The sequence below is a fragment of the Argiope bruennichi genome, chromosome 8, assembly GCF_947563725.1.
Source record: "Argiope bruennichi chromosome 8, qqArgBrue1.1, whole genome shotgun sequence".
NCBI lineage: Eukaryota > Metazoa > Arthropoda > Arachnida > Araneae > Araneidae > Argiope > Argiope bruennichi.
In genome coordinates, this window is record NC_079158.1 from 41087832 (window position 1) to 41232010 (window position 144179).

Consider the following 144179-nt stretch of genomic DNA (forward strand, 5'->3'; position numbering starts at 1 on the left):
AAAGAATGATGGTTGAATGGCCCACATTGAAGTTGTTGGCCAACATTCCAGTTGTCAAGCTTTCGTCCCCTTCCACGGCTGCCAAAGTGCCTGGTCGTCTAAACCAAGGGTCGACCTCTTCCTGGCTTATCTTTTAAGCTAGTGTCGTCAGAGTTAAAAGGGGCAAACCATTCCCAGCATCGACACGCATTTTTATCACCTAAAAGGAGAAGAATATTTTCATTCATAAATTTATAAGATATTGTAAATTTTTATTAAAATATAGCACGTCAAAGAAACGCCTGATAATTATGCACGAACCCAATATATTTAGTAAAAAAATTTGTAGTTGGATATATATTTGATAGTTTTAACTCTCTTGTTTAAAACAGACAAATAGAAACATTGAAATGTAAATGCTTTTTTTCCATTTATAATTTTTTGCTTTTTTTTTCAGAATTAGGATATAATATTGTTTTCTCATTTTAAATAATGTAATTAAAATTATTTATGTGTAACCCGACATAAAAACATAAATGATTAATTGATGATTATAACATTGATTGCAACACTATGATTTAAATATCTAAATGTGGAGAAAATAAAGAACCATCTTGGCAAATATGATATCAAATTTGATTTTATCTATATATTGGATGTTAATTATGTTTACCAAATTTTATCCATTTAGCTATCTTAATTTTGTAATTATAGTATTAACTTAAATTTGCACAGTCAAACAGATACACTTCCTTTAAAAAGATTTTGTTTAAAATTTTATTAAAAAAATACGAATTAGTGTAAAGGCTGTATACCAAATTTCACCGGTCTAGCTTAGACACATAAGTTTACCAAAATATATTTTTCGGACCCTAAGATATATGAAATGTGGAAATTCGCTAAAATCTCCAGCAGTTGGTTTTTTTTTTTTTTTTTTTTTTTTTTTTTTTTGACAATTACCATATTTTCTCATTGCAATTTTCGAAATTTTTACGGTTACAATGTGCTATACACGAGAAGATAAAAATTGACTTCAGTTAATAAAATTGCATTTAACCATTTTATTATTCGAGTTGAATATTCATCTACCAAAATAATTTGTGATACTGATGATTAAGAACTAGCTATTGTAATATGTAATCAGTACATAAAATTAGAAAATGCTAATTTTGTGCACTATTATTTCATTATACAAGAGAATCAAGCTTAAACTACCCTTTTCGGCCAAACGCAAAGTAAAATTTCATTGCATAAAATGAAAAAGCAAGTGTTAACTTGTACTTAAATATATGGCAGAAAAAAATGTACAAAAAAAATGCAGCTTCTTTTGTTGGAAAATCCTGCTCAAGAGACAAGAAATCCAAGAAAAAAATCGGTCCAGAAACTGCTCATGACATTTAAAAGAAATTTTTGAGTTAATAAACACCAAAACTGATATATAGTTCCACACACTTAAACCTTTCTCTATCTGATTTGGACATTTAAATAGTAAACTACATATTCAGCTGTTGCACACGCCTCTAAATCTGTATGAAAATACCTAATTCCTTTTATCACTTACCAGTATTTGCTTCTCTCTAAAATTGAAACTCAAACAAAAAAAGTCACTTAAATAATGAAAAACATTTAATGGAATTTTTTGAGCAATATTATTATAAAGGAAAAACTGAAAAGCATCAGATTATTAAAAAACAAAACAAGAATTAAATCTGGATTTCGCAAAGTCTGTGTTAAAAACATTTATTTCTCTCTGCTACTGATCAAATCTCTTTCTCTTACGTGGAAAGAAAAATAAAACTCGGGACTAAAGCCGATATAGAATAGAATATCTTAAGTCTACATTTTGCAAATAAAGAATGTTTTCTGCGTCCCGGAGTTAAAGAAATAAACCATCTATGTTTTGTTTCTTATCTTCAACACGATAAATGAGGTCATTATCTGTCTCATCTTTAGACATTTTCCTGAAAGACTTAATTTACTTGAGAGTCGATATAAGGCTGTTTTACACGGTAACCTCCTCTTTTCAATATCCTTCTCCAACGATGTGTGTTAAATTTGATTAAAAAGAAGTGAAGTTTTGGAGAGTCTTTCTTAGTTTGTTTTTCGTAAACAGTGGGATTATTTTTTGCTTTTTAAACTGATTTTTCTCTTCTCGCTTTCATTTTATCTGGAACGTATCTATTCAATGAGTTCTATTCTCTTATTTTAGTGATTGTGAATACGTTTATTTAATAAAAAATTACTATGTTAGAAAGCAAAATGTCGGCTGTAGATTAGAGTAACTGTCTAAATGAGCTAATAATAAAAACGAGTCAAAAAGCATAAAGTTATCACTTGTTGGACATAAACTAATATTTATTTTGCTAAGTGAAAAAATTAACTACGATTCGTTTGAAATAGTTAACTATTGAAGAAAATAGTTTGCTAACCTTTACTCAAATATTTATTTTCGTTTCAGAAATAGTTAAGAATGGCTAGTCTCTACAGAAGTCAGGATTTGTTCATAAAAGGAATATATTTCACTTTATTGTTTTTTTTTTTAAATTCTGTTGAAGTATTCATTTTAGTAATGAAAGTAATTGCATTTTATTCATTATATTTAAAATGGCGTTGTTATTCAATATTCGACATTTTTAAAGCAAAAATTGTCGAAAAATAAAAAGTAAAGACTATTGGTATGGAAAAATCTATTTAAAAAAAATGTTTTCTTGGTCATGTTATTGTTATGATTCTTTATTGGTCCTCTCATTAGTCAGCTATTTACGCCTCTTCAATTTTTTTAATAGAAACTGTATAAGAAAAAAATATGATTTGAACATTATAAATATATCTAGCATGCGTAGGAGAAAATTTTTCTCATCATTTTGCTTGCTGCGTTGAAAGCGTGTATAGACTTATAAAACATTATCTAACATTTTGCATATTATTAAGATGCAATAACTTTTATTGATATAAGTAATAGGCTTGTTATAAAATTTTGATTTCACAATTTTGGAAGTATATTTGTAGACCGAAATAAAAAAAATAGTATTATCGACGTCATTTAAATTCTTTTTATAATAAAACTAAAAATTTAATTTTAAATAATTTGAGTAAGTTTTGTTAAATAATTCTTTGAGATATTACATAAATTATGAAAATTATTCTTTATTTATCAGACTGATTTTAATACTCATATTTTTTTAATGCTTAGTTCCAGAAAAAAAATTATATTAATTGCAGCTTAATCATTTGCCCTTTTAAGCTTGAAATTTTACGGGAGCTCAGAGAAAAGGAGAGAGATACATAGTACAATGAACAAACCGGTTTAAGGTTTGCATGATAGTATGAGTGAATTAGAGGAATATTAAAATTTAGCTTTAAAATATTTTGCTGCAGAAGCTACTAAGAGACAAGTTACATAAAATATTTAATTGAATTTTTTAGCCAGCATTAATACTAGCAAACCGGCTGGTCGCCATAGGTGGCTGGCAAATAACAATACCAAGAAAATTATCTTTTAAATCCAGTTTAGATGTAGCTTTATTCCTTTATCAATAATAACATTTAATTTCAATCAAAACTTTTATGATCTTTTTTTAAATTTTTTTTGTTTGAAGTTTGAATTTCAATATTATTATTTATTTATTGTTTTGAAACAGATTTATGGTATCTTTTTCATGCTGGAAAAATTTATAATAAGGATTTACAAGTAACAAATTAATTTTCTGTTTTTCATTTTTTCGAATCAAAATAGAACTATGAAGGAACCTATTTTTAGTTTTTGGCAGTTTACGTTATCCGTTTCGTAATTATCACTTTCATAATGAAGCTTTACGGGCTATAAGTTAATTTATTATCATTTGCTATTTGAAAAAGCGCTGAAAAGATTTTTTATGGCTTAAAAAAAAGAATCTTGGTTAATAAGTTTAAGAATTACATTGAAGGAATAATTACACTTGCATAAAAAAATACACTTTAAATTTCACAGAGAACAATAAAAATGGTTATCTTGGTTGGCATCCACGAAAAATGTGTGTGGATCAGATGATTAAGTTCATCTGGCATTTGTCTTCAATAAGCATGGAATACAAAGAATAAAGTAATTTTTATTTAATAAGTATTTGCGGAAGGATTCCTATTTACCTTCCTTCATGTTTATAAAAACTGATCAAATACTTTCTGATCTAAAAATTTCTTTCCCAAATCTTTTCTTGAGTATCGATAATTTGTTTTAAAAACAGAAATTGACAAAAATTTAATATGAAAAATGCTGTATATCTATATTTTTAAAATGGGAAAAATTCCAAATTATCTTTTAATTTTATCTTTATCTTATCTTATCTTTTTAATCCAAATTATCTTTTAATTTAAAATTTTAAAGAATTTGCTCTAAATCGCACATTTATAAAAGCGTTAGCTGTAGGCCAAAAATTCTGCCCTTAAAGCGTCAAGATGAACACATACACACATTTTTCTCCTGAAAGGAAGAAGAAAATGGCCTAATTGTTTTTTCAAAAGCACAGAAATAACAAATAAGTTGGATTTCATCATAAAAAAAACATTTTTTGAAAGTAAAATTCTTCTTTCAGCTTCCTATCCACTTTAATGCAATTTAGCATGCCAGACTCTTTTCCGGGTTGATCACTATATACCGACCAACAGTTTAAACGTTTCATCCTTTTATCATAGTACGTCATCATTTTAAAGCATAATGACTCCTTTCCCCTTCCCTACGATAAGAGTATTTAATTAAAATTTTAACGTTTCCATTTTCTGTCTTGATAGTCATGGTGGGAGAGTGGTGGACGAATCGTATCTTAATCATTGACCACAAATTGAACAGATGGTCATGGTCTGGATGATCATTTACAAATTTAATCTGTTAAGGATCGATTTCAAGAATTCGTAAGGCAGATAGCATAACATTAAATAAAGAAAACATATGAAAAAAAAGAAAATTTTAAATAAATTTAAACACATTAAAGTGAACAGAGAAGGCACCGACTAAAATCATACGGATAAGTTCAAAATTTTTTCAATGTGAAGGATTTCTAATTTATCAATAGAATGATTTTTATTTACTTACTTTTCTTGAGAAAAGAACTTCCTTCGAAAAACTTTTTACAGAAAAATATAGGTTCTTAAATATATATAGATAAAAATATTATTCTAACGTCAAAATTTAAAAATAAAAATAATACATTTTTATACATTCTATATATATTCTTATTCTCGTTGCTTATAAAAATAAAGTTTTTACTGTGTGTTTTCACATAGCTTCCAACGCAATCTCTTTTTTTGCAAAAAAAAGAGGAAAAAATAAATTGCCTGTCTCTCTGTGTCTGTGTTTTGACTAAACACGGACACAGTACAGCTAAGTACATTTCTAACAAGCTTTGACTATTCTTCACTAGGGAGTACAACCAATCTATCTCTCTGATAATGCAAATGTTTTCAGTGTAAGTATCATGGATGAGTAGTAATTTAAACAATTCTTTGAATGATTTTATAAACTACTTAGGCAAAAAAAGTAATATTTAATAGAATTTCAGAACTAAATCTTTACAATAAATGAAATATTTTGATTCTTTGGAAATCTTTCAACATTTGTTATAATTCTTATATTTCATATTTTAAAGAGTTTTTGAAAATTAAATGTTATGATATGAACTTATATTTACTTTGTTTCATTTATGTAGTACAATGGGAATGATTTCATTTTAACTAATTGTCATTGAATAATTTTTCAAACTTTTTTGAATAATCTTTAAAACTTTTTGATTAAATATTTTTTTAATTTTTTTGTTTTCAAAAATGCAGTATTCTCATAAATCTAAGGCCAATAATTTAATAGAATTTGACTTTCAGTTTGACCTTCAAATGAGAGTCTAATCCCATAGATAACTGATTTAATAGATTTGAAGAGACATCTATAATTTGTGAAACACCTACATGTAATTTAAAATTAATCCATTATCTTTGATATTCATTTTTAACTGATGCAAAACTTTACTTAACATTGAACATTTCAGAAATTAAAAGAAAATATTAAAGTTAATTATATGCCGCATCTATAATTTAAGGCTTAAGTTTTAGAATTCATTTCCTACATCTCCAATCCTTTAATAAAATATTTACATTACCAGAATGAGGGCACTACCTTGCAAGATCAAATTGTTTAACCGAATTGTTTAATGAAAAAATCAATTCCAGCTATATGATAAAAAATTATTATTACAAAAAAAATTCTCCAAGATGAGTAAATTCTCATATTATGCATGAATCAATGAAGGGTTTCACAAATGTATATTAATAATAGAAGACAGCGTTCCATAATAATTGCTTTTATAAGTTTGTTTTTTGGTCTCAAAAAAGCAGTTTTATCTATGTTATCTGTGAAGCTGTTTTAATTGTGAATGATGAAATGTCTTTCTGGTTTGTCTCTGTAATAATGATATATATCAAGAAATTATATTTCAATAAATGCTTTAAAACATTTGCTATGTCATACTAGTATATTTTAAAACGCTTTATTTACTGAAATGCAAGCAATAATTAATAATGATGATTATGTATAAATTTATCTTCAATGCTGACCATGAACCATTTGCTATTGGACATGGAATTTACGAAAACTTGTACATTTATTCTTTTAGATAAATAATTTTATTTTTGCAGAAACATATCAAATATACTTTTTTGAAAGAAACCACATTATCAATTACCTATTTGCAAACATTATCAATTACTTATTTCAAATTAACAATATATTAACCAGTTAACTGTTTTTGACGAATATATTCGTCATTGAAAAAATACAACATTGAGTTATGATGAGTTCTTTATAGCAGTAATAGTAGTAGTAAGAAGGTAGACAGTTTTGGCACAAATGACAATGTAGGACATGCTGCGCCAAACACAATTTTGAATGTACGAAAAAAGAAACAACTCCGTATTTAAAGCAGTGCAAAGCAAGAAAGGAAAAATATCTACATTTGCGATAAAAAATATACTTCTGCATTTAAAAGGCAAAAACATTAAGTAAAAAAAAAGTGATCATTTTATCTACTATGTCTTAAAATGTGAAAAAGAAAAATTTAAACGATAAAAATGAAGCTTGGCGCATGCAGTTAAAATTTGGAAAATAGAATTTACCGCATCATAAATAGAGCAGCGTTCTCCAGAAAGCAAATATATATGCGTGTAACGAGTGAAATCTTTGAGAGGAAACTCATCTTCACGTACAAGTAACGATGTTTTAAATCAAGCCACATTGTTATGACAGATTTGTCCGGGTGTATTTTATCATTTACATTTTCCAAATTTCTTGCCATTTCGTATAGTAAATGTCGTTTAATGAGCATGAAAATATCCTATGCAAGAGCAATGAATAGGAAAAGTACTAAGGCAGTCTTCGTATTTGAGAAAATACATACCAGAATATAATACTGAATATCATGATTATCTTTCATATAAGATAATAACACAGTTAGGAAAAATAATCTAACATAAATAACAAAAAAAGTATACATCGTCACTAATGCATATGTCTACATTAATCGGCAGCTTTTCTTTGTAGTATGCGTAAATCTATATTGTTTGTAACTAAGTTGTTTAAACTTCTCACCTTTTTCTAAGAAACACGAGTATATTACGATTTGAAATTAATATACTGATATTGATACTTCATAATGATCGATTTGAAAATACAGGATTCATTTTTGCATAAAAATATTTCGTAGCTAAGACAACTATTTTTTAAAAGGAAGATTATATTACTTTAGGAAATCTGATCATTCTTCGAAGTGTATGAAATTATCTGACGAGTTGGTAAAACCGAGTGGGTCTCATAATCGAATACCCAGACCTACTAATTTACCTCGTCAATCCTTGAGATAAGAGATATTTGATTAAAATTTTAATCTTTACATTTCCTGACTCGTGATTCATAAGGGAGGAGGGAAGAGATTCTATGCCAAATATTTGATACAAATCAAAGAGATACAGGACCGTCCCTTTACTAATTTAAATTGCATTGTTTTGTCGTCATTTCCCTACAATGATGTACAGATTTGCTTAGATCGACTAATGAATAAGCAAGCAGTTAGCGATATAATGCATGAATGCTTTTATCATTCGAATATTTCTAAATTACTGCTAACGTTAAGTGCTGTTTGTTTCACGAACAAGTGAATAATTTTACGTAACCCTTATGATCAGATTATAAATTTATAAAGTATAAGCATATTTTAAATGCTATCAAATCATCATTTCGATAATTTTAGGCTACTAAAGAGAAAAATACAATTATTTTGTCTATTTTCTGCACATATCTTCAGTTATTTTAATTTGACTTCATTTTACAATCATATTGAACATTGATTTTTCCAATTTAGATAATTGCCACATTCGTTATCTACATCGTATTTATAAATCAAATTTATCTAGGTGATGTTTATTTTGTATTCATTAGTCCACGTAATTCTAGATAAGTAAAGTCAGAATTATACGAAAGATGCTGCGTTGTGCGCAATCGCACTGGCATACACCTCAATTTTTTTTTTCATTAGCATAAGAAAACCCCGATTTAAAAATCATCTACAGAATATTTGTTAAAATATATCTTTAGGAATTCAGATTTGATAGAATTTCGTACGTTTAAATTCAAAAGATTAAGTAATTAAGTTAACTATTTATTAATAGAAGGGTATTTTCATTAGGCAAGAATTATAAAAACCATCAGAAGATATATTTACTTCACAAAATCTCAATTAAGCTATTCAGTTTCTAAAAAGGTTTAGGCTTAAAGTAACATGAAGCATTTTTAAAGAAAATGACTTCACTTTCAAAATTAACTTCAATACGATTTAAAAGAAAAACACGACTAATTTCACATTGAAAAAACAAGAAAAGATTTTTCCCATCTAGATAGAGTTCAGATATCCATGCAATCTTTTGGGATAATCATTTTACTGACATGGAAATTTCAAGCAACCTGGCCTTCAATAAGAATCCACCTTCAAATCGGCCTTTTCCGGAATTGGGAGTAAGAGTACAGATGCGAAGAACCAGGTAAGGAAACTTTGATTTAGACTGTCATAAGTAAACAAAACTTTCATACTTCATAGCTTACACCATTGTATATATATAATATATATAATATTTACGTTGTTAGATCACTAAAGAATTTTATAAGCTTAACTCGCTCAGCATTCCGTTGTATAATTTAGTAGTACAGAATCGGAAATGTTTCAAAGTATTTCAAAAAAATGTTAATTATACATAGAGTAGTTGGTTCTTTCCAGATTTACCATTTAAGAAATGGAAGAATAACTATAATAAAAAAACAACAAATAAACTAAACTGAACTATGAAATATTTTTTCTAAAACAAAAAAAAAATCACAAAATTTGTCCGTAAGATTTACTTTGAGAGATAAAGAACCAAGAGTTCAACTATCGAAAAGTACTCTAGTTATTTTCTAAACCATTTTAATGACACACCTGCAATGCAGTTAACGTAATTCTACAGACGAAATAAGCCTCTAATTTCTACTTAAAATAGGGAAATAGTGAAATTCTGCAGAGTTTAAAGAACGTATTTTTGAAATATTGCATCTTTAGAGACCTATAATTATTCTATCACAAACTCGTAAATATGAAACTTGAATTCTACATTTATTAAATGGTTTATATCGCACTGTGGCTGCGTACTTTAATAATTCGTAAAATAAATCTGATACGATATTTTGCGAGGAGGGGACATTAGAGAGAGAATTAAATAGTTGCAAATGAACAGAGCTAAGTCATTGCTTGGTGGGTTATGTGAACTACATTCATATGCATCATGGATTAATTATGGATTAATTTTCTGAATATTTGTTGATAAAACGTTGCAATGATTGTATGAACTAATCCGTACAGCTTCCTGCAAATTTATAAGAAACCAAATCTGAAAATTGAAGCCAGATTAACAGAGCTTACTTCAATATTAAAAACTGCAGCAAAAATTGAAAGAAAACAAGAATCGTAAACATTAATGATTATGTATAAATTCCGTTAGAGATATAGCTTGCTAATGAAGTTGACCTATATTAATTATGAACTCCTGCTGAAATATTGGAAGGCAAAAAGAATATTTAGAAATAATCAATTATTCAATTTTCTATTGGCTGAGCTATGTAAATTGTACGTAAAAAGTTAACATTTAAAATTAATTCTTTTAGATGCTGTAATAACTTTAGCTGAAATGCATTTGCAATTATAATTATCTCGGTAGAAAAGTTAAAGATTTAAAATTGTGATAAGTAATTATACCAACATTTAAAGATTTAAATTTCAATAAACGACTAAATCTTGATACGAGATTTCAATGCAACCCTAGCAAAAGTCTCAATTCGTTTATATTATTGATGGACAGAGTATTGTTTGAAGAGAAACAGAAACGAAGTTACTTAGAAACATTTTATTTAATCATGGCAAAATTTCAAAAAACAATTTTTATATTATGTTCAAATTTGAAATACATAATGAATGGAAGGAAGTGAAACTGTTCATTGAAATTATGTGCTCAAAACAATAAAAAGTGTACAAATGTCAAGCAACACTCAGTTTCCAAGAAAAGACATTAACAAATTGAACTACGTAGTACATTACACAAAACATGCAAATTTTAATTGTTACAAACTAAAGATTCAAACAAAATAAAAGGCATCCTTCATGTTGACAGTATATATAAATGAGCACATATCGATTTAAAAGCTAAATGAAAATCGATAAGAAATGAACGATTAAATTACATGTTTAAATTAGCATTGCAAAGTAAATATTCGCCAGATTTTAAATTAGGCACGAAAATAGTATTTAAAAAATAAAATTTATCCTCAACTGTTAAGATTAAGAATTAAGGGAATATTAAACTAAACGAGATTGGACGATGCATTGTTACATGAGCAATTTTCGCCTGCTCCACTTTTACTTTTAAAAAAGCGGATATCACTTTGCTGTGGGTTGGCGTAACTTTTTAAATTAGTCTTCAAGTTACAAGAATCCAATAACAAGAATTTAGCCCAACTATACTATGAATTTTGGCAATAAATATTGGAAATTTTAAACGGAAAATCAGTGCATTAACGAGATTGCGTAAGCAGTTGCAGTTTGATATTTGATTATACGATTGGTATTCAGGTCCTAGTTTCTTTATCAACATGAGAAATCGAGTGTAGAACTGGAAAACTGGATTAAAAATAGATAGAGACTAATTTCAGTAGTCCTAGGCAAATAAAATCAAATTGCAATATTAAAATCATTTTAATATAAACCTACAAAGAAATTTCATTCAATTGCGATTATAACGATTCAGTGAATAGAAGCCAGCGTTTGGTAGGGGACAAATAACTGATCAATTTCGTGTTCGCTGTATTAGTATTTTAAGAAGTTACAAAATGCCAAAAGGAAACGGCGCAACAAAAATGCATTTACCCTGATTTATTTATAGGATATACGGCATCTTAGAATTTCACGTTGCTACCATTCGTGAGAAATTAAAAACGATGAACTACAGGAAATCGTAAACCTCAGTAATGAATTCGTGCTAACACTTTTACGTCGTACTTTTTAGCTAAAGGGGTGAACTATGCATTGGTACAGAACTTGCGTTTGTTTAGGGTAAGAAAATATACATAGGTTACGTTAATTGCTTTCAGACCGTTTCAAATTTACCACTTAAATTCCGGAACTAAGATTCTAAAAAGGCACCAACAAAACCAATGGAATTTTTAGCAAGCGTTTCAATGACATCTAACCTGAATAGCGATTTATATAATGCGATTAGTTTAGATAATCAAAATTTTAAGTAAATCATTTAAAAACATTTGATCACTATACATTGATTTTTAAAAAATACAATTATCTATTCACTTAGATCTTCAAATCCCTTGACCATTCGAATTCGATGGTGATCAGTCATCGAATTCGAAAGCGTCTTCAATATCGAAAAGGATTGTCAGATAACTGGCTAGCACAGCTACTAACAATCTTTTTGCGCAAGCTTGAAACCCTAACCAATAATTTATTTATACCAGAAATCTAAATACTGCAAAACATTTGAATCTTAAATATCCGATCGCTAACATTAGATAAATTTTTAGTACACGCAGTATATCGACAGTGCATATTTGAATTCCATTAGTTTTACTTTGTGCACACGGAGAAGAAACTCTTCATCTTCAAGAACAGATGTCGCTCAAAATGCTAGAATTCTAAACTATACTCAAGCTTTTAGTCGCTCCTTTATCGCAAGGTTTGGTCATACTTTCGCATGCTTCTCCATATTGGCTTAAGAGTTCAAAACTTAATTCCTCAGAAGTAAGTTATTCAACTGAGGGGGAAGTACGATATGGTTAATATTCTATTTGAAAAATTTCGTTATAAAAATCCGTAATTGCTTATTTCAGACCCATAGGGAGCTTCAGGTTTTAAGCAAAATATTTTCTAGTGCTATCGAACAAAAACTTAAAACATAAAGGGTATATTTTAATTAAATGTTATGGAATATTTAATGGCAAGTTTTATTAAATAGGGTAAAACAGAAGAAACCAGTTACAAATTTAATAGGAAAATAGTAGGAGAGTGGTTTAGTACACCGAAAAAGTATCAACATCTAAATGCAGCATTTCGTCTTTTGAATAAGAATTAAAACCTTCAACAAAGATCAGCCAAAAAGTATTGCGGAACAATCTTTTTGCAAATATAAATATACTACTTAACAGAATGATTAAATCTAAAAAGTTGCATGCATTCTCTTTCCGAAATATTTTGGCCGCGACGTTGGCCAGACATCACAGTCAAAATATTTTGGTAAATTTAAAGCTTAAAGGTGAACATCTGCTTGCCGTCGAAACAAATGTCTTCCTCCAGCCACAGGATATTAGCTTCACGATATTTCCTATAAATTTAGGTAAAAGTTTAGACTCATGATTAGTAATGAAGATTTCTAGAGAAGAAAGTTTACTGCAAATTTAAGGTTTGAAAGAAAGGTCTAATACTTCACATGGAAATTCGATAATTTAATTCAGGAAAACCGTTTTCTGTTAAACGAAAGCCTTCTAAAATATGCGAGAAAGAAATGCGATTCCTTGCTGCAAAAGTGTCTCCTATTTAGATCTGTCGAATACTACAGATTTTGCTTCTAAACCCGAGTTTTATTTGAACACGCGTATATAGAACGAAATAAAGCATAGACTTTGTAATGCTAAACTAAAGTGTTTAAATTTAATTCAAATTCAATTGAAAGACAAGACAGAAATGGAACTTTCCCATTAAGATTAACATTGCATTTTTGCATTAATTTACTAAAAACTAGTTCTGATTATCTATTAAAATAGATTTCCCCATTACTATGAATTGTAGAAACTTCCAATGCTTAAATATCTGAATATAGGCATCAATGAAATTTCAGAGTTTCAGTATGAACATTTAATTTGTAAAATAACGACGCAAAATTCTGCATTCATAATGGCACACAACAAGTTAAATCTTGTACATTTCTAAATTTGATAAGTAATTTAAGATTTGGGAAGTGATCTTTCTGGACACGATTTTCAGGGGAAAACATACTCAAAATTTGATGCCATTTCTCTGTACGGTAATTTAAACTTTTATAAAAATAGTTTTGTACCCAAAATAATTACTAGTTTAATTTTAATCACTCAATTTAACCCCGACAAATATGCATCGTCCAACCTAAAAATGCAAGTTCGCGAGTTTCAATATGCATTAATAAAGAGTAAATACAGTATTACAGTGGAAAAGCTATCTTCCGGGACAAAAACATTATCAATCATTATTTGAAAATTAAAGTGAATACAAAGTTTAACATTGAGTCGGATGAGCAAAATAAGCAATTGTAAAATCACTTTCAAATTAATGTAAAAAGTAAGCTTCAAACTGCTGCAAGTCAATGAAAATATACAAGACATACAAAATTTTAAGTATTTAATTTGAAGTCAAGTTTAGCAATATGTAATAATTACATTGTAAGGGAACTTCAGAACTCTATGAAAGTATATTTCAATTTTTTTACTAAGGAAATATTCTGCTCTAGACCTAATAAATATTTAACATTGATTTACAGTAAATCTATATGCGAGACTGCACAACAACTTTGAATACAAGTTACTCTTTGTATAGGAGATGCAGTTATTCATTTAAAATTAGGATACAAAAAATTACATTCATCGAAGATCTCAGTTTTAAATTAAGCTGTCATAATAAAGTAAGTATTACCTACATATTTTGAAAGAAATTTTAAATGCTTCAAACGAAACGGGCTATTCTAATTTACTTCAAAAATAACTCAGGGGAAAAAATTGGAACTTATTTAAAAATGGATCGCTATGTTTTCCGTAGAATTCAAGCTATTGATACTATTCGATTCAAAGTTTCTTAAAAATTTAAAGCCCGATTCCGTTACTAAAATTTCTAATTTTTTTAAACATTTAGATTTTAATATTTATTTTAAGTAATGTCGTAAAAAATGAAACTAGTACAACAAAATAAACTGGCATAACAGATTGCTTTCATTTACAATTTATATTCATGCTGCAATTTTATTTCAATTAAAGGGTTTGAAATAATGAATTGAATGATAGTTTTGAGCGGTTATTGCTTGGTTAAAATTTTTATATGCAGTATAAAGGCAAATATAAATGAATAAGTATTTCTAATCAAGTTTTGTAGTTACTGCATTAGGACAAAACCAATTTTTTCGTTTTACTGAGGCTATAGAACTACTGGATGTTAAAATTTCCCTCAAGCCCTTATTCAAGTACTAAAGTGAAGTAGAAATTAAGATTTTAACATGGCAACCCTAGATAAGAAACCGATTGAAAATGCTAGGATGTTAAAGTGACGAAAGTTTAATATATTCAATTGCATTTTGATACTGATAATCTTCATAGACGTCATCAATTGAACAATTCTTCAAGTAAAATGTAAAGTTTGGTATAAAAATTCTATTAAATGTTAAAGCATTTTATTACATAATTTAGTTTATTTTGTTAAATATGAAATTTCAAAAGATAACCAAATGATTTTTGATAGTTGGACCTACGCTTCAAGTATAAATTGCATTTAAAACCTTCAAATATCGAAAATTTCCCCGATTTCCTAAAGAAAGTGAATGTCTTCTGTCTATTGAAATAAAATTTGGCCTGTTTAACTTAAAAGAGCGGTAATCCACCTTGCTAATTTTATAGTTATCAATACTGCTACCGTACTAACGCATCAAGTACCGCTTTCCTGGGGACCGCGACTTTCCATTTAGACTGCCGGTCCCTAACAGCCTAAACAGAAAGTCGCAGGAAAGAACATTACTTGGCGTGTTAAGTTATCTTACCCTGCCCACATCCCTTTTCTGCCCTCTAGAATTTATTCTTGTGATGTTCTTAAAATAGTTAGGCAAGTGCAATTTATACTTTCAGCATTGGCATGTGCAACTACCTCTAACAATTCGAAATTTAGGACAACTAAATACAAGGGTTTGTAAATTTATGAACTCCATTCGCCATGGAAATTAATTCCAAAAGATGGTAATTGAAGGAAAAAAAAAAGATTCTGAAATTCACATCCACTTCAACCATCGAATAATTAAAGGACTTATAAATTAGTTATATTAACATCCCGTTTTAAAGCAACACTAGGGCTCTTGGGACTGATCTCTTAATTTTGAACCGCTGTCAGATGACGAAGACAACACACGAGCAGGCATCCCCTCTCCGCACCGCACCACCCAGATTGATATAGAATCCATGATTTATGACAACTTGGATATTCAGGTAGAAAATCGATATGCAAATATTGCGGAGATATGGTTTTGTCCTTAACTAGTTAATTTAAGCTATCGTACTCGTTACTGTTAAAACACAGAATTTTTTAAACGGGTGGTTTGAGAATACCTATTATCCATTCTAATTAAATTATTGTAAATTTAAAGAATTTTTATCATTCGATTGTTCTAATATACAGTGCATATAATGTGGACAAAGATTTAAAGCCAACAGGAAGTTTAGAATCGAACATGTACATTAAAAATACAATTATTAGTTATAGATATCATTTTCAATGGTTACGTCCGTTTCGTTTGAAGCTGATTACAACTTGGGACAGAAAATTTGAAGTAGCTTTAAAGAAATTTTAAATTTAATTTTATTAATTTATGATTAATGAAGTTCCCTTTATAATATATAGGTTCAAAGTTAATTTCAGCAGTTAAAATGATCATTTATTCCATAGATCGAAATTTAATGGCTGTGAAATATAACTGGTACATTACCGATTACAATTCACTCAATTATATATCACCCTTTTGATTTAACCAAGTTTTTTTGCGTGTTTGAATGAAAAATGATCCAGGTATTCGTCAGTCAGATTTGACAGAAAGTGTCCTCTTGAGTTGTATAAACCTTGAAACGTCATCAGCACATAGGACCCATTTAATTTCGGTAGACTAAATAGTAATGGATTCCTGAAAATTAAATTTCAGTATTAAATTTAAATGAGTAATATTTTTTAAAATGAGTATTTTAATATTAATTGAAACCACAGTTTAAATTTATGGTTTAAACAAAGCAAAAACGTTCAGTTGAGATATTCCGGAGATGAGGTATCGGAAACCCAAGTTTTATTTCCGTACAAATTAAATTAAAATTAAATAATCGAAATTCACAATTTGAGTTCATAGAACAGATCTTTTAAATGTTGAATTAAACATGGACTTCTGATACAAGAGTGCCTTCTAATCATACAACATTTAAGTACCAATACATTTAGAATTGCAAGTTAAATATACTACAATTGATAAATTTTACGAAGTTGCATTTGATAAGTTCAACCGATTGATAAACGTACGACAAATAACCAAGATCGCTATGAACATGCAAATACATGTTACAATAATGATCCAACAGATTTAGTCGCTTGTTATTCAAGTTTCAGACAATTGTTAGATTTGTAACGGATTATTTGCGTTTCTATTTAGGTGAAAGATTTAAAAGCTCTTTCGAAATTAACGTTTCATATACGATCGTGTCAGTTGCTGGACGAATTGGATTGCTTTACGGAAAATTTAAATAGCCGCCGGAAGCAAAGCATTACTTTTCTACAACAGTGAATAATTTGTGATAAAGATATTGCCAATACAAACGCCAACACCTCGGAAACAAAAATCAATGAGCGGTGTAATTATTCAAAATCCGATCTTTCAAAATACCGTGTTTTTTCGAGAAAGCGCATTTCGCAACCACTGCCATAATTCAAGTTTCACTAATATCAAATCTAGAGCCACATTTCTTGAACATCGATAGCAACCATTTAAGTATATATTTAAGTTATAACAGTTCCATCTAAAATCGAGTTTTATCAAATTCAATCAGTTTCAGATTTAACTTCATGAATTAAATTCCATCAAAACCATTGTGTAACTCACCCTGTTTGAATGAATATAGAAAGCAAAGAAATTTTAGTCAAGACCTTAAATTTGGGAGCCACTGGCGAAGATTTCAGATTTCCCCTCCCGAGATTCCTACACGAGTACTTCAATGATGCTTTTAAAAATCGTACTAAAGTGGTAGTTAATATGGGGTAACCGATGTTAAACAATTTACTAAAGGGAAAACAAGGATTAAACAAGGGATTACTAGCAATCCGTGGGTAATAGCTGCTTATATTAACCGACTGTGCAATTTGCAAATGAATTTGATGGATTATTTGCCAATGACTTATAAGATACCAAATTATATGCAATTTTACTTTAAAATCATAGTTAATACACCGAGTTTATGCATTGCTTAAACATTTTAGTCGACAAATATATTACAGAACTGAATTCAATGCATTGAAATGAAGTATCTCACCTTTGGGACAACTTGAAGTAGCACCCGAGATTTCCGTGACGGTCTTCAAGTGATCTTTCATCTTCATACATGGATTGCATCGACGATTCATAACTAGTTGAATTTGAAGTTGCAGTTAGTGAATTCCCATTTTAAACTCTTACAAGACGATTTCATTCGAGTTACTCGAAACATCTGCAATAAAATAAATTTTATGAAGGAAACATTTTTACCATCAAAAAATGCAATGCCATATTAATATACAAAGTCAAATTTTTTCATCCACAGAAGTTATTCTTTGGATCTGATTTTCATTATCTAGTTTTACAACTCTTATAGAAACAACTAGTGAGGTGTACCGTCTTCCCGCCCGATTTAGAATCATTTAACTGTGGATTTTTTTTAAAATGCCATTTATAGATTTCATATCTTGCCAGGTAATCGAATAAAAACTATTAAGCATTGTATAAAACTGATTATAATAGATTTCAGTGACTGAGTAGACCATCAGTATACTAAAGCCATTATTTGTCTTGAAAGTTTCATTAAATTAAGATTTGGAGTGAATGTCTGAGAACTTTCAACAGCAAGCGATCCATCAGAAAAATCCTCGAACATCTAACGCAATAAACGCTGATGATCTTTATTGAAAAATATTGAGATGATTTACAACAAGGTCCCCCTCCTCCAAAGATTTCAATACATTTCCTTCTGAACTTTAAAATAATTTCTTGTCAATGCGCGGAATAGAAATCTATAAAATGTCAAACATGCATGTTAGAACATGCCTTCACTAGTTTATCTTTTTAGTGATGATAAGTCAGATTCGTCAAGTTAAATTCATTAATTTTTTAACAACAATTTGATTATACAGATGAGAAAAAACGCAAGAAACTCGAGAGGAAATTAATATTTCATAATATACAGTTGAACTATTTGTACCCTGAAACGTTACTAGATACATCATTATTTACCAATTACACGAGTTCATTTCTCTTCGAGAATATGCTGGATCATTTTTAAATATTTATGTACTGTTTTCTTCAGCATGATGGCATCCAATATGAACATAAACAGCATATTAATCTCAATTAGCCTTGACTAACAACTTAATTTTTATATTAGATTGGCACTGCAAAATAAATTATTGCAATAGCACCGCTTTTCTCAAAATGCACTGAATTCGCCTCCGAGCCCAACAGTCAAAAAGTAGTTTATCTCAATATTTTAACATTCTAGACACTTCGCCTGTTTTGTTTATTGCATAAAAAAAGGGATAGAAATTAATAAATAACCCATCATTCGACATAGAAAGGTTGGTGCTAAAACGTCACTGTCCACGAGGGAGGCGTTTACATCTTAATTTGTAAGCGCTTTCTGTAGTATCTCCTTACTGCAATGTTGTGAATAGCAATTCACGACTTGCTTGAAATACTTGGCAGCGTTTGAGTCTGAAGAGCAATTTCTATAGTTTCGAGGATGAAAATCGGAAATTATTAAAAGAATAAATATTTCGAATTACGCTGTTGAATTTAAAATTATGATTCTCAATGTGATGTTCAGATTAAAAATAAAAAGCATATTCGCATTTCTATTGCATCGATTTTAAAAGATTTTGAATGACAAACAGCGAGTGTAACGGCACATTGAAGTTCCGATTAGAAAGCGACCGCTAACCTTTCAACTACACATTTGAAACGCCTTTTGTACTTTAAGCGCATTCAATTTTTTTGAACATGTGAAAGCAGTAGATTTTACAAAAGAATATGTTTCTTATTATTCAGATTATATACTACATAATATTCAGATAAATGAAGTTAATTAGATTACAAAAAAAATGGAGACAAATACGGAACGTTCCGATTCGTCAAATGTAACCAAAAGGGATCAAACTGCCGTTCAGATTTAAGTAAGATTTCTAGAATGTAAGAAATACAAGAAAGAAGTTTAGAAAATGCATAGCAATTCAACTTTCTTGCCTTTTAAAGAATTTAAGTTCGTTTTGATTTGCTCGAGATTATATTTAAAATCATGTAAACATTTAAGAGTCAAAGAATGAAAGCCACTATAGCATCACAAGTTACAATAAATTTTAATTCAATGCTTAAAAAAATCTTATAACAATGAAAAGCAAGACAAGGAAAAATAACCTATTTAATGAAATCAAGATTCACACTATGTCTAAATAAAACAGAATAATTGTACCAAGTCTAAAATATTGTGAACAAATAATATTTTAACAAAATTACTTACCAATGAAAGTAAAATTAGTTTTTACCCCATGAGGAATTTCAGTATTAAATGCCAAATTCCTGGCATGTACATCAAGCAGCATTCAGTAAACAAAGTATCAGTACTAATATTTTAAGCGAAGAAAAAAAAAGCACAAACAATGAGGGATAAATTTATTTTAAACTATTTCGAACATCTACCAACCAATCAAATTAACCCTAATCGATTATTTTACAGCACGATCTTTCAAAATAAATTTACATAAAATTATTTCCTATGTGTTCACCTGAAGATGGCGGTAGTGTAGTTGTAGGATTCGCAATAGGCTGATGGGAAATAGGCTTAGGAATAGGATGATAGTTGATTCTAGATCCGGGTTCCAGATATGATTTCAGATTTCTTACTGAATTTCGATAGGTAATTCAGTAAGAATTCACAGCATACGCAGGCTTGAAGCAAGCAGAACTTGCCATCTTTGAGCAACTCAAATTGATAACAGGTAACACTTTAAATATCATTATTTACAATATCAACAGAACTGTGTTGTAAATGATAGTATAATTCTGTTGATATAACATAGCATTCATTTCATATTATAATTTATAACTTATTTTTAAAATGTTCAGAAGTCTTCATTTTGAATTATATAAGGTATGCAATTTGATTAAATCTGCATTAAAGGTTTACGAAAGTATTTCCATCCTGTTTTCCATTAATGTTTTAACCGTGTTTCTAAACGTTATACGTTTATCTAATTGTATAACTTAAGTAAAATGTGAATCATTTGATGTTGCCACGAATCGACAAACACGTTAAATCTTTTATTTGCTCTTAGTTAAATCAATGCTGTATGTAAGTTATAATCTAATTAGAAAATAGAGAAGAATAAAATAGTTAATGGGTAAATAATTGTAATACCATACAAAATGATTTTATCTCTCTTTGGTCAGTTAAATTTCATTCTCGAATTAATTAGGGGAATTATTTTCTAATTTTCTCAATTACACCTATTAATTCCTAGCATTGAAACGATGTGCTGTAATTGTGCATCGAATTAACAAATTTGCCATGATTAAATCTGTATTTAAATGAAAGTTGCGATTATTTAAAAAAATAACTTGTATCTTGTTAATTCTTATGTCCTTTGAGCTGTTATATCAAACGAAATAACCAAATATATTGTGTGGCCCGTAATAAAATATGACATCTGTTTTCGAAATGTAATTATATTCGTAGTTTATCTAAATCATTTTTGTGTGATTACATCGTCTGACAGCAGGGTTTTAATGATGGGATATTCGAAAGCAGAGATAGTGCTAAATTAGTTTGGGAATCTTTTGAAATAACTGCCATCTTGGATAGATTTGCCTGTGTTCGGACAGCACATTCTCAGTTTCAATACCTATTCTAAATCAGTTGTGTCTCGAGTATTTTTGAATTACAATTCCTTGAACAACGTGTTTTATGTCAAAGATTTGTTGAATGTCCTTCAATGTTTTTGTTCTCTGAACATAATTTAATCACAACGCAACCACAAAATTCAAAATGGCTATCAAATACAAAAATGCTCATAAAAATAAGAATCAATTTAAATCATTTTGTTAAAAGTTATATCCCTTTTTCATATTTTGCAATCTTCTATTAACATAGATGCATTTTATTTTTGTTTTCATATGAAAGAAAATGTATGAATTATTTTAAAGAGGCAAGACATATGGATATATTAAAAAGCTCTTAAATCATATATTTTCTGCAAATCAAATCTTTAAATTATTAAATTGCTTGGTTTTTTTAATGTAATATTTATCCTTATAGCTAAATGCAATTATGAAAATTAATCTGTTTGCATATAATGACGTATCTGACAGGTGCATCGAATTATTGAATTTTTAGTATTAAGTCTGCATTTAAACGAGATAAAGTATTTTAAAAATGCAAAAATAACTTAGAAACCTTTCATTATCTCAAATGCTCCTTATATTATAAGAAATAAAATAACTATAAATGTCCAAAATTGGACGTGCTATCTAATTAGATAGTTAAATAAATTTGTATGTCAAGGGGTTAATTGCTATGAAAATCGCTTTAAGCCCGGTGGTCTACGCTCAGTTTGTCCAAAAGAGAGCTTAGAATTAATTTATGAAAAGAAATGAAAAATCTATTGAACTCCACAAATAAACTAGTTTCAAAATGGAAATCGACACTAAACTACGCAAGTTACGAAAAATGAAGAATTTAATGTTCAAACGTATAGAAAAATAAAGGTGCAAAACTTGCATAAATATGAAAATAATAAAAATGTTATTAAGACGCAAGAAATTTTTGGAATTGCACTTCCATAGCAAAAGTAACGGTAGGGTGATATTTTCAGAAGAAAAATTATTTTGTATTAACCCTGCTATACTGCTTAAAGTAATGTCACATTTTCAATACTGTCAGATTGCTTAAAGTAATGTCACATTTTCAGTACTGTCAGATTGCTTAAAGTAATGTCACATTTTCAGTACTGTCAGATTGCTTAAAGTAATGTCACATTTTCAGTACTGTCAGATTGCTTAAAGTAATGTCACATTTTCAGTACTGTCAGATTGCTTAAAGTAATGTCACATTTTCAGTACTGTCAGATTGCTTAAAGTAATGTCACATTTTCAGTACTGTCAGATTGCTTAAAGTAATGTCACATTTTCAGTACTGTCAGATTGCTTAAAGTAATGTCACATTTTCAGTACTGTCAGACTGCTTAAAGTAATGTCACATTTTCAGTACTGTCAGACTGCTTAAAGTAATGTCACATTTTCAGTACTGTCAGAGTGCTTAAAGTAATGTCACATTTTCAGTACTGTCAGAGTGCTTAAAGTAATGTCACATTTTCAGTACTGTCAGAGTGCTTAAAGTAATGTCACGTTTTCAGTACTGTCAGATTGCTTAAAGTAATGTCACGTTTTCAGTACTGTCAGATTGCTTAAAGTAATGTCACGTTTTCAGTACTGTCAGATTGCTTAAAGTAATGTCACGTTTTCAGTACTGTCAGATTGCTTAAAGTAATGTCACGTTTTCAGTACTGTCAGATTGCTTAAAGTAATGTCACGTTTTCAGTACTGTCAGATTGCTTAAAGTAATGTCACGTTTTCAGTACTGTCAGATTGCTTAAAGTAATGTCACGTTTTCAGTACTGTCAGATTGCTTAAAGTAATGTCACGTTTTCAGTACTGTCAGATTGCTTAAAGTAATGTCACATTTTCAGTACTGTCAGATTGCTTAAAGTAATGTCACATTTTCAGTACTGTCAGATTGCTTAAAGTAATGTCACATTTTCAGTACTGTCAGATTGCTTAAAGTAATGTCACATTTTCAGTACTGTCAGATTGCTTAAAGTAATGTCACATTTTCAGTACTGTCAGATTGCTTAAAGTAATGTCACATTTTCAGTACTGTCAGATTGCTTAAAGTAATGTCACATTTTCAGTACTGTCAGATTGCTTAAAGTAATGTCACATTTTCAGTACTGTCAGATTGCTTAAAGTAATGTCACATTTTCAGTACTGTCAGATTGCTTAAAGTAATGTCACGTTTTCAGTACTGTCAGATTGCTTAAAGTAATGTCACATTTTCAGTACTGTCAGATTGCTTAAAGTAATGTCACGTTTTCAGTACTGTCAGATTGCTTAAAGTAATGTCACATTTTCAGTACTGTCAGATTGCTTAAAGTAATGTCACATTTTCAGTACTGTCAGATTGCTTAAAGTAATGTCACATTTTCAGTACTGTCAGATTGCTTAAAGTAATGTCACATTTTCAGTACTGTCAGATTGCTTAAAGTAATGTCACATTTTCAGTACTGTCAGATTGCTTAAAGTAATGTCACATTTTCAGTACTGTCAGATTGCTTAAAGTAATGTCACATTTTCAGTACTGTCAGATTGCTTAAAGTAATGTCACATTTTCAGTACTGTCAGATTGCTTAAAGTAATGTCACATTTTCAGTACTGTCAGATTGCTTAAAGTAATGTCACATTTTCAGTACTGTCAGATTGCTTAAAGTAATGTCACATTTTCAGTACTGTCAGATTGCTTAAAGTAATGTCACATTTTCAGTACTGTCAGATTGCTTAAAGTAATGTCACATTTTCAGTACTGTCAGATTGCTTAAAGTAATGTCACATTTTCAGTACTGTCAGATTGCTTAAAGTAATGTCACATTTTCAGTACTGTCAGATTGCTTAAAGTAATGTCACATTTTCAGTACTGTCAGATTGCTTAAAGTAATGTCACATTTTCAGTACTGTCAGATTGCTTAAAGTAATGTCACATTTTCAGTACTGTCAGATTGCTTAAAGTAATGTCACATTTTCAGTACTGTCAGATTGCTTAAAGTAATGTCACATTTTCAGTACTGTCAGATTGCTTAAAGTAATGTCACATTTTCAGTACTGTCAGATTGCTTAAAGTAATGTCACATTTTCAGTACTGTCAGATTGCTTAAAGTAATGTCACATTTTCAGTACTGTCAGATTGCTTAAAGTAATGTCACATTTTCAGTACTGTCAGATTGCTTAAAGTAATGTCACATTTTCAGTACTGTCAGATTGCTTAAAGTAATGTCACATTTTCAGTACTGTCAGATTGCTTAAAGTAATGTCACATTTTCAGTACTGTCAGATTGCTTAAAGTAATGTCACATTTTCAGTACTGTCAGATTGCTTAAAGTAATGTCACATTTTCAGTACTGTCAGATTGCTTAAAGTAATGTCACATTTTCAGTACTGTCAGATTGCTTAAAGTAATGTCACATTTTCAGTACTGTCAGATTGCTTAAAGTAATGTCACATTTTCAGTACTGTCAGATTGCTTAAAGTAATGTCACATTTTCAGTACTGTCAGATTGCTTAAAGTAATGTCACATTTTCAGTACTGTCAGATTGCTTAAAGTAATGTCACATTTTCAGTACTGTCAGATTGCTTAAAGTAATGTCACATTTTCAGTACTGTCAGATTGCTTAAAGTAATGTCACATTTTCAGTACTGTCAGATTGCTTAAAGTAATGTCACATTTTCAGTACTGTCAGATTGCTTAAAGTAATGTCACATTTTCAGTACTGTCAGATTGCTTAAAGTAATGTCACATTTTCAGTACTGTCAGATTGCTTAAAGTAATGTCACATTTTCAGTACTGTCAGATTGCTTAAAGTAATGTCACATTTTCAGTAATGTCACGTTGTTTTGAGGATGTATCTAAAAACAACCAGTTGTTATACGCTTTCAAAGCAGGAATTATTTTGTTTTGGTTATAATTGAAAGGAATAGAAACCGTCTCTGAAATTCATCAATAAAAGGAAAAAATGATCAATTAAGAATATTGTTTGCAATATCGAACGTATTTGTTGCATATTTATTTTCAAAAGTTAATGAATTAAATTCTATAAAGAATTCAGTATTTCAATTATGTTAGTGCACAGAACTAAATAAGCATATGCTAAGGTTCAGGTAAGATTTCCGAATTCTGATAAGCTGGAAGAATGACTAGTTTTTTCCGCCGGATCAAAACTATTATATCTGGGGAGGGGAATAAGAATCAAAAAATAAAACACAAAAGTTTGGACTCTTGTTAAATGTTCCGCATTTCGTGATTGGGATAGACATTTAAAAAGATTTCATGTATATTCATACAATGATATCAACAATTATCCTTGATCCACATAACTATGGCATTCAATTCGTATGAGACGATTCCATACGAATTCATTACGGTTTCATTTACTATGTTTATCGTATCAGTATGTATTTATCATTTTCTATATTATTTTTATAAAATAAAATATGTATTTGTAATGCATTTTATCAAATTTGTAGTAGGACTGGTGCACTATCTTTTTGGTGAACGTTTCACGTATCAAACCAAAGGAACAGCAAATGTTTTAAAGATCTTAACCAGTGAATCATTTATGTATCCAAATAATAGTATACCCTTTATTAGTTTGTTATAAAAAGGAGTTATCTTTTATTTTATGTGCGTTGTGTTTTTTATATTTTTCGCTTAGTAAAATATCAAAAACACATCTTATTCTTTATCATTATTACAATCCTATATCATTATTAGTTTCCGCCTCTGTAATCATTAACACTAATGGGTAGTCTTCATCCTCAAATTTTGTTATTATTTTGAAACTTATTTTTTTATCAACATAGTTTATTATGTTTAAATGAGAATTATTGTTTATTGACTATATAGCTAATTTCTTTGTATGAAAATTCTTTTTTTAATGATATGATTGTGAATCTTATATGGGATGATTGCACTAATTACTACACCTGCTGAAATTGGGTTTATAAACTTGACTCCGTCCTTTTCTTAATTACAAAAAGACTCTTGTTGGCTATAAAAATTAAAGGTCGGTTTATTCAGAATTTTTTTTTACAGAAACAGCTTATTTCTATTTTTTGTACAACAATCTAATTGTTAAAAGTTTTTTTTTTTTTGTTCACCGTATCGCCAAACTTTTTCCATCAGTCAGAGAAAAGATGTAAAAAGAATTGGAATGATAACAATAGGGGTCCAACAGAAAGTTTAATAGAGTGGAGATCACTGTGCATTGCTCTCATCAACAGAAATCAATGTTCATACTTTCCTAAACTATTATCTTACAAAAATGATTTTCTTATAATTAGAAGTTTAAAAAATTACTTTTTTAATGATACCCATTTAATTTCCTCACTACTTTATTTAAAATTTTAATGTTTTATTCTATTTCTTTTAATCACTTTCTATTTTATTTCATAATAAGTATGCTTTCTAAATTTTTTTGGATGTGCAGTAATTTATTATAGACTGACGCAACTAAATTCCTGTATTTCAGCCCAACAAATAAGATTAGAAAAATCAGTTTCATATTATTTGGTTAGCAGACTAAAAAGTTAACACTTTGGCCAATAAAAAAAGCATTTTTTTTTTTTAATTATCCAGCTACATACTTTCAGATTTCTTCAGTTGAAGTTATTCGATGTTTCTCATGAATAAAGCTTATGCGATTAATCATTTTTTTCTCTTCAAATTTGCGGTTTTTATTCGTTTCTTTTCTTTACAAATTAATTTTTTTGTACAGTTTGTTTTAATTGGCAGGTTTTCTTTAAATATTTTTTGAAGACAGGAGAAACGCAAATCTTTTTTTTCTTGTTAAAGCAAATAGTTGTTTTCGAATATATTGAAATTTCGCGTGCTCAATTTTAATTAATAGTAATCATCAATTAGGAGGCCTTTTCATAATTAATCTCATTTAATGAGGAAAATGTATCTAAAAATACCAAAGTGTATTATAAGTTTTTCTAATGCATATTTAAGGTGTGAATATTAAACAACAATACGTATTTTTGTGCATTCAACATCCTAAATTATGTTTAAAAAAAAAGATAAAGGAATTCTTTATTGACTAATTTTTGTTTCATCATTAATGTCCTAAAAGTAATAAAAAAATATTTGTATCAAAAATATTGAACTATGGATCACGAGATGTATGACAGCTTTTTTTCAATTAGCATATATCACTTATATAACCATTGTCTATTACATGACTACAAAATATACTGATCTCGTGAAAATCTTTCGTTACCAGATTCTATTAACAACAAAAATCATATTTGTTATGGCATCGAACTGTGGTACTTGCGTAGAAATTATTTTCCAGCCACCTGCAGTGATCATCTGTTTATCAGAAATATTAGTGTTTAGTTGCAATATTAAATTGGAATCCTTTGTTTATGGTTCCTTCCAAAAAGTTTTTTTTTAATATCGGATTGTATTAGACATAAAGTCTTCTTAATTCAATAGCCTCTCTAATTTAGTGAATTTCCATATTTTATTGCCATTAAGTTGTCCAGGTAATCTGTTTTAGAGAGATTCCTATTGGAAGACTACATATTACAATGGTTTTCATGATAAGACTGGGAAAATTACTTCAGTTCTTTACCGACCATGGTTCCTAAAACCTAAAATCCTCCTTCTTTCAAAATTTTATATATGAGTATAACGATTTGCCCATATTTTGTGAACAGGGCAACTGGAAAATTGTGTTTGCATTTTAAGTGGCTTGTAATATGTTATTAAAAATGTAAAAATCACAGAGAAATTCGTAAATGGTCCATCTATCTCAATTGGGTGGAAATGGTGGGAGGTTGAAAGTTTCATTTCGTTATAACTATCTTAGTATTGAAAATAAAGAAATAAATTCATGTAGTCAAATTAGAGCCTCATTAAGACAAACAACTTTTGTATTTGAATTTTTTCGATAACTGTAATATCTTATAAATTGTGGACTGAAAAGTGATTTCCAAGCCCTAATATTGACTCTTTCTGATATCAATAATTTATATTGCCAAATAGTAACTTAGATATAAAGGAATCTACCTTTGCCTTCCAGCTTGCCGAGAGGAATTATTTTTAAAATTCCACATTGTACGTACTGGTATTTTAATTTCTTTTTCTTATTCTTCATGAAGAATGCTCTCTGATAATGTAAATTGTCTTTGTTCATTAGCTTTCAGTAATGCGCTTAAATATTTGATGAAGCAGTAAAAATGATTTCTATTTCAATTCAACACTGAAATCTATATTTGAAATTAAATAATATTAAAAAGCAAAAATAAAAAATCCAGGAAAATTGTATGGCGATTAAATTTATGCCATTAATAAATCTTGAATTTTAAAATGCTAGAATTTTTTTGTGATGTAATATCCTCTAAGGTACACATATTCATACTTTAAAGCATATGTACAAAAATTGGTAACTTTAGGCCAAATAGGCGGCACTGCATGGCACCAATATACTCGCACATTCTCCTTCATTATTTGCATAAATGTGCAGATTTTTCTCTAATTACGATAGCTTTTTTTTCTAACTAAGTCATAAGTCGGATATTTATTTTTCAATATTATTTTCATTCAAAGAGAATAAAAAAAATGATACATAAAACTCAAAAATTCAATTATTGTAAGTATAATTATTACGCAACTTTTCCACTTACTATCATTTAAAAAAATGCAACCTAAAATTATGTTCTGTTTTGAAGTCTATGGCATTTATTTTCTTGGTCGTAAATACTGGCCAAATTGAATTTCATGGCTCGCAAATCGAGAAGAACTAGCTTTAGTACCAATATAGTTAAGAATTTTATTTGTAGTGCTATGTCATGTTTACGAAATTAATTTTGTTATTCTGAGATGAAGATGAAGATGGAGCTTCGAAGATTATAATGATTGCTAGTTATCTAAGGACATGTAAATAATGGTTTTTGACATATTCTTTAAGATATGCTTTATGCAAGATTAATTGGCATTTTGGCCATTGATTTTGAATTTCATATGTGAATCGGTACTAATGGATTTAGCAGGTTTCATATTACAACTTATAAGACTAATTGTTTAATCAAAATTTTATAACAAATTTTCAATAATCAAATATAAGAACTTGTAAATTATAATAACTTGTATAAAAATTATATATTATAAAATGTTGTTATAATAAATTATAATAACTTGTATAGCACCTTGCTAGGGAAATGGACCAAGACTAGGGTAATACAGTTTGTAGTTTAAATTCATTGAATTTATAGAGTCTGAATTTTACAACTATTTCAGAACCGTAATACTATAATTATAGCATTAAGTTATTGAAAGCGACCATCTATATTATAACATTTAAATAATTATTAAAATTATGAAATTTAATTGTTTAATTGATAATTATATTCAGGAAACTTAATTTATTAATAAATATAAAAAACTATAATCAAGCCATAAAGGTATTAATAAATGAAATATATTTATAGTGATATTTTAAATGACTTGAAGTTTATATATATGAACTGATAAGAGTTACTCTGCTGAATATCCAAAACTTAAGAAAAGTAATATGGTATTCATATTTAATGAAGTTGTTGAAAAATCTGATATAAGTTCCTGCTATCGTTGTATTTCTCTATATCTTCAGATTATTGTGATTTTTCCCTTATATTATTCTATTACTATTAAATATGCTCTTCCTTGTGTAATGTGAATTCGTCCGATTTCCCTAAGCTATGTTTTAGAAAACACATTTATTATGTTTTTAAATTTAGTAGATAGAAAACCGGAAACAAAATGCTGGCATTCAAAGCTTTAAAATATTATATTTTCACAGCCTTCAAAATTTAATACTTCTCAAAACAAGATTATCTTAAAATATTTAACAATGCTTTAAATTAATCTCGTTACCCATCCTTTAAACTTTTAGACAAGAAAGACTTTTCGGCGTTTCCAACATAAACACCCCCCCCCAAAAAAAAAATCGACAGAGCACCTAAGGCATCAAGTTACTAAATATATAAAATAGAGAACTGTTTCAAAAAAGATTAAAAACGATTTACTATAAAACCGCTTTTTGACATTTCCCGCAGAAAAAGAGAATCTTTTTATAGAGAATTTGAAACGGAAAATCCCTCTTGGTATTCCTAGACAGCACCTGTGGTAAGCATTTGATGTAAAGCCAATCCCGGCAAGGAGAAAAAGATAGGAAACAAGGAAAAAAAAGGAAACTCCAAACCACATTTCAAATAAGGACAAGAAATATATATTAAGAGAAGGGAAAAAAAGTAACCGAGTGACAAATACAGCATCTAGACCAGACGTGGCAGTGGAAAAAATGGACGTTCCCCTAGCTTTCCGTGTGTACCGGGGCTTGTTATGGTGCGCCCCATCACTCTTGATAGACGCATGCCTCCAAAGAGATGTGCGGGTTGGGAGCGATCAGCGCCGGGCTTGACCGATTCTGCATGTTTTATGAAGGGAGACATTTTTGCCCACAGTAGATTTGAAGCAAGTGTAAAAGGCTTTGAGCTGAACACATAGAGAAAATAGTTTAAATGACTGGTTTAATTGAACCAATGCAAAATTAAGTTGACTCATAACTTTTTTAAAAATCTGGATTAAAGCATTAATTGATGTTGAAAAAAAGAAATTTTAATAAAAAGTGCTATTTGGATACTTTTTATTGAATTCTTTTCTGTAAAAACCTTTGCATTAATTCAAAAAATGTGTAAATAAAAAAGCATTTCAATTACAAAAAAAAAAAAAATAGCTGTAATGTTTTGATGGATTTTAACGCTTCACTTTTCTCTGAGTCTAAAGGCAACATTATTTTTGTTTCTTTTATATATTTGTGAGCACGGTAAGTAATAATTGTAATTGCGAAGAAGAACCAAAGAAAATGATAGAATTCTTAACAACAAATATATAAATTTAGTCAGATTATAGATGCATCTCACTTATCGAAAGTTTTTCTGTTTATCCAAGTGCAAATAAAGGTGATATATGAAATACCTATTTAGTTTTTCCCATAAAATTTTGCATATGCATAAAAAAGAAATTCTTTAGCATTAAAACTGTGTTTATTTATCTAATTTTAAACTTAATCTGCCTATAAGTAGACTGTAGATTTTATCCATGTTTATATACTAAGATGACAAAAGTCAAAGGATAGGAATATTTAAATATACAGATAGTGGCAGTATACATTTGTATTCAAGTGAAAAATCTCCGATATGATTATGGCCGCACGACGGTAATTATAATTAAAGAATTCAATATTCTGAGATCCACAGTATCTAAAGTGTGCCGAGAATGCCTAAATTCAAGTATAATTTCCCACCATGAGCAAAGTAGTGGCTGACCGCCTTGTACTTAATGACTGGGACCAGCGACGTGAGTATAGAATTGTCAGTGTTAACAGAGAAGCAACACGGGTAAAAATAACCTTAGGAATTAATGTGAGATGTACGACGGACGAATCTGTTAGGACAGTATGACGAAATTTGGCTTTAAAGGGATGTGGCATCAGAAGACTAATTTGTGTGCCTTTACTAAGCACGACATCACTTTCAGTGCTTCTCTTGGTCTCGTGAACCTACCGGTTTAATCCTCGACGACTGGAAAGCCGTGGATTGGTCAGATGAGTCAAGATTTTTATTGATAATAGCTGATGGTAGAGTTCGAGTTTGACCCAAACCCCACGAAGATGGACCCAAGTAGTCAGCAAGGAACTATGCAAGCTGGTGGTGTCTCCATAATGGTGTCGATTGTGTTTACATAGAATAGAATGGGTATTCTGATCCAACTGACCCTATAATTGACAAATAGTCAGCTATTTGGAGTCCACTTGCAATTATTCATGGACTTCATGTACCAAAACAAATGGAATTTTTTTATGGATGACAATGTACATGTATCTGTGCTTCAACTCTTCATGATTGTTTAAAACAACATTTTTGTCGATTCTAGTAAATAGTTTGGCCACCTAGATCTACCATGGAATATTTATGTAACAATTAAGAGGTCAGTTTGTGCTCAAAGTCCTGTACATTGCTTTATCACAGAACTGTGAGGAACGCAGTTGGTCAATTGGAAGAATCTTCTCTTAATGAGGATATGAATTTAAAGCTTGCATGATATAATTAGAAATAAATGAATAAAAGCCTATGGAACTGCATAATTTTTCTTACATGATCTCATTTTTTCCTAAAAGCCTTCCAAAAGCCTAAGATTTGAAAATAAGCAGATATAACATTAATTAAGGATAACTTAACAAAGAATTGAATTTAAAAAACGTTGAGAAATTTTTATCGAAGATTCATTACTTATAGCTTTTTTCTGAAATGTTTAATGTAAAAAAAGTTTTTCAAAAAACCGTGCTCGAAATTTTAATTTTGTCCTTTTAATTTTTTGCGTAATTTAGAGAAGAAATTCCTTTGATTAAATAAATGTACATTTTGATTATAACTAGGACTATTTAGTTAGACAACTTATAATTTTAATCTCTGGCTAAGTAATAAGGGCTACTCAATATGGATCTGAATTTTTCATCCAAGTAATAGAAAGCCTAACACCGACAAATTTAGCATGCATTTACTTTCTCACACGACTTAGTGTTACTATAATTGGAGTCCCAAACACATAACCCTCGCATCTTTTGGCAAACTACTGCAGCTAATGCAGTTTAAGATGAGAACTCGTAGTAAACCTTTACCTCAAACAGAATAGTCGGTAGGACTATTCGAATGTATTTAAAAGTAGCATATATTATATGAAAATGATTAATACTGGTACCCGATATTCTATTTAATAAGTCTTTAATTAAAGCAACGTTTATCGAATTCCATAAAACTTTTGCCATTCGACCATAAGTAATATGAGTCATTTCCGAGTCAACGAGTAGTTTCAATTCTATCAATTCATCCTAGATGTATTGCTAAAAAAACGTATATCAGACGGATGTATCAGTTTTTGGATAATTATCATCTGCATTGATAATATTTAATATTAATTTTAATCCTATCTCAAATATTAATTTTAATTTATAATTTAACATATATTTTTTAACCTCAAAATCTACATTATTTCAGCTTCTAAAAGTTTGATCTTATAAACAGACGGTGCCTTCGAAATATATAAATATATTCTCCTTCAGTTTGCCTGTTTGTATTATTTTTATATTGTGGCGGATTAGGATGAGCGAGGATAGAACCTGGGACCTTGTGGTTCACAGCCCAGTAACATGACCATGATGCAAAAGCAATTGCTCGGGTAGCGCAGTTCTTAACTGGCTTATATGCTATTCACTACAATATCATCGTTCTCGGTCTGAATTTGTAAATAAAAATTATGAAAAGATTAATTAGAAAATTGCAGCTTAATTCCACAATTAACTTGTTTGTCCACTTTGATAAATTCAAAAATTCTTATTCTTGGCTCAATTAATTAATTTGTTCCAAAAAAGAAATTTCCAGGCGTAATTTCGAATTTCTATGCTGAACTAAATTTATTTAATGGCATTTCTTTGTATGGATAATGTCATTATTTATGAAATTTAATATTACTGTCATTTTTTAGACATTCACATAATTTTATGCATGCCTTTCAGCGATACATTGAAGCATATGGCCAGAGGAAGATCACCACTGGGAAATCATTGTTTTTAAACTAAGAGATAATTCAATATCTTGCTACGACCGTTATTTGCTATTGATTAACCTCAGTGACCAATATTAAGTTAATAATAGTAGATAAATAAATACATATTGCAATTTTTCCAGATAGTTAAATTGTTATATTCGAAATATGTCTATAAAATTCCAATTGATTTCATCGCACAGTCTTGCTTACAGCGCTAGAGTTCTGAAAAATTAATAGAACAGCGTGCCAAGGACATTATTTTATTAACATTAGACTTTGTCAGACTCGTAATGTGATTTATCATGGAAGAACTCTTTACATTATTTAACCCTATCATGTATAGGTATTGCAAAGAAATTGTGAAGAACAATGTTCATGGAACCATAATATCGTAAAACGATTTATTTACTACCTTTAGAGATTTTTGGAACTATTTAATGATCCTCCGAATGAATTTTAATTTGTATTGTATTTACATCTAGGTACAGGTAAATAGAAAGAAATGCCAAGTTTCCTTCGAATGCTGAGAATAGAAGGAAATATTTTTTAAACTTCAGTACTGTACCGTATTTTCAAAATACTTAAGTAGTCTCCAATATTATTCAATTCTTGGAATTTGCAAGTTAGATTTACATATCTTGACTTGCACATTATTTTCTAAATATTTCTATCCCTCATACTTCAAGAGGTAGTAAAATGCCAACATCAAGATAAGAATATTCAAGGATGGAAATTTGATTTACCAACAATTCATTATGCATAAGAATCAGTTGCATCTTAAATCCAATACATCTTTCCTCTAGTTTCCTGTGCAAGTTTAGAAAGATGAGAGAATTAGTTATCAGCTGAGATGTCGTCTTTGTCATTTGAAGAGCTTTCGCCTGGGACACCTCTGAACAAAGAATGAGAAGCTTTCAGCACGGTGGTTGATTCTCGCCATCCTGATGGATGCATAAAGGGCAGGGTCTGTTACTTCCTATTGATGACTAGGCGTGCTTCTCACGGGAAGGGTTCTGCCTTGACTTGTGATGGACCTTAGGACTTAAACATAGTTTCACCAGTGTTGCTTGTGGAAATCCAGTCATTCATATTTTTCCGTGTGCATTCTGGCGGGTCGGAGTAGCCTTTTAAGGTGTATGTAAACACTTGACACTTCGAAAATCGTTCAAAATACCGAATATATTTTTTATTGCTTAATAATGTTCTCCGATTCTTTAACTTTCAAACAATACCAAGATGTCGTCAATATTCGAAATATTTCTCGAGTTAAAATTATTTTTCTTGAGGGCCTTTCATTAAAAACTCTAATTACGGTTTTTTTTTAAAACTCATTTTATGAAAAATTATATTTTCCCACTATATTGCTTCATTCAAACAATCATAACTCAACAAAAAATTTACCAAATACAATTATTTATATATCACAATCTGTATGAAATAGAGGATGTTTTGTGTTTCAATCAAAGTAATATTTATAGAAATAAATTTTTTACAGCTATTTATATGTTAAAATTACAGAAAAAATCTCGCTTTTTCTATTCATCGTTGATGAAATAATTGTTAAAAAAAACTATACATTTTTATAACTTGTTTGAGGCAGACAGCATGAAGACTAATATTAGGCATAATTTCCAACTAGAATTGTGTGTCTGTACAAATTAGAATTTAAGATATCATGTTTCAAAAAATAGGCTAATTAGCTCATTTAATATTATTTTATTAATTAATAATTAGTGTAATATGGTTTTTTCTCACCTGCAATGAGTTTAAACATATATTAATGACCTACTGTGAATAAACTGGATTTTTAAAGTTAAAATTTAAAAAAAAGTCTTCTAGTGTGTACGTACACTTTAAAGTTGTCAGCCGATGAATATGAGATCAGTTCTTCGTACAGCTTAAATCATTCTTCGTTTTAAGGCATCCTATGGGATTTTAGAGTTAGATAATTAATCTGCCAGCTTCACTCTGGACAAAATCTTCAGAATATCTCTGTTACTCAAGTTTCGAGAAGTAGCTTTTTGATAAGATGTGGAGACTGGGGTGTCTCAACCTTGAGAAATGAGTGTGGCACCAATTCATTGTGCATGTGAATCAATTGCCATTTAATTTAATACTTTCTCCTACTAGTTTGATGAGGACAGGTAGAGGAGAGAGTACTTATTATTCATTTAAGTACCACTCTCATCCTCTGACGATGGTGCAAAATTACGAGGTTTTCTCGAAAATAGGTATAGCATTGCTTCAAAATGCAGATTCATGCAGCTCACAAACTAAACATACTACAGAAAAAAAGTTCGAATTGCTGTTAGCCCTTAAAATGTTCGAACAATCCATCAACTACCTATCAATTCTCTAATTATATTTTTAAGCCAAATCTCAATCAATATCATGACAAAAAAAAATAACGCTTCTTCTTTCAGCTGGTTAAATGATTTGTAATCGTTATTTCAGAAGATTCCTTATTCTTTTCCTAAGCTGAAAAATATCCTTTTATTGCACCAAAATAGCAATCATTATGCATTTTAATCTCAAATTCTCATTTTAAGCAATATTTACTGTAAGATACGCTTAAAAAATATTTCATTATACTCATCTTCATTATAAGTTTGATCTTTCTCTACAAGCTCTGCTTGTTCCTAACTAACACTATTATGCATAACTTAATTTTAAAATGTTAAAGTGAAATATATGTTCATATAATATTTGTAATAGTTAATGATTAATCATCTAGTACATTTACTAGTATTTTTCAGTCAAAAAAATCTATACAATTTTTGAATTAGTGTATTTTTAATTACTGTGCTGCTTATCTTAAAATTTATTTTTAGTTTTAAGAAATTGGATATTTTCAGATGTGGCATTTTAATACTTGCTTCCTTAAGACTGCACCTCAACTAATTTCTTTTTACATTTTCAATAAAAAATTAATTTCTTTTCTCTAGAGTTTAGTTTCTTCCAGGAACTGTTAAAAAAATAAAGTGCTTTAATGATAAAATGCTACTATGTTTAACTCAATTCAAAAAGAAATGAATTGTTTACTGCGTTTATATTTTTATATACATTTTTAAAAATCTTTGAAATTATTAATACTTAAAGACGTGATTGAAATTTAATCTATAATAGTATAATACTTAATTAAAATTCCGTCTGAAAATATTGCATAAATGCATAATTTGATGCTTGCGATAAGAAATCTGTATATGAAACTACACTGTGCGTCCATTGGCTGCTTTAGTTTCATTTTTTCATGGATTATAAAGTATATGACAGAGTTAATTAAAAATTCAAAGCACAAAGGTATACAGCCCTTACATAAAGCAAATGAAGTAATTAATAAATTATGGATATTGAGTGCAGTGAGGGCACAGCTTTTCCGTTAAAATGCTTTTCTTTCATGCACATAAAGAAAGTTAAATTAATGAAACGGGACAATTACTTAGAATGCTTTTATCAGTTGCAAATTATAAAAATAATAATCAAACACATGTCATTACTAATTACTTTTCAGCAATAATATCTCGCAAATTGCAGAGAATCTTGAATTAAACAACAGAATGCTTTTATGGACGATGAAGAAAATTTTCCATTTTTGAACCACCTATCTTTATTATTTTTTTCCCTTTATCTTTCTCAAATAGCATTACATTTAATGCAAAATGCGCCGGTAAGAATATTTTCGTATAATGCATCTTATCGCAAATAGGAAAAAAAAATCTAAAAGCTTTCAAAAACTTTTCCTGCAAATCATTTGGCGTTTTAGATTTTATCGGCGAAAAAATTGAATTAGAAATATCTTCTTGAAAACTCAAGCAGAAAACTTTTAAGAGAAATAATTTTATATCAAAAGCTCTTTTCGGCGTACAATTCCGCCTCTTAATGTAGACGAGAAAAGTAAATCAATTTGCCCAAATAACAGACGAGAGCTTTTCGAACGACATCTCCCATCACTTTTGATTACGTGTCCAAATATGTCGGAGGTGTGCGTTTTGTTCTTTTTTTTTTCTTTTTGAGTTCTTACCTATGCGTTTTTATTCCTAGAAAGAAAGGATGGGGAAAAAAATGTTCGAAGTATGGGGATGTATTCGATATCTGAGCTGTCAGGTGCTTCTGTCATTGGGGTTCCTGGTACCATTGCCAGCGAAGCGAAGGGAATAGTTGCAAGAGGGAGATTCGGTCTGTGCAATTCCAGACGATACTGATTGTTTTTTATGTGCAGGAAAGGAGAAATAGTTCTTGGTGCGTGTAACTTACTTTTTGACTCGATACCTGTTTAAGAAATGGAAGAAACTTTTTGCGGGTTTATTTTATATAAATAGTAGTACGTGAAAAAACTTCATGACTAATATAATTACATTCAAATGTTTCAATATGTTCATAAATTATTTGAAAATAAGTTTTAGAACGAATAGTTTTGAAGTAGTTTAATTTTCATATTCTTATTGCTGTTAATTTATTTTTTAAGCAAATTCAAAAATGGGAAAATATAAGAGTTGTAAAAGTTTGTTTTTGAGTTGGAATCTGTAAGGTTATGAAGTAATTGAAAATTAAAGTTTGTAGAAATATTTTATAGCTTTATATTTTTTGTAAATGCCAGTTTCAATTTCCATGTAAACTTAAAATTTGAAAAAGAGTAAAAATTTTGACCAGAAAGGGTATGAGGAAAAATATAGCAGGATTTAAGATCAATATCGATTTAAGAAAAAAATATGATTTTTGAAATAATGGTAAAGATTTTGAATATGGGATATTTTTTAATAATAAGACAATCTTTTTCAAAGAAAAATAATTTTAGAATTTTATATCTAATTTGAATTGTATTTCCTTTTGGTTGAGAAATATTTCTTGGGAGTGCCTGTTGTGAATTGAATGTGTGAATCTGATTCACATTACATCTGACCTAATATCCTCTCGTTGGTACTGGGGTCGTGTTGTCCTCGTCTTTTGACCTTGGTTCAAAGTTACGATATTCGTCTCAACATAACCCTTGTGATGGGATCAAACGGGATATTAAGATAAATTAACTAATTTAAATATCTTGAACTTCGAAATTGATTTTGCCATATTAATTTACGTAATTGAGAAAAACAAATCAGCAGGAACGTTCTGTCCTCAATTTTCTGTAGCAATCAACGGCTTCTTTTCTCTTCTGCTATTGGTCCCTGCACCTTCTGAATGTGTAGAGGATGCAGGAGTTTGAGTAAGATGGCGGCGAATTTCTAAATTGCGAATAGGGATTGGTATAAACACAAACTATATAGGCATGTGCATTATAACTCTAAAATATATAACGTCAAATAATCGTAGCTAAACATGCTACGGAAAACTACCAATATGATATGCCACGGCACCAAATGAACCATTGAACTCGTGCCTCCTCTCTTTCTCACGAAAACAGCAGTATAGCTTTTCTTCTTCGTCTCACCAGATGGCGAAGTTATAACATAACTTTCATCGATTTCGTCTAAATTTCTGTTGAAGTTTATAAGCTTGAAATTAATGTTTCATATCAAATTTTCTATGTCTTATTTAATGCATTTTTTCAGTTATTGTGTTCACAGATAGATATATACATACAATTGCAAAAATGTCTTTCTTTTGATAAGGTGGAAAGAGACTTGAAGAGGTTTGAATTGTGGAGTTCGGAGTAAAATCCAATATTCAGTTTAAATATATTGACAATTTCTATACTTTGTATATTTCATGCAAGAAAAAGTAAAAAATAGTTTATTATAAGAATGTAAACAATATTTACATGAAAAAATTATTTGTAAACTATTTTATATCCAGATATAAAAGCTTTCGAGTATAATAGCAACAACAAAATTTTTTTGATGATTAACCTTCTGTTAATTTTTGTATTATTAGAACCTATTTTATTTGAATACAGTTATGAAAATATTAAGTTATCTGTATAAAAATGTCGAGGTATTTTAAAAATTCAAAAACTTTCAGGAGACTTTAGATAAGAATGAGATTTTCTTTTCAAACACTCGTATAAGAAGCTCCAACTTCAAATAAAAACTGATTTTTCGAAACAATCTTAAAGTTTCTGCTGGTTAATCTGTTTTTCTGCTACCTATTGTTTTCTTCTACCTATTTTTCTTCTTAAGAATTATTCTCCTGTTTAGAAACAGATCATAAAAACATATTTGAAAACTTTAAAACAATGCAGGATTATAATATAATACTCTACCAGCAAACCAACTGAAGAAGAGAATCGTAGTTAACTTCCGAACTAATGAAGTATTTGATGACTTGTTCGTAGATAATCATCTCGTTTAACAATTCCCAAAGCACATTAAACTCTAAGCTCTATGCCTTACAATTAATAATTGTCTTCGATTCCACTTTAAGCGCTCCACGTTTCGATGTATACGTTAAACATTGCCCAACAATAGCGATCCAATTAGACTTCCACTTGATTCTAATTCCTCGTCGTTTCGGGACTCATCGACCAATCTCGTTGATGCTCGGCGAATGTAAACGCAACTTTACGAGGATCTACTTGGTTCAACAGGCTAAATCCTGACAAACAGCATAATTGATGCCCAGAGTATATATCCATTCGAGGCACGAAATATTAGCAGCAAATTGTTCAGACCAAGATCTACATTGGTGGTCCCGATTTGCACGTCAATGTTGATCATCAGGTTTATAGATTATGAACCTTTTGGTTAATTTAGTAAGGCTGAAGTGATGTATTTACACGTCAGGCTTGAAAACATCAGAAGCTGGGTTATCTGCAAGTGTCTAGCTGTATTACGGAAATGATAATTGTTAGAGGATGAAATTACACAACTGAGGTTAATCCGTAACTAATGTTGGGTGTAATTATATAAATTGTGCGTTTATTATTTCAAGAACGAATAAGTCCCGATTAGACTAAGTAGGCACTGGAAATTTTGTAAACTTATTCTGGGAATTTTTAAGGAAATTTTAAAAAATGTGATGAGCAAGCCATTTCAGAATTATGAGTTGATTCACTACAATTACAAATTATCATTTATTAGCATAAGATATATTTCAATATCTTTACAAAGTTTACCGAAATCGTGGAGAGATGATAAAATTGCTTTGGGGCATTTTCCGTTTTTTCCGTTAATAGTTCAAGAACACTATGAAGAGAATGAAATGTTGAATTCTATAAATCTTGGGGATCTTTTTTTTATTTATACCACAGAGTTAATATTGGGTTTTATTATTATTATATTAGGAAAATTTCATTTATTTATAACTTAAAGCTAGTATTTTTTGATATATCTTCTCATATGGCCATATGTTAGCTTCACTAATTGATAATTCTTACTTGAAATCTTGCTTATAGAATTGAGATCTTTTGGAATGTTCCCTTCTGTTTATAAGTGTCCAGCTTGTTTTAATCATCGTGTAATTAATCAATTTACACCATATACTATATAAAAAAATTGCTACGTAAGTAAAATTAGTCAATGTAAAGGAGAGTGCATGCAATGTGTGTATTTAGTTGCCTTGATGTCTATCTTGTTGATTGAAGAATTGGCTTTCATAATTGTCAAACAATTAATAAGGAATGCACTCATTTACAACTGCACCTTGTTATTAAATGCAATTGAAAAATGGGAATTTAATGGAATGAATTTACTACAAATTATTTCCGTAAATGAATTATCGTGTATATTAAAAAAAGTACCTGAAAGTGAAAACTTCGCTTTGTAGGTGCTTTTTTTTTTGGCAAATCTTGTTTTTAAAATGTTATTTGTACGACATTTTAACTGGTTAACACAATAATCGCATTGTTACAGTTCCATCTGAGCCGAACGCATTCGGATAATGTCATATACATGCTATCTCACAAATTTTGAGGTAGTAGAAGGTTATCACCCTATGGAAACTATGAAAGTGCCACAAAGTTTTCGAGATGGTGCGATATGACAGCGTGAGAGCAGATAGAAAAATGTATAATAAGGCATTTTTCATAACTAATATTTCGTTATAAAGTGTGTGTGTGTGTGTGTGTGTGTGTGTGTGTGTGTGTGTGTGCGCGCGCAATCGTGTTTTTTTCAGAAAGGACACCTATATAGATAAACTTTAAAAAACAAAACCTTATCGAAATATAAAATTTGATCCAAATCGTTAGAACCACTCCTTGGATACATGAAATATATATATATAATATATAATATGTATGTAATGATATTTTAATTCGAATTTCAATTTAATTAATTTCCAAGATTTTATCTTAATTTAGCCCATAGTAACTTCATTCTAAAAATATTCTCTGATTTCGTGATGTAATTCCACTTTCTGTTTAATTTCTTTGTAAAAATAATGCGTCATCAGTACTACGTATCAAATGAAAGTGATACTTCCGTTGTCCTTGCCATAGGTCATCATATGTATTCCATCGGCACGTGGCCGGAAATCTCATCTTATATAAGACTAGTGATCATTTGTTCGTCCCTTTTTAGCTTCTACTTTTCAAAAATAACATTACATATTATTTAGCCAACAGGATTCGAAATCCATTACATATATAGTATACAAGAATTGTTCATTTAAAGTTATAAGATGAAAGTGAAAGTCCGGTTAATGCTCAACGAAAAAAAACTTTCTTTTAAATGTAATATTAGTAAAACAGCCATTTGAATGATTTATTAAAACAATGAAATAAATTTGAATTTCATTAAAAAAAGACTTTGTTAGAGGTTTGAGTATTAAATTAAATTAAAAACATTTATTGAAACTAGAGAAAAAAAATTGTTGGGGAATTAAATTATCATATTTTATTTCCTTAATTCTTCGATGGTGTAAGGATCAATTTTGTGAGATAACGTCTTTGGAAGATAAAGCTGAAAAAAATCTTAATTTTTAATTAACACATTTTAATTATCTCTTGAATTTTGCAAAGTTGACAGTGACTTTTTTTCTTGTTTTGAAGAACACGTGTACTAAATTTTCTCAAAATCTGGCAAAAACAGTAGGTTTTGAATTTAAAATACCCTGCATCGAATCTGTAAATGAATAGTTATCTTTTATATTTATTAAGAGATGGATAGAGAATTATTTATTAGTATATAATTTTATTAGAGTTCTGACTTATTAGCAGTAAATTCTATTCTTGTTTTATAAGGTTAGTTTCTCTTTTTCTTTTTTTTCCAAATATAAGTCAGTAAATTAACTAAAAAAAAACTAGAGTAACAAGAACTATAAATCAACGAGCATTAACTGAACAAAAAAATTTTTAAATCATATTCTAGATCTTCGTTTGCTAACACTACTTCCCAACTGTAAAATAATAGCTATTATCAGTCTGTCCAAATGAAATATAGCATTGAGTTTCTGATTAGGCTAACCATAAAGCCCCATTGTTTAGAAAGAATTGCTATTATATAACTGCAGTAAACAAGAAAACTTTTCCTTCTTTTATTAAAGACATTCATTGTTCAAATCTTGGTCATTAATGAATCGCAAAGAATAAACTACTATTACTCAGACAAGCGTCCTGTGTAGCTGTTTTTTTTTTATTTTTTTTGTCTCGACTGGCCTTTGTTTTCTATTATATTTTATTGTTTAGAGCGTCCTTTTTCTTTTGTTTGCAGTTTAATCTGTCTGTCTGGAGAATGGAGGAATGGAAACTTTGCGAAATCTGGCGACTTCTTACATTTCCGCGTCAGAGCGCGTGGCGGAAATTGCGTTCGCTTGCGGTGGAAATGACGTATTTCCGGAAACGAGATTGAAACAAAACTTTTTATTCGTATTTTGATGAAGAGACAGAAGTCATTTCCGAGGAAAATTTCTGATTTGACGAAAATCGTAGGGATTTTTTTTTTCTTTTTTTGAGAGGTGGGTGGAATAGTCTGGTCTTGTGATGCTTGAGGAGGTAAAGAGCTATACTGTTTTATTTGTTAAAATAAAATATTTGGAAATGTTGACATCCAATTTTATTCTTTTATAAAATAATTCTATTTAGTATAACTGTATAAAATGCCTTTCGTGTAGTAAATTTTAAATCCCTCGTCTATTTTCTTGAATTCAAATCCTCCTTTCATTAATTATAAAAGTTATAAAAATTATATTTACTCAAAAAACATCACACAACAATAATAAGATTCTACTACGTTTTATTGGAAAAAATTACCTGCCCTGATAAATGGGTTTATGTTGCCAATTATGAAAGAAAAAATATTTAAGCATATTAGGGTGATAACCTCGACAGCCGATCCAGTGACACAATGGATACTGTCTGCGAATATTACAGATTTATAATGGAAAAGATATTGCGTTATTACATTACTTATTCGCATTATAGTTAGTTATTTTTAACCTTTTTTTTATGTCTGCATCATAAACTTTACTCTCATCATATTAGCATAAAAAATCTTAATTATAAATTTAAATTAGATTTTAAATGTCCTTTTAAATGAAAATGAACCTTAGAAAAATTAAATTTCCTTTCTTTTTGTTATTTCTGATATTTTAGATTATGATCTTTTTTTGCAAATTTTTGTATTCCCATTTATGGTTTATTCAATTCATTCATTTACTGGACAAAAATGGATTAATAAAATATTCTGCAAAATTTTAGATTTAAATTATAAGATATCCTTTTTCTTTCTCTGTAAACTGCCTCATACATTCATCTTCAAATTTAATGTGACTGTAACCTATTTTATTTTTCAATTAAAAAAAAAGTATTTGCAAATATTTCTACAGGAAATATAATATAGCTAAAATGAATTCATTATATTTTGCTCTTCAATAAATTGTACCAAGATATTTTTACATAATTTATAATATAAAAATAAGAAATAAAGATTTATTTATACTTTTAATCAGCCACTGATATTTTTATTGATTAAAATGTGTGAATATCTAGATGCCACTCAATAATTGTGGAACTTTGCAAATAAATATATGGAATGAATCCTATTTTATATCTTTAGCAAAATCTTTTCTTTATTAGTTTGCTACGGGGACACTAAAAAAATGCAATCTTGGCATCAAAATAAGTTATCAGAAGTAATCAGTATGTCTCCGAAATAAACGCCCTGGTATATTTCCGTGTCTCCACAACCAAAATCCAAAAAGGAGAATATAATAAATAAATGTTTGGGAAAGGTAGAAACATTTTAAAGTACCGAGAAATTAATTACATTTCTGTATGCAGTTTATCAAAAAGAATAAAGATTAATGAATTTTTTTTGTTGTCTTAAATAAATCGAGCCCTTTTATAACATGGATGCAATGGAATTTCATTAAATTATAAATATGATATTAAATTTAATCTATCAATAAGGGATATTTCGTTCTTAACCTCACATTTCGCCATTTCATTACTTTAAATGTTGGTAATTTTAATTAGTTGATTAACTGCATTTCCGATATAATAGCACAAGTTTTAATGAAATATTGAGAAAGGATTGCCTTGACTGATAAAATTCAAAATTTGGCATACATTTACAATTTTAATTTCAAGAATTTTTTTTTAATTGTCGTATTTATATGTGCAAACAGAAACAGGCAAAAAAAATTATTTTTTGAAAATTACAATATTTTTTTCAAACTATGTACTTACTTTATACATATATATTTTATTCATTGCATAAATATATAAAATAACATATATTTATGCAATTCTACTGAAAAAAGAAAGAGCAAATTTAAAATATTTATTTCTAATGGACTACAATAGGCATTTCAACCATTCGGGTAATGCCGACAAAAAGGGCACTTTTGCTTGTTCACGAAAAAAAAAAAAAAAAAAAAAAGATTGCATGCTGCAGCGTGCTAACTGGGAATCCATTGTTAAAACACATAGTGCATTTCTCTATCATTTCAATAAAGAGACGCCTCATCATAATAAATTTACAGTGATAAGAGATATTCTGAGATATTTCTGTTCATGCTGTGACGTAACCCTCTTTGTAAGAGTTCATAAAAGGCAGCTTTTATGTATTCCCTATGGGTGTTCATCAAAATTTACAGTATCCAATCTTTTCAAAACATCGTTCAATAACAGGGGCCACTTAATGGACTTCTGATGCAAGAAATTAACTTCTGATTCGATCTTTATTGCATTACAAAAGGAGGAATGCATAAAATATTCCTGTTTTCTCTATTAATCTTTGTATTGCATGCGTCTCTATTTATTGCCATTCATTAAAAACTAATATTTCAAATCTGTTCCTTGTTTTAGAAACAACCCTTTACAACAGACAATTTATCAAACCATACCTGTATATTTTTCAATCCAATGAATTCCAGTGGTTTGTTTTCACCAAGAATTAAATAACTTACTTCTACGATACTTATTAATTAAAACTTCGATTTCCTCAAAATCGATTTCTTTTGCCGGGATATCATTAGTAAAACAAGTCGAATTCCAGCAGTAGCATCATTTCAGAAGTTTCAAACGGTTCGCCAGCAGATACTACAGCCGTTTTCGATAATTCCTCCACGGTCCAAATTACCCCGTTAATGTTCCTTCTAGGGTTATTACCGAAGCATTAAACGGCACTACGACAGCAATGACCGTTGCCGATGCAAAAATGACGCGCTAATGCCCAAACTTTCAGTCTTGCCACACTTTGATTTATTTCGAAGTCTTGCTAAATATCCGAATAACTGGATTTCGTAAAGGTGGGCCATAAAGTAAAATGCTCCATAACTCATTTGGGCGCTAATTAAGGCTTCCGTACACATACCGAATGCGTACACTTCATTTATCAAGAGTTAACGAGAACCGAATTTTAGTGGTCCTTATCTCCCACGTGACTGCTAATGGGGCAGCTGATAGGATGAGATGGATTTCGGTGGGATCGACTGATTGGCATATTAAAGGGGAGATGAGAATCCGGAGAACCGTGAAAGGTGGCCAGTGAAAGATGCATGACATGTGAGCGGGACAAATCCCCTTCGTTAGAATCCCCTGGTGTATTGTCAGAGGATGTTCGAGGGTTATAGACGGCTTGAGATAAATTTACTTAACTCGGTGATGGATTATTTGTTGAGTATTTGGAAGGTAGAATAGATGTCTCTTTTGCAAGATGCACGGGTAGAAAGGTTTATATTTAATCGTTCTTGAATAAGAAGTACCATTTTCTGGAAAATTATATGTTTAGAAACAGCAAGATTAAGAAGATCCCATTATATGTTACAGAGTACATATATAATGATATTTTAACTCTAATTTCAATTTAATTAATTTCCTAAGTTTTATCTTAATTTAGCCCATAGTAAATTGATTCTAAAATATTCTCTTATTTCGTGATCCAATTCCACTTTCTCTATTTAATTAATTCAAGAGAAACTTTATAAAATTGCTGAATCGGCTAAACGACGACACATTCTCATGCCTCGCTTGAAGGGATATGAAAATGTTCAGTAAGCACATTCTTTTTAAAAGATCCCTGTGTTTCCCTTACTTGTGATTGACATGTTTCTGAAATCCCCATCAGAATTTTATTAACATATTAGCACTATGAAAAAATATTTTCCCTGTGAAAATCTCAGGTTATATAAGACGAGGGATAATTTATTTTATTTTTTCACTTCTGCTTTGGTGCTGCGCTGTAGCGGACGTGCCTTGTCCGCGTCTCTGCTTGTAAATAACTATGCTTTCCCGGAATGAACATTAAAATTAATTTAAAAGTGTAAAAAGTCTTTTCACTGTCTTCGAAACTGCATTCTGCTTCACATAAAATAATGCTTTATAATATATATATGTATACACGTTCTAGTATACAAAGTATGCATAAAAAAATTCTATAATCATCAAAAAAATCAATTACAAGATTTCGAACGGTCTTCCGATTTTAGACCTTTTTGAATATATAAATAAATTTTCAAATCGAGTATGTCTGTCCACTGCCCGTTGAGCTTCTGTAACGACAGTAACTTGAAAACTTATTCATTTACAGGTTTGAAATTTCGTATATGGTACCAAATTTATAACTTTCTCTCTGTGTCTATGAATAGGAATATAATAAGTCTAAAACCACATGCACAATATTTTTTTATCTTTAATATTATTTGATTTTAATGTTAATTATTTTACCTATTTCAACAATAATTATGTCTTAAAATTCAATATTTATCTGGTTGGGGATATGTCAATATTCCCAAATATGAAACATTGCTCTTTTGGTCTGGTCAAGGAAACACTACTTGATCGTGGTTAAAGATAATGTCAATTCAAACTTTTAAACCCAATTTTTTTTCTTTCCAAAAGAAAAATCTTAGTAATATTAAGAAACATTTTGAGGAAAAAAGTTCTTTCTTATTATTTGCTTTTCAGTAATGGAATCAGATAAATATTTTTATTTAGCCCAGTAAGCATTTCTTTGAAAAGCAACAAGCTAAATTGAGAAGTTGGTCTTTGTATTAAATAAACTTCCTAATTGTATCACCAGTTGCTATCATAGACTAAAGTAGTCAAATTTACAATCAGTCAAAAGAGCAACACTCCCCCTTTTCTTTCAAATAGTTCAAGCTATCATATGAGTTAGCAAAAAATATTGATATTTCACTCCATGTCTAGATATTATGCCATTTTAATCATCATGAAAATGAGATGTTTAATAAATTACGCTACCAACACAGCATTATCCAGACTTATTATTTTTATATGTAAAAATAAAAATACGATATCAAATCTAAAAAAAATCCATGCGATTTATAAATGTATGATATTAAAATTAAAAAAATTCTGCATCAGATGATTGCACGGAACAAAAGTAATCCAGTGAGCTCCAAATGCCATTGGTATGCATTTAAGAACATAATTTAATAATAAGGAATAAGAAATGTCGCAAGATTGTAATTAAGTAAGCAGTAATTCATTTTTATTATTTATTTTAAGTTTATACATTACTAAATTTATACATTAGTTCAACTAGGGTGGTCTTCTCGACACTTTCTCGCATATTCCTTAATGAAGTTATTCATCTCATCATTCCAGCATAAAATCGTGGACGTTTGGTAAGACCGTGAAGCTATGAGAGTTCGATATATTTTTATTTTCAGAGTTCAGTACAAGACAGTTGCTTGAATAGTAACTTAAATAATATACAATTCTCTTAAATAATATACAAGTACGCTTGCTCTCTTGTATATTATATAAGCTTGGGATCTTTGGCGTTTAATGCACTAAATACAATTAATGCAAAATTGTCAGGAAATAGAATATGTATTTTGGATATTTTTTTCCGAAAGTCTAAAATAAAAATCTGAAAAAGTACGACTATTGTTGCAACCGGCCTAAGATTTCATTTTTTTATGTCATTGCTTTATGAAATTATCGATCTTACGAGCATGCAAAAGTGCAGGCCAACAGATGGCCAATAATCTTAAGACTTAGTTTCAAGTATATTGCATATCTACAATTTCGACGATAATTTCTGCTCCGTTTTTTTCACTTTATTCTTTCCGCTTTATAGTTCTCCTCTTAACCCTTTCTAGGGCAGTGGGAAGTATGCTTCCCTCGAAATTTATTAATATTTGTATAAAATTATGTAGGTTGGCATAAGTTTTGACATTTTTTTTAGTAAGTCAAACTTAGATGCTTCAGTTCTTTATCTCAGACAAAATGATGTGTCTTGATTTCTCACTTAATTATTAATTATCCAAATTAATTAATCAAATTAAATTTATCTAATAAGCTAAATGAATCCCTTTTCTTATTCTAATTTCAAGCCTAAAAATATTTTAACATAATATGACTAGAAAAAAAAATGACCTTTTAAAGGGTTAACTTCTATTTGAGTAGCAGAATAGACCGATTCCTTTGAAAAGATTCCATTCAAATTCTTTTAGAAATTTATAAATATTGGGTAAATATCAATTATAAATTTCATACATCTAGATCAAAGCGTCTTTCTAAAGATAAACTGTATATACAGACAAACTTAATTCCAAAAATGGATTTTTCTGATTCTTTGAGTTCTGAAACATAGATTTGCCAGAATCTCGCTTTCAAAATTGAAGATTGTTAAGAAACTATGGATAATATTTAATTATAATTTGAAGATTTTTTTTGAATTTTTAACACAAAACCAATTTCCTTTGTCTGTCTATTATTATTGACAACGATTGCCATTTTGAAAGTTTCATCCCAGTTCCTTTTTTATAATAAAGTTTTATCAGTCTTAAATTTTAAGGATAACTATCGTTGCAAACTTATTACAAGAGTCATCAAAGTCAAGTTAAAACACTCAAACTTCAAGCATGAGTTTAACGACAATGGAAATACCATACACAAGCAGTTATAAGCTCGCTTTCGCCTTAATTGAATCTTCAAATCTATACATGTCCTTAGAAGCGTAGGATCCCATACATAACCACGATCCTCATTTTGCCTGTTTGTAATATCCCACATTCATAGAAATGAGACAGACGATGCTGTGTCTCAACAAATTTGCTCTAATATTCTTCCAGCCAGCCATAGCCTCTAGTATGGCAATTACAGAAGCTCTCAAATCTCCCATCTTCACTCTAATACAGGGCCATAACGGCGAATGGCGAAGCGATCATACCGGCCTAATAATATCGGTATTTTCAATTTTCTGAATCGCTTAGCAGCCATTTGGCGTAATTATTCGTAGCTTAAGGGTCTCGTCTTCCGAATTCAAGGATAATTAGTAGTCAGGGATCGCCCGTTTCTAATCACTCTGTATGTCATTTCATTAGGCTACCTCCTTCAGCTAATCCCGTTTTACCTTGGAAGAGCCACTCGAATTTCTCATTGACCGAAACGGATGAGAGGTCTCAACTGTGGAAAGTGGGATCAATCGGCCATGTTGGACCAAGATGGCAGGTAAGCAGTGGAAGTTCTGGTGGATTATCACTAAGAGATTTTGAATGTCCTTCATGCAATGCTAATATTTCAAATTATGAGGCATAGATTAATGGTGCATGATTTTGTAAAAACTAGAGAAGTAAAAAAAGCTACAAATTTGGAATTTTCAAACTATTTTTACCTTCTCGTATTTGAAGTATAGAGAAAATACTATAAAAATTAAAATTTTTAACTCGAGATTTTGACGAGTCTTTACATGTCAGACCTCCCCAAGTCTGGAAAAAATTTTTTGCAGTTATGTCTATCTGTCTGACTATGAACATGATTATTCAAAATCACTTACAGCTAGACTGCTGAAATTTGGTAAGCTGAATTACGAGCAAATTTGCAGATTTCTATCGAATCTTGGGCGAAATTGATTCAAAGAATGTCTGTCTGGTTTTCGAGTACAAGTGGAAATGATATTTACGAAATACAGATAGCCAAGAGATAAAATTTCATACACATATTTAACTTCAAAAATATAGATATTTAATTTTGCACCAAATCCATCAAATATTAGTTGACAATCTGTCGGCCTGTTTTTGCATGCATTTAAAGGTAATAATTTAAAAACGCAATGATTTAAATCAATGAAATTTGGCATGATATTTTGTGATTTCAAGGGTAGATTTGTGTCAAACTTAAGGGTCAGTTGGCCATTGAAAAGGCATCCAAATGCATATACTTATGATAGATTCTGTAAAAATGTAATATTTATGCCACAACCTTTATGCTTACAGAAGGTCCCAATTTTAGATGGAAAAAAGGAGATAAGACTGTTATAGAGTGTATGCGTGAACGTTTCCAAAATATTAATTTTATTCGTTTTGGATAGTAATGATGTTTTTGATGTAGTCGATTTCTGTTTAGATTAAAAATAGGCTTCTCGTTTCAGTACTAGCTGCTTTAAACTAAAGTATTCCTTTTCAGAGCATTCTGGATAAAAAAAATAATCATAATATTATTAATTTTAAAATATTCGAAAAAAATGATGTATTAAATTTCAAAAAATGATGCATAAGACAAGACAAAACAAGAGAAGTTTTCCTTTTATTCGATTCTTCCTATGTAACATATTCATTAATAAACATTCTGCTTAATTGATTGACATGTGAAGTAAGACTTATGTACGATGCTGAAGAATATAAGTAGCCGTTTCGGATATTTATATCTTTAATTACTGCAAATTAACCCTTCCGCTACTAATGGGTATATACGTCTCGGAAAGGAGGCTGTATTCTTCATTGGGTAAATAATACTTAGTTTTACATGGGTCATTGCGGAAAGAAATATTCTTACATGAGACTTAAAATTTGAACCATGCTTAAGACCTCTAAGACTGAATTTTTATCTTTCTCAAGTGCTTTTTTTTTTTTTTTTTGTCATTCATTTTTCATCAAATATTGGCATTTTTATGATTACTATTTTAAATTTTTTAAAATTTAACTTCTTATTAAATACCTTTTAATCTTAATTGTCTCTTAATATATAATATGCATATCATATTCATTACTTTGGGAACATTAGGGAAACATAGCTCTGTTTAAATTATTTCAGGTTTTATTCCTATTGGGAGAGCTTGGAATAATTATTTAAATACTTCCATCTCAAATCCACATTTATATACACATGCTAGCACCTAAATCTATGTCGTCGTTTTTCGTAAATATATAGCATGTTTGCTTATTTGATATGGTTTACAGATCTAAAGCTTTAGTTTGCTTGCCAGAATATTGCTTAAATCATATAAACATTGTGCTGGCTTTTTTTTAAAAATAGATTTTATTTTCAGTCTAAAAAAATGCATTGCAGTTAATGCATAGATAGAATAGTGATATCAGAAATGAAACAATTTTCTGCATATTAATGGATAGAGGTATTTATTTTGTTTATTGCATAGATAATTCGGCAAAATTTATATTTAATCGATAAAATTTCTGCATATGGGGCAACTTAGGCATGCATTCATTAACTCCTCTAACGGTCTTCAAAAACGATAATATTTTCTTTATATACCTATTTACATATGACTTCTAAATATCAGCCAAGAATGGCGACAGAAAACAGATTTAGAAGATGCTGGACTTCCATTAGGGATTATGTTAAAAATTTCTTGTGCTCATGTTTCATAACATCAGGAGTAGTCTCTTGAAAGAAATAAACTTATTTTCTGTTGCCATAAAATATTGATGTTTCTCCCTTGACTCTCTCTTATGACAGTTTTGACATTCTAAACTGAGCTAGGGAGTTCACACACATTGGAAATTCGGGAAGGTGTGATTCCACTTTCAATGTGGATCACACCTTGATCGGATTATATGTTTCATTTTAAAGTAACTAAACTAGAAAGAAACGAAGTTACTCTCTGAAACACACATGGAGATTATTGATCGTTGAAGGTCGATAAGTTAATTCTGAGACAAATCCTGGCAATATTAATGATTGCCAAACGAGACTCGGGACGCTTTCCATTCATCAGAGCGGCTGAGCAAAATATTCTGAAGCATCCGATTTTTCTATGGATCTTCTGTTGCGAGCTGTTTCTCTTCGTTTAACTGTCCACTTTATTTATAGGGGCCTTAATTAAGCCAACCCAAGAGATTATTAATAATGCTACTCATTTTTGAAAAGTCTGAAGAATAAATATGAAATGATGGTACTGTTGTGAATATTTGCAGTTATCTGAGATATTCAGAGCACAATTTTTTTAATACAACGACAAATTATAGTCAGATTTATGGGAGAATTATGATTGCGTAGTTTTAAATATTTTCTAAAAACAGTAGCATGCTTTTGTTGGCAATTGATTTAAAAATATTTCCTTCTTTGTTAAAAACTAAAAAAAATTTAATGTTTTATCAAGTTTATCAGGTTTTTAAAGACATTATTGGAATTTCTTTTTGCTTGATGGAAACAGTTCAATGATTGCTTTTCCTATAGAATTCAGGTGGTAGAAAGTATGAATCTTTCTCGATAATATTTAGTACTGATAAAGTTTAGCTAAAAGTAAATTAAAATAACCAAAAACTGTGCAAACTTAATTATTCCATTACTTTTTAAAAAAATTGATCTATTTTATTTCTACTTCTTAGGTTATATTCGTTTTTTAAAATATATATATATAATGGTTGAATACAACTACTTGCTAATTTTTAATTTCTGTCATTTAATAAGTATTGAAAGCACATCTATTACAAAGATTATTAGATTAGATTATAACATTACAATATTAATTTTTATCAAATCCCTTTATAATATGATACTGATCCTTATGAATTCAGTACGAGATCTGAAAGGCGGTATTTTCAATATTAGAATAGACATTTTAATTAATATTACAATTATACAGATTTTCTTTCAATCATAAGGATCACATTTAAGATAATTATTTTTAATGGAAACAATAAACAGTAAATAAGTCCAACGTTTCATTCTATGTATTGAACATGAGTTTCATTTGCTGTATGTAAAACATTGAATAGGAAGTCCAAATCTTGCATTTTGAAGTAATTATTCTTTGGTTACTGAAATCACTGATGTAACAACTCGAAGAGTGGAAGGCATATACGATCCCAGTTGCGAAATACTAATATCTGTGTCTCCTGTGCTTGTGAATTCCCTAAAAACAGTTCCGATAATGTTTCGTTCTGATGTGCGAAACCGATAGAACGATTAGAATGTATTTCCTTTTGCATATACTACCATCATCTGTGAATTTCTTTCATTATTTGCAAATTTATGTATGACAATGCTGTAATGAACTTGCACCGTAATTCATGTTGTAATCCAATAGTAGATTTGCGGCAAAAAATAATTACTTGTTATGCATCTTAATTTACGTAGTAATTCAATAAAGGATTGAATCTTCATATACTCCAGTATATAAATTGGGTTAATTATGCTTAGTTGATAAATAGCCTTTAATTTTAATAATGAATGTATGCAAAATTGATTTTTAATATTATTACCATCAGTATCTCTAATTTCATTCTATTGCTTATGGAGTATTTTAATTTTTGATTTCAATTAATATTGGGTACAAAATATTCATTTATTGCCATTATTATTTTTTATAAGCCTTGATCAATAAATCAACTCACAATCCCGAATTTTAATTTATGACCAAAAAGAAACCTGTTTTCTAGACTGGAAAATAAGTTTAATAATTCCTATAAGCATCTTTTCAAAAGGGTTTTTTTCGAAAATAAACGGAAAAGACTTTATTTCTCAGTTATATCAAGGATACAAAAATTGTTTTTTACTTAATATTATTTGAGCCCATAAAAGAAAAGAAAATTATTAAAATGGGAAAAAAGAAAATATTTGTAAGTGCTTAAACCAAATATAAAATCTGTGATAAGAAATCCAATTTAATGGAATAATTTAAATTTTGTCTGTTAATAACTTTAGCAACAATCATTTTTTCAAAATAATCTTATATATTCATCTTTGTGGTTGTTGAACATTCTGTTGTTGTTAACTTTAGTTAAATGTGAGAAAATAATGCTTAGCAATTATTCAACAAGTCGCTTTCTATGTGGAGAAATATTTAACCTGTTGCATCAAACGTTTGTGTCTCCTCTATTATAACCAGGGAATAACCCGTTTAAATATAAATTTCCAATTTCCTATCAGCCTGAAATATTGATGTCTTTTCCCATGGCATTCTCATGGTTGCGGCAAATTTACTGGTTGTTCAAATAAATCTAAATAGGCTTTAAAGAAGTATAATAATTTTATGTTCATATCCTAATCGGTTTACAGGTTCCCTTTTAAAACAACTAATATCCTAAAGAAACAAAGTTCCTCAGCTGCACTCTTTGGGGATTATTAATTGCCAAGGATCGATAAGTTAATTCTGAGACAAATCCTGGCAATATTAATGATTGCTATACGAACCGGGGAATTTTCCATTTATTAGCAAGAGGTTACACAAAATATTCTGACGCATCCGATTTTTCTAAGGATTTTCTATTGCGAACTTACGCTAGTTTAACTGTAACCTTTATTTATCGCAGACTTCATTTAGGCAACACAAGGGATTATTAATAACTTTGCCTTATGTCAGAGATTATGCGATGTTTATTTTTGCATAAGTCTGGAGAGTAAATGTATGAAACTGTGGCCCTGTTCAGGATTTTCCTAAGTTTCTGAAGGGAACAGAATTTTTCAAAAATGTACGGATTTTAATTATTGCTGTCGATAAATTATGAATTGTGACTCTTGAATATTTTCTTATGGAAATATTACTGTTTTTTTTTTTCATCTTAACTAGGGTTTAAAAAATATTTCTTCCGCCATAATTAATAAATTTTTCCGAGAGAAGTTTCTTTTTTTTTGGCGTTAATGGATTTTCTTCCTGTTTATTAAAAACAGGTCAATGATTGCTTTTCCTATAGAATAAAAAAAATCGTCAAATTTTGTCTTGAGATTGAAAAAGAGCGTCAAAAGTTATTTTAAAAGAAAAAAGTTATTGAAAGTTCATATTTAAATGATTACTAAATTTGGATTCAGTAAATTTTTGTAAATTTAATTATTCAGATAGTAATTCAATTTTTCATGTTATATATAATTCAACAAGTGTTTTTTTTTCAAAAGAATAAGCTATGTATGTCAAAAATACTTTTCAATGTTTAGAAAAAAACAAGCAATTTTTTGGAATATTAGGAAATTGTGATTAATATCGGAAAAAAAAATATTTTACTCTTTCAACCATTTTTTTCTACACATTTTACTAACAATAATTTCGAATTTGAAAAGATGTCAACATGTATTACAGCAAAGTTTCGGAGAGAGGTTTTACATTATTTCAATAGTATTAAATGCAGCTGGAAAAAAAACTTTGAAATAAAAATATAAAAAATTCAGCTTATTTCGATCATGAAATTTTGCAGCGAGATAATTTAAAATCTGATATAAAAAATGTTAATGAAAGATATGAAATCGAAACGAAAAAAACCCAGGATTTTACCGAAACAGTGTAATTCGCCATCAGTTTTTCTAAAAATATATATTTAATAAACTAGAATTTCTATTAAAGTAAAAATGTTGGAAAGATGATTTTCTGCAGATATATCATCTGTTCGTATTTTATTCTATATTCTTAATTTCTTAAAATTTTTCTTTATAAAATTGCTTTAGTTTTGTTCTTATATTTAATCTTTAGAAATTTATATTGTTTTTATTATTGCTTAATTTACGTTTTAACGTTATTTTACATATTAGAAAGTTGCTTTCACAAATTATATATTTAGATAATATTTTTTCGAGGGAAAAGCCTTATAAATTATAATCCAGTGTATATTTATGTTAAAGAATTATGTTTTTGAACTATAAAATAAGTAATGTCTTTTTAAAAAGAAATTACAATTTAATGGCTATTTAATATAAAAAAGGAAACATTTCATGATATTAATTAATTGAAATATAGAGTTTAGAAATATAGAGTTACGGAAATAAGTAATAAATATTTTTTTAACCATCTACAAAATTTTAAACAGATCATTGGATTAATTTTTAATTAGAGTACTTTTGTTTTGTCTCTTTCCAGAGAAAATATTTTCTTGATACTTTTGATTTTTAACTGATATATTTTTTTTTCATAAGTGTTTTTTTTAATTGGTTGTAGTCAAAAATTTAAATATTAATATTTTATATCGTTTTTTTTAATTCATTCCGAAAATATTCGCATGCCTTAATAATTAATCCTCTGATAAATTAAAATTATAAAAGTTGAAAATTATGACACTGAAATTGAGGTTTTTCATTCAATTTAAAAACTTTATTTTCATCAGATGGTATTATTTAACCTGGAATTTTAAAAAAAAATCACTCATTTTAGAATGATTATAGGCTGGGCACATATAGTAAATTATTTTATACACAATTTGACATATTTGTTGCAAAATACATTCATAACCTTTTGCAAGACAAACTATTGCATGTTTTGGCCTTTAAAATTTGACATTTGTGACTACTTTGATGACCAACGAAGAAACTTTTACAAAATTTTAATCAACATTTCCAATATTAATTTCAATTTTAATACCCCCACCCAATAACTTCAGAGCATAATGTTTCCCAAACGGCATTTTAGAATACAAAATCATTTTTTCAATGGCATCAGTTTTACTGTTGTGTGGACTTTTCTTGAATTTAAACACACTTTGAAATTTTATTATTAAATATATTTTACAACAATATTTTGCATCGTATTATTGCTATATTTTTACTCAACCACGTTTCTAAAATTTTAAATAGAATTTTTGTATGTGCACATTACCTTTCTGATTAAGAAAAATAAATGTTTAAAAATATTAAAAACAGGCAAATCAAACTTATGACATTATCATGCAAATATATCAAATCTAATTTAAAACTTTCACATATACGATTAACGTTCACTGGGTTGAATTACTTTTTATAGGAATTATTTGCAAGATATATATTTGGATGTGTAAATCTTAAAGTTTTGAAAATATTTATTATTTGTTAAATAAATTGAAAATTTCCAGTTATGTCGTATTTAATTGCTTATAATAAAATCATAAAAATCATACAAATTCTTATATAATGATATTCCCCATTACGCTGAAAGTAATATGTTTAACAATTTTTTCATTTCATATGTATTTATATTTAGTAAAATTTATATATTTATCACAAAAAAATAACCAATCCCGTATCCTACAGCCAAAGTTCCAATTCCACCAATGTTTGTTTCATATGATATCTCATGCCGTTAGTCATGAATATTGCCCTATCCTTTTTCACCTTTCACTGTAAAGAAAAATCTCAAAAATACGACTATCCTATATATTCTGTTTGAAAAAGAAACAGGTTATAGTTCCCAGATACAACCGCATTACGGGTTTCAAAACCTTTTTATTTCATATGAAACTCATGGCTCCTAGATGCATTATAAATGATTGCCTGCTTCCACAGCCTTAAAATTTTGTAAGAAATGGCAAAACAAAACTTTAAGTGAGCAATGGGACTAATTTTGCCAATTAATAGAAAATACAAACGAATTAAAATGCTCTATGCTTAGTATTAAATTTTAAGTTTAGAATTTTGATGTGTTAATATATAGTCAACCATAATTTATGATATGATTAAATTAATAGTATTAATTATTATTAGTAGTAGTATCAGTTAATATTATTTTTTGTATTATTACTATTAGTTAATATTAAACTAGCTTAAGTAAATAAGTAGTTAAGTATATATTGAAGTAGTCTAACATAAGCCTAGTAAGTGTATATTGAAAATATATTCATACTCAGCATAATAAACTTCATATCAGATCGACAAATTAAATTTTACTGTTTGATCAACATTTTTCCATATAGTAATTGCAATTCCCTAAATATTATATACTATAAATATGATAAAATATTTCCTGAAATTTGTTATTGTTTTTCTTCATTTTTAAAAAAAAAATATATTTCTGATTGTCTGCACAAAATTTAAATCCTAGTAATGAATGAATCGCAAGAGAGAATTGGAAAGCGCTAATGAATCTTTTGAAAACACAAGCACAAAAAGAAATAAATAAATAAAAAAAAATAGTGTAACGGTCAAAGAATTCGAATGACTAATGAAGATTATCAGAATCGCACAATGAGAGGCACAAAAAAATAAAGAGAAAAGTCACATGGCTCAGGATGAACAGAAAATTAACTTCAGAGACAAAAGCAAATCATACAACTCAAACAAAAGCATTGAAGAAAGGAAGATCCTTTAGAATTTAAGTTCTTAAACTTGTATAAAGCATTTCTTGAATATAATTGGAAGTGTAGAATTTGTAATTTACTTGGTGCATTCTGTACATTCTAAAGAATAAGAATAAAATAAGTTTGCTATAAAAAAAAGCCAAAAAGTTCATTCATTAAATCCTTAAGTACTACTTCTTATTTGATTTAATACCCTGGGAAACTTCGAGAATTAATCACTTTATGTCAATCGAACCTCCATACTGCGCAAATAATGTTATTTCAACTTAAAATACCTGAATTTCTCTATTTTACATATCAAAATACAACCATGTGCACACTACATTAAGTTTTGCTTTATTAATCTACTTTATATTCTTTTATAATGAACATCGATTCTCAGCGGCTAATCTTGGACAGTGGAATATTTCAATTACAGAGTTCATCTTATGATTTTGATTTTATGATTGACCTCAACAAACAAATTAAACTGTTATTTTATATTTGGTGCACACAGTGAGCTATATTTGGATCTTGCGCCTTAATTAAACCGTTTACCATCTGTGTAGGGAGTATAAGTGTTGTACTCCCTTCCAATTCCAGTATTACAAAGCATTAACAATTTTTTTAGTATTGATTTCTTTTGTTGGCATCATTTGTAAAGGCTTTTTGCTTTTTTTTTTTACTTTCGAATTATCACATTTTCAATTTGAAAATTTTTATTGTTTAACAATAAAAATATCGGCATCTCAATGATCATTTGGCCACTAACGATAGGTTTGTGGTTAAGAACCTTCCATAATGGTCAATTATAAAACGTTATTGTTGTAAATTTAACTTGAGTGGGGTTTTTTTCTGCCTTGGACCTGGAATTATCAAGAAATTAATGAGAAAAAGCATTTTAACCGCATAAAATATAATTCATTTTGATTATAACTGAAGCTTTATTAATAAGAACAAATTATTTACAAAATTCTAAAGTTTTTGCAAGTTTTGTTAATTCTAAAATATATTTAGTACGCTGTTATTTTAAAAATTAAGTCAAATCTTTATGTAATATAGTTTGAAAATTTGTATTATAATTTTCTGAATTCATCTTGCTTAGGAAACAATTTGTAAAGAGTTTATTAAAGCAGCAAAATTCCCTTCCTACTATTTATTTTTAATTTTGAAAGCGTCGTTTGATTTCGCAACTTTGGTATCTATTTTTCAAGATTGTTTATGATAGATATATCTTTGGTTTTAAGCTACTTATTCCTTTCTTCGTTAAAAGTTAGAGAATCGCCTTCTATTTTCAGGGAAAATATCTAAATATATCGAAGACAAAGCTTTCAACCAAAATCTGTACAGATAAATCTGCAATGGCTAAATCATTTATGAGATCTGGATAGATCATCAATCTGTCTGTTACAGAAAAAGGCAGAAACTCATTACCTATAAAAATATTTTAATCGAAAAAAGTAAAACCTGTAACACAGGACACCTTCGTGATATTTGAAAATGTTAATTTGATAATAGCTCTTATAATTATTTTGACCGCTTTATTCTTATAATTACCACTGTTTACTACAATTACTTGAGGTTAATATTAAATTATTCACTGCCAGATTGTAATATGATTTGAAAGATCACATTTTTGTTAAGAGAGTGCATTTTATGATTGGAATAATGTGAAAAAATAATGATAATCTTATATTTTTTTTGGAGGGGGGGGGTCTCAGTGACAAGAATAATCAAAGCACTAATGAGGAAAATTGCAGCGTTTTTTTTTTTTCGGGATTTAGTCGTTTACGATTAATATATTGTTCCAAATTGGAAGAAATACAAAAGGGCCAGTGCCATTACAATTGTTAATATTGTTACCAAAATTCAGTTTTCGCCAGAATTCATCTCGCGGATTTGCCTTTTTACCTTCGGTGAAAAAACTCGTAGATATTCATAAATTTTTGTTATTTTGTCTCTTTGCAATTCCATGTGTCGGATAACTGGATACAAGGCATTGAAAAATATTTTTAAAATTAGGAACGATGGCTACTTTTGTTTCAATATTGAAGTCCATGCTTCTGATACTTATTACTTACGGCTTTCTCAAGGCGAGTTTGTCATTTTACCTTTTCTTTTAACTCTCGTAGCAACCTTTTTCTGCTTTTATGGGCTGCCCATAATATACATTTTTTAAACAGGGAATTCATAAGCCAAACACATCGCTTAGAATGCAAATACCAAAAAAAATATTAGTCCTTTTGATTAGACTATTTAATAATATGAGGTCTTTGATCTCAGTAAATGCGTTTTTGATTTAATAGGACAATAAGGATATTTGTAATTTTGCATACCTTATTTTTTGTTCAAATGAATGCTTGCATTGAAATTAATTACCTCAAAATGCTTTGAGACCACTCTAATTGCCGTCTACTTTTTCTTGCATAAATTTAACTACTGTTTCTATGTCGTTCAGACACTCCAAACATATTTATATGCCCGCCATTACAATAATTTTTCTTAATGTGTTGGAAATCTTTTGCTATAAACTATCTAACAAAAGGGCAAATTGTGATGGCACATACAGATTAAGCTATATAAAAATCTGAAAAAAAAATTATCTTGTATCTTCAAGTATCTCTAATTCCCTTTGAAGTAAGAAGTAGAGAACCTCTAAGAACTGAAATAAATAATGCATCATTATTGTGAAAAATACAACAAGATACAATAGCATATTTTAACATCTACAACTAATTTTTTGTTACGAATAGAAAAATAAATTTGTTTAAAGTAAACTTATTAATTTGTGTATAATAATCATCCTCTAATATCAATTCTTAATAGCATCAACAGATGTTAAGACGCAGAATGTAATACTTGTAATGCTTACTTTTTGGAAGTTAAATCAGATAAATATTTTTATTCAGTATAATAAGCTTTTTTTTTCAAGCAACAACAAATTAAACTAAGCAAACGGTCAGTAAAAATTGCATTAAAGATATAAAACTTCCAAATTTAGTCATAATACAGACTGATGTAGATAAAAGCATAATCGAATAAAAAGGGCAACATCCCTCGCATATAAAATTTTGAAAGATCTCCACCAATCACTGATCACATTTCAAGAATTTTTGTTTAATACGAAAGCTTATGAATTTTAAATATACCAACAATGGTCTCTTGTCCTTTATTTTTTCATTTAACAGAAAATTTTCAAAAATACCACAATACATACATTTTAAGAATTGAAATTAATAAACACCCCTAACATCTTATCGAATTGGACAATTTCTATTTCATTTGAAAACGCATGACGTTTAATCTCAGAAATGACCTATTTCCCCCTCTTCTCTTCTATTCATCTTCAAGAGATATCGTAAAATAAATCGTGACATAGCATTAATCCTTGATACTTTGACCGATTCCACTAATTAATTTCACCACTTGTGCCCATATCTCGGCACTCTTATTGCTTCGTGTTTATTATGAAATTGTAATCTAAAATTATATTTCCATTGATACGAAAAGATGCATTTCGTCACAGTTGTTCTATATACAAAATAATTGCTATTAAATTGATGGGCGATCAGCTGGTCAACGAATACGACCAGTATATCATTAAAGCTAATGGTTAATATATATTGGCAGCTGTGATGAAATTGATTTATTGGTTTATATGCTTGATGAATATGGTTTAGCATATATATATGCAACTATGCATCATTATTAATATGTTGATCAATATAGAAGATAAATTTTACTGGCGAAAATTATAACAAAAATTAATAGTCAAACTAATCTTTTCCTGCCATTCTTAAGTAAAATAGCATCCTATTGGAAGACACCTTAGATATGGGAATCTTCCGGCAGAGTGGTTGGTTCTCGCCACTGATGGGTAAAGAAATAATGTGAGATCGACCGATGACCGGGTTTCCCTCGAGAAAGGTTGTATGGTTTTGACCCTTAGGACAACCTTTGTTTCCCCACCAATGTTGCCTCTGCCGTCCGGTCATCCAGATTTTTTCAATGTGCCTCAGAGTGGGTCGAAATAATGAATGGGTGATTAAAGAAAATAACATTTAAATTTGTATTTATTAAGAGAGAGTGTAATTATTTAAAATTTGAATCGCATTATACGTATATCCCGTTAGAAATGTGAATCAACGTAGTTTGATACGATCAATCAAATATATATATATATATATATATATATATATATATATATATATATATATATATATATATATATATATATATATATAAGGATATCATTTTATGAGTACTATATCCGAAGATTTGACAACAAATGTTATATAAATAAATAGACGAGCAATTGTAATTTTTAATAAATGACTTTTATTATTACAAATTTATCGAAAATGGATAATTTTAAGCTTAAATATCACAAACATATTATCCAATATTGTCGCAAACAATAAGCATTTATTAAATTAAATTTTTATCATGTGAGAAGAATCTTTTTTTACAAATATTGAAACTCATAAATTTAATTTTTTTCAATGAAAATGCTTAACATTTTCTAGTAATTTCAATTAAAAAAAAAGACAGGCAATGCAGAAAAACAAAAGGTGGCCGCTCAAATATATGGGAATTTAAAAATGACTCATTTATCAGATAGACCAATCCAGTGAAATAATCTGAAGTTATTTTTCCTTTGTCCGTAATCCATCTTTCAGCCATGGGATGTTCTCAGACATTCTACCCATCCTGTGCCATTTACTTGGAAAGAGAAAGAAAGCATAATATCCTACTTCCTTTCAAGGCAAATATTCATCCTTAATAAGAAAGGAGAAATATTGTTTGAATCAGAACAATTTCAAGTTTTGGTAAGCGTAAAAACAACACATAACAGAAGCTTTGAGTCATTATCAATGCAATGGCTAAGAATGAATTGGAACTTTGATAAAACGTCGTTTATGTAAAAATGAGAAACTTGTAGACGGTGTTTTGTTGTATAAACTAACATATATCTGTAATAAAATCAATTTAAAAATAGCCTTGAAGGATGTAATACACAGTATTTTAAAAAAGTTCTTTATTTTTCGAAAAATAAATACCAATTTAAACTTTTCCAACATACCCTGGTATTCTTTAATCTTTTCACACTTTATTCAAACTCAATCGCATTAAAATTCAAAAGGGGAGGGATATTCCCATAGAAACTAATTTGACGGCGTTTCATTTCGATAAGCGATAAATATTTACTTTTAATACGCATTTAAATCACCCTCCTTTTTGCCCTGGTGTGATTCTAAATAAGGCTCGAAGAATTCCATTAAAATGCAGCATTTGTATTACATTCTCTGGTCCAAAAACATCCCAAGAACAGATTATATTCGACAGTGTTTAAACCCTGAAGGCTTAGACTTCAAGTCAAACAAACATGCGCAACAATGAAACAACATCTGTATCTCATTTTAACAAACTTCAAAAATGCCACTTTCCTAAAGAAAAGAAAAACGAAACTTAATAATTGTCAGCGAACAAGCAAAGAACAAGTTTTTATTTTCGCTATCTTTCAAAACCCCTCTTGCTTTACACATCCAACAGGCAGAAATGGAAACCTGGAATTAAAATTTTCCTTTTCATACAATCACCCGAAGCCTTCAAAAGGCTTAATGCAGAATCGATAGCCATACAGTTTAGGAAAGCGTCAGACTTTAAATTCGGCGCTAGAGGGCCGTCTATTTATCAAACGTAATTTTCGCAAACCCATCCCCTTGCCTTGCCTGAAGGGTTGTAGAGGCAGATAATAACAGGCACAAATGTTTTGGAGCTTTCTTCGGTGGAAGATAATGAAGACGTATGGATATTCATGTGGCCGTATAGTTACAGAAGGAACTTTCTTTTATTTTAATGACCTAGCCAAATGAAGCAATGACGTTTGTTTTATGATCTGGAGGTGCATTTTGCTATTGAATGGTTGTTTTCTCTCGTGCTATTTGAATCGAAGGCACTGATACTTTGTTAGATGGTAAAGAGAGAAAGAAATAGTTTTAAATGTTGGTTTTACAACACTTCCTATTCTCATGGGTAAGAATAGAATAAGTAGGAAAAAGAAATTTACAACTCCATTGATTACCATTTAACTCTGATAGCGATTATTTGTTTGTTTTTCTGAAATTTTTAAAAGGTGCATCTTTACATTTTGTAGTACGTCATATAGTACATTTATAATAAATGACAAGATAAACTTGAAATCAAGATTTAGGATTTCTTATCCGCATAGCCTTAATTTAACATTTGTACCATTTATAGATTTGCTATGAATTCCAACAAAATGCACTTGCTGTAAAATGAAATTATTAGTTATACAAGAAAAAATGCTAAATGATCCTTATATAATATCTAAATCATTTCTTTCAAAAACGATAATGACATTTTGCATTTTTGTAGCTATGTTGTTGCAGATGGGCATTTTTTTCGTTTTAATGATGAAATGAAATGAAGCAATGATGTTTGTTTTATGATTTGAAAATATTTTATGATTGAATATGGTTTTTATATTGGTGGATTTTTTCTTTGGATATTTCAATTGAATTCATCAGTATTTAGCGACAATACAAAACGAATGAAAAAAATTACGAAATTCTTCTTAGTCTTATGGATTTTTTTTTTTCATTTCTAATCATGTCTAAATAACTTTTAATAATGTTCTTCTTAAAAGCACCAACGGATAAATTTCATAGTTTCTTCATTACTTTTTCATTGTCACAAAATATAGATAATTCATTCAAATAGCCAAATAGATAATCCAAAGAGATTTATAGCAGATGTTTATTAACTTTCCTTTAGTTTCGTCTCTAAACTCTGAAATACAACCATGGTTTTTGAAACGTATTTTCTATAAAAGTTCAATAAAATATGAATATCTAAAAATTTTCTAACTATATGAACTTGGTTTAACATTTATATCTTCTGCAAGGTTAACTGTGGTTTGTTAATGAGGGTTTGGCCTCGGTACATGAGGAATTCAAGTTCAAAGTCCTACATAAACAAATAATTAATTTAGTAAAAAAAAGTAAGCGGTCTGAAGCATATTGTATTCTTCGAGACTGAATGTCTTCCTCCCACCTTGTATGGCACCACCCTTTTGAAAGAAAGACCTGTAGGCTCAGGTATCGTATTTACACTTTAACTGCATCTCAAAATTAAAAGATGCTTTCCAAAATATCATCTGGTGGTTTAAAAAAATCTCTAAGTTATTTTGGAATGAAAGAATATATTACTCTATAATGTGCATAGATGGCACCATGAGTATAATGTAGTTACGGAAATTATATCTTCTTAAAATTTTCTATAATTATTTTCATAAAAGGTGTAATTGTGCAAAAAGGAAAATAAACATGAATGATTCTCATATAATTGAAAGATGTGCAAATTTAGACGTTTTTTTTTTTAATCCTTTTAACAATATCTTAGATATAATTGTAATAGATTAACTTAACGAAAGCGGAAGAAGAAAATATGATGTTAATTGGCGCAGGGCTTAAAAATATCTTAAGTATACTTTATATGTAAATATGTAGTAATATTAAAAGCTTTGCATCTTTGCAATGGCATCTTCTATGCTCATAATTTACACGAAAACTCAAGTCAAAACAAATCCTAAATTCGGATAAAAACAAATAGTTATCAGCAAGGTTAATTTTATTCGTAATGTTCCCGAACATTCAAATTAAATCCAATTTTTAAAACATGATTGCCAACTACTAAATACAAAATAAAAAAAATAGTAATGTTTATCAGCTGAGGTGAGGAAAGTTTTAGTTTATACAATTTATTGAAATTTTTGTGGCGGGTTTTTAATTCTATATTATTCTTTTTTGATTTTATATCTTCTATACTTTTACCACATATAGTAAGTATTAACCGAAGTAAAAAGCAGATAGTTTGCAAATGATGAATATGATAATTTCTAATACATTACGGTGACATATGGTTAATTTGTGCAACGATGCATTAACATGATAAAATTAATTGCAAATGTCATTTAAACATGCATATCATAGTGTGTATACGACTGTCAATAATGTACAGAGTATCTCTTCGTTACAAGGATTATAAACTTCTATGAACGATGAGAAACATTTAAGCGATTCGGAATCACGTAGTAATATTGTATCAGAAATACTTGTCAGACACGGTAAGTGGCATTGTGCATGTGGTTCGATTCCGGGCATTCCTTAAAAGAATTTTGATTTTCAGCATTCCATAGCAAGATTTAATTATCCTAATCAATGACCTAATAGCTGTTCTTGGGAACAAAACATGATTATAAGCAATGACGTAGAAATGACGTCACAGCTGACGCCAGCATATTAAAATTTAGATCCAATATGCACCAAAAAAATTACGTAATAATGCCATTATAATTATAATATCATATAATTCACCAAGACAAAACCCTTTTCCATCTCCCACATATGCATATTGGTATTTCGATAGATGATTTCATTGTAGATGCTAATGTAACGGGTCACCAATGTAGCTGATGTTGTTGCGCGAAGTGAGTCTGACGACTTTTTGGTTGCTGTGGGTAGATATCACCACAACTGTACGAAGGTTGAAGGTATCGCGTCCGGTTCACCAATGTGGCAGATTTGCGATGAGCGAGATGGAACCTGGGACCTTGTGGTTTGCAGCCGAGTAACAAGACCATAATACAAAAGCAATTGTCTGTGTAGCGTAGCTTATAAGCTTTCACTAATCATCAAAACTTTATTAGTTTTTTAATTAGAAGAAAGCATTCATTTATTTACTATTTGCATACACGTTCTTCTTATTATTATTTGTGTTCAGTACATATATGTGCGGAGAAAATCTCTCCATGCAATTTTTTTTCCAAAATTTATGATGTGTATAACTTGGCCATGAGGAATTTTTTCACAGCTTTGACGTGAAATATGCACTAAGACTCTGCTTACATCAATTCTGATTCCAGTGCTACGACATTAGTTATTTAACATGTTTTTTCAATGTGAATAGCTGCAGCGTATTTAGTTATTTTTAATTCTACTTTAAAAAAAAATTTTTTTTTTAGAAAACGCCGTGGAAATTCACATATGCTCAACGCAATCTATCTTGTCTAGCAAGTATTTCCGACACCGCTTTATTATATGATAATATCTACGTATAGTGTATACCTCCTAGAAGATTGCCACCCTGATGTTGAGACACTCTGCAATTTTTGTTTACATTTCCACAACGTTTTTTTAGTGAACGGATGATTTGTCCTTTGATTTTGATTATCATTATACAAAAAAGAACAATTATTATTTGACAACTTTACCACTTTAGAATCTTGAGCTATTAAAATTATGAACTGTGAAATTTCAAAGATTTCTTGAATCTACATTAGACAAAAACTATTTTTTAAAGCTTGATTCTAACAATTCTAAATAACTATTAGAAATTATTTTCACTTATATGCATTTTTAGTATATGACTTGTTAAAAAATCTTTGCATTTGCCATACATAGAATTTTGGTTGGAAAATGAATCAATTATAAATTACATTATTTTTTTTTATTCCATGTAAAGTTTTTATCGATTCCATATGTTTAATTGGAAGGGTTATTTTTCCCTTTTTTCAGACTATACAAGTTTATAAACATACAAATTTTTATATGTAATACAGGTTCCGGAAATGAATTACTATTTTTGCTAGGCTAATTTTGAAATTGATTCTTATTTTAATTCCAAGATATTTTTATAACATTATTCAATCATAAACCGATAAGATTATTTTTTGATATATACTGAATATTCCTTCCAAAATAAGCATGTTACACATGCATGTATATACTGTGTATGATGAAACATTTATACAGATTATGTATTGAAACCATTTTTATTTTTTAGAGACAGCTTGATGATATTGGAAATAACTAAAAGTAAAATAATGATTATAAGAAATGATAAAAATAAATTATCTTGGAAATAATTTAATTACTTTTATAAAAATATTAACAATTGGTTTTACCATTCATATCGTTTTCTTTTTGAATTCTTTTGCTTTCATATTTTTCTAAAATCTGTATGGATTCTAATTCATTTCTGCACTGTTTTACATTTTTGATACATAATTTACTTAGCAATTCATATCTAAAACAAAGAATGGACTAATCGATTATCCTCCGATTTTTATTAGCTCTGGAGTGTCTTTCGAATTTTCTTAATCACAACCAACTGTCTCCTCGAAATCTCTCTTTAGCTTATTAAGAAATAATCTCCATTCTAAGAGGAGTCTTTCCCCAAAATAATTTTCTTCGATATTCATAAATCAGCCCTTATCAAAGCAAACTCTATCGACCGCAGAAGTTGCAGTCTCAGTGGAAAGACCACGGAATGAAACGTCGATGTGGGGAAAACCGTTCTTTTTCATCGATGACAATATCGATGAATCTATCGATTTATCGGGAACGTTCGCTGGAGCATCGATGACTTTCTTTTAGGCCTAGTCGGTAATCAGGGTTCCATGGCACTCTTACGAGAGTCACTCCGATAACAAAATTGATTGCCTTCACTAAGGCCGAGAGAGAAAAAAAAATAAGTTATTCCCCCCTTTCTTTATTTGGTTCTTCTTATGAAGCCTTTGTGCAGCGAGCACTATTTACTTTTGCTTGTTTTGTTTTGCCCCGTTCTTCTCTTACGTTCAATTTCACAGGAGTGTTTCTCTCTCCTAAGGATATGGGCCAGAAAGAGATATTCCTGCGAGGCTGCAAGTGAACTGTAAAAAGGCTTGCTTTTCTTCCGCTGAAAGTAGCTAATTTATGAGTTGCTGCACCTCCGTTACGGATGGAACGATTTTTATTGTAGATGAATGCGCTGAAAGATAGGATTTTATGCAGAAATAAGTAAATAAATATAGATGGAGATGAAGATATTTATTGATAGTATGTGTAACAAGATTCCGAGTTTTATCTAGAGGAAAAGTTAACATAAAGAATACATGTTTAAGGTTATTTATTTATCAATTTCTGGCTTTGTATTCATGAGGGATCTAAATGTAAATTAATGACTAAATGTTATTGACTAATGGAAATAATTCGAAACTACTTTATATCCTATATGATTTCTTGTAGCAAAGCAGGTTCTGTTCTGGCTTCATTGTGTCATATTTTTGATTTCATAGTTATTTATTCATAAAATCATGGATTTGTGTGTTTTGGTATCGAAAATTAAAACTTAAGAGTATTTTAGTGCCAAAGAATAGTAGTCTTGAGTAGATAAAAAAGTTTTGTTATCCGAGGGCCACAAGTTCGTCACATACACAGGTCTGATTTACATTAAATCTTAATAATTTGAGACTCCTGTATATGAACTTTAGAAATAAGGAAATGAAGTATTACCTAAGATGCGATTCTTTTTTAGAGACTGCCTGTACATTGTAACCGTGAGAATTCTTTAACCTATAATATAATTCCAGTGATGAATTTTGGCATTATTTATGTTTAAACTATACATTTTCATTTTTATTTCAAATGATTTAATTATTTATCAGCATAAAAATGAGCTAATTCTTATCTTGCTGTTAGATAATCTTAAAAAAACCCTGAACTAAACAATTATTAGTTGATGGTCAGATTCAATTAAGGGTTAAACTTCATAATAAATGCTTTACGTTATTTTTCTTGCGTTTTTTCATTCAATAATAAAAAGAATACTTATTTGCATTTGAATAAAAAAAATAATGAAATTAATTCATTAAAATAAACATATATGTAAGAGTTTTACTTCCGCACTTATCCAAATTCATAATGTATATTCTAAAGAAATTACTTATTTTCTAACCACTTAAATTCAAATATCCTTATAGCTTCTGAGTTAGGAGAAATTTATAATTTAACTGTCCAAAATTAAGCTGTATTATCTCTTAAAAATTACACGGATAAAATAATTGTTTGCTTAGCTATTTCCCACTTTTGAAAGTATTTGCGTTATAAATACTTTTTTACACCCTTTTTCTTCTACCTCGTTGTATTGAGTATGTCGGTTGAGTTATTGGTCATGATCTGAAAAAAAAAACACCCTTTAGAACACACTAAACATTGAATATTTTGCTTACTCATGGAAAAGTATGATTTTCTAATGTTCCCTTGTTTACTTAATAGAAATTCATGCACAAACGAACGAATAAACAGACAAACTAACACACACGTAATATGATCTCTGCAATCAGGTGAATCACACTGCTAATACTTTAAATTACTAGATCTGCATGTTTATTACCTTACCCTATTCCGAAGCTGCCAGTTGAACTTAAATTAGTAAGATTTACTTTTCAAGCAGGTCTGGTCCAGGTGGAAAAAAAAAATGTTTATTGGCTGTCATAAAATTAAATGTTAAAGCAAATGCCGATTAAAGTATTTGACAACCATATAGTAAGCTAAATATTAAGTTAATGAATTAATATTTTAGTGTTAGTAATGATTTTGATTTACAATAAGTACTACTTCAGATAAAAATTTAAGAAGAAAAAAAAACAATCAAGTGGCAATTTTCTTGCTGCCTTCAAGCGAGAAAAATCAAACTTTAATTATCTGAATATTTCAAAATGCTTATTTAAAATTGAAAATAGTTCTTTTAACTATGTACCTCAAGGCAGATTAGCAATTAAAATTTTTAGGCAGATCCATCATAAATCAATATTCAAATACATATTAAGAAGTTTTAATTAAGAAAAAGAATTGTTAATTTTTTAAGCCTTTTTAGTGCTTATTTTCCGAGTGACATTATGATTAAATTTTTTTGTATTATATAATAACAAAAGATCTTTTGGAAATAAAGTAAGAGATGAGGATTTAATGATGATGAGATTTAATTTTTTAGATATATATTTTCGTTCGCTTTAGAATCTTAAAAACTTTATAAATAATAAGCAATCCTTTCTTTCAAACGCATCTATGTAGTTTTTTTTTAATTATTCCAAAGCTGATTCATTAAAATAAAAAGTCAATTTTTATAAGGTATCAATTTTTGTTCTAAACATTGTATATTAAATTTAAATTAATGTAGAAAAATTGAATTTTTTGCAATATTTTAACATTTAAACATAACATAACTATTTAATATAACTATTACAAACCACCAAAGTTAACACATTACACATTACAATTTGAAAATACATATTTTAATATTCATTAATTAATATATATTCAGTTCAATTAGGAGAAGATAATTTTTTTCGCTCGATGTCAGTTTCAGAATTTCAGTTTGATTTTATATCGAAAATAGAGATATTTTGCTTAAAATTAGAAATAAATGTATAATTTTTCATGATTCTCTTACTTATTCTAATAGTTTTATTGTTTTTTTTCCTCAAAAAGAAAATTATTTTTTTTTAAATCAATTATTTTTACATATTCTCCTAGAACCGATGATTAGGAGTTTTGACAAATTTCATACGTCTCTTATTAAGCTTTGCACTTCCTGACTTTCCTAAATTAACTCACAAATCTTTGTAGCCTGATATTAAGGCAGTTTAACGTGCTTTTAATTTTTGATCTCAATATTCACAATTTCTTCTCAGTAATATGGCAATGAGTTTTAATTTCTAGTAAGGAAATAGGATATTTCATTGAATACCAACTTTATTATACTGTCCAAAGCCATACAGCTATTTTCAACATTTTATATTTTTTCAATATAGAAATCAAAATATTTTTAGAGATATTCTTAGTTAAGGTTATTTTTTAAAAGTAATATTTGCAATTTTAGTTTAATAATAATTTAATCTTTCGTAAATTTGAGATGCATGAGACTTTTTGAAAATAAATAAACTTCAGAAAATTATATTTCGGTTATTTATGCGTTTCAAAAGTATGATTTCTGTATATGTATTGCATTTAATAATTTTTTTAAAAAAATATATTCATCAGTTATATTTATATATTAGTGATTTTTACTCTAATGTTCGATTTCAAATTTCATATTTTTTTATAATTTATTTTTAAATAATTCAGGACATAAATACACTGAAATTAATTGCAATTTATTCTTGTATTAAATAACTATTACAATAATCTTAAAAAGAATCTAAACATCAGTATTACATTAAATAAAATATTAAATAAATGTATTTAATATTGATATAATTTAAATAAGTATTTATTAAGGTATTCGTTCTTTTTAGGATTAGATTGTTAAAATATTTCAAAGTTTCTCCAATTCCTTGAGTATTTTTAATTGTTTTGAAAAAAAATATCAAGGGGAAAATTTTCTTTATTCGAATTTTAATGCATAAATATTTATAACTAAATTTATATAACTCTGCTTTTATTGAATTTTTAATATTCTCTTATGTTATGGGGGTCGTGAATTAGATTTCACATTTTTCAAAAGTTAATCTCAGGTATCTATATGATAATCGTATTTGGTATATTTTCAAATTTGTAAACTAAGAAATTTTAGGATACTTTTGTTTTAAAATTCGAATCACTTCGAATCGATTGCAGATTTTCCTAAAATAATTGAAACTTAGAAATCAAATAAACTACTTTAAACTATTTCTTTTGTTGAAAACAATGCTATTATTGTAGTCTTGTAAGAAGTACTATTATGGTAGGACTGTTTGAAATGTTCATCAATAAGTTATTAATAAGTTTTCAATAAAATTTTGTATCTGAAATAGAATTTTATCAAAGAAAATAATTATTTGAGTTAAAATAGATACATTTAATAACCTTTTTTTCCTAGGGACTTTTATGCATCATTTATTAAATCACGGCTCATAACTTTCTTAACAACATTAGCAGATTAAATCCATAAAACAAAGTATTTGTTGACAATACTTGTGGCCACTTTCCGTTCTCCAAAATACCCTTCCTCAACTGATAAAAAACTTTTTTTCGCGTGTAATTTTATTTGGCAATATCTTTCTTCCCAAGCGAGTATGCCTTGAGGGGAAATCTGGAAAGAAATATCGCCGCATTTGGCCGCCAACACTCCGAGTATTGATAGAACTCTTGTTTCACTCGACTGAATGCTTCTGGTCAGTAGTGATAAAATCCGACCACCCCTCCCCTTTACAATGCCATCATCACCCTGCTCAACCCCTTTCCGGCCACCCGACCACAAGATAACACTATCCGAAAGCGTCAAGAGTGAGTGAGGGAGGGAGAGAGAGATAAAAAAAGAGGCAATCCATGGTATGATATTAGAGAGTGTTCGATTATTATTTGGCAAGGATCGGAGTTCCCCTGAGGCGTGGGCTTCAGAAGAGGGATGTGTGTTTTGGAAATATTTACGTTTCAATTTTCTTTCTTTTGCTGCAGTTGGAGCCTAATTTGGTGGTAATGTGTTTTTTGGGAAAGGTTTCTTTGAAAATGTGTGGTTTTCTTTATGTGTCTTGATGATTATTTTTTGTTAATGTTTGTTATTCATTAATACATTTCCCAGAATATTTGAAAGTTTGAAATTCAATCTGGTTCCTAAAACTGCTTCATACGCATTAAATATGAAAGATTTCAAAACTAATTGTGTTCTGCAAAATAGTTTATATGTTAGTGTGATCAGTTGGTTATTATTGATGATAATTGTAAATTTGTTGCATCAGTTTATTAAATTGGCAGATTAATATTTATACTAACCCTAAATATTATTAATTATAACTAATAATAGCATATATTAGGGTGTCCAATAAGTTTTTTTTCTTATTTCTAATATGAAATGAATACACAATATTTACTCTTTAATATTGTACTTATTTTGTTATATAAGAACGCTTTTGCTCTATTACATTCTTCCATCTATGAGGAAGCCTCACTATGCCTTATTTCCAAAACTGTTGTGTTTTGGACAAGAAATAATCGTCGAGGTGCGCTTTTATTTCGCTGATGGATTTAAAGCACTTATAGTGAAGATAATTTTTGAAGACAGAAAGGAGTAATAATCAGATGGTGTGAGATCTGGAGAACATGCAGAATGAGGTAAAATATCTTAATCAAACTGTAAGAGCTTCTCTCTTACAACTAATACAATATGTGGTCTAGCATTGTCATGATGAAAAACAAAGCCTCGTCAGTTCATTAATTCTGGCCGTTTTTTCCCCAATACTTGGAAGCTTTCAATTGATCCAGTTGATGACAGTATGTCTTAGACTTTATTGCTTCGTTTTGAGCAAGGAACTCGTAGAAAATTATGCCTTTTCGATCCCACCAAATGGACAAAAGATCTTTTTTTGGGGTGTAGTCCCGGCTTTGCTACAGTGAAAGTCCATTGTCCTTACACCAAGTGCGTTTTTCTATTCACATTTTCAAATAAATTCCAAGTTTCGTCTCTAGTGACAAGCCTCTTTAATGCTGTAAATATAGCCTTCCGCTATCCATATTTAACGCTGTGGCTGTAAATCTTAAGAGACTGTGGAACAATCGAAACATACTTTAAAAGAGTACTGGTACATTTGAAACCGATGACATAGACGACTAATAAATAAGCCTGCATGTTTGCACAAGAAGAGCCAGATAAAGCCATTCATAGCGCGTTGAGAAAGAAACTTTTGGAAGACCCTGATACATATTTTATGAAACCCAGTATTTCAATAGATAGGTTGGTATCTTGTTTATTTATTTCAAACTTAACATTGAAAGTTTTGAGTTTTAGCTAACGTTCGTAGATCTTTGTGGTCAATAATCCAACATATTTTCGAATAAAGATTGCATGATATATACTATTGTTACTGTTAAAAATGAATTATCACTCCCTTTTACAGAAGAACAAACGAGTTATTTTGCTTCCTGGAAATGACTTTAAATAGTCATTGGTTTAATTGAATCCATTAGAAAAACTTTAAGCGATATCTTCCATCTTTTCTCTTTTAATATATCAGTTATCAAATACTTATTAACTTGCGGAAAAAAAAACCTCCTAAAAGTTGGCTTCAGAGGATGTCCTTGAAAGGATTAATGACATTTTTATTGATTAGAATAAATTGCTTCTGAGTTTGGTATACATATCACCTGAGTAGCGACTACTGTGATATCTTATTTGCGCTTTAAAATAATAACTCTTTATTTGTACCTGACAGATATACTAAGTAAGACAGTTGTCGAAGGTGCTTTAGACGATTCCATAATTCGTCAATTCAAGACAGGAGAAAGGGTGTTTGGAGATTCAGACATCGCTTTAGCCAAAGATCTTTGTATATCAGCATTCCGGTCTTTGATTACTTCAAAAGTTAAGTCACCAAATTCCCTCCTCATCCCAAGTAACGTGAAGTAGATTTTTTTTGGAGGGGGGGGGGAGAGAGTGGTAGCTTCAACTGTTCTCTTCGATCTCCTACGTCAGCTCATGAGATATGAAAACTCATCTCTGACTATAACTAATGAGGCCCATCTCTCAAAACCCTCCTGTTAAGTATAATTAGAGCATAAAAATCCCTGTAACTTTTTTTAAATAAAATAAAACCCCATGGAACTCAAAATAGAGATAAGAAAAGGAATTAATAATTTTCCTACGATATAGATAAAAAAAATCATATTTTATAAAAATACTGAATTTCTGGAACAGAAATAAGCAAAGCCATCTTTCCTCAATATAATTTTATTCAGAATTTTGAGGTAACATTTATTTAACACGAAAAAGTATATTAAGGAGTGATTAGTCTTTTAAATCGTTTATAGGTGCTATTTAATCTAAATTTCAATCAGAAACCTTCTAATATCTTAGAAAATACGAAAGCCAATCACTTAAAGCGGTGCTTTTTATGTCTATCAAAGTTGCACCAATAATTTCTTCCTATAGAACATCTGTAGAAATCGAAAAGCTATTTTCTTTCCTAAGCTTATCACTTAGCTAAATAAATGGCGATTTTACGACGAGAGAGAGCCTGCGAATGTGCTCTTCACAATAAAGGGCTGATGACGCTGTAAAAGACATTTTTACAACAAACCACCCAATTCTAAACGAAAATTATTATTTCTTTTCTTTAAAGAACGTTGGACTGGGAAAGGGGCCAGCAAAGCAACGGCAATTTAACCGAAATCATTAAACGGGACAAGGTCCTTAATAATAGAAGTGATTTTTCAAGACCTTTTAAAATTACCGACATTTCCGAAGGAGAGGTAATAAAAAGGGAGGTATTAGCGAAGGAGAGGAAAATATTGGGGCTTCCGAATCTATCCCAAACAGATTTTCCTTTTTTTTTTTTATCGACGAAAATCATTGAGTGATAAGTACGAACAAAACGCCTTTTCCAGTACGATGGTTAAGAAAGCACTTCCCTGCACCAATATTCTATACTTGGCAAAATGATTTTGCTTTGTGAAGTAAACACTTGCCAGAAGATGGGAGGAAATTTCTTGCCTGTGAAATTTAACGGTTTTAAAGGACGGTGTTGTGTATAGAAAATCATTTAAGTGGTTTCCAGTATAACTTAAGAGTTTGTTTTTCCTTTCATAAATTCCTAAAGTTGAATTTCTTGTCAGTAAATACAGAATATAGTCTCTGTGTTTAACTTTTATTCGCTAAGTGACATCAACCTTGTAACCTAAGTAACCTTGAATTCAAGGATGGTCGTGTCAAAATCACAAAAGAGATAATAAATATTTCCATTACAGGAAAGCAAAAAATTTTTCAAGTAAAAATTTCATTATTTTTGTGTCATTAAGATTGGGTCCATTTTTTTATAAATATTTGACAAAGAAATATTCATCAGAAAAGCAAACTAATGAGATTTTAGACTCAATTTTCATTAAAAAAAAATCAGTCCAATTTTTATTAAGCTGATATAGGCATCATATTTTTGAAATACCAAATTTGCACCATTTTACATGTGGTGCCATCTAGTGTAACATAGCAAAAAATGTATTGATATAGTCTCCTTTTGAACGTGTATTTAAATTATATGTTCCCTGTTTGAACATGCATTCCTCTTTCTAACGTTCATTGCGGTTGTCAAGATTTCGTATGCCTTTCCTCATAAATTGTATGCTTTACATGAAAGAAAACTCGATTTATTAAAATGGAAAAATTAATGAGAAGTAGAATAAATTAACCCACTATTTTCATTAAGGTGATCTAAGTGTCATATTTTGAAAATACTAAATTAAGAGCATTTTACATTGGCTGCCATCTAGTGCAACATAGCTAAATCTGCATTGATACGTGAAACTTTTGAACGTGTATTTAAATTATATGTTCTCTGTTTGAACATCATTCCTCTTTCTAATGTTCATTCTAGTTGTCAAGATTCCATATTCCTTTCCTCATATATTGTACATTTTACTTGAAAGAAAACTCGATTTATTCACTAGGAAAAATTAATGAGCAAGGCCTATTGCGTTCAAAAACTGCAAAACCTCATTCACTCCAGATGGGAAAAAGTGAAACATACAAGAGTAAAACAACTAACTTAAACAACTAGTTAAATTAATAGAATATGGAAATTTCGACATGGATATTAAAGTTTAAATTTTAATATTTCTTTTAAATGTCTTTTTTTAAACTGTAGGAAAACTGAAATAAAACATCTCCCATGGATTGCTAATGGCGACTAAATGAGTATTGACTTCAACAGCACGGGATAAACATAGTAGAATCTTTTTCACTTGTGTTGCATATTTACTTTTAAAAAACTACATCTCAAATAACTCATGTCAAATGAGATTAGGAATATTTTTCGTTTTGTCAGATTCTTTTGTTGTCCTTAATTGTTGTTCATCACGACGAGTCATTACAGCAGACTCACGCGCGTTCGTTCAACACGCATTTGAAATACATTTGTCCAGATGCTAATTACCCGCGTCACGACAGAGTCACATTTGCTAATGGTACGCGTTGGTCTTTTGCTGAACTACAGTTGTAGCAATTCATTTTTTGCAATCGAATTAATGAAACAGAATCATATTTAATTTATAGCAGGAATGCATTAACTACAGAAGACAAGCATTTTCGAAAAGCAAAAATCTTCCCTTTATTACCATGTTTTTTATTATGGTGTGTCATCAAGCTGTTAAAATAAAATATGTGGCATGAATTTGTTTTTATGATAAGGAATCACGCTATGCTTGATAGAGGAATTCAAAGCATTAAATTTCGATTTTTTGAAAATTGTTGCTCAGGCTTATAAATTGTATCATTTGTATTAGATGTATTTCCATGATTAAAAGTGTAGTGTTCTGTTCTTAAATTAGTATAGGTAGTAAAAGGAATTTTTAAAACTCTTTTAGCCTTTCTGTTTTATTTTAAGAATATTTTAAATAGGATGATTACGCTGACATTGCTACTTTTTCTAATAAGGATCAAATATGTTTCCTTATCCTATTTCTATTAAATCAAATCAAATCAAATGAATATTGCCAATAATACAGTCGTTTTTGCAACTTAGTCTTGAGTAGTATTGGTATTAAAAATCATGAGACCAATGATTTTGAAATAACTTTAAAATGAATGAAAACATTGCTCTGTAGTTTAAATTGATCTATAGTAAATATAAATAATTATTTATGAAGAAACAAATGTTTTTAGATGTAGGAAGAGGGAAAATAAATTGATGTAGATATACTTAGTAGTGCAATGTGTTTAGAATTGAAATGTATTTACTGAATGTCTTTAGTAGTCAAATGTACTTAGAATCTTATTAATTTTTCTAGATAAATGTAGGAAAAAATTCCATAGATATTGGTATTATATTCTTAAAAAAAATTGCCTATCCGAGATATAATCTTCAACTGTTTTTTTTTTTTTCTAAAAATTATAATTTTTCATAGTTGATGATCATCAAAATGATCAACTTTATTCATAGATGATTATAGCATATTATGATGTTACTTTCATTTATTCCTTTTACTTCCACATTTCTAAGAATGCCTACCAAGATATGTGACATTTGTTGTAAAATTTTTAACTACAGACTATTTTGTAATTTTAAGGTATCGAAATCTGTGTAAATACATATATTCATATAACAACAAGAAAAACATTCCTGATCTGATTAAAAAGTTTCAATCATATTGCAATGTATGTTTATTTTATTTATGACTGACAAAAGCAAGATAGTAATTTATTGCATAGTTTTTAGAGAAAATGTCTACACAAAAAGGCTACATAAACAGCTAGCTGCTTTGACATTTAAGAAATACTATACAGCTAAGATACATACATTACGAGTGTTCAAGTGTTACGAGTAAGTTCTATCATTTAATATATGTTTTATTTTTTCATTTTAAAACACTTTTGGAATAAATATCTTATACTAGCTGATATACATGTCTTTGCCCGTGGTCAATACTATTGGATTTGTAAATTTTTTTAATACAGAAAATATTTGAACTTGTTACTAAAATGAGAATAACGACTTAAAATCGTTCAAGATATCCAAAGCAGTGAAATGAGGGCAAATGATAAGGGATTACAATTAATATTTCAAAATTTTTTAACAGCAATCTGAATATAAAATCATCATGATGATGATGATGATTAAATTGTATTCAGTATTCTAACAAAAGTTCATTTAATAATGTAGCAAAATCATCACTATATTGAACATTAAGGAACGGAACTTTTAATAAAATTCAACATTACGGAACTTCAAAAAATTTAGCCTTTTAATTTAGAAAAGTCAAATTTTAATTAAACCGAACTTTCAAAAAACAGCACCACCAATTGGATATAATTCAAATCTCTCTAAATGAAATAATAGGTTTAAAATAACTTTTCAACGGAAAGAGAAACGGCTGCAGAAACATTAGCATTGAACATCAAGATACTTTTAAGACATTAAATAACTAAAGGAGCATTACGAAATTTAACGTTCCCAATGCCAATCAGAATGTATAAATAATGTGGTGAATTGGTAGGAGCGAGGATAGAACCTTGGACCTTGTGGTTCGCAGCCCAGTAACATGACCACAATACAAAAGCAACTGCCCGTGTAGCGTAGCTGTTAACTGTCTTAAATGTTTTTAATTTTCTGTATTCTTTTTGAATTAAATTCAGAAGTAAATCAGAATAAATCTGAATGATTGATTACTTAAAAATGTCTAGTTTTCGATACATAAAAAAATTAAACGAATAGGTTCCCCGAAAAAAGAATTCTGTACACTATCAGTGTCCTTGCCTCATTTAAGTGAGAAAAGAATCAGCAGCGTTTTCCCATCCCATTTAGAAATCCGAAAGAAATCATTATTAAATGTCCTAATGTTTAACGAAGTAACATCAAATCTGTCCGTGATATAAAACTAAACTAAGTTAAAACATTAATAAATATTAAAAATTAACCAAGCTAAAACATTAATAAATATTAAAAATTATGCAGTTGCAATCTCCTTTAGAGTTATTTATCGCATAATACGATAATAATGTTGTATTATTTATTTTGTTCTTTCAATAATCAATATACATTAAAGTACTTTCAGGAATGAAGTTATAAATAGTATAATGGGAAAACGGAAAACTCGGAAACGAACTTCAATTGTTCTTTAAAAATAAAATCAGAAAAAAACAATGTTTGTGTGAAACAAAATTCAACATAAACAATAAAAATAATCAATAATGAATTTAATCTTTGAACAAAAACATTTGCAAAATTAAACTTTTTTTTCTTCTTTATTTGCCAAGTCTGGTCACCGTCTCGAGCAGATTTCAGCACGAGCATTAACAAGAATTACTTTAGTTTTGAATTAGAGCTTTGAACAAGAAACTAATAATGAATGTGTTTATTTTATTCTAAACAGAACTCGATTTCTGCAAATTAGTTTTTATTATACTTTTTTCAAACTTCCATTCATTTTGAAATGAAAGCAAATGCAAGCTAGCGACGAGAATTCCTATGTATTCAAAATAAGTATTTTTCTGTGAGTTCTTATCTTGTGTAAACAAACATGGTAAGTAAAATCAAACAAAGCTAGAATCGCTCCTTGAGAGGAAAGTTTAAAGCTATCAAACAGGAAAGTAGTTGTTTGTTGAGTCAAATCGTTTTTCGTTTAGCCGATAAAGCAAGCAGAGAGCTACTTGGGAACAATAATTCCAGAATAACTACATCAATATGTGCAGACAAAACAATCGATTAGTAATCTTGTTTTTCCAAGCTAAGAAAACAATGAAATATATTTCAATGAGACAAATAAATAGAATTGCTCAGAGAAAGTAGAAAATAATGGCATGATTGATATTTCCGTTTCTTTTTTGCAGTTGAAATGATATTTTTTAGTCCGTTTACAGATATGTGCAAATATTTAAGTATTGTATTATTTTGGATTTGAAAAAATCAACATGATTATAAAGATATTAATATTTAGAATCTAATGCATTGAAAATATAGCATGATATTAAAAAGATTAATTATCAACATGTTTAATGTACTCAATAGAGTAATAATTAATTACTCAATAAAGTAATAATTAATTATTAGATTTTCAGGGATAAAAATATCAAAATAATATACATATTAATATTTCAGGATAATGAAAGGAATGATCCTAAGATTATTAGTATTTAAAAGTAAAGATATAACTGTAAGAGGAATGATCATTAGATAAATAAGCATTTAAATACAATTTTATCAGTAAAAATAAGTTAAAATATCAACATTAATATCATGATTTTAAAAGTAATAATAGATAAATCAGTAGTTAAATGCAAATTGTTTTTAAACGTTTAAAATAATGTTAATAATAATAATTATTATAAACGTTTGAAACTTCAACATAAGAAATTGGCTTCATGCCAGACATCTAGATAGTGATCAAGTTTGAACCAAAATAAACAAGCTAGTATTTATAAATTTTTTAATTCCTATCACGGTCATTTTTTAAAGCTATGATTACCCATAAAAAAGACAAGAATTGAATTTAAAATGAATTTATTACCAGAAGTTGCGAACAAACATGGATACTTTTCAACACGATCACTGCATTTCAGACCTCTGTCTTATCTATGGACAAGTTTCCGAATGCTCTCTTATCACGTCAAAGCTAATGATTTTAGATGCACTTTAATGCTTCTTTGAAACTCCTTATTAGATAAGAAGTTGTGACTTTACAACGAGTTCTTCAGTTCACGAAAGAGCTGAAAATCATTTATTCTAAATATCGTTCTTGATTTTGATGAACGAGGCCAAACTGTCAAAACAGAAGTTGTTCGAAAGAAACGGCGGATTCAAGAATCCGAATTACCGAGCTCGCAATTAGAATGCCGAAACAGGACCCTCAGAGAATGAATGTTTAGACAATCCTGCTCCATATTGTTTCCTTAAAAGAAGACTCAAAGAACTTCAAAACTAATGAGACGTTTAGAAGCGTTAAGGTCCATTTAACATCAGTGTAGTAACGTTCTTCAAAGAGCAGAAAGAAGTTTTGAAATATCTGAAATAATTAAGACGTAATGCATCCAAGTCTGTACATAATTTTTGATAATAAATTCAATTTTTTTCTCTACTATTTTCTTTTTTCATGGTCTATCGGAATTTATAAAGGAAAACGATCTTTATAATTTTTCTGAGATTCAAAGTGTTTGGTCAAAGTTTAATTAGAATAAAACTTTTTGTAAATATTTTGAAAGTAGGCATTTATTAGTGCAAAATAATCGCATTGTTCTTAATTTACGTATCTTTTAGAATATGCTGTATGATATAATGTGATGAAGGTCTTAATTTTGGACCATGCTTAGTATTAACTATTATTCGATTCTACAAATATCCAGGCCATAGATTTTCATGCAGTAGTTTCCAGAAATATAGAAATTTTGAGATTTGAGAAGATTTCCTATCACAAATTAGGCATCTTATAATCCTGCTAGTTAAGTTTTGAATCAGACATTCGCTTTTTCTTTTGTGTTCTGATTTTAGACGATTAAGAAAAATTTACTTAATTCTATAACTTTTTTAATTCTATAACTGTAAATGAAGATAATAAAATTTAGTTTCTATTTGCAAAATCGATGTTTAAATTATTCATTACAAATATTTCCTTTGACTTACAGTGAAAAGGTTTTCAGAAATATACTTTTATGAGTGCTATATAGAATTTTCTTATTTTTATATTTTTTCAATTTTTTAAAAATATTTTTTATTTGGATTATAAATATTAAAGAATCTTGCAATCTTAGATATCATCCTCCAGAAACGTTTATGTGATAAACATAACACGAAACACAAAATCAATATTTTTTGCAATCGCGTAATCCATACTCAAACGTATCAATATAAATAAAATAAAAAATACTCATGTATTCTTTATTTTCTCATAAAAATTTAAAACCGCTATCGCTGCATAAAATTAATCTGATATTCATTTGAAAAGAAACATGGAGAAATACGCTGGCTGATTCCCAAAATCCGTAAAGGTGTCATATCTTCTTTTTTTTTAACCTTCTGTTTACTCCTAGTTTTATCTTGACACAAAAACACGAGCGAATGGAAAGAAAGTTACAAAAACGGATAAAGAAAAAAAAAATTGTCAAGCGACAACTTCGAAGCAGAACAAATAAAAATTCGCGAGGTTCTGTTTGTTTCCCAAAAGAAGTTTTCGTTTTACAAATGCGAAGATCTCTCTTCAACAAATGAATCAAGTTAGAAACCGTCTTCACAGAAAATGTTTACATAATGCGCGTGCGACAGTCCATTAAAAGAAAGGTGGGGGAAAGAAGGAAGGATATCATGAGAAAAAAGAACTTTTTCAACATTAGCATTGATTTTTCCATCAGTCTTTTCCAATCTACGATTCTTCGTAAAAACCAGAAAAATCGCCCTTCAATCAAAGAGCTTTTTCCTTCTGCTAGAGGGGTTTTTTTACTCGAAGAAAAAGGAACTTCTACAAGTGAAAACTATTGTTTGCATCTTATAATTAAATACCATTGTTTTCACTTATATTATTAATTATTAATTGCAGTAGCCTTAATTATTAGATTAGTGATATTAATTTATCAAACACAACTACAATAATTGCTTCACAGATCAAATTAAATCTTCTCTATGTTATAAATATCGAAAAGTTTGTTTTATGCAAGCGTGTAAATTGAACATAAACAATGTAATTTAAAAATGCAAACAATATGTGATTAAATGATAAACTGTTTAATTTTATTTCATACTTAATGTAAATTACATCCCGTGAATTTCCGAAGGAATCATTTTAGGATAGTATTCACTGGCTATATAATATTATAGATTTCCATATATATATAACAATTATTTTCCTTTTCGACTTAGTTGTTTGACTTATTTTGGACTTAACATTTGGAATTATTTGCTAGTATTAAAGCAGTTATTTCAAGAAGTCCATATTTTGTGATTTATTTGCTATTTATTTGTAAATGAGAACTATGTAATATTTATTGTAATATTACATCCCGTGAATTTCCGAGGGAATCATTTTATAATTGCATTCACTGGCTATGTAAAATTATAGATTTGCATATAAAATCAATTATTTTCCTTATTTGTTTTACTTATTTTGGGCTTAATACTTGGAATTACTTGCTAGCATCAAAACCAGAAGTCCAGACCATCCAGACAAAGAAGTCCAAAAGTCCAGATTCAAAGAAGTCCAAAACAAAGAAGTGATTTATTTTTAATTATTTGTAAATGAGTGCTAATGTGAGTAAGTAAGTCAATATAGATATGAAATTATCGAATTTTTATTTACTTACTGAAATGTAAAAGAATAATTTAATAAAAGTTTAAAATAAATATAAAATAAACACATTTGTCTGAAAAAATTGCGAAATGTAAAATTATATATATATATATATATATATATATATATATATATATATATATATATATATATATAATATATATATATGTTTACAATTTGTGCAAATCGATAGTTAAACAGCTATAGGGTATGAATGAGACTAGTCGTTAAATTCTATCATTATCGAAACATAAAAAAAATACTAAATTGAAAAGTAAGTTGCTGCTAAATAAGTATTCAAAAACTGATTTATTTACATAAGGAGAATCTATTTTACAGAAAAGTACCGCTTTTTTAAATTTCTCATAATCGGGATATTTTATATAATTTGTTATTCTGATTTTATTGATAAATATATGTTTAATTGCTTCATAAAAATTGTGTTTTTATGAATGAATTATTATTAATATAATTGTGATTATCACTAGTTATAATTATTTTCGATATATCATGGAACTCTCCACGTAATGAAACAGCGGCGTATTTTATATAATGGACATATTTAAAATAAAAATACTTTTACTTGCTTGTAAAAATAATTCTTAGTATATTATTTAACATAATATTATTAATATATAATAAATTTAACATAATATTAAGCTTATAACATAACATAATGCTTCATTCTTTTATAATTCTTATTGGCAAAAAGGATCATTCAACGGTATAAAAAATATGATGTTAACACAAAAAAAATGTTATACTGCATAGTAAAACGAACTTAAACAAAATAAAAGATGAAATTATTCGCTAAGCTATATCTTGATAATGACTTAAATATGGCCATAGATATATCAGATTATAATAAAATATTAATAAATTGCGTTAAATAATCCCTGCAATCAAATAAACCAGATTATTACACAAGGTGTAAAGTTGTTGTCACTTTATTGAAAACCTGAAGTATCGTTAGAAAAATCGGGAAGTATCGTTTGACTGTTTTCGAAATCGATGCTTCAGACTGACAATTCGGGAGTATTATTTATTTACTAGATTTGATGGATAAATTCTTTACATCAATCTGTTATTCAAATATAAATTCTTAAGTCCTGGTTCAGTGACATACATATACGAAGGACTTTTAAATTTAATACTGACAGAATAGTGAAAGAAATATGATGTGAAAAATCGTCGTTTCACTAAAATAATAATAGCATGCATGTATAAGAGAAAGTTTGAAAATTCTTATTGCAAAAAATGTTAATGGAAACAGCATATATAGAATACGATATAAATTTATTAAATTTACAATAATATGGATATTGTGATTCTAAAAACAACATCTGATTTCGAAAGAAGAGGAAAATATATATAAAAGAAAATGGAGATTCAAAACATCCAGATTAGACTACAACAAAGTCTTCATCTTTTTCTCATCTGTTTATCATTCAATAAAGTAGAGCAATGTACTTTTCGAAGACAGGTTTTTCTGTTTCTTATTCTCAAAAATTCATTTTTCTGTTTCTTTGAATATATGTTTCAAATCATATTTAAAAATATGTTTAAATAAGGTAACGGCTTATATGGCTTCCGATATCTAAACTTTAAACTTTTTTAAAATATTTTTGAAATCAATTATAATTTGCTTTAAGATGGTTTGATTATATATCAAAACTTGATTCAGTTATGTGATGCCCCTAATTATAAGTACCTAACCAGTTAACTGCGGAATTTATTTTTTAAAATTTCTCAAGTCCTCCATTTTAAAGTCAAACGATGACCTATAAACATTCGAACATAATAATTACATAATGGATTTTGCAAAAAATCATAATAATGCAGAAAAGATTTAGTCTTTATTAAATAATAAATTACATGTCAACTACACCAAAATGTTGATTAGGATTGACATGATATATGTCGAAAGCACTTAACTCTTAAGTATCCAAGACAATTTGTTATGTGTTTCAAAAAAAAAAAAAAAATGGAATTACTGAAGAAAAAATGTTGCAGTGTAAATAATGATAATAATGTAAGAACTTCATCTTGCTTTCCGAAATTTGCATTTTTATTTCTTGCACATGACTATATATATATATATATATATATATATATATATAATATAGTCGCTAATTAAAAATTATTTCTTATTCAAACTAAAAACAAAAAAGGAACAGGAAAAATTTCATAGTATTTAAAGACATAGTATTTAGTTAGAAAGTCAATGACTTTCTTGTTTGCATTCCTTCACAGAAAAAAATCCCTGTTTTTGAATCCCTGCCTGAGAGTGACCGTAGAAAAAGTCTTCAGACCAGATTCTTTTTTATTTCGTTTAATTTTTATTTGGTTTATTTGATTTTCCTATTAACTTGATTTTAATACTTTATATATATATAATGTGTGTGTGTAAAATTATAATGCCTAAAATGTTTTTAACCGCATTTTAGTATTCAAAATAATAGGATATTTAGATGCCGTATTATTAAAGCCTGCATTGATATAGGGTGTATATATATATATATATATATATATATATATATATATATATAGTATCAATGGTCATCTGCTCCTCCCTAGCCATTTTTAATAGAATTCTTATGATTTAACGTCACTCTTCATTATCTACGGAGAAAATCTAATCCCCTAACTCAGTGAAAGCACATGACCTCTGGGTTGTCGTTTTCCCCTATCACGCATCATTTTCGAAAGATACTACTAAATAAAACATTGATTCATCCCCCATCTCAATATCTGGGCTCATATCGGCCATATGTTTCGTCTCTTTATAAGTACGATTGGTATCAATGGTCTTTTCAGTAAGGATATTTGTAGAAATCAGTGCTTGGGATTTATCCAGCTTATCAAATGTTTGATTATTTAACTAACTTATATGATGTGTAAACAAACATTTGGCCGAAAATAATTAGTTAGATATTAAAAGTTGGAAAAACTACATGCATAAATTACTTTACTACTACTACTTTGCTACTTTAAATGAAGTAGTTTGTCTTCAAAGCATCTCAACTATCTCTTATTTTATCCAATTGACGTTTCTTCAATTTTACTATTACCTTAGTTTAATAATATTCAGTGAGCAGAATTCAACATCTGCTTAAAAGGCATCGTTTAACGTAGAAGTCTTAGTAAGCAATTAATCAACAAAAGGAATTTCGAATGAATACATTCATTTTTTTTCACTTTAAAATATTTATATCAATATGAATGTTTCATTTATAACCCCTGAAATTACGAAAATGTTTCAATAGTATGTACTAACGAAGTGGAATTTTTTCGATATAGCTTTAAGTAAAATAAAAAAAGTAAATAAAAAAGGTGATTGCCAAAAAAGAGAGATTTAAGAACGCCATTTTGAAATTTGCGTCATGATTCAAGATAAATTGCAAGCTCATCACTTTCATTAAAGGCACAAAAACATTGTCTTACCTTGCTTACCTATCCATGCTTTTATATTAAATTCGTGTCATTTTAATCAACAGTAAAGATGCAGTTTGAAATTATTGTTTTAATATTCAAATGAAAAATTATGTTTTAAAACAGCGATTCTCAACCTGTGGGGCGCCCCCCTAGGGGGGGCGAGCACACTAAAAGAGGGGCGTGAGAATATCCAAGAGAAAATATTTTAAAAAATCGATTAACTGACTGAAAGGAAAGCACACATACACATACAAAACAAAATACATTTCCACACATTTAATAACTTATTAAAGTAAAACAACTTACTTAATCAAAACATACTAAATTAAAAACAAATTTAATAATTATTAGTGACTTTCTTGAGCCTGTCTTGCAAAGCAAGTTTTTCGAAGGAAGGGTAAGTATTAGAAATAGCCACTCTCAATTCTGTTTTTATATTTTGTCTTCAAAGAAGCCACAGCAGAAAATTCAGTTTCACAAAAGTTGGATGTTGAAAATGGTAATAAAATGCGAAATGCCCTTGTTTTCAGTGAGGAAAAATCATCCTCTATTCCTGCCCAAAATTCAAATAATGATTTATTGCTAAACTGTCTTTTAGTTTCCCCACTTGTCGTGAAGTCTATGAATTTTCCTTCCTCATCAATTGAGAGTCTTTCGGGAGTCTTATGAAATGGAACCCTAACACACTCTAACTTGCTATCAGTTTGTCGTCAGCAAGAAAATACTTTTTTTAAATTCTTTACCAGCATGGCTAAAAGATTTTCAATGGTTACAAAACAACTTTTACATGATCTTCTTCAGCCTTGGAAATTTTAGTACAATCATCCACATTTGCAAACATTGTTAGGTTTTTTGCTTTAAATTTCTGCTCCACAATTTCAATTTTCTACAAAAAGCATTAACTTTATCACTCGTATGCAACATACATATCTGTATTTGCTCCTTGGAGTTGAAGACTCAAGTTATTTAATATCTCGAATATGTCGACCAAGTACCTCAATTTCATCACACACAAACCATTGCGAAAATAATCGACCTCCGGTCTGTTTTCTTCTGCTAGGAAATTGGCGATATCTTCTGTTTATTCATAAACACGTTGCAAAAATTTAACATGTGATGACCATCTTGCCTCGCAATAAAATAGTAATGCTGAATGTACTGAAACCCATATCTTTACAAAGTGCGGAAAAGATTCTCGATTTCAGGGGTCTCATTTATATATAATTTACTATGGTTACAACCGTAGTTAACACAATATTCAGACCACTGCTTTCGAAGCTAAAGCTTCTCTGTGTCAAGCAACTTCGAGAAAAGCTGACACTGTACATCTTCTGCTATATCGCCAATTTGACGAGCAACAGTATAATTGAAAAGAGGTATTGACTGCAATTGTTTTGAAAAATTATCTCCAAATATAGTTTCTACAATCTCAATTGCTGCTGGCAAAATAAGATCTTCACCAATGGTGTGAGGTTTTTTTTTACATCTGGCTATTTTATATGAACTTTGTAAGATGCAATTAAAGCTTTTTTATTCACACACAAAGTTTTCTTTAAAAATGATTTTTGCTTTTTTTATGATTTTAATTTCAATTCGAAGAATTATCTGGATTTGTTGACGTACTCACTATGAAGTGTTTTTAAATGTCGTTTAAGTTTATTAGGTTTCAGGCTGTCTGCGGCCAACATTTTTGAGCAAATGATACATAGGGGCCTTTCTTTTTCATTTACTTCAGCACTGGTAAACCCAAAATTTAAGTATTCTTGAGAATATTTTCTTGATTTTATTTTCGGAACCACGCTCGTCTGTGTACTTGTTGATGCTTGATTACCGTCTAATGCTTGCTTACTTTCGCTTAAAAAATTATACATGAGTCTGCATAAATCTACTGCCGTGAATATTTAATATGGTGAATTGCAATTAACGCGAAAACATATATAACAGGCACATTCACTATAGATTCGATAGCGATAAAAAGATCGACTCGATTGAGACTGACAGGAATTGAAACTTGCGTTATCGAAAATTTTCCTTCTTCCTATAGGAAAACATTTGCTCCGCGCATGCTCGAGACGGCATAGGCCGTGTGGATTCCCTTCCACAAAAATTGCTTTTTTTCACTTTTGTTTAGTCATGCTTCTGTTTTATTTCTTTTATTATTCGAAAAAATGTATTCCCAGTTTCTAAATTTAGCTAACCCCGTCTAGATTAACTTTCATTAACGGATTTTTTTTTACTTTCATATTCTTTTAACGTTATCTCCCTGTTTGGCTTTCATTTCAAATATAATATTTAAATTTTCCCCACTTTCATTCGCTTCATCTGTTTACCACCGGCTTGTCCAAAATGCAAGATGTGGTTTTTCGCCAAGTTGGTTCGCTTTTACTCTCGTTTTGGTAGTTAGTTAAAAATAATTTAAAAACAGAATCCAAAATACTCAATATACATTACTGTTGTATACATTTTTTTTTGTAAGCGGGGGGGGGGCGATGAAAATTATGATTGAAAACTGGGCCGCACATACTGAAAGGTTGAGAAACGCTGTTTTAAAATTAATTCTCGGAAATTTGAAATGGTAAAAGCAGCAGTAATAAAAGAAAAGATTTTCCCACAATTTTCGGTGTGCAACCGCTTCGACCTAAATGGACAGGCTAACAAAGGACAAAATATTTATATTCTTTAAAGAAACAATAAGGAAGTATTGGGAAAATTTCATTTCACGATTTATAAATTATTATGTTAAAAACCATTTTGTAATCTAGTTTCTATGAAAATTTCCATCAAAGTAAATTTTTTTTATAATTATATATAAATTATTTTACATATAAAATATGTATATCCTGTCGTGCTTTTTGGCATTTGGTAAAATTAAATACAAAGAAAATCCTTTTACAGCAGTATAGATAAATATCGCATAATCTAGCAATCTTTTTAGTTCATTAGAACATGTTTCATTTAATCTCAATGTAAACATTGTTCTCATTTTTTCATTATTTATACATCTTATTATCTTATTTATAATCTTACGTGATCATTTCATATAAAATATAGTTTGTGAAATGATGAATTATATTCTATTAAACTGTCTACACTTTGTTCGGTATATTCGTTTCTTTCATTCAATCAATTCTCTACAAAGCATCACCACTATTTTCTATTAAAAATATTTTATTATACTCTACTCACTGCAATCTTTTTTCTCTTGGTTTTAGTCACACCCTGGTAAAAGATGCTCATTATTATATTTGACGAATGTAATAATTATTCAAAGAAATTTCCATAATTCTTGAAGTGCAGAAATTTATCTTCAAGATTTTACAGTCCTATTGCTTTCTAACAAAAGAACGTATATTTCTATTTCATTCGTAATGCCTTGTGAAATTGCAATACAAGTTTAATTTTCTAATATCCATGCTAACAGCAAAATTATTTCTTATCTCAATCGATTTGAAACCTTATATAAGGAAATGTGTTTTTCGCAAATATTTCTTTAGTACATGTTTAACCCTTTACCTGCTAACTGATTATATACGTTACAATAGAATTTAAAATTATATTACGATAAATATTATTTTTTAACTTATCCCATTGTGTTTCGAGTGTAAAATCAGTTCAGTTGTGTACATTTAATATTTAGTCACCAAGATGGTATGGAATATTTTTCTCGCTAAAATCCATTCTTTACCGAAGACTTTTCATTCTGTATATGTATATTAGCTAGTTTTTATCCTTTCACAAGCATTGCCTATTTTTTACTGTAATTATTTAGTAGTTATTGTAAATATATAAATAAGCTTTCAAAATAAGAAATGATTTATAAGTTTCATGCATAAAAAGGTAAGCTTTTGATTATGGATTTACTATATCCCATACCCAAGAAAAGAGGTCATTATCAAAATTTTTTTGGCTTATAGTCTCAGAACTGTTGCAATCTTTCAAACAATAAACTTGTCTTATTTGTAAATTATTGATTTCCTTCTCATACAAAAGGGGATAAAAAAACATTTTTAATAAAAAAGTCATAGCCAAAATGTTGAGAAATTCGAATAATTTGATATCTATTATGTTTTAGTTATATTAATATGAAAAAACGTTAACCAGTTACTAAAACAGAAATTGAAATACAGTTTTTTAGGAAAAAATATTTTTTTCGGTGCTTAAAATGAAATATTTCCATACCCTTACACCTGCAATTCGCTGCCTCATTTTAAAAATAAATTTCTTAATTCTTCTGTGTTTGATTATTTATCAAACTGCAGAGAGAATTCGCCTCATGTGAATTAAAAGAGCTCTTTGCTAAGCAATAAATTTAACTTTAAAATGATATTAAACCTTTATTTCCTTTGGAAATTCACTTATTTACAAACTTGTAGCAAAGCAGAAACACTAAGTTATTAATGTTATTCGTCGCGTTCCGAGGTTTATAATAACCTTAAAAGCATTCGAATGGAAATCGAATGGAATTTCGTTCATCCATGCATACATTGTAGGAAAGTGTTTCATATTTATGAATACACTTAGTTCTATTAAAGCGAAAATGTATTAGAATGTTTCGACATTTCTAGAAGACTTAATGCCTTTCTGAGTTCCGAAATTATCGCCTTCCCTTTGTGAGCCATCCTTACGAATTCGATTTTGTCGATGGATATTGGGATATTAGAGGATGGTAATTTTGTTAAAATATCCAAGAATGAAAGTAAGATTATTTCGCTATTAAAGGTAGTTAAGTAGAATAGAGTTAAGATGGCAGAAATGTAAAATCTAAATATTTAAAAAAGGGAAAAAACGAAGCATTTCTCGATAATTTTTTTTCTGTTTTTCATTTGTATTCGTTTCTAGAATTAAAAGATTATGTCGATAATTTTTATTCATATATCTGTATCTGATAATAATAAATGTGTGTATGTGTGTGTGCTAGGACTTTACAGGCCAAACTATATCATCTACAGATATGAAATTTGATGCGTATATACAATGCAAGGTAGTAATTGACCTTTTAGAGCGATTTTGTTTTTAAGTTTTAATTAGAATTTCAAATAATATAAAAATAAAGCAGAATTATTAATTTTTTTTCCCCCGCGATAACTTTTGAAAATATTATTGCACAAAGATAACTTCTATTGTAATTCAAAACTTAAAGAAATTGCATTTTTAATTATGTGAATTTAATAGTCGTCATACGTTTTTCTGAATTTTGCCAATATTTAGATATCTTTTTTTGCCTAATTTTTAAAAATATATTATATCATCAAATATTTAATCGCGTAGTTTTCTTGAATTATTGAAAACTAAGGAAAAGGAATTGTAATTAATATATGTGTAGTTTAAAAGGAGAATAAAATATGAATTTCCAAAATCGCAAAAAAGAAGAAAAATTAACCAATTGCAAAAAATTGAAGAAAAACAATACAATTGCGTTTTTATTAGTGTTATGTGGCTCTTGGGAATAGTTCCTATTATGAAACTTTATGTATACAGTAAAAACAAGATATTTTTTTAAAGTCTGACAATTTGAACGAATCATGAAAATGAAACTATGTTTAAGCGATTGAATTGATAATAATTGAACTGATATTATTATATTCCCGGCTAGACAGCTAATATTCAAAACCGATTATAAAATTAAAGTATAGGAATCTTAAATATGAAAACGGGAATAAAGAAATCGTTCATTAAAAATAAATTTGCTACAAAATCAATTGTCAAATTTTTAAAAGTTTTTAAATTAGCTGTGTTCTTCCTATGATCTGAGAAAGCATTTTAAACACTGAAGTTAACTTGATACTATCCAAGATTTAAATATAAAATCTCAAAATCAATTCTACACCGACGACTAATATACTTTTTTGAAATTTTATACGTTTATGCAACCTTGAAAATAATGTGTGAATTTAATATTTTCAAAATTTAATTGCCTGATTAATTCATTAATTTAATAAATTTATTCTTGTTTAGTGGCGTCACCTCTCATTAGTTTGACAAAAGTTTATTATTTAACATGTATTTTATTGTTTAAAAGAAAAAATTTATTTTCCAGAATATTGGAAAATTTATGCTTAAAAAAATTTTCTTTCTACTTAAGTTTACCAATTTGAGAGGTTACGTTTATCAATCATTCGTTTAAATAAATACTGCTAATAAAAATATAAAATGAATTACTTTCATAAAGACTGCGATCATTTCAATTTTATTTTTATTACTTTATATTTAAAGTGTGATACATTGATTCCATTAAAAATCAAAGAAAATATTTCCATTATTTAACACTGACTACATTTTTACTTTCAGAGACTTTTGACTCATTTTCAAAAGCTACTTATGGCAAGTCAAATATGGGGATTTTAAGTTTTTCTTCATCGATTTCAATTGGTATTTTCATTTATTATACAAAAGAAACTCAATAAATAATAGAAGTATAAACAACCAAGCAACCAAAATACTTCTAGCAGAGACATAATAATTATTAAAAGTTATATGCAGTGAACATAATTAAGTTTCCTTTGGTTATATTTTCGCCATTTATATATTTATTTATAATAATAAATACTGAATGATAATGTAGATAGATATTTTTTATTTATTCATTTATCAGCATTTCAGCTTATTTTATTTGACTAATCTAATTCACAATAAAATTGGCACATAAAATAAGAATATTTTTAACATTAGAAAGTTATAAGTCATTTTATTGGAGTATATATGGTATATATGTTTGCATCAAATAACAAAATTGACAAAGACTAATGAGTATAATCATTTATTCATTTGGGAATTGAAAAAAAAATGCTTCACTAATCTCTAAGTTATTTAACTAAAAAGAGAATAAATGAGATTATGTTTTGGATAATTTCCTAAGCGAAATATTCAAATAATGTAATTAAGACTTCACTTTACAAGTTAAAGAATGAGATATCCAAAAAATATAAACAAAAGATTATAATTATTGATAGTGTATGAAAAAAAGGAAATTAATTTAAAGATTATTTTAATAATGATTATTAGAAAGAAAGGTTAATTACATTAATTAATTAGAATTAAAAAGAAAGGTGAAATGAGGGGAGATACAGATTCATCAAATAGATTTTCTGATTTATTCAAGACAGTATCATTTATTAAAAAAAAGACAAAACAACAGTATGTTTTATAAATTTATCATTCGGCCGTAATTTTCGATATGACTCTATTCAGCAACAAAAATTAATTTGCCTAAATATAATCTACGGAATTTTATGTTCATAAGTCCTACTAAACATGATTGAACGGAAATCAAACGAATCACACATTAATCAACTTAAGATTATTTTGCTCGTATATGACTAAAAAAAAATGCTAATTCATTTTATTTCTACAGTTGCGATGTAAAATTTCTTTCTGATAGTCACGCACAAAATATGAAAATCAAAGTAAGCCTCCCCCCCCCCTCTTTATACAAAAAAAAAAAAAAAAGTGAAGAAGTGTTTTGGGAGAGGAAGTAGATTTGGTTTTAAAACGCCTTATTCTCACTTTATTCGTGAAAAGAAAATACATCCATTTTTCATTTTTTACTCACTCAAAATTCCACTTCAGTGTTCTTAGACATAAAGGTGAGTTGAAACAGCCATTGCTTTTCCATATGTTATCTTGTCCTTTTAAAAATATCCTGAAATAAAGCAGAAAAAGGATAATATATATCTAATGTATAAAATAAAAGCAAGATTGTAATTTAATTCTCAATCAAATTTTTTCGTTTCTTTGTATTATTCTATTCTATAAGACCTGTGCTATGATGTGCAAGCGGACAAAACGAATCAAGTTATTCTTATTTTGATTAATGCGGAAGAATTCATTATTGATCCAATTCAGTAAGAGATGAATCTAATTCTTTTGAGTTGTAATTAATTATCCTTAAATACTACCTTCATTGAACTATATTTTTATCCCTTTTAATTCTTATTTCTTATTAATTAATTTAATGTAATTAATAAGAAGAAACAAAATGATATGTAGGAAATTAGAATTAATAAAGTACATCTCATGAAATCACAAATGTACCAGTGTTAAATAATCAGTTATAAAAAGAAAGACCCCCCCCATTCAAATAAATTGAAAGCAAAAATCGAGATAAAAATAAATTTGGTACTTTAATAGGCCTGGCTTCAAATTTTGAAACTAGATGGCGCTTGTTTCGCAGCAAACTGAAACTTCAAAGAATGAAGACAGAAAAGTGATACAGTAAGAAAAATGCGTCTTTAATGATATATGGAGAAATATTAATGCTGACATAAGGAAAAGCAGAGGAGCATATAGAAAATGTAAATGCATAGCATATAGAAAAATAAGAATATTTTAGACAAATATACATATTTGAAATTAATTTGTCATTTAATATTCACTTATGCTCAACGAAGAAGGGCAAATTTCGTCCCGGAAATGAACTCTTCATTTCTTGCAGCATTATATTATAATGCTCTAAACATTGCTTTCAAATGTATATTAACTAATGTCTCTATAGTAAATATTTATTATATATACATCTTTTTTTCAATGTCGTTCATTATATCTACATAAACAATTATTGGATATTATGCATATTTTAGATTGCGACACTTAATGAAATGACAGTAAACATTGTAAAATCCGAAAAGTCAACATGCAGAAATGGTATGATAAGTTAAAATAATTTAGTTGTGTCTGGTGCAAAATGAAGTGCAGCGAAAAGTTATTCAAATTTAATGATAAATAAAAAAAAAACATTTAATTTTTAAAAATAAATAACGTTACATATGATCAAGTCAATTAACTACAACGTTTAGTCAATGATTTGACTATTTAGAAGAAAATCATGAATGTGCATTTACTTATTAATAAAAATATTCTTAATTTAGAATATTTTGAGAAAGCTTAAATTGAAAAATAAAAAACAACAATAAAAATTCTATTGAATTGAAAAAAGTTAAAGATATAAAAACAAATTAATAGAGTTTCCTACTACCAATTTCATTAAAATTATTTGTTATATGTTTATCAAAATAAATACAAAATTATTTTGTACCTCATAATATGATAATATATCTTCTTATAATATTACAGGAACATAAATGATTAATAGGAACGCAAAAATTCCATTCTTTACAAATGGGTATAATGCAATTCTATTTCGCTCCCATATATCCTCGAAATAGGAAATGCTTTAGATTTCATTTAGAATTTTTGCACGCATATTGATCTTACATGTTGAAAGAAAATAATTTTACTTTATGAATAATTCAAGAATACAAAAATGCTGCAAAGATATTATTTTTAAAATTCGGTTCACTGCGTTCAAATTATTTGCCGGGAAGTTCAACAACTGAAAATTAAATGTAGTTCACTCATGGAATTTTCTTCGATTTATTATTGATGTTGTAATAAATATAGGCTTCAACTCACTAAAAAATCTGAAGTAAAATTTTAATATCTCAAGAAATAGTATTAAGCATGTGAGACAGTCTCGTCAAACAAATATATTGCTGGTAAGATATGAATAAATGCATATCGGAATATAATTCTATGGAAATTTTTTAAAAGCATTTTTGCAACATTTATTTAATTACAAATAGTTATTAAATCAAAAAATAATCTTCTCGGGAAATAATGAAAAATATTTTTCAATATTTATACAAGAAATTTTATAGAAAATAATAAAGCTCAGCATAAAATACCTTGAAAAAAAATATTTTTTAGAAATATATTCGATTGATGTTGCAACTCTCCTTGATTCTTAATTTTTTCTGTAGATAATTAAATGAATTTTATAAAACAAATTATTAAGAACAGATTATGACCACACATGTTCTTATAATTAATCTTATAACTTTAAACGACCAATTCTTGTATTTGGGTATATAAATTTATTTCGTGTATCTCGGAAAGAGCTCTAATTTTTTGGGTCAAATTTAGATACGGTTTTCTTTTTCAGCTTATCTGTATATGTAGGTGTCTTTCGAGAGAAAACGCGATTTTACACAAGAAAGAACAATTTTTTACAACTAACTAGTAGATATTTTTTCTATCTGCGCTCATATTGACAATATCATATAGCGAGCGCCATCTCGTAAATTTTTGTGGTACTTCTATTATTGACGTAGGATGATATCCTACTTGTGACATCATCCGAATACGAATACGTTCGGTTCACATCCAATAGCAACAATGCAATTATTGTGTTAACCAATTCGATTAGCATATTTAACTAAGTGCATTCAAGATTTTATTTCTTTAAAAGAACCCATCATATGTAGATAATATTGAAAAATAATCATAAAAGAAAGAAAGAAAAAAGCCAAATGAAACTGAGTCTTTCTGGTACTGTAAAACAAAACATTCTAGTTTTTAATCCGTAAAAGATTAAAATTTGATAAACTTTTCTTTAATTGCAGTTTGTTAAATTATTAACATATAGATATCTAGGTAAATTTTAAATAGTTATTTATCAATATATAAAAATATTCAATGAATCAATTAATAACTTTATAAAAATGATAAATGAATGAAACAAATTCTATTATATCATAAAAAGTCAAAGTGCATAACTAACTCGGAATGAAAGCTTAAAAATTTTTTTAAGCAAAGTTTTTCATTATTTAAAATTCGAATAAAATAGGAGCATCCATGGAAGTAAATAAGCGCATTTCGCCGTTTATTAATAAGGAGTGCCATTTTGCACAGCTTGGAAGTAATCCATTAAAATTTCCTTCAACAATTTTTCACTCCTTTTTCTACAATCAAAAATCTTTAAAAGTTGCTAATAGGTAATGTATAAACTGCTGCTAACAAGCCTAATGTCAAAACTTTTTTTAAAAATAATTATGATGAGAGTAAAATTCTCCATCTCGTAACAAAAAAGGGCTATTTATGACAGAAATTATCTTAAAAATCGAAATTGATCCAACTTTTGGAAAAAAATGCTTGATATAGAGCAACGAAGGAATCATTTAATTATACAGCTTTTAAGTACAATTTTATCAAGGAATCTGTGTTGTAACTTACAAATCTTCATCGGTTCGTTGTAATTCACTGCAAATACACTTAAAGTATTATTTATTTTTTAAAGACTTACGCTTTTATTCTGCTAAAGATTTATTTAAACATTTTTGTTAAGACTATATTTTGACACTGATGCATTGCTTATGAGATTACGGATTTAAATATAAATATGAGTGGAATCAATGAATTATGTTGTTGATAAAACAGCAAGAGAAACTATAATCGAATAATTAGAATAATATGCCTTTTAAATTGCATATTTTTTCGATTTACTTTATTGTACATGAATTTATAAATAAACGTAAATTCAGGGCAATACATTCTAATGAGTTTAATTCTCATCTTTAAACTTTTACTTGATATAGCCAATAAATACAAGCAAATAAGTTTTTCTAGTGCTAATTAAGTAAATGTGACCAATTTTTACCAAAAAGAATTCTTTTACAATTTATTTGGGATTTAATCACCGCGTTTGAAATAATATCATACTTTAAATGCATTTATTTTATTAAAAAATATTGCATTTTTTTGGCAGAATGCAGCGATTTTGAATATGAATTGTCGTTTTAATTAAAAGCTTTTCCAATGTGTAGAGAATTATTGTGATAATAAAAAGAATTGACCTTAATAAAGATAAATAATTTTTAAGCTAAACAATAACTGAATAAACTTTTGGTTATTTTCAATTCGAAAATAACTTCAAAAATCAAAAACTCTCGATATTCAATTTATTTTTATAAATAATATTATACAGTTCATTATTGCAGTCTTGATATTGATTGGTAAACCTAGAAGGTAATATTTTAAATATACTTATTTGCTTTTGGACGAATTTAAATAAAAAAATTTCTAATATCATGAGTCTTAAATATTTTTTATTTTTTTATTTTTAGTATAGAGAAGATTTAAAGTTTCCTCTGACACTAATTATTTCTTAGTTACACTTAAGTGCACTCATTTCAGCTTCGAGGCATTGTCAAAGATTCTTTTCAAAATATTTATTAAAAGTTTATGAAATTATTAAAGATCACTCCAGATTTAGATACTCCATTTAGGTAAGATGAGAACCAACAGATTAAATTATGAAAACCATTTTTTTGTTAATTTTGTATCATTTAATGGCTAGTATGCACCAAACTAAGATACAATGATGTTACCTCATTTTTATCAGTTGCGTTATACTAGGAAACTAATTAACATATCAGATCATTTAATCAATGATAAGTGTTTTTGTGTTATACAAAGTTTATAATTGAAAAATGTAGCCATATGGGAACTATTTATTTAACAAATATTTAAGTTGAATTTGTTGGTGCTTATAATTTCTGATGCAAAGTTCTAAGATAATAATTTTGTAGTAAATAATAATATTAGATACTATTATGTTAATAGATAAATTTCAATTGTAAATATATTATCATGTTAAAAAATAAATTGTGATAAATATTTCTTCAACATATAAAGTAATATTTTCCGACCTGCATATAACACCAATCCTAACTCCGCTTTTAGATTTTTTTATTTGATATCTGGTGGAAAAAAATGAGTAATTATTTGTTTTCATGATTATTATATTCTAATTACTATAATTTTGCAAGGTGAAGTGAAAATTTAAAAAAAATATATACTCTTTCAAAAATTTACCAAGGCAAAAAGGTTTATATTCGGCGTCAATTAGTATGTGATCACGTAACGGCTTTGTTTATAAATGATAATCAACAATATTAAAATAAATATTCAAAAAATAGTTAAGCATACTCAGTGTAAGGAAAGTTTAGCAATCGCCAAAAAATTCGAACTCGAGTTTTCGACAAATCTCCGAATTTAATGAAATAATTCAAAAACTGTTTGAGCTAGACGCATGCAATTTGGTATACGGTCTTTATACCAAATTTGTAGGTCTTTACGGTCTTTATATCAAATTTTGAGGAAAATTCACGTAGAAGATGACTTTCTGTCCGGCTGTTCTAATATAATTTAACACGATAACTGCAAATCAAGAGAGCTAGATGGATAAAATGCAATATACAGAATTAATATCTGTAGGGTAGACGCCTATTGAATCTTGAAAGACGCAATGACTTCACAATGTCAAATTTGGTATATCACTTGTGACTACAAGTGTAGTTTTGTGTCAGATTATTCTTTCAGTTGGTTAGCAAAGCGCGTCAAGAAAATAAATTTAATTTTCAAGTAATATTAACTCATGACAGAGATCAAACGCTCAAAAATCTCTGCTAAATTCACGCTAAAAAATAACTATATTATAACTATTGTAAGCCATTTTTTTCAGGCGTTTTCTGTTATAACACCTTTATTAGAGAGTATGCGAGAAAGTTTTAGTGAGACCACTCCCTCTGGATTTTATTAATCAGATTAACTTTTTAATGATATACATCTAAAAATATCAGAATCCACTAATGAAAAACATTTTTCGATTGCTAATGAAAATCAAATATCTACATGAAGAAATAATAGCACACAAATAAGCTGCTTCCTAATGCATTTCACAATAATACCTGAAAAAAATGAATTATGAAAAAAAAAGAACTTTCAAAGCATGGTTTAAAATATCATTTAATTCTTCCATAGCAAACCTGACTTGAAACTACGTCATCGAAACATAGTACTCATATGGTCACAAGAAAAATGCGTACATAAAAAAAAAATACTCCCACATGATTGCTTTGAAAGAAAATAAATCAAAAATATACTTATTCATTTTTTTAACGTTTGCAAAGCAAAATTTCTTTCTAATAGTCACGCACAAAATATGAGATGCAAAGGAAAAAAAAAATGTTTAAAAGAAAAGATGAAAAAAAGTCTTTGGAAAATGAAGTAGATTTGGTTTTAAAGTGCTTTATTCTCTCACTCTATTTATGAAAAGAAAATAGATCCATTTTTTTTTTATTTCATGTTCATTCAAAATTCCACTTCAATGTCCTGAAATTCAAAAATGGAATAGAGTGTCCATTCCTTTTCTTACGTGCTATCTTACTCCTTCGAAATTCCTGAGAAGTAAAAAAAGAGGAAATGATACATTTCCAAACTGCTCCAAAGGTTTGAATAAGGTAAGTTTTCATTCTTTTTTTTTTCTTTGTGAGTAATCTGTTTCTTGATGTAGAATGGATATAAAACTGGTGGAAGTAGTCTCCCCAAAACTTTCTTGCATACTCTATGATTGAAGTGTTATCTCAGAGGACGCCTCGCATTGCATTGGCAAATAATAGTTACCAAATATTAAATTTTGGTGTGAATTTAACATTTTTAACAAATCTATCGTATCAACATTGGCGATTAATCTTCTAAAATTGAAATCCGAAAATTGAAATTGTATTTTAGAAGCGTTTTTTCCTAACTGATTGAATCCAAAATTTGGCACAAAACTAATCTTGTAGTCCCAGAATCATTTGCCAAATTTTACATTATTTAATCAGTGTGTTTTTGAGTTATTCCTGTTTATATGTTACTGGAATTACAGAGCAATATATAGTTAGCACGTGGTTGTATTTAGTTCAAAATGTGATTACATTTCCAACCGCTACAGATGTTAAATCTGTAAACCGAATTTTATCAAACTAGCTATCCTCTTTTGTTATTGCCGTATTAGCTTATGTTCGGACTGTCGAACGGGCTTTGCTTAAAATTTGTTAGCAATCTACAAATCTGGTGCTAAAACCGTATACCAAATTCCATTCTTCTATCTCACAATGTTTTTAGTTATTTTTGTCACGGATAGATAGTCAGACGGACATTTTACAAAAATGCATTTTTCGAACTCAGCTAGGCCTAAAATGTGGCGATTCGTCAAAATTATTATACTTTCTTTATACTACGTATACTTCCTCCATACTGTATGTACTTTCTCTCTATATATATACTACTACGTATATTTACTATACTTTCACTACATTACGTAGAGGAGAAAGTTAAAAATTAGAGTTAATTTCAATTTAAATGATTCTTGAAAGAATATAATCTTAATGCGAGTCTGTAATGTTCTTTCTAATATAATAATGTTTTCCCGATGAATTATTCTCATAGTAAGGTAGAGTGTTTTTGCAGGTAATTTAATGGATGTTGGATATGACGGCATTGGTGACAAAAATAAATATTTTACAAAATTCAATAACTACGACGATGGTTCTACTAGGATTCAAGTTTCGTTGAAGTTTCTAGATTATCCGGGGCTCTCCTGGAAATCCTACATAATTCGAGATGTCTAAATGAATTTTCACTTTGGAATGGGATCGGCTGAGCGAATTATTTAGATGCAATCTGAAATTTATTGCATGCTATGCTGTTATTAAATTAGCAAGTTACCGCTTGCATATGTGCTGGGTTTTTTTTATCCTCACCGGTTATGTTTTGCTATTAGTGTTATGTATTTTCTTGTGGGAAAAAAAAACTACTTTATTCGTTAACAAGTTTGTTGAACTTTTTACTGTTTGAATTTTCCGTAAAAATATATTATTATTGTCATGACAAATGCATTTAAAATTTGCAAATTGTATTTGATTTCTTTTATCATAAACCTCACCGTTTGTATAAATCTTCTCTTTTAAAGAACTACGTTTGTGTGAAGGAAACTATATATAAATAAAAAGGAATGAAATCATAAAAGAAATTTGGAAATTGATGTTTCAAACAAAAGATGTAACCTTTCTAATTGTTCTCTAGGGTTCTATCTCTATTTAAAATTAAGACGAATATGTGTACGTGTCTAAGAGTTAGCATCTTACAAGTTAGACCATTTAACTTAGAGATACCAATCTTGGCATATATATATATATATTTTGGAGGATGGGAATGTGTACCTCATAGCAATTATTGGGAAATTAATTAAATAATAATCGAGCGAAATTTTAGGATTTTTTGATGAAAAAACTATTGCAGGAATAAAAATATTTTTATTAAATATTGAAATTCAAAGCATTATCTTTAAAATGGTACAGATGTTTTTGCGCTGTAATTTTTTTTTAATTTTTAATTAATTTTAAAAAATATTTTAATACCTTCCTTTAAAATATACCTTCCTTTATGATTTCTCAGCACACATGATGAATTGGAAACAAGGAATTAAAAAAAAGATGTGAAGTTGAGAACAAACAATATTTGTGAATTCCGTGATGTTTTTGAATGATAGGATGACAGATGTAGTAAACAAACTCTTTTTAACAAGATATAGATAAGCAAGATATTAAGTAGACAGTGGGAATAAGTTAATAATTATATCATGAAGATAACTTTAAAATTGAAAATAAACATATCATGAGGATAAAATAATAAGTAGAAAATGAGGGCAAGGATAATATTCATTCTTCTAACAATATTTTAAACAACTTCAACAATATTCTAAAGATTTTTTAACCTTCCTTTATGATTTCTCAGCACACATGATGAATTGGAAACAAGGAATTATAAAAAAAGATGTGAAGTTGAGAACAAACAATATTTGTGAATTCCGTGATGTTTTTGAATGATAGGTTGAAAGAACCAGTAAACAAACTCTTTTTAACAAGATATAGATAAACAAGATAATAAGTAGACAGTGGGAATAAATTAATAATTATATCATGAAGATAACTTTAAAAATGAGAATAAACATTTCATGAGGATAAAATAATAATTAGAAAATGAGGACAAGGATAATACTCATTCTTCTTACTATATTTTAAACAACTTCAGCAGTATTCTAAAGATTCTTCAACCTTCCTTTGTGATTTCTCAGCACACATGATGAATTGAAAACTAGGAATTATAAAAAAAGATGTGAAGTTGAGAACAAACAATATTTGTGAATTCCGTAATGTTTTTGAAAGATAGGTTGAAAGGTCTGGAATATAAAATCCTTGTTAGTTTACATATTTGTGATTTGCTATTTCAAACCAATTTGTTCTTTCGGAATTTAAATTGTGCAGAGACATTTATTGAGAAAAAAATGAGGTGAAATCATTCTGCCACGAAATGTAAAACGTTTCCACATTCGTTTATATATTTTCCAATATTTGTAACGTTAGTTCCCCTCCCCCCCCCCCAAAAAAAAATTTGCTTTCGTAAAATTCTTTGAAATAAATCATTTTTTTTCAACAAACAAAAGCAATCCATCTCCAAAAAATACTATCAATTTGTAAACATTTCTTTTTTTCTTCTAATAGTGCTATGTTTTTCCTTTGCTTGTGTTAAGAACATATGATTTTGATGCCCATCATTTTGAAGACAACTGCTTGTGATATTTCCCATTGTTTTAGAATGTTTTGAGAAATTTTTATTCACGCCTTTAGGGAGGTATCGTCTAGTTTTTCTCTTCTTTTGAAACACACGTTTAGTTGTAGAAAAACAAATTCTATTTCATTTATTTTTGTTTTTCCACTTTTTTTCATTTTTCTATCATATGAAATCAGTTTTTCTCGGAATCAGTTTTCAGAATTTTATAAAATCACTTATGAAACATATAAAAAGAAAATACTTTCTCGAACTTCAACGAATTCTTGGTTCATAACATTTATAAAAAAATCTGTATGAAAATTATAATTCAATTATAATTTTCATACAGATTTTTTTCAATGTAAAAATTTACATCAATTAATCTTATAAAATTTTATGGAGTGAATTTATAAACATATTAGTTAAAGAACCGTCTTTCTACTATACAGCTTTTGCAGGTCATTCCTTTTTACATTATATGTCGCCTGAATTCATTTTATTAACAACATCGCAACATGAAAAAAAATGTTATGAAAAGATATTTTAAACCACAATTTTGCCTTATTTTGAATAAACCTTTTTGCTCTGCAAAAAAAAAAAAAAAAAAAAAAAAAAAAAGGCAAAGATAAATGCAAATCATTTTAGTGGATATTACTTTTAACGATTGTAAACATTTCTAGAAGTTTAGTTTGAATAATTTAACCTAAATTATCTAATTAGGTAATTAATAATTACCTAATAATTTAGTATTTATACTGAAAATGATTAATTTTATTTTATAAATTATTATAATCAGAAAATTATGATGTCTGCCCATAAACTACTCGAACTAAAATAGAGAAAGGAAAAAAAATCTTTCCACCCATTTATTAACCCTAACTGAACCAAATTTCTTTCTGCACTCCTTTTGTGATGTCCAGAACAGGTTTGGAGTTAGAAACTTCATCTCCTTCCCTAGTTCACGAAATCGTATTGTTGTGGAAAGAAAAAAAAGGCACAACATAGTGAATCCTCTTCCCCTAAAAAAAAAAGTAAAGGGTTTTAGTATAGTAAAGAAACCCATACCAGAATCTTGATGACTGGATTTTTTTAACAGTTTCGATAACTGAAGAATTGAATGTTATTATTTATTTTGCTTAAAATGCAAAAATTATTTACTTCCCTCTTTCACGAAGTCGTATTGTTGACACTTCATTCTATGGAACAAAAAAAGGCACAACATAGTGAACCCTGTTCTCCTAAAAATGGTAAAGGGTTTTAGTATAGTAAAGAAAACCCATACCAGAATCTTGATTACTGAGACTTATTGACTTAATAAGAGTAACTGGATTATGGGAATGTAAAAAAAGCCGATTTCCTTTTTTTTTCATCACTGTATGGATTCAAATAAAATATTTTTATTCTAAAATACTAGTTATTTTTTAAATTATATTTTATTTTACTTTCATTTAGGCATTTAGAAGTTTCGGTATTAAAAAGAATCAAAGTATACATCTGGCAATAATATTCTAAGCACGGCCAAATTGATGATTTAAATTCCATTAGATATAGATAATATTTTCAAATGGCAAAATCGTTTTAACTGAATTAAAGGTTACAAAGTAAAATAACTTTTTATTAGTCATACACAAATTATGAAACTGAACAAGAATTATATAATATCATTTTTCTCTTGAAAAATTGATTAGAAGTAATTCGATGTATTCGCGCAGATTTGATTTTTAAAGTATTTAAAAATCAAATCAAATGTAAGGTATTTTATTATCATTTTATTCAAAAAAAGTTCATTCTTCCTTTTCGTTCATTCACAATTCCATCTCAACATTGTAGCGGCAAAGGAAATCCGATCATCTCTTTTATAAGCTCTTTTGACTTTTAAATACATCATTAAAATTTGCAAAATGGAAAGGAAATAAATTTTCTATATAAAAGAAGATTTCTCCTACTTAAATATTCAATTAAATCATAAAAGCACACGAAAATACAAAGATTTTAATTTCAGTTTATAAATTAGACTAATGTATTATCCTTAAAATTCATATTTTTAAATCTACTCGTTTAATACTTATAAAATATAAAAAGATTCATGACACGATTTTCAAAATTTTAAATGAAACAAATAGGATAAAAACAGAAAAAGCAATAAAGATAAACTTTAAATTAAAATTAAAAATAAAAATTTTAAAAATCAAAAATTAAACATAAAAATTTTAAAAATCAAAAATTAAAAATTGATAATAGATCAAAAAGTAACAAGTTCTCGTTATGAGAAAAGATTTCCACTATAAAAAAGTAATTACTGATTATAATTTAATCTTGCCGCTTTTGGCAGCCAACTGGTTTACAGGGAAGTTGATTGTGTTTAATTAAAAAAAAATCTCTTATGCATAATGCGATATTCATTATTCTTTTGAATAAAGTGTGAGACAATGAAGTAGAATCTCATGACATCATTTTGTCATTAAAAATATTTCTGTAATAGATGTCAAACTGCACATTGGATTTTTTAGTAATGTAACTTTCCTTTCTGATTATTCATTAAAATTATTCGGATAATTAGGAAATTCTTCTTTAATTCGGAGATAATTCGGCTAATTCTTTTTTTTATTCGGAGATAATTAGAAAATAATTCGCATGATTCTTCTTTAATTCAGAGATAATCAGAAGATAATTCGGATTATTCTTCTTTTCCTATCAACAATGGAAGAAAACCACGCAATTAGTTATTTGAAGAAATAGTGATGATAGTTTGTTTCCTTGAGAAAATGAAATCTAAAATTGGAAACCATGCATGAAAACACATTAAAAAACTACTTAATTCGGGAAAAAAATAGCATGGCATTTAAATCAGTTTTGTAAAAATTAATTAAAGTTTATGCTTTAAAATGGTTCAACAGTTGGCTGAAATTCTCAAAATGTCGCCAACTTTTTTATTAAACTTTCAAAAAAAAAAAACCCTCCGAGGTCGCGTTTTTGCCTTCTGAAGTATATTAGTGTCATTTTTTTCCTCTATATCCAGTTAAATGCCAACAAATGCATGTACGCGTTTTTAAATTTGAATTTTATTATATAATTATTACTAATTATATAATTGCTAGAATATGCAATAGCTCAAATAAATATCATCGTAATCAAAAACTAACTGTTTTGTACTGCATAAGAAACTCAATATAATTGATAAACTGAATAAATCAATAAGAATATTTAACAAATTAACTGAAACTGATATAAAATATGACCATTTTTTTTATTTTCTTTACTTTATAAGAAATGTATAGCGTTTCAGCTAAAGCCAATTAATTCGTCAATGTACTTTAAGCTATCAAGTAAGCCTCAAGTTACTTCCGAAGTTTCTTCACAAAACAATTTTGTTTAAAAAAGATTTTAGAAATTAGTAGTGGATCTTTTCGGTTCCAATTACTTGGTAGAAAAAGATGGAACATGAGGAATAATAGCTTAAATAATGAGAAAGTTTGTATCATTATAAAATGAGGGTTACTCGATACACAGGAAAATAATGATGCGGATTATTTTCAAATATTGTATTTATTGTAATATATAAATTCTCAAAGATAATTGATGCAAAATCATTTCAAAGAATAATAAGGGATCATAATTTTTATGAAGTTTAAAAATAAAAGGTGCAATTAAGTTTTTAAAAAAGAAAGTATCATTCAAAAGTTAATTCCACTGAATTTTTGATTGGAATATTCTCAAATATAGTAATTTTTTACATTTCTTCCTTTCTACTAAACATGTTTGTTGCTGATAACCTTAACCGGCTACTCCAACCCACCCCAAGACAAATGGATAAATCTGATTGACTGGATCACCCCGAAAAGAAAAACGCCGGCGGGAATAATAGTGGAGTCCTAAGGGCCATCACTGCCCACGGTACAACCCTTCCAGTGGGAAGTACATCTCGTCGTCGATAGGAAGTATCCGATCCTCACTATTTCTTTACCCACCAAAGTGACGAGAACCAACTACCATAACAGAAGCTTGTCAGCCTCATTCCAAAAGTGTCCCCTTGTGGGAGTTTGTCGATGAAAAAAGATTTTTTTCTTTTCATTTCGGAGTGGTGGTGGGTTATAAAACAAGAATTTTCTTCTTTGCATTTCTTTGTTTCTTTCACTATTAGCAAAAGATATTGTTACGATATCTCTATGATGTTGTTCAATATTTAGAATGTTTTACATTTATTTTTTTAAATAACAGTATCGTAGAATATTTTGTTCTATTAGTATGTAAAGTCTCCTTCCACAACCTTTGTAAATGTTTATATCCCCAAGGCATATCCTGGAGGAAACAGAAGGTGGGAGCAAGGTGTTCAGGCTCCCAAATCAGTTCCTTACCGGGATGAGCTAACAAGCACATAAAAAAACAGTATGATCACAAACAGAAGTTTTTTTTTCATTCTAATTCATTTGTCATAACATAATATTGCACTTTTGTTTCCAAAAATTATACCAGATATACTATTGGTTGGGTCCACAAATCTGATTAAGATATACAATTGTGGTCATGAAACAATATATTAAATTCCCTTTATATTCGTTTTTAATTTTTCAGGTTGGCATGCTTAAGAATATGCAGACCGACAAATGATCAATCATTGTCAGATTTTATCTAAATATTCTTAACTTTTACTATTCTGGCTATAAAACCAATTAACATTTTTGTCATCAAGTTCTTAGAGTTTTTATAAGCTATGGCACTCATATGTATAAACGAGGAAACATACGAATTCTCCATAGATAGATTTTATCCGAAATTAGATACAAATTTGTATTTAATTCCATCCTTCTGTTTTATTTTGAATTATGGCTTTCACTTACAGACAGAACGAGGAAGAGATATAATTCTGTAAATGTCTTTTTATGTCTCAGTTATTTCTATAATGTGTTTCAAAATCTAATTAATGATATTTTTTGAAGATTACAATAGTTTTCTTTGTATAGTCCATATACAAGAAAATTAAAATGAGTGTTTTATAGAAAGTTAAATGTTCCTCTTTAGATTTTTTAATTACAACTAAAATATAATACTGTTTGTTTAGTTAAATATTTCCGATTTCTATTCACTGGTTTCATAAAAATAGAATGACATTGTGACAACTAAAAAGTAACCAGTATTATTTTAAATAATTGATGAAAACTTTCTGAAATAGAAATTTAAAAAAAATACCTTTAATTTCCGATCGCGATTTCACTAAAATACAATATAATAAAATGCCCCTAAAGTAAAGAACTGCCCCTATAGATTGCATTGTCCATAACGTCATATTTAATAGGCTATTGAGGGTAATTTAGAAAACATAATTTTGACTTTGATTATGAATGTAAAAGTTTCACAACACGTTTATATACAAAGAATCTTCTACGCTCGTGGTTTAATAGCTAATTTTTTAATATGTAAAATCCTGTAAATAATTCAAAAATTTTATTTCATATTTTTCGAGTAATAAATCTAATTCAGGGAAATTGTGTTATTTAGATTTTTACAGTCAACTGGTCTTATTATTCATATTTAAAGAAATAATTTTGATCCACAAAAATCCATAAAGCCTTGAAATTCATTATTTTAGATCAAATCAACGGCCGCCTTTTTAACGATTATCTATGTTGATAAATTTTGCTTTAAGTATTCAGTACACAAAAATAGTATACTCTTCTTTAAATCATAATACTAGACTTTAAAACAAACTATACTATACTAGTCTTTCAAACAAACATAAAAAAAAGATTCCATACTATTTTCAGAAACCATGTAATAAATTACTTTAAATATTTTTTGGTAAATATATATATATTTTAAAAGTTCTTGTCAACTGCAGATATGAATTTCCTTTTCCACTTTCGAATTTTTATTTTAATCAACGTTCTTAAAAATACTTTCGTAAGTCATGGAATATGATAACTGAACATGAAACAGAATATTTCAAATTCTTCTAAACTACTATTTCCCCGTTTATAGAAAAGACGTGACTATTCCATTTTTTTTTCTATTTATAGCATATTTTGAAATATTCATATTTTGCGAGCAGAGAAAATACTATATTCCTAAGTTGTTGTAAGACGTTTTTCAAAGATAAAATGAAAAAAAGGAGAATAAAGGGTCTTGCTTAGTTTACATATTTTTTAAGATAAAGTGCAATACACGAATTTATAGATGCGAGTTCTGAAAACGAAAATGTGAAGAAATGAAGCGCATTAAGAAATATAAAATACATGAATTTCTGTTCCAATATTGCTTCTGTCTACAACATAAGTTTCCAAACGGAAATTTTCTTTTTTAGTAGGTTACAACCTTTGAATCGATTGGATTTTTTTTATCACAAAAAAGAAAAAAAAGCATCCATGAAATGCTTGCAAAATGCTGGTATTTTTAGCTTCCTTAGGCGAAGAAATATATTGTTTTGTTTCTCTAGAAACTTATGACTTTGATGTCCATTACGGAAAACGCCATCAGTTCATGTTGTTTCTCATAACTTCAGAGAGTTTTGAGACATTTTTATTTATACCTTTTTATACAGAACACCTTTTATTTCCTTTTGAAGTTAACATGAAAATCTGACGAAAATAACATATTTGTGGTTGTTCTGCTCATTTGTTCATATATTTATTTCTCTGTATTTTTTAGTAAAAATCGGTAATAGTTGTACTGTTAAAAATTTTAAACAAAATATAACTAGCTATGCTTACGTATTATTATTTTTATGTTGGATATTTATAGAAGCTGAAAGAGAAACCATAAAATTTATAAAATAGAATCTGAAATTGCTTTATTGATTATATAGTTTCTAAATTCCTTGTTTAGCACAAATACATAATGCATTTGATATTGGAGCTCCGCTCGTATATTTTAGCTTCGAAACCGAAAAATTCCAAATCAAAGATCTATTGCTAAGTATAATTTTATTAAATCAGCATCCCATTTGAAAGCAACATTAGGCCTATTTTGGGATATACCTCTTAATTTTGAATCGCGGGCCCTTGAAAAGGACGGGCTCTTATTAACTCTCTCTGTTCAGAAATTCATCGACAGGAGGACGATTGGTCCATGGTGTCAATTTGTATAAATACTAGGCCCGGATACATGGAGGATCTTTAATGGAATCGTGTTTCTAACCTGGAACCCTCCGGTCTCAAAGTCAAGACCATAATGGCCATTGCGGCTTCGAATATCCATAGTATATATGAACTTGGAGTGCGTTAAAGCTAATTTCGAGGGATAACTGTCCTTCTTCTTTTATGAACATTAAATCTAGATGAGGTAGTAGTCCTTTTCATCCAATCTTGGCTCGAAATTTCGAAATAGGTCTTAATATAATAAAAATTCAATTTAAACTAATATAAAATAAAAAATGCAATTTACTGCTTAATAATTAGCAATAATAGTCAAAGAAACAAGCCATTATTAATAATTAATCTTAAGCTAAAAAACATATTTGATTTTTATCATAGCATTTACAAATCAATGCTTTTTTTTTTGTTGTCTAAAATCATGAGATCCTAATACAGACTAATTATCTAACCAATCAAGTAAATGTTATATAGATTGTTGTTGCAAGGAAAGTGTCATTATTAAACTTTCCTGAAAATAAAATGGTAAAATGAAATGAAACATGGGATCTCGCAGCAGTTAAAAAAACAAAATGTGTATTCTGTATTTTCTAAAGGTAAGTCTGTATTTATAATAATTTAAAGGAATGAAAATAAATTGATCAAATATGCTTAGTGAATGACATTAACCCTTTCTAGGGCCGTTGGGAAGTATGCTTCCCACCAAATTTATCAATATTTGTATGAAATTATGTAAGTTGGCTTAGTTCTGTCAACTTTTTTCAGAAAGACAGAAACTTAGATGCTTCAGTTCTTTATCTCACACAAAATGATGTGTCTTGATTTGTTACTTAATTATTAATTAACCAAATTAATTAATGAATCAAATTAAATTTATCTAATAAGCTAAATGAATCTCTTTTCTTATTCTAATTTTAAGCCTAAAAATATTTTAACATAACATGACTAGAAAAAAATGGCCCCTTAAAGAATTAAAGTATTTATAAATAGCCAAATGTTTCATATATGTTGTATACTTCAGTTTCAGTTTTGCATGTATGCTATAATGTACAGATTTGTAACATAAAGTGCAGTATTTTTTACCGCTTATGAAACATAGTTTATGGAAACGCATGGTACTGTAAATGCTGTACTGCTGATAGATATCATAATTGATCACATTTAAGATATATTATATATTTTCAAAATCACACATCACGTATAGAATGTCACAAAGTAGCAATGTTTTAAAAAGAACTAAATTAGAGGCAATTTTTTTAAATATTATTCTTGGTTTACAATGTATTTTTTAACTTGGATTAAACTGAGCATAGATTTTCAGAAACTTTCAAAATTACCAACGGTAAACAATAAAAAATATTTATTTTTAAATGAATGACAGAAAATATGTCTTTTGATTTTACTTAAAACTGTTTTTACTTATATTTATTTACTTTTCCCAGTCCAATCATTAAAATGATTTAATGATTGCTTTTTGCAAATAGACTTTCTAAAAAATGAAAGATTTAATGTCGCTCTACCTAAAGACTATATATAAAGAAAATTGCAAATAAATCAACCCTCTTTCAGAACAATTTTTTTTCAACAAGAGTTATTATACTTCTTTCTTTAAAAAATCGCCAAATGTTTTCATATATTTTTTTCTCGGATAAATCCTCTTGTTTTATATTCTCTTTGTTTTATGGCACAGACTATGGAGAATAAATGAAATAAAAACATGCGAACCCAAAGACTGTCTTCTGCTAAACCTGCTATTTATTTCAAAAACGTGTCATCTCTTTTCTTTTTCATTTCAGTAACTACATCGATGTATTTAAAAGAGGGCAGGTAAGAATATAAAAAAGAAATAGAAGTTTCAACCAGACTCTTAGTTAAAAGACATTGAAGGTGAATTTTAAGGGAGCGAGAGATGAAAAATGTTTTGTATTTTCTTTTCAAGAACGAAGTGAGAAAAAAAGTGTACTTTAAAACTAAATCTACTTTATTTCCTTACGGTGTTTTTTTTTCTTCGTTTTTTTACATGTGTTTTAAGAAAAATTTTGCTTACTTTGTATTTCATATTTCGTGCGGAAATCAGAAAAAAATTCTACGGCATGATCGTAGATTTTTTACTTATTTTCTTGCAAAGTAATTTGAAGCTTGCGTGTTTTTTTTTTTTTCTTCTTTTCACTAAAAGCATTTTTCATAAGAACATATAGGTGTAGGGTAACGCGGAGATTGTACTGTCAAGTCAATATTTCTTGATGAAGTAATATTAAATAATATTTCACATCGCACTTCAATGCTTTTAATATTTTCTTGCAACATATTTCATCCGAACTTTTTTTCTTGTTATTATGTATATGATACATTTATTGCTTTATTGTCTGTTTGTTTAATATATTTATATTTGTTTCGAATAGTGAAATCCATTTTCAGAAAGTTTAAGCTTTTATTATTTTCGCAATATTAAAGGATTGGTTTTAATTTATAAAATAAATTTTAAGAAAATCAAAATAATATCGTCTTGTAACAAAAGATTTTAATTTCTGATGTTAATTCAGATATATTTTACAAATTCAATACTACAGTGAAGAAAAATGTATTTCACCTCTATCCCTTTGGTGTCTTTAATGATATTAAAATTATTTTGCCAGTGAACCCCATGAACAGTTATTTAAATGTATTAAAAGATATAATTATATCAAACGCAGTATATATAATATAATTCCTCTGAATTCTTATGCTTTTTTTTCTGATTATTTTAGAAAATATAATGCGTCAAACTATCCAGAAATTTAGATATAAAATAATAATATGACGGAAAATAAATAATTTCATATTTATTAAAAATTATATTACTCTCTCAGTATTATTTTTGGTACTAATAATTTATCGCGAGTTAAACTGAATAAATATAACCACCATGCAAAACCAAGTTTCCAAATTTATTACAGATATCTAAATTAATTTTTTAACAAGCATTACAAAATCCAATTTAAAAAAAAACTTTATGCTTTTGTCTAATTAATGTATGTTACTGATAGAAGCCATATGTTATTGTTAAGATAACAGTAATTATAATATATTACTGATATTACAGTAATAATTATAAATCTATCTCCTTGACTATCTACACGTAAAGTTCCGTTCATAAATTAAAAAAATATTCACAAATAATTAAACACTATGTACATATATAGGATATATATTTTATTGGCCATTTTATAGAAAAAAAATCAAAATTTAATGGAGAAATCTCTGTTACACACAAAAGAAAGCTGAAATACATTTTAGAAATTGCCCATTTCCTCTTTTATTAGTCACTGAAAGATTTATAAGATATTTTTTTTTGACACAAGAATAAACTTCCACTATTTAATGCAGCATAGGAGCTCAATACAACTAAAAGAAATGCTTGTATTTATTCTATTTACGTGAGCCGCAATTTTAATAATATATATTTTAAGAAGGGAGGAAGTTACTTATAATTAGCATGCCAATATTTAACGTTACATAGAAGCTTAATACAATTCAAAGGAAAATTCTTGTTTTTATTTTATTGACATGAGCCGTCATTTAAAAATTATATATTTTAAGAAGGGATAAATTTGTTTATAAAATTACAATTTACTTCCATTGATTCACTTTGTTAAAGCATCTTCAGTTATTTTCTTCTATATAATTCACTTAGATTTGAGTTAAATCATATTTTATTTCTTTCATTTCCCAGACTGTGCAAAATTGATATAAGAAATTCAAACCGTTTTGTGAGAAATTTCTAAAGATTACTTTAAAATTTCGTAGACAAAATAATAGGTAATAAGATATAAAAATATTTAAACACAAAAAGTATATTAATAAAAAATATGCACTTCAATTAATATATTTCATTTGATAAAATTCACTTATTTTTAATTCATTCTATAAAATGATTAATAGAAATACAGCCATACAAAAACTCACTGTGAAACAAATATGAAAATGCAAAACACCCAATAAAAACATACATTATCTAAAAAATAAACTCTCTTAATATTTTTCAATAGGTATTAATATCAAAAGAGAAGAGGGTATTTATTTTTTTATATGTGCTTTCCAAATACTTACAGAACAAAATATTACAACTTTTCATTTTCCTTCTAATTATTATGTGCATTAATATTTTTCAAGGGTATTAATTCAAGAGATAAGAGAGCATTTCTTATTTGTAGGTACTTCACAAATACTTAAAGAATTAAATATTGAAAATATTTAGTTTTCTTCTGATTATTATTCGCATTTATAAAAGTCGACTGGAAGTCAATTTATTATGCTTCAATAAAAATATTAAATATTTTATATATAGGTTGAGAAAAACAAAAAATCGTTGTTTGAATAATATTAATATCATTCCGAATGAATCTCTGAATGAATTTCAGAGATACAGAAACGAAACTTCAAACATTAAGTAAAATTTTAACATTAAGCATCATAATTTTAAATGATATACTCGATTTAGTTCTAGGAGAAAAAAAATCGTATTGAAAAAATAAAATTATTTAGATTATTACAATGATATAAATATTTTCATTTTCAATAACATTATTTAATTCTAAAAGATAAATAGACGAAAAAAATTAACATAAAAAAATGTTTTTTCTTCGAATTTATATATATATATATATATATATATATATATATATATATATATATATATTTCAAAAGCATATAATAGTCCGGGAACTAAACTTGCTTCTGGGTATGAATGAAAACTGCACAATACTCTGTAAAACAATAAGAAATATCTTGAGCAGATGCTACTGCCTGTAATGGGCATCAAAATCACATGTTCCTTCAAACAAGCGAAAAAGAACCATTTCACTGAGTAAAAAAAAATTTCAATATTTTTGCGAGCATATTTTAGAAATGAAATGCGTTTGTTTGATAAAAAGGCAATTCGATTCTAAGTACGTAACTCGTTGAGAAGGAAAACTTTCCTCCTGAAACTTATGTTGTATACATAAGCAGGAAACAGAAATGCAAACATTTTGTGTTTCCTAGTGGACCGATTTCCACACATTTTCGTTGTCGAAATACGTGTCTACAAATTCATGCGTTGCACAGCAAAACAAAAATATGCAAACTAGGATAGATTTTATTTCTTGTCGCTTCATTTTATTTCTCAAAACATCATGGAACTCACAAATATTGCATTTTCCCCATTTCTGAGATATATTATTTTCTTCTGCCTTTTCTCTAAATAAGATAAATCTAAAATTTTTTTAATAAAAATAAATGCTTTACGGGCCTTATTATAAGGTAGCATAAAAGTTGCTGAGTAGAATTGAAATTATTTTTTTTAATGTGCTGGTTTTTTCAATACCTTGAAATTATATAAGTAAAAGAAAAATTAGAAACGATTAAAAAATTAATTATTAATGCTCACCGGGTGAATTCAACAGTTACTTTAATTTAACTGTGATATTTACTTTTGTCTTCATTATACACAATAAAAAATTAGTTTGCATATTAATAACACCCAATAAAACTGCCTTTTTAAGTTATTGCAATCTTTTTTTCATCATTTGGCTTGATTTAATCTCATGTTACAACACATTTAAGATTTTAAACTGGGCATATAATATATATTTTTTATTACTGTTTAGTTTGATTTCATTGAATAAAAATTTATTTCACTTAATAAAATTGTCGGTCATATCATTTCATCGCACCAGCTTTAAAAACTTTTTTTTTTGAAATTTAACAGTCGATATGTGCTTTTAATTTCTACTTTCCAAATTTAGAATTTTTAACTTTTTTTTTACTTTTTTATATTTAGAATTCTGTCATTTTTGTTTGTTCCTGTTAACCAATTTTTCTATATCTTTTAGGTTCAAAATCTAAGCAATGGAATTTTAATACTTGATTAAATTTTATAAAAAAATTGAATATGAAGGATTTTAGAATAAAATTATTATAAACTTGAACCAAACTAAAAATATCTCCAAACAATAAATCCTCCAAACAATAATAATAAACGAAATCAATATATGATATAATAATTTAACTAATATATATCAGTATGATAAAAAAAAGAGGTGTTTTTTTGCTTCGAATTCTCTTGTCATAATATAAAATTGCTCTTTTTATGTTTCCATAAATAATATCAGGTTTACAATTTGGACATCTTTCTTTCGATTGATTTGGTCAAAAATCTGATTAAGGAATACAACTGCGGTCATGAAACAATATATTAAGTTACATTCATTTCAATTTTTGATTAATAAAGTTGACATGCGTAATTATATATAAACTGACAAATGGACATTTATTGATATCTTTAGTCTAAACATGCATGTTTATACTAAAGCTATCTTATGCCACATGCATAAGATTAAATAATTTTATTCATCAGGCTCTTATAGTTTATTTTAATTAAGATATTCAATTCTGTGAATAATCAAATTTCAACATTCTACTTGTTTTGAATTATGGCTTTCACATACAGATAGAAAAAAAGTTTAGTTATAGATAGTTTATTGAAAGTTTTTTCTGATTCAGAGATTTCTTTAACGTGAATCAAAATCGAGTGAACAATTTTTGAAGATTACAATATTTTTCTATATTTACTCAATATAGATTAGAATTAAATTAGTTAAAATAGAATAGAAAGTTAAAATTCCTGTTTTGATTGTTTTTATTAGATCTAAAATATAACAATTTTAGCGTTCTTAACATTTATTATTTCTATTTACTTGTTTTAGAAGGACACAATTATCATGCGACTTCTAAAAGTTCACTTGTATTTATTCAATCCTGAATTTACTTCAATATATATTGTAAAGCTTCTCTCTATACATTCTCTCTCTGCATTGACAGTAGCATCATATCTATCAGGTTATTAAGAATATAATAGAAAACTTCTGACGCAGCTCTTTCATTACGAATGCAAAAATTTGCAACACATCTATATCCAAATGGTTTACTATAATAGTGGACTAATAGTTAATTTTTAAATGTTTAAAATCCTTAAATTGACGTAAAGAATTGTGTTTCATATTTTAGAGTCTACAATTCCAGTTCCAAAAGAATTGCGAAATATAAATTTTATAGAATTTTCTTGTCTTTTTATTCATATTTAATTAAATACTTTTGATCCATGAAATTCCACTCTTCAGCAAGTAAGACTGAACGAGTAATGGAACCATCGCATTCATTAGTGATGACAAATAAACGGCTGCCTCAAGGAAAAGGAGTGGGTTGATTGGACTCATATTACTTTAAATCATTAGTATACAAAAATAACATGCTTATAGTAAACTAATCTTTGAAACAAAAATAAAAATGGTTTCTATCCTCTGCTCAGAAATCATGTATTAAATTAATTATTTTAAATATATATACTCTAAAAAATTTTCGAACTGCAAATATGAATTTCCTTTGTCACTTTCAAATTTATTTAATCAATCATCTTTAAAACATTTTCATAAGTCATAGAATAACATAATCGAACATGAACATAATATTTCAAATTTTTCTAAACTACTAGATCTACATTTTTAAAAGGGCAGGATTATTTCATTATTTTTCCATTTTCGCTATATATAGGATATTCTGAAATATTCATATTTTAGGAATACTATATTCCTAAATTCTATGACATTTTTCAAAGATAAAATGAAGAGAAGAGAAAATAGGGTCTTACTTAGTTTGCATATTTTTGAAATGCCATGCAATACACGAATTCATAGACGTAAATTTCGAAAACTAAAATATGACGAAATGAAGCGCATTAAGAAATATAAAATACATTCTTTTCTGTTCCAATATTGCTTATATCTACAACATAAATTTTCGAACGTAAATTTTCCTTTTTAGGAAGTTACAACCTTTGAATCGAATGAGCTTTTTATATCGAAACTCCTTTCCACATCCATAAAATACTTGCAAAATACTGATATTTTTTATTTCCTCAGACAAAGAAATGTATTGTTTTGCTTGTATGGAAATGTCCATCTTTTATGTCCATTATGGAAAACGTCATTAGTTCATGTCGTTTCAGAGAGTTTTCAGACATTTTTAGTTATACCATTTTATAAGTATCGGACACCTTTTATTTTCTTTTGAAGTTAATATGAAATTCAGAGGAAAATAATAGACTTTATTTATTGTTGGCTTACTCATTTGATTCATATATTTCTCTGTCGTTTTAGTAAAAAGTGGTAACAGTTGAACGGATAAAATATTTTTAAAAAATAATCTGCTACTGTTCTTACGTATTATTTTTTATTTAAGATATTTTTACATGTTCCAGAAGCTTAAACTACTATATAAATAATATGTTTTTAATTTTATTTTTTGGTAAAAAATATTTAATGCATTTTATGGCGATTTTCTGCTAGTAATATCCTATCTTCGAAAGAGAAAAAAAAATCCAGATTAAAGATCTAGCGCTTAGTATAATATAATTAAATTAACATCCCGTTTGAAAGCAAAACTAAATATATTTTGGGACGGATCGTAATTTCGAATCATAGTCAGTTGATAAGGACACCTAAGTTAGCTCTCTCTCCCCAAAATTCCGAACCATATCAGTGGGAAGACACTTGGCACACGACATTAGATTTCACTTGTACCAAGCCCCAGTACACGACTGATCTTTGATAGTATCGAGTTTCTTTCCTGACAATATCGTCTGATCTTTGATAGAATAGTGTTGTTTCTAATCTTTGATAGTATCGTGTTGGTCCCAAATTCGGGAACTTATTGGCTACTGTGGCTCCGAAGGTCTATTGTATATATGAACCTGGAACACATTAAGGGGATATAGGACGTTTAAACGACCTTAAACATTTTTCGAAATTTTAATATGATTTCTTTTTATATCTGAAACCTTTCCGAACATTTTAAGTTATTGCACGTGTGTGCGCATGCTAATTAGTTTAAAAGATATAGTCAAAAACGTGAAGATGTAGTCAAAACTGCTGACAATTCACACAGAAAAGCGAAGGTCATAAATTTTATTATAGTATATTTGAAAAGAGAAGTTTAATAAAGAAATTTTTACTTCAAAGACATTTTTCTCATTAAAGCATTTTCAGAACTTATTAATATGCTAAAATCGTTTTTTTTTTTAAATTTTATCATGTTTTAACAAAATAAAAAGTAAAATTACTCTAATAACCCTATTAAAATATACATCATCTTGCAAGATAATTATTTCATGTTGTTTGAGAGTAAATTGGTGTAACATTTGTTAATATAACTTGCTTATTTTCTGAACAATTTTGCACGCAAGCAAATTTTGTCTTTGACAATTTATACGGAACATGTTATTTTTGTACGCATATTTTAATTTATGAAAATATCACGACTGACTTAAACATCATAATTATAAGGTAAAATGTCTTATAAAACTGTGGTAAAAAAAAACTATTAAGTTTAAGATTTTTTTGTTACTTTAGGAAGAGCTACATTTGACCAAATTTTGAGGACTTTTTTTAACTTTTAAAGGTTCTATAATCTCTTAAAGCTAAAGCAGAGGAACAACTGTCTTTCCACATTTGTGAACATGGAGTTAGATGAGGATGTTTCACCTCAGATTTTGTCTTCATCCCATCACTGCTTAAAATTATAAAATTTGTCTTAATTCAATTCTCCTATAAACAAGAATTTTCAATTATGCTGATATAAAATAAAAAGGGCAATTTTCTTCTTTATAATTGATATTAATTTATTACTAATAGTCGATGAAATACGTTTTTATTGATAATTGATCTTACACCAATAGAGACAAGTGATTTTCTTTTTATATCCATTGCACATCAGTGCTTACTTTATTTACAAGCATGAGAACCTAATATAACTAATCAAGTAAAGGAAGTATAGATTACAATTGCAAGGAAAATTACATTATTCAACTGTCCTGAAAATGAAATGGTTTTTTTAATGAAATATGGGATCTCACAACTATTTAAAAACAAAATATATATTTTGCATATTTTAAAAGGAATTTTGTATTTATAATAAATGTAAGGAAAGTAAATAAATTGACGCAATGAGTGCAGTGAATGACATTAAAATATTTATAGATAATTTTGTATATTTCAGTCAACATTTCGTATATATGCTATACTTTTACACATTTGTAGCATTAAAGGCAGTATTTCTTACTTAATTTTCATCTTTTAAGAAAGCATAGTTCATGGAAACGCATAATTTATTTAAATTGTGTAGTGATGATTGATTTTCTTATTGAGGATAGTTAAGATATATTATCTATATTCAAAATCGCAGATCAAATATAGAACTTCAAAAAGTAGCAATTGTTTAAAATGAACTAAATTAGCGATAATTTTTTTAATTATTATTCTTGGTTTTCAATGTAATTTTTAATTAAAATGATAGATTTTGAGCATAGATTTTTGAATTAAAAAGCATAGATTTTCAGTAACTTTCAAAAATATCAACATTAAACAATAAAACCACATTTTTTTTTAATCAATGACTGAAAATATGTCTTTTGATTTTACTTAAATTTGTTTTTACTATATTTATTTACTTTTTCCCGTCCACTCATTAAACTGATTTAGTGACTGTTTTTTTACAACAGACGTTTAAAAAAGTGAAAGATTTAATGTCGCTCTACCTAAACACAATATTTAAAGAAAATTGCATATAAATCATACATTTTTCAGAGCAATTTTTTTTCAACAAGAGTTATATACTTTATCCCCCCTCCCGAAAAAAAATACGCCAACTGTTTCATATATTTCCTCTCGAATAAATCCTCTTTTTTTTATATACCTTTTGTTTTATGACACAGACTATGGAGAATAAATGAAATAAAAACATGCGAACTCAAAGACTGTCTTCTGCTAAACCTGATATTTACGTCAAAGAAGTGTCATTTGCTTTCTTTTTTCATTTCAGTAACTACATCGATGCATTTAAAGGGGCAGGTAAACACACAAGAAAAGAAAAAGGAAATGAAGCTTCAACCAGACTCTTAGTTAAAGGACATTGAAGGTGAATTTTAAGGGAGCGAGAAATGAAAAATGTTTTGTATTTTATTTTCAAGAAAGAAGTGAGAAAAGTGTACTTCAAAACTAAATCTACTTCATTTCCTTGAGGTGTTTTTTTCTGTTGCTTTTTTTTATATGTGTTTTATGAAAAAATTTGCTTACTTTGTATTTCATATTTCGTGCGGAAATCAGAAAAAAATTCTACGGTGTGATAGAAGAGTTTTGACTTATTTTCTTGCAAAGTAATCTCAGGCTTGTGTGCGTTTTTCTTTTTTGTTTGCTCTAAAAGCATTTTTCATAAGAACATATAGGTGTCGGGTAACTCGGAGATTGTACTGTCAAGTCGATATGTCATGCTGAAGTAATATTAAGTGATATTTCATATCTCACTTCAATACTTTTAATATTTTCATTCAAAATATTTCATCCGAAGAATTTCTTGTTATAATTTATTGGATACATTTATTGCTTTGTCGTCAATTTGCTTAATATATTTCTCTTTTGTTTCAAATTGCGAAAACATTTTTCAGAAAGTTTAAGATTTTATTTCTTCCGCAATATTAGATTCTTGGTTTTAATTTATGAAATTAATTTTAAGAAAATCAGAATAATATTCCTTTAATTATAAAATCTATCATTTTGTAGATTTATAAAGATTTTATTTGGGACTGGCTTATTCATTTTGTTCATATATTTTTCTGTTTCTTTTGGTAAAAAGTGGTTATAGTTTAAAATATATTTTTTTTAAACTAACTGCTTTTATACTTATGTATTATTTTTATATAGAATATTTTTAATGTTCTAGAAAACTACTTTATAGATTATATGATTTCTAAATTTCTTATTTAGTAAACATACGTATTACATTTAATTGCGGGTTTCAGTTGGTAATATTCTAACGTAGAAACAGGAAAATTCCAGATCAAAAATGCATTTCATTTAATTAAGATAACGTCCCGACTGAAAGAAATACTAGGGCTATTTTGGTATGGACTTCGCAATTTTGAATAGTAGTCAGTTGACGAGGATGGCACTCGAGCTGGCTTTCTCTCTCCATGCTTCCGAGCCTCACCAGAGGGAGGACGATTACGCCACGAAGTCAGCTTTAGTATGTACCAGACCCGACTACACAGTGGATCTGTAATGCAATCGTGTTTTTAACCTGGAGTCTCCCGGCCTCAAACTGGAGAGTATATTAGCCACTACAGCTCTGAAGATTCTATTGTCTATATGAAACTGGAACGCGTTAAGCTAATGTTGAGGGACAACTGTCCTTCCGCTGTTGTGAACATGAAAAATAGATGAGTGGGTTCTACCTCAGGTGTTGTACTTTTCATCCGATCATGGGTGAAAATTACGAAATGCGTCATAATTGAATTCTCGTTATAAACAAAAATTTTCAATTTAACTAATGTAAAATAAAAAAAATAAGTTGACTGCTCAATAATTACTAATAATTTAAGAAACAAACTTTTATTGATAATTGTTCTTACACTAATGAAAGCTTGTGATTTTTTTTTTCATAGCTATTACAAATCAGCTCTTTTATTTGTCTTAAAGCATGAGATTCTAATACAACCTTAGCTAACCAATCAAGTAAATGAAATATTGATTTCTGTGGCATGGAAATTGACTTTATTAAAGTATCCTAAATGAAACATGGGACCGCACAATAGTTTAAAAATACACACACACACACACACACACACACACACACACATATATATATATATATATATATTGTACATTTTTTAAGATAATTCTGTATTTAAAATAATTGTAAAGAAGGAATGCAAATAAACTAGCAAAATCAGGGTAATGAATTACTTTATGTCATTTATAAATTGTTCTATATGTTTCAGTATTTCAGTCAAAATTTTGCATATATGTTATGCTTTTACAGAATTATGACATAAAGAGAAGCAAATTTTACTTATTATTCACCACTTATGAATCTTAGTTTATGGAAATGCACATCACTGTAAATGCTGTATTGCTGTTTGATTTCATTACTAATTATATTTTTGATATATTGTCTATTTCTTAAAATCACACGTCAGATTTTTCAGAAACTCACATGTGACTGACATGTGATTTTCCAAGTCACATAGAATTTCGAAAAGTAGGAAATTTTTGAAATGAAGTAAATTAACTAGAATCTTTTTTGAATTTTATTCTAGTGTTTCCAACATATTTTTTAATTTGAATTAAAATGAACATAGATTCTTTAATAATACTGTTATAGGTTAGCAATGGCTTTTTTAACTTAATTAAAATGAACATGCTTATTAATTTTCAAAAACATCAACGTAAACAATAAAAAACGTCTATTTTCAAATTATTGACTATAAATATGTCTTTTTGATTTACGCAAACTTGCTATTTATTTAGTTTTTACCTACCCATTCATTAAAAATATGAAGGAATTCTTTTGTTTCTTTTTATAACCAGACATTTAAAAAGTGAAAGATTTAATGTATCTCTACCTAAACACAATATTTAAAGAAAATTGCATATAAATCAACCATTTTTCAGAACAATTTTTTCCAACAAGAATTATTATATTTTTAAAAACTGTCAAATTTTTCATATATTTATTCTCGAATAAATCCTCTTGTTTTATATTCTCTTTGTTTTATCACACAGAATATAGAGAATAAATGAAATAAAAACATGCGAACCCAAAGACTGTCTTCTGCAAAACCTGCTATTTACGTCAAAGAAGTGTCATCTGCTTTCCTTTTCCATTTTAGTAATTACATCGATACTTTAAAGGGGGCAGGTAAGTATATAAAAAAAAACGAAATGAAGTTTCAATCAGACTCTTAGTTAAAAGACACTGAAGGTAAAATTTAAGGGAGCTAGAAATGAAAAATTGTTTTATTTTTTTCCAAGAAAGAAGTGAGAAAAAAGTGCACTTCAAATCTAAATTTACTTCATTTCCTTGCGGTCCTTATTCTTTTTCGTTGCTATTTTTTTATGTGCTTTAAGTAAGTAAGAAAAATTTTGCTTACTTTGAATTTCATATTTCGTGCGAAAATCGAAAAGAAATTCTAAGGCGAGATTGTAGATTTTTGACTTATTTTCTTACAAAATAATCTCAAGCTTATATGTTTCTTCCCTTTTTTTTCCTCTAAAAGTATTTTTCATAAGAACATATAGGTGTCAGGTAACGCGGTGATTGTACTGTCAAATCAATATTTCAGTCTGAAGAAATATGAAGTGGTGTATCAAATCTTGGTTCTATACTTTTAATATTTTCATGCAAAATATTTCCTCCGAAGTTTCTTTTTCTTGTTAACATATATTGGTAACATTTATTGCTTCGTCGTCTATTTGTTTAATATATTTGAATTTGTTTCGAATAATGTAATACATCTTCAGAAAATTTTGGCTATTACTTATTTTGTAATATTTAACTCTTAGTTTTAACAAGTTTTAAGAAAATCAAAATAGTATATTGTAGTTCTGGAAGCTATAATTTTATAATGCTAATACAGATATATTTTACAAAGAAATAGTGAAGAAAAGTTATTTCACTATAGTGCGTGTAATCTTTTGTCGCCCATAATGATTCTACAATAACTGTTACTTATATTGATACAGTTGTTGATTAATGAATCTCATGAAGAGCTAGTTCTACGTATTTAAAGAGAAAATTTATAACAAATGCAGTGAATATAATATAATTTCTATGAATTTTATACCTTTTTTTTCTGATTATTTTGTAGAATATAAAGTAATTTTTGTTTACATTAAAAGATCCAAAAATTTATATAGTTATGGGCATTTTATATTAATGTGATTAAAAATAAATAATTTTATATTTGTTAAAAATCATATTTAAAAATTGCATTACTCTCTCCATCTTATTTTTGGTTCTAATAATTTATGACAAATGAAACTGAACGATAAAAATTCAGCATGTTAGACCAAATTTCTAGCAGATTTGTTAAATTAAAATTTTAATATTGACAATTAATAATATTTCAAATACCAGCCTGCTTACTTCTATTTAATTTGAACTTTGTATGTTTTTGTTCCGAAATATCAATAATTATATTAAATGGAACATAAAACTCTTTAAATTTCTACAGTAAAATATCCGGAAATAGTTAAGCGAATCGTATATATATCAAATATACTTTTTTTTGACCATTTTACAGAAATATATAAATAAATAAATAAAAATGTAATGAAGAATTTTTATCACACACAAAAGAAATCTGAAATACATTTTCGCGTCCGTTCATTTTTTTCCCTTTGTTATTCATTGAACAGTTCATAAGAATTTTTTCGCAAGAATATGCTACTACTGTTTATCGCAACATTGAAACTCTATACGCATATCGTAATTTTTTATTATTCACTATAAAAAAAATCAAAATTTGATGAAGAAATTTTTTTGCAACACGTAAGAAAATTGAAATATGTTCATTTACTTTTTCATTATTCACTGCAGTATTTATAAGATATTTTTTGACACAGGATACGCTTTCATTATTTATAGCAACATTGAAACTCTATACAACTCAAAAAAAAAATCCTTGTTTTTATTCTATTTACGTGAGCTGGCATTTTAATATTATATATTTTAAGAAGGGAGAAATGTATTTATAAAATTCGAATTTGCTTCCATTGATTCATTTTTTATTTAAAACATTCATAAATGCTCTTTACATTGTTGCGGTGAAGTAGTTAAATAGAAATTTTATTTCTTTCATTTCACCGACTGAGTAAAATTGATAAAATAATTTTTAAACACAAAAAAATATATTAATAAAAATAAATATGCACTAGAATTTACTGATTTTTATTTCATTCTATAAAATTGCTTATATAATTTGTACTTTTGAGCAGATTATTTAAATAAAGTCATACAAAATGCACTGGGAAACAAATTCGAAAATGCCAAATACCCATTCATAATTTTCAAGAGGTACTTATTTTAAGAGAGAGGAGAGTACTTATTTTTCTATACTTTTCAAATATTTATAGAATAAAATATTAAAGATAATTATATTCCTTCTTACTATTATTCACATTTCTAAAACACGACTTGAAGTCACTTTCTTATGCTTAAATAAGGATATTAAATATTTTATATATACTTTGAGAAAAACAATAAATCTTTCTTTGAATAATATTAATAGCACTCTGAACGAATATCTTACGTAAGCTCTGAATTTCAAGAATAAAAAATTAAAATATTAACATTAAATAAAGTATAAACAAAAACATTAAAATTTTATATGATGCATTTGTCTTAGTTTTTTTTTTTTATTTATTTATTTATTTTGAAAAAATGGGGGAATTTGAAAACAATATTTTTGATTTTCAGAAACATTTTTTAATTACAAAAAAACTAAATAGACAAAAAAAACGTAAAAAAAGAATTAAAAAATGGCAGAAAACTGTTTTTTCTTTGCAATTTTTTATATATATCAAACGCAGACACAACGAGGACGAACCTTGCTTCTGGATATGAATGAAAACTACACAATACTCTCTGAAGCAATAAAAAATATCTTGAGCAGATGCTGCTGCCTGTAATGGGCATCAAAATCACATGTTCTTTCGAACAAGCGAAAAGGAACCATTTCACTGAGTAAAAAGAAATTTCAGCATTTTGCGAGCATATTTTAGAAATGAAATGCGTTTGTTTGATACAAAGGCAATTCGATTCGAAGTACGTAACTCGTTGAGAACGAAAACGTTCTTCCTAAAACTTATGTCGTATACATAAGCAGAAAACAGAAATGCAAACATTTTGTGTTTCCTAGTGGACCGATTTCGACACATTTTCGTTGTCGAAACACGCGTCTACAAATTCGTGTGTTGCATAGAAAACAGAAATATGTAAACTAAGGTAGATTTTATTTTCTTCTCCTTTTTCATTTTATCTCTCAAAACATCATGGAACTCATAAATATTGTATTTTCTCCATTTCTGAGGGATATTATTTTCTTTATCTTCTTCTCTAAATAAGAAAAATCTAATTTTTTTTAATTAAAATAAAAACTTTCTGACCTCTTTTAATAGGTGGTATCAAAGTTGTTGTGTAGCATTAAAAATATTAATTTTTTTAATGTGCTATTTTTTCCAATGCTTAGAAAGGAATAATTTAAGATAAATAAAGTAATAAGAAATAAATAAAAGAAACATAAGAGGCGGTTAAAAATAATTTGAAATGTTGTCCATGTGAATTTCATAAATATTTTACTTTAATTGAGAATTTTCATTTTTTACGTCACAGATTAAAAGAAAATAAATAAAATCTATTCTAATAATCTAAATAATAATGAAGCTAGTATTTTAAATATTCGTAAAATAAAACAATCTAATAAACTATATATTCTTAATATAAAACAATTTAATTGTCTAAATCATCTTAACATAAAGCAATTTAATAGTATAAATTATCTATTTAAAAACAATCTAATAATTTAAATAATAATTTAAAACATACTAATATTTTAAAAATGTGTAATATCAAACAATTAATAATCTAAATAATCTTAATATAAAACAATTTAATAGTCTAAATATAAACATAAAGCAATCTAATAATCTAACTGATCTTAATATAAAACAATCTAATCATCTAAATGATCTTAAAATAAAATAATCTAAATAGTCGTAATATAAAGTAATGTAATAATCTAAATAATTTCAATTTCAAGCTATCTAATACTCAAAAATATAGCTGAATTTTTTTAAAATTCATTTGTCGTTTAAAGTAATATTTTCATTGCTCATTCTCATCATTTGCAATCGCTCTTTAACTTTTCTTTATTTACCTGGTAATTTGCTCCGAAAATATCCATAAATAATTTCTGCAAATATAATAAAACAAATTGGAGAAAATGGAAAATTAATTCTTGTTGTACCTAAATTATGCTTTATATTTTATATTATATTACTGAACGAGTTATACCACAAAATATATTTAATGATAAATTGTAATTAACATAGTGTCCAGAAACTCTTTTGTTAACATTCTATACAATATTCTAAACATTCTCATATTTTTTCAATTAATTATTTAAAATCATTTTTCCTAAATATGTGATATTTTCCAATTTTATTAAAACATTGCTTAGTTGTTGTTTAATTATTTTTCACCTGAAATGTGGTTGCTTGAAATTTACTATTATTAAAATCTGTTTTTAAAATATTTGCCATTTTTTGATTAATTGTAATCTGTAATGTAATTACTTAACCATGACCGGAAAACTCAAAACTCAATTCAAACGTTTCAAATAAATTTTTTAAAAATTCTTAGAAGATAAATATGTAAAAGGATTGCTGTGATTCCTTTCAGCATATATGAAGAAAATTAAAGCAAGCTAGTAAGGACTTGTAAGATAAAGCAAAGATTACTTTATAAGTTTTCATGTTAAGGCACAGTAATTAAATTGATCCATCATTAGACTTCAGATACCTTTGCAAAGGCAGAGTAAATTTTGGCTTTTAAGATAATTTCCACCATCAGTAATTCTTTTTTCAAATAGGCTTTCTTTTTTATAACAAGACTGGAATTTTTTTTTATTCCTATGTCTTTTTTTAAATCTACATTACTTAAGGATTTTTTTTTAGTCGTTAGAAAATTTTACCGTTTTTGGTCTTAAAAAATGCAAAGAGTAAATGAATTAAATCTGAATTAAATTCCATTGAACTGTTTAAAAATATAATTTATTCTTTATAAATAAATCAAAAAATATGTTTCTTTAATTCACTGATTTAATCTTTTTATCCCTTCGAAAATTAAAGCTAATACATTTTAATTTTCATTTGGAGTAGTCAATCGAGATAATTTTCATTCGAATTATAATTCAATACGATTTTTGTTTAACTATCTGCACAATTTTCGAATGAATAAATACATTTTTATTCTGCCTTTTTAAAGATTACAATGATTATTTATTACTTAAGGAATTGTTATTACGAATTTATCAGGAAACGAAGAATAAATTTGTTAGAAGATTTAGATTAGAATAAATTTCGGTTTTACTTAATTTGGAGACAGTATCTTCTTTTATTTTTCATGCCAATAAATCGTAATCTTTAGAAAATGGCGAGAGAATTTTACTGTTTTAAATGTCTCATGAGAAAAGGCTGGAATACAAGAAATTTATCTCAATCTTTCATGTCAACATTTTATATGAAATAATACTGCCTTGGTGAATAATTTTTAATATCTAAAAGTAGCAATTATTATCAAATCGGTGCCTTTTAATGTTAAATAGAAAAAGAAGTATTTGTTGAAATTGTTTGAAATATTTCTTAAGAAATGATCCTCATCCTGAAATTCAAACATTACCTTTGCCATAAATAAATAAATTTGTAGCTCAGTGGTACTCATACAAAATTTATAATCCGTATTATATTTAATAAATTTTCATTGGTGCCCAAAGTGGCTGTTAATACACGGATCCTTTTAATAAAATTGTACATATTTTGCATGCCAAAGTTATTTCTACTTTTGAGTAGTTAAATATTTTATGTAAATTATTTGTTTTGGCATTTATGCACTTTTATCCCTTTTTGATCTTTCAGGTCGAAACATATATGTTTGAGCGAATTATAAGAGTAATAATTTATTCTGTAAGTATAAATTTATTCCCCTTCTTTAAGGAGAAATTTCACAACTGCCTGGAATGTATTAAGGATCCGACAAAGTTTATTCAGACACAAATGCAAATAAATATTACATATATAGATCTAGTAATGTAAATATATATATATATATAAATCTTACACTCTTTTATTGAAATTAATAAAATGTATTTCTCTAAAGCAATGATTTATTTTAATGTTTAAAGAACATAAGTATCTTTTAATATATTTGTATAGTAAAATTTCTATTCAATACTCGTGATGATACCGAGTGATGAATTTGTGTAACAATCAGTCTCATTCCCTAATATAATTAGAAATACGAATAATGAAATATAAAAATGTATGTTTAGTTCATGTTGTGATAATTACAGAAGCACATTTTGAATATGATTTGTAGCATAGAAATATGGTAAATACCAAATGATGGATACTAATAAATTAAGAGGGATTTTCCATTTGAATCATCAGTTATCCTTCATTCGCCAACTCACCGATACTCACTCAATATGAATTTCGAGATTCCAACTGGATGAAGGCTTTGAAGTTTTAAGCCTAAATTTCCAAGTAATTGTTTAATACATTGTGTGTTCTGAAAGACCATTGGAATTCGTTAAAGCGCGAAGGGCGTTCCAAAATTTGAATTTGCCACCATTTGTGTAGTGAAGTGTTGGAAACCCTATTAAATAAACCATTTGTCAGCTGATAGTTTAGGGTTAGCAAAATGGAGCGTTATACGATAGAACAACGTGTTTTCATTGTTGAACAATATTTCCAAAATAATTAAAATCTGGGGTCACAGTTTGAAAAATCAGAATTGCCTCCCCTAGATCGTGTTATTTTATATCGTTGGATTTTTATGGAATTATTTGAAGTCAGATGTTTATATCATTAAGCCTACAATTGAAGGAGGAAATCCAACGTTGCATCAACAAAATTCAGTCGCATTTATGCAAAATGGTCATAGAAAATTTCGACAAAAGAGTGCGTGTGTGCCAGCAAACCCTTGGAGGCCGTTTGTCCTATGTGTTATTTCATACATAACTCTATCCTGTTTATTTTATGTTCAATAAAAATTTAAAGAAAAAAATCTCTACTTATTTATTTAATTCGAATGATGCGTTGTTATATCGTGCAAAGCTCCATATTTATTAACTCTAAACTGTCAGCTGTCAAATGGTTTTTTTTTAATATTGTTACCAAAACTTTGCTGCACGAATGGTGACAAATTCAAATCTTGCGTAAATTAAAATACACAAAAATTTCTAACGTCTTTAAAGAGAGCTCTGATTTTCAAGTGAATTTCTTGTGATTTTCCTAGTGATATCAGTTGCCAATTCTTTAGAATATATTATTATTGACAACCAACTATCCATGTATACTTAATTTTCATAAAAAAGATTAATTCTTTAATAGTTTTAACAATTTTTCTGTCAATAAATGATGAACTTGTACTTTCTTTTTGAAATATTGGTATAGTAATTGAAAAAAATCACTCTTATATGGCACCGCTATAATATACAGTGAGGTTCTGTAACTAAAAGATAGATTTCTCAATTTCATGCAACTCAACTTTGTCAAAATTTCCAGATGTTACAGAATCTCCCAGTTAACTTTTAATATATTTCTGAAAATTCTCCATGTTGTTGCCAGGAATCTTTACATTAAATTTCAGGTTTGGTACAGCAGTTCTTGCAGTTTCCTTTAAAATATTAATAGGATTCACAAATTAATTAAGAAAAATGTTAATGCCCTTCAACAAAGAATTGAATTTTTCCTAATTATTTTGATCAACCACACTTTGATGTGTTGATGGCAATGTCAGGACTCATAATTAAAAATAACCTAGTCGTTTGTTCTTTTAGTTTGAAATTGGCAATTAATTGCTGCATTAACTTTTGCGATAGGCTGGACCTTCTAGAGTGACTTTTACGAAAAATCGCAAATCCATTGAAGTCTTTCAAAAGGAAAATTCCATGTCCAAATTTATTCGCTACATTAAAAGAACTACTTATAAAGTTAAAAATCTAGTCGGCTTGTCTTGGATGATGGCGCACGTTGAAAACCCAGTTGACGATCAGCACTATTGCGACCATGGTGGGTAAAAGTTTAGATATTCCTGTACCATATTCTTTCCTTAAGGAAAAAAAAGTGTCTAGGACAGCTGTCTGTGTAACCAGGGATTATTTTAGTTCCAAGTTCAGAGAGTTCATTCCCAAAGTCAAATTTATTTAATGCATAATAAGAATCTCTTATACTTTGTTCCAGTTAATGGTTCATCTGTCTTTTGTTTGTAGCGCTTCCATAAAAAAAATATCCCTAATTGCGTATGCGGATCACGTCGCATTCACTTGCAGTCAAACTATTCAGATTCATTTTATTTGCCCTCTTGTGGAAGTAACATTGCAATTTTATCAATATACTAAGTAATAAATCTTCTTTATTTACACTAGAAAATATTTGTTTTGTTTCTAAAAATACTTGTGCTGTTCTGCAGAGGCTCGATGGCTGGGTAAAATCTTTATTTTTTCTTTTACTGTTGATTTTCTGTTTCAATTTTCTAGATGGAGTCTTTGCGCATTTCGTGTTTGCTATCGCACTTCCAATTGTTTATTTTTGCCGTTAGATGAATTGTGGGTGCATATATTTTGCTTATACTATTGTACCACATCTTATATGCTGATACACGCAGAAATTATGGTACAACCCCTTAATTGATGTTTTAAGTGTTGATTTTTGTTCTGCTTCTTACTGGCCATCGAGTAAAATAAAAAAAAATATACAATTGTTTACGCATTTATATTCTGTATGTTAAATTTAATCTATAACCTATGTTTGGTTAAATTTTTTCTACTTTAGTACATGTGTATTTTTCTCTATGTATTTAATAGAATTTGAGAGATTTCATATATTTTAAACAAATTTTTATCAATATGATTCATTTTAAATTATTTAATTAGATTATCAGTTATTTAATAACTTCGGCATTCATTTGCCCCTATGTACGTTCTTGCTCTTCATGGCTTGGTTATGCATTATTTAAATATGTTTTCCTCTGTCCATTTCAATTTAAACATATATAATATAATGTCCGTATGTGTGTTTGTGCGTATTAATATATTTAGAATAATAAACTTACATTTAACGCCAATTTTTTTGGCGTTTTCTCATATATAGTTTTTGCATCTTTATTATTTGATTGTAGAATAAATTATATATATTTATATTTTTAGTTAAATTGTAGAATATCTGTATCTTATTTTCGCTCATGCCTTGACATTATTTGTAAATTTCATAAATAGCAAAATTAGACTGAATGCTAGAGGGGGGGGGTCATTCTGGGTATTCGCTCTCTCCCCGGTGACTTTTGAAATCTTACTTTCTTTTGGATAGGCTGGTCGTCGTCGTCGTAGGATAAGTTGGTTTTTAATTAGGCGAATTATGACCTTATTATAACCAAAAATATCTGCACTGAAAGCATTCAGTAGCATTAATATATTAAAGTTATCATTAAAAATAATTTTTATTACCTCTTCCCTCCTGAGGTTTTTTATTTATATAGTTTTACTTAAACATGTGACATATTAAAGAAAGTTCTATAATTTTTTGCCTACTATTTCATTCAGGTAGTTTGAAATCTTATAAAATTAAAAGATCAAATGAAGGAAAGGGGGAAGGGTTAATGATAGTGGAAGGGGAGCATTTCTGTTGATTTCATAGATGAGTCATCCAGTTCAATGGCCTGGAAATTGAAAATAGATTCAGGTTTTGAATTACCCATAGTATTCTCTTCTTTAATATTGAGAGTAGAATTGAAAATTATGTAATGAAATTTTTTCGCTAGTTGCCATAGTTTTAGATTAGTGCTAAAATGTAACTCCAATCCTTCCAAAATTCCTTACTTTTTAGCTTAAGGTTAAGATATGTTGGTGAAATCAAACCATCAATACTTGTTTCCATACAATTTAAATCTTGCTGTTCCAAATCTAATGAGAAATAAGAATAAGGAAAGAGAAAGAGCTCCTTAAATCTGAACATCTCATTATTTTCCATCTTACCAACAAGATTATTATCGATTTAATAATTGATTTGAATCGCATAAACTTATCAAAATTTTCAGAATAGATTTCTTATTCAACAATATCAATTGATTCCATTTGTATATTTTGTAAAGTAGAAAATAAAAAAGTGGTCAACAAAGGATATTTTCTTAAAATTTCAGAGAATTAACCTAGAATTTAAACACATCTATTGGAAACCAATTAACGAAGATAATCCAAATCTCAAAAAAAAAATCCTAATGCAATCATGTTTTAGATTACATATGCGCTTCAGAACTACAACGCAATATGAGACTCCTGTTCATGCCATTCGGAGAAACGAATGTAAGTTACACAAAACATTTTTTTATTTGCAGAAAATTACATTTCCTATTTTTATTATTTTTATATGTACTTTTGGTGGTCAAATGACTTACTGAGAATGCCGTGTTTATTTAATAGAAGTTAAATATTTAATGTATAGTTTTATATTCATGATTTTTTCACGGACGGAATATTTTAAAAATCAAATTTCGATAGACTGTGTTATTTTCACAACTTCATGTCTATCATGTTTATGGAGTAAATAAATCTTTTTATTGGAAACGAGTACCATTATATCGTCGTGCCATTAAAATCTTAAGTGCCTCAAGATAGATTTCAAATTGTTCGTGATCTCTTGCGATAACATAATTTCATTTTCTGATTCCTCACATGAATTTATTGATAAGTAAAATATTTCCTCCTTAGCCCTATTTGATTAAATACTGGATGAAATAATTTAATCTATCGTTGAAAATTATGTGAAATCAGAAATGTAACGAATATTTCAACTTTGAATGTCTGTCCTCAATCTCACATGTTTTAACATTTATTAACTATTATAAATGATTTGTAAGCAATATGGTTAGCTATACAATGTGGCACGCCTGAATTAGTATCGTATCGTCCATTTCGAGAAAATAGCCTCTCTGTTATTGGGAAAGCCATAATAGATATATTTTATTAAGTGAAATAGGGAAATCGTGATTGTTCAATATAAATTACTTGTCTATAATATTCAATCATTTAATTGATATATGGTGATATGGATTTTATATATGAATAGTTTGTACTTAGGACATAGACCTGAAAATAAAAAAATTATGTCAAAATCTAACTTTTAATATAATAATAATTATGTTTTATCAAATACTATTCTCCTTTCGCAACCAAATGGTAATTGGTATTATTTAATTTCGATTAATCTTCATTATGTATAACTTAATGTTCCTAATTATTTCAACAAATTATTTTTCTAACTAGTCTCAAACTAACTAACTAACAAAGTATCTTCAACTAATTATTTCAACAAAGTATTTTTCTAACTAGTCTCAAACTAACTAACTAACTAACAAAGTATCTTCAACTAATTATTTCAACAAAGTAAATATGATAGACATTAAAGCCTTGTGGTTTAATAGTCTTACGTCAGTCCTATGCGTTAATAGTGTTAAGGAAATCGAATTCCATGACATCATAGAAGCATCGAATTTTAAATATAGGAGCAATTTTTTTTCAACTTGAACGCTTTCTTTTTTTGAAACTGGAACTTTGCTTACATCAATTCCGTTTGTAAGATATGCAGAGAATTATAAGGACATTTCACACTGAGCTTTTAACGATGATGAAGCGATTTAAAAGCAATGGTTTAAATAAAATTTGATTTTAAATCTCTGCCAGTCTTTTTCAAACTTTGGTTCTCTGTATCCAATCGGAAAGGAAGGTATCCGAAAGGACAACGACGAAATTTGCTTGGAAAAATAAATAATAAAATAATAAATAAATTTTTCAATAATAAAATTAATTTTATTATAAATTTGTTAAAATATAAATTTGCTAGATACATCAGATTCATAAAGAATACTTTTATATCACAAAACAGCAGGCTCTATAAAAACATTCGAGAGTAGACATTTCTGCTTAAATTATCGAGTGAAAAATAAGGAGCCTTCTTACACTCCAGTTATTAATATTCATGACTTATTTGAAGGATTAAATCTTTATAATTGATTTTAATCTTGCTCTATGTTATTTGATTTCACTATCCAAATTTTAACTTTTTTATGCAACAAAAGATGTGAGTTATTTAAATTCACTAAATTTAATTCCATATGGGAGTCAGGAATTTAGCGAAAGATTCCCATTGTTTATATTTAAATGAATAATTTCACTCATTTTGTCAGAGCAATACTATTCATAATTGAAAAAAAATTAAACAAAAATATATTAATCAGGATTCTCCAACTCTAGTCTGTAAATAAATGACTGATTTATTGTCATGGATCAATTCTTACCTTTGAAGCAATCGATAAATATAATTTTGATAAAAACCAAATGTGATTCTCTTTCTTCAGTCCTTACAGATTTCTTAGGAATGGTATCTTGCATATTTTTGGAGAAACTTGGTGATTCCTTTCAGCATATTTGAAATATATTAAAGCCAGCTGGCAAAACCTCGTAAGATAAAGTAAAGATTCCTTGATAAGCTCTTAATGGAAAGCCCAATAATTAAATGGCTCCGTCATTAGACGACTTCAAACATCTTTCTAAGGCAGACAGAATTTCGGCTTTTAAGATAATTTCCGTCATCAGCGATTTTTTTTTCTTTTCATATGTCTTTTTTTTTTCTAGCGAGATGATGACTTTTTGTCGCATCATCATTTTTTATGTTTCCATTAATAAGGGTTGTTAGCTGCAGTTTATGTCGTTACTTATTAGTAATTTTTAATGATTTTTTTAGAAATATAAAAGAAAATTGTAAAATAAGAGGGAAAAGTTTAAATGGTTTAATACCGAAATAATGAAGTTGGAAGATGTTTTTTTTATTATTATTAATTGTTAAAATGAGTTTATTCTTTTCCACGAATCCGGATCTTATTTTTGTTCTCATATTTAAAAAAATAATTTTTTTTTTAAATTTTTACCATGGACTTTTAATTGGTTTATAATATAATAAGTTACTGGCTTAACTGTTTTTTTTTCAATAGTTAATTTCTTTTTGCTTATGCACGCTAATGAATTTATGCATTACATTTTATATTTATATTCTTTTAAAGATTAAGTAGACTAAATATTTGAAATTTATAAAAAAAAATTAACTTATTTATTCATAAAATCTCTATTTCAAGTAAATATCGCTTTTACAGTAGTATGAATTAACAACATAATCACAATATGAAAATTAATATTGACCATTGATGAATATTAGCAAGAAAATATATAAATAAAGATCTTTTAAATTTTTTTGAAACATCGCAATCCGCTTTAAATAGACCATTACCTTTAATTATTTGTTTTAAAGGGTGACTGTATGAAAATTGAATTAAAATATGAATCATTTTCATTTCTCTTTCTTTTAATAAGTTTCAACTTTCTTTTATTTAATTTTTTTTTTGTTCTGGACGTTCTCTTGTTATTTTTTCTTGATGAAGAATACATTGCTTCTGAAGACTTTTAATGAAACTTTGTTCCAAACTTTCCTGTAATAATTTGATAAATTAAAATAAAAACTTTCAAAGGAAATAACATGATTCAAAGTTCTATTGTTATTTCCATTCACCCCCTCCTCTATATTCTAATTTTCCAATTCCCAATTCAACATTTATTTTTTTTATATCTTATGAGTAGAAAATATTATTTTTATAATAATGTTTCAGCAAATACCACAATGTATATAATTCATATGAACATACCATGCTCTAAACTTCTTAACTAAAATGAAATCATATCTCACTGTTCTTCAAACAACATTTTAAATTTAAAAAAAAAATATTGAGATACAGCCATTTTATTATTGTTAAATTTCTTTTGGCGCAAATTATACAGCGAATGAAATGAATTCTTTACCTATATTTCTAAAGAAATTGTTATCTATAACGTTTTTTTTATGATATTTTCTATACATATGTTGTAACATCTTTTCTTCTACTTTGTCAAATATAAATACTTCAAAAATTTTATTCCCTTCAGAAATTTTAAATAAATCATATATATGATATGTTATATGTTCATGACAAAACATATTACTCAAAAAAAAACCAAGTGCAGTATGTTCTTTCATAACAAATTTAGTCTCACAGTAAAATTTACTTTGAATATTTTATGTATTCATTTTAGTTGTAGAAAAAGTTGTGATTTATATTTTATATGTGATTTGTGATCTTATTTGAATTCACCTTTTGTTACTTTATGAGAATGAATAGTAGATTTCAGGAAGCAGTAACAAAGATTTTGATCTTATAAATATCCTGGTAAGAAAGGTTCAAAACGTGAGATATTTCTTTTGTCTTGAAAGATCAAAAAATATTTAACTCTGCTATTTTAATGTTAAATTAGATAAAGAATATTTTTACATCGTTTCATTGTTGAGTATACCAAGTAATAGAAATGTTTCTGTTGTGTAATGACAAGAAATATTTTAAAAGAACAAAGAATTATTAATTAGAATGATCAAATAAAGTGTTACTCGCACTGATTTCAGAAAATTCACACACTTCAGAATTAGAAAACGTTTAATCTAATAAATCGTGTACAAATACAAAGGCTTGTGAATCATATAAATTATGATTTAAACACTATTACGATAAAAAAAAATGTAAGATGCATTCGTGTCTATAAAATATTTATAAATATGTGTTAAAATTTGCTTTTAAATGCAGAAAATATTATGTACACAATATATGAATAGGTTTAATATCGTCAGAATATGCGAATACATAAAATTTACATACATTATAAAATAATATATGTAAAAATACATTTCTAAAATTAGGAAATGAATTGATATAAAATATGCTTATAATTATTTTTAAATTTTATCGAAATTAAGGATAAAATCATACAAAGTTTAAATGTGCAACTTTTAAAAGACTTTTTTTTTAATTTTAGAGAGCAATTAAAAATGGATTAATGCAATAATTTGCTACAAAGTAACTGAAGTAATATATTATCATATCGATGAATCTTAAAATTAAAATTTTGAAAAATATTTTATCCGAGCAACTTCAATCTGAGAAATAACAACGTATCAAATATGGTACGAATGTTCTGCCTTATAGAGCGTTTTGATCAATTTTTATATCATGCCTGATACAATATGCACTACAGTCTATAAATATAATCAGTTTGAAAAAAAAATCGTTAATAATTATTCAAAATCAATCACTGCACATTTTAACATGTAGAATCATTTGAATGAAGAATTTTTTTTTTAAGTGTACGTGACTTTTTATGTATTTATTCAATATCAAAGCACACATCACAACGAAGGAAATAAAATAGATAAAATAAGAAAATTCACCTTTCGCTAAAACTGAATTTTTAAAATCTTTTATTTATACGATGAATGTGTCACATCGTGTTTTTTTTTTTTTTTTTCTTTTTCTTTTATTTCAGTAGCATCAATGCGTTGTAGGCACAAAGAAAACAAGTACGAAAAAGAAAAAAGACCCTCTTCTACCTCTGTTTAAGGATGCTAAAAAGAAATTTTGCATGATCAAAAAATAGGAATTGCATACATTTTCTTTTCAAGACTAAAGTGCGAAAAAAAAAAACACTTTAAAAAGCAAATCTGTTTCATTTTTGTAGAATTTTGTTCATTTGTTTTACTGGTTTTATATTACGTATTTCGTGCGCGACAATAAAAAATTCTGCTTATTTAATCCCATATTGTTTTGCTCATGTCTATCAAACAAATTCTAGATCAGAATGACAGAATAAACAAGAAATTTTAGATCAGAATGACAGAATAAACAAGAAATTCTAGATCAGAATGAAAGAATAAATTATTTTTTGACAAAGCAATATTAAGTTTGTAGCAAACAATTTTCATTTAATGCGAGCACATTTGAAAATTGTATTGTGCAAAATAAAATCATGTGATATCAATATTTGTTGAAGAGAAATTATGAAACGATATTTTATATTGCTGTAGAATACTTGTAATATTTGCTTAGACAAATATTATATAATCAAAAATATTATTTCCGGATATTATATACTTAATAAAAGTTAATGCTATTTCAAGTAACGATTATTCTTATGATTTGAAAACTGATATTGATTTAATTGCTTCACCTTCAGATTCTACCTTAGAATTCAAATATATTTAAATTAGAAATTTTATGAAATTAAACTGTTATTGATTATAAGTAATTTTTAAAAGATTCATTCCATATTCTATTCTTCAGCAACGAATTGTAAAACCCTCCGTGTTTTTGCGCATGCGTTAGGATGGGTTTAATTTGTCAAAATAGGGGTGAAAGGAAAGATGAAAGAAGGAGATGTTTACATCTATTAGTATCTAATAGGGGAAATCCAAGATCAAAGGGAATACCGGAAATGCACTCATCGTTCCGCGTCTCACCCCTTAATGAGATGGAGTCGTTGAAATGTGGTCGTCTCAGAATCCGTTAACGAACAGTATTATGTTAAAATCTTAATCATAACCTTCATCTGTTTTCTCTTTGGATATGATTTCTCACAATTACCCTTTCTAAAAAATATTCTGTTTATAGGTAAAAGAATAGAAAGTAGCCAAATTATCATGGCCAAGTTGGAACCTTCAAAAAATTCTAACCACAGTTCAAAAGAT

The 144179-nt window shown here is 28.1% G+C and overlaps 2 long non-coding RNA genes across 2 annotated transcripts; one reads left to right on the plus strand and one right to left on the minus strand.

Annotated features, from left to right (window-relative positions):
* Nucleotides 1–16028: 16028 nt before the first annotated feature.
* Nucleotides 16029–20225, minus strand: LOC129981922 (uncharacterized). The gene is made up of 3 exons (XR_008785387.1): nucleotides 20105–20225; nucleotides 17873–18046; nucleotides 16029–16485 (listed from the first exon to the last, which is right to left on the minus strand). It is a non-coding gene; the product is annotated as an uncharacterized LOC129981922 (long non-coding RNA).
* Nucleotides 20226–20442: 217 nt separating this feature from the next.
* Nucleotides 20443–86068, plus strand: LOC129980866 (uncharacterized). The gene is made up of 3 exons (XR_008785268.1): nucleotides 20443–20582; nucleotides 50727–50853; nucleotides 86018–86068. It is a non-coding gene; the product is annotated as an uncharacterized LOC129980866 (long non-coding RNA).
* Nucleotides 86069–144179: the final 58111 nt, after the last annotated feature.